The sequence below is a fragment of the Gorilla gorilla genome, chromosome 22 (genome assembly GCF_029281585.2).
Source record: "Gorilla gorilla gorilla isolate KB3781 chromosome 22, NHGRI_mGorGor1-v2.1_pri, whole genome shotgun sequence".
Classification (NCBI taxonomy): Eukaryota; Metazoa; Chordata; class Mammalia; order Primates; family Hominidae; genus Gorilla; species Gorilla gorilla.
Genome location: NC_073246.2, coordinates 41,500,761 through 41,633,548, shown reverse-complemented (window position 1 = coordinate 41,633,548; position 132,788 = coordinate 41,500,761). Strand labels below are relative to the sequence as shown.

The window sequence follows — 132,788 nt, the reverse complement described above, 5'->3', positions numbered from 1 at the left end:
GATTTTAGGCATTAAGTGGGTAGGATGAGGGGGCGTGGGGAGGACCACCTCTTGGGGCAGAGAGAATGATGGGTATCGAGGCAGCAGGGTGGGTGCCAGGGGGCCTGGGACCCCTTAGGAAGTTAAAGAGGCTGGTACGTACTGAATGCAAGGAAGTGAGAGTGAGGGGTGGTCTTAGACGAGCCCACAGAGGGGCCAGGCCCAAGCACGCAGTCAAGAGTTTGCCTTTTATCTTCAGGTGTAAAAACGAACATCAGGAAAATTGTAAAAAGAAGTTGAAAAGGGCGAAGATTGTGGAGTGATCTGATTTAATAGGGCCTGAGCTGCTCTTAAGGGATTTACAACTCTAAGCTGTAGGAAGATGAGAGCAAGCAGATAGTTTGTATACCTGGAAATGCGAGTGAACTTTGGGGGAGAAGTCATTGATTTTTGCCCTGCAGATATTGGCCAATTTTGCTTCTATTTGTAAATTTTTCAGCGTCCATAATGGCATATATATGCGTGTTCTTTGAGTTCTCCATTGAATCTCTTGTAACATCTTGCCCATTCCTTCATTCATGACTTAAATCCTTGGCAGGAATTTATTTAGATTTGTATGAGAACCATGATGTTATCTTTTTTAAAATCCTTTAACAAAAGGCTTTTGAGGAATTTCAAAAATTTAGGTATATGAGGAATTTAGGCATATGATTCCTGTAGAATATTTAGAAAATATTTTTAAAAGTAAGTTAAATTAAAGGGCCAACATTTAACTTTTCGTAATCTATAGAAATAGCAGTTTTCTATTAGACTCAACATAAAGAAGAAAATAACAACTATTTGTAATTTCAGTAGCACCCATAGTTAAGCGTTATGAATTTTTAATGACTAACTTTTATGATTTTCTTTATTACAAAAGTGATATGTAGTCATTATAGAAAAATTAGGAAAAGAAAGCAAAAAGGAGGAAAATTTTAAGACAGATTACTCATAAGACCATCGTACAGACACAAGCACTGTTACCAGCATGGCATATATTTGTTTTTTAAAAATGATTATCCTTTGGCCAGGTACAGTGGCTCATATCTGTAATCTCAGCACTTTGGGAGGCCAAAGTAAGTGGATCACTGCTTGAGGCCAGGAGTTCGAGACCAGCCTGGCCAACATACTGAAACCCCATCTCTACTAAAAATACAAAAATTATCCAGGTGTGGTGGCACACACCTGGAATCTCAGCTACTTGGGAGTCTGAAGCAGGAGAATTGCTTGAACCCAGAAGGCAGAGGTTACAGTGAGTTAAGATCATGCCGCTGCACTCCAGCCTGGGTGACAGAGCAAGATTATATCTCAAAAAAAAAAAAAAAAGATCATATTTTACCTGCTGTTTGACAACCAGATGTTATTGACTTAATGTATTAGAAACCTTTGCTTCCTATCAGTAAATACATTATGTTTAGTGACTAAGTGTAATCCCATCAATTTGATAACATCACTTACAAGTAGCTTCCCACAGACGAAATTCAGTTGCTTTCAATTTCTACCATTACAATTGGTGGCGAACACCAGCATCACTGAATCAAAAAGGATACACCTAATGAATCCCTTAGAATTAGTTCTGAAAAATGCAATTGCTACCATGGAGTCAGTTAAAAAAAATCAGTGGTTATCAGGAGCTAGAGGAGAGAGAGATAAATAGGTGAAGCGCAGAGGATTTTTTAGGGCAACAAAACTATTCTGTATGATACCATAATGAGTAATGAGTGTGTGTGTGTGTGTGTGTGTGTGTGTGTGTGTGTGTGTGTGTGTGTGTGGTTTTTTTTGTTTTGTTTTGTTTTGAGACAGAGTCTTGCTCTGTCACCCAGGCTGGAGTGCAGTGGCATGATCTCGGCTCACTACAACCTCCGCCTCCCGGGTTCAAGCGATTCTCCTGCCTCAGCCTCCCGAGCAGCTGGGACTACAGGTATGTGCCACAACGCCTAGCTAATTTTTGTATTTTCAGTAGAGATGGGGTTTCACCATATTGGCCAGGCTGGTCTCGAACTCCTGACCTCGTGATCTACCTGCCTCGGCATCCCACAGTGCTGGGATTACAGGCGTGAGCCACCGCACCCAGCCATCATTTTTAACTTTGTATTGAAGTAGTATAGGTAATTTTACATATTGAAAATCTATTTTTTCACTTCATCCACTAGGTTGAATAGTATTCACCCAAAATTCTTGTCTACCCAGAACCTCAGCATGTGACTTGATTTGGAAACAGAGTCATTGCAGATGTAATTCATTAAAGGAAGGTGAGATCACACTGGAAGATGGTGGGCCCGAATTCGATATGACTGATATCCTTATAAGAAGAGAGAAATTTGGTCACAGAGGCACTCACGGAAGGCAGACATTGTGAAGACACATAGGGAGAAGGCTGTGTAACAAAAAAGGCAGAGATTAGAACGATGGCCAGGGAAGGCCAGGAATTGCCAGCCACCACCAAAAACCAGGAAGAGGCAAGGAAGATTCATCCCTAGAGCCATCAAAGGGAACATGGCTCTGGCAATACTTCAATATCAGACTTCTGAAATCAAGACTTCTGACCCCCAGAACTGTGGCAGAGTGCATTTCTGTTATTTTAAGCTTTCTAATTGTGGAGCTCTTCCCAGGCAGCCCTGGGAGGCTAATATGACCACTTAACCAAGTAGCCTAAATGTTTTTCCATAAGTTTCTGTATTATTATGAAATAATTTTAAGTCACTAAACAATATTATGTTTTATGGATGTACCACCAATTATTTAAAGAACTATTATTAAACACTAAGTTGCACCACTTTCGCTATTAGAATCATTTTACTTGGACACCCATATGTACTTTCATGTATTATATAGTAGAATATAATTTGTATATACAATTTTATATCCTTTTTAATTTAACACTACATTATAAACATTGTTACATATCCATTAAAAACCATTCATGAACATTGCTTTAATGGCTTCATAATAATATGCTACATTTATGATACAAAACATAAAATCATTTTAAATACATCATAAGATACCCATGTGGTTAAGCATTATGCCGTTTGCCATTTTTCAATATTGCAAATCATACTGAGATGAATTTATTTACACATAGAGGGTTATTGTTTTCTTTTATTTTGTCTTTGGTACTATATCTTTTTTTCTTTTTTCAAATACTGCATTTTAACTTTTTTATTTTTTTAATTTTATTATTATTATTTTGAGACAGGGTCTCACTCTGTCACCTAGGCTAGAGTGCAGTGGTGTGATCATGGTTCACTGCAGCCTTGACCTCCCAGGCTCAAGTGATCCTCCCACCTCACCCTCCCAAGTAGCTGTGACTACAGGCATGTGCCACCACACCCAGCTAATTTTTGTATTTTTAGTAGAGACAGGGTTTCACCATGTCACCCAGGCTGGTCTTAGACTCCTGAGCTCAAGCAATCCACCTGCCTCAGCCTCCCAAAATGCTGGGATTACAGGTATAAGCCACCACTCCCAGCTTGGAATTATATCTTAACTATATTCTTTAACTCTTTTAATTAGAATTATATGTCAAAACATTTCTCACTTTAAAATTATTGATAGAGTTAAATTAGTTTCCAGAACTATGCCAATTTACAATCCCATGTTTTGTGTCAGAGATGGCTTATTTCATCACACCTTCAACAGCAATGCTTATTGTCATTTTCATGAGGGTGGTATATTTGGGTACAAAGTTGATAAATCCCCCTATATCTAAGAATTTGCAAAACATTCTCTGTCCATTGCAGTCCTTGATTCACAAAATCCTATGAAGAAAGCAGGTTAGAACAATGTGTACTTACGGTTGCAAGAGCTGTTTTTCCCCTTGGATAGGAATGTCACATTGTCACTTAATGGTCTCGTTTAAGTTATCCTGGATATCAACCATATTACTAGAGACATAATTAGCAATTTTGGTATGAGGATGAGCAGCAGAAAATTTGCCCTCTATTTAAACCACCCCCAAAATTAGTGATTTCAAATAAGAACAACCATTTATTTTGCAATCTGGGCAGGGCTCAGTGGTAATGTCCTGTCCTGCTTCACATGGGTCAGCTGGAACAGATCAGCTGGGGCTATAGGATTCACTTTCAGGGTGGCTCATTCACAAAGCTGGAAAGTCAGTCCTGGCCATTGACTAGGAGCTTGGTTCCGGCTGGGCTGAGGGTCTTACTCTCTTTCACATGGACCTCTCTGTGGGGCTGCTTGGGCTTCCTCACAGCATGGCTGCTGGATTCCGGGAGCAAATGCCCCAAGAAACAAATAAAAGCTACAAGTCTTTTGCAGCCCAAACCTAGAATTGGGCACAGTGCCACTCTATTAGTTTTCCATTGGCAAATAACAAACTATTACAAATTTCATGCCTTAAAACTATACCTATTTATTATCTCTCAGTTCCATAAAAGCCTGGGAAGGTTTGACTGGGTTCTCTTCTTAGGTAGGGTCTCATAAGGCCAACATCAAGGTGTTAGCCAGATGAGTCCTTTTCTGGAAGCTCTGAGAATGATTCCACTTCCAAGCTCATTCAGTTTGTGAGCTGAATTCACTTAGGGGCTCTTCTCAGCTTCTAAAAGCTACTTGCACTGGTTGGCATGTGGCCCCTCCATTTTCAAAGGCAGCAACAACGCACCCTATTCTCCTCCTGCTTCAAATCTCAGACTTCCTTGTTTGCTGCTAGCCGGAGGAAAAACTCTGCTTTTAAAAAGTCCATGTGATTAGACTAGGCCCACTCAAATCATATCCCTTTTGCTCTAAATCACAAGAGTAATAGCGCAGCATTCCCAGACTCTCCCACGCTCAAAGAGAAGGGAATATGGAAGGACATGCATCCTCAGGACTTATACCACAGCCACACCCAAGGTACTCTATCAGCCACACAGTCACAGAGTTCAGATTCAGGGAGAGGGGACTTAGACCTCTTAATAGACCTAAAAACAACCTGCGATAAACCGACCTCTCAACAGAGAAGTGTGCAAGAATTGGGGGATTATCCTGGATTATCTTATAACACCACCACATCTTCAAATTACTTTGGCTGATAGGGGAGGCTATGGGGGAGTGGGAGAGGATAGCCCATGCACCCAAAGACATTCCAGACAAGCAAGCTCCCAGCCTGATGGGCCTCGGGTGTCAGCTGTCTGCCAGGGGACAGGAGACCTTGTCAGGACACTCTGGTTTGTCCATGGAGAAACAGTGGTGCTTGCTGATAGGCGAGAGGGCTTTAAAACATGCACAGTCTTTTAAAGCATTCATTTTGGGGCCTTCTGTTGGTTTCTTGGCTCTAAGCCAGGAGTTCCCATTAGTGACTATTGCATGCCCGAATAGTTGGACAAAAAGCAAACTCAAAGGGGCCTTGAACGTGAACTTCGATTTTCAAAGACAAATGAAACATGTTTTGAAAATGAATCCCAAAGCACAGAAAAGTATAAATTGCCTTCGGAACATTATTATCTGATTTACTCTATTTTATTTTTACTGGAGAATTCTCATTTTTGGCACGTCAACATGGCTTGCCACATCACAGGTGTGCATGGCCGAGAAATGACCACGCTGGCCTTTTTTGGCAATTCGTGCTATGCAAAGAGCTGGTCGTTGCTCAAGAAACGAACTCCCTGGATGTTATTGTTGGCCTTAGTCGTGGAATCTTTCTTGCTTCTGAGGATGAGAATTAAATTTACTTTGACGTCAGCTATGAATATCCATCAAGCAAGCTGGTATGGGTTGAGTTGTGACCCCCAAAAAAGACATGTTGAAGTCCGAACCCACAGTTCCTCAGAATGTGGCCTTATTTGGAGATTCTCAGGGTCTTGATAGAAGAATCAAGTTAAAACAAGGTCTGTATAGTGGGCCCTAATCCAATCCAATGTGACTAAGGACAATGTGATTGTCCTTATAAAAAGGGGCAATTTGGACTCAGAGGTAGAGGCACAGAGAGAAAAGGCAATATGAAGAGACACAGGAAAAAACACCACGTTAAGACAGAGGCAGAGGCCAGAACTATGCTGCCACTAACCCAGGAACATCAGAGGATGGCAGAAGCAGGAAGAAGCAGGGAAGCATCCTTCCCTCCTAGGTTTCAGAGGGGCCATGACCCTGCCACACTTAGTTTCTAACCTACAGCTTCTGGAACCGTGAGCAAATGCCTTTCCATTGTTCTAAGCCACCAGGTTGTGGTGCTTTGTTATGGCAGCCTAGGAAACTGATCCACACTGTTGGCTGAACTCACACCTCCTCCAGTTGCTCTGCCCAAGTCCTTGAAAGGCTGGGATCCCATTCACCTTTGCCGCCCTCTTTTCTCTCATGTCACACTGCTTTATTCACCTGGTGTGTTTCCTCCAAAAATCGAAACCAGGCTCAGTGGTTGTTGGGATCTTTCTGTAGTATCCCGAGACTTCAAAGGACTGCTTTTTAGGAGAGCTGTATTCCAAGTCTTGAACAGTTCCCCTTCCTCTCTTTACTTATTTATTTGTTTATTCTGTGTATGCTCCTGGCCAAGACCTGCTGACTGATCACACTTGGATATCTATGCTCCTCCTTTCACAGTATTCTCGCCATTCCGTAGTCCAATCGGCAATCTCCACCTGGAAGGAAACCACCTTTGCTGTCTGCTTCTTCCGAAGTCAGAGACTACAACGTGCTCCTCTTCGTGCTCTGCATAATGCCTGATCCACTGTCAAAGGCAAAGGGTGCCCCGTGAGCACCAGCTGCCATGCCCCCATATCCACTTTCCCCGATTCTGTGGCAATCGCATCCCTACATTTTAGCTGGGCACAGAATGCAGACTGCATTTCCCAGCTCCTCCCCTCACCTCACCCCTTGAATCTAGGCATGGTCATGGTGGAAATTCTGATCAGTGGGATGTAAGGAGATCCTGCAGTGAAGAGAATTCTGTTCTTCTCTTTCGCTTTTCTCACCTTTCTACTGACTGGAGAGTGGAAGTGGCGTTAAGCCACCAAAAACAACACCTGGCAGAGCAAGTAGACAGGAGGAATCTGAGCTTCCGTGGGCCCTGAGGAGCAGGACTGCCCCATATGTAGCTTTCTGTAAAGAGAAATACACGTCCATCTTGTTTAAGTCACTCATATTTTCGTCTTTGTCACAGCAGCCAAACCTAGATATCAACTAATCCAGGTGGATACATAAAGAAAAGTTGGAACCTACAGAGAAAGTAAATTATTGGGCAAAGATTGGGTCCTAGGTATTTAGAAAGAATGTAGATTTGGGGTCACAAATAGTGCAAGTCTCCCAACCTCCATCAGACTCAGTTTCCCTTCTATAAAATAGGATAATAGCAGCTACCACATGGGATAATACTGGATTAGACTTGATATGTTTGTAAAGTGCCAGGCACATAATAGGCAGTCAGAAAATGGTAAATGGAATTATGATTAACTGTATCACCAAAAAAAGAGTTCATTCAAAAACTAAAGTCTAATTTAGGCAGCAGTGTCTCCCTCTTTGCACAGCGTAGAGGTTATCCTAGCTTGGGTTTCTAATAAAGAAAACTCTGGAAAAATGGATTGTGACCAGGCAGTTTATTGGAGAGGTCACCCCGGGAGCACGAGAGAGGAAGCAGAAAGAGCAAGTGCGTCATCTCCTGAGGCTGCCATGACCACCACTGGGCAGCTCAAACAACAGAAACTTGTTCTCTCACATTTCTGGAGGTTGGGAGTCCAAGATCAAGATGTGGGAAGGCCAGGCTCCCTCTGAAAAACGTAGGAGGGAATCCTTCCTGGCCTCTTCCTGGCTCAGGTATTTGTTGTCAACCTTGGCGCTCCTTGGCTTGAAGCTGCATCACTCCAATCCCTGTCTCTGTCTGACCATCACAAACAGTCTTTTCCCAACATATCTTCACATTGTCTTTTTATAAGGACACCAGTCATACTGGATTAAGGGCCCACCCTAATCCAGCCTAACCTCAGCTTAAGTTGATTACATCTGCAGAGACCCTATTTGCAAATAAGGTCATATTCCCAGATACCAAGGGTTGGGACGTGAACATATCTTTTCGGGGACACAATTCAACCTGTAACAGTGAGACTGGGGAGGAAAAAGCAACAATATTGCGAAGGAAACTGCTGTGAACAATGGGCGCTCCATTCTGCTTAGACATACTGAGAAGGGCACAGAAGGCTCTAGAACAGTCCCCCCAAAAAAACAGGAGGTATGAGCCTTTACTCACCAGCATTTTTCTCTAGGAATATCAGCTCCAACAACTGTGAACTTTCCCCATTCATGGCATGAGAGGAATCCTGATGAAGAAAGTAAAACCTTGCAGCCCGTGCTTGAAGTAAGCCGCTGTGAGCATGCAGCGACTTAACCACAGAACAGAAACACACGCCATCTCTGCTGAAATTAGAGGTTAGGCTGAGAGGGCGTGAGTCAGAGCACCACATGGGTCTGCAGCAGCCCACCTCTCCTTCTTCTCAGATTGTTCTGTCACTAAGCCTGCAAGATCGTGGCCAGCCACCATCTCCAAATGACTCCAAAGAGAAGGCGTGGTGGACACGCCACCTGCAGCTAACCAGGGACCATGGTTGGGACGTGTCATCTCCCTCCTCCACCGCACGTCCTAGATTTCTATCAGCGCTTATGATGGTCTGGGTGACCTGCCTGAGCACTGGCTGGCCTTTTCACCGCTCAGGGTCTGAGCTCTTGGTTGCCTTGTGTTTATCAGGCCCTGATGGCTGCCCAGTCATCATTATCCCCAGACTTGGAAGCACCAGAAGAAGCCACCAACAATCTCCTCAGTCTCAGCTGTGTTTCAGTCCCCTGGTAGCAACCATAGCCCCATTGAAAGCTGGAATTATCTGTCCCCTGATGGTGGAGTAACTTCTTTCTTTGCCTGCTCATCCACTAGTGGGCCCAAAGGGACCCAGTGATAGTCATATTCGGGTTCAACAGAACCTTTACTGTGAACCTCAGCAGAAGCTGCCCTGCTTCATCCCAGGAACCAGGATCTCTAGTCCTGTGGAATATAAGTTCTCAGGGATAGGAAGCAAAATTCTACTAGTGGGTCACTAGGAGTTACACGGAAAGCAACCAATCCTACTTCCAAGATTTGGTTTCCAGACCCGTGTGTCCTGACAATTGGTGTCAAAGCACCATAGGTAGGCTGCAGGTTCAGCACCACATTGGCTGTTGTTACAGCACTGTGGCCACCCTCGAGGCCAACCCTGGGGAGCATTGGCCCTCAGCTGGCAACTTTGCTGAGCCATCAATGGCCTTTTCATTGTTCATGTAGGCTGGCAGCTTCCAAGTCATCCATATGTGGTCAAAGCAGTGGATCCCACAGTCATGCATTCATGGCACACCTCTTTGATGACAAAATGGGTCCTTGGTTTGGGCTGATGTTATGCAGGTTTCTGTTTGAGACGTCATTCCTCCTGGAGGCCCTCAGGTAGGGGTGCTGGCAGGAGAACAGGCAGAAAAGGCAAATCTGTATTAGGAGGAGGTGTCAATTCCAGTAAGGGAAAATCACCTCCAGCTGCAATTGAAGGGGCCAGATGTAATCAACCTGCTATCAAGTGTTTGCTGGTCCCCCAGGGCTGGAAGCATAGGACAGACACAGTGGAGGCAGCAGCTACATCAGCCTTGGTGAGGGGCATGCACCGCCTCCACCCTGCCCTGCCATCTTGGCTCCTCCATCCACAGCCACTGCCTGAGCACTGGTGACTGAGGAGAGAGGCCAGCTAACACCACCGGATGCGGCACCCAGAGGCCCTGGTGGACCCCGACATGAGACAGAGGCCTGCGTGTCTTCTGCGCACTCCAAGCAGCCCATCCACATGCCACTATCCCAGCCTTTGTAGACTCCAATCTTCCAATCTTTCCTCTCCCAGGCCTCCACTAGAGGTCTCCATCTAATTTCTGAATTTCTGGTTAATTTTTCAAAATGCTGAAATCCACAGGCTAAATCATGGAGAAAACTCTCTCAAAGTCCACACAGGAATCAAGGTCTGACTTCGTGGTCTCTCCTCCTACCCTAGCGAGTTCTGCCACCCTGCCCATGAGAGTTGAACACACAAAGACACACACACAGTTAAAACTGACAGTAATGAGAGGGGATTAGGAACCAGACAACATACAGTGGAGGAAAATCACAAGCCCCATCTCTTGTTATTCAGATGGGCAGACAGAGACTTCACACATCAACCACTCCCTGAGACGCTCCTTGACTTCGCCTCCACTGGGACCCGCAGGTTGCTGGAGCTCAGGTTCCTGAGGCCATGCTGTGTAACATCTTGCCCCAGTTTCATCTTCCAGTCCAGCCTCTGAAACTTCCATCAGTCACCCGCAGCCAAGATTTACCAAGGATTACTCTTTAACTTGATCTCTAAAACACAATTAACGGCTGTTAATTGCACACAATTAATTAGGCCTCCTCCTAAGCAGTAAGATCAGTATAATTATGAGCATGATGTGCTAGTTTTTTTTCCAGATCCACATTAAAATAAAATCCTAATAAATAAGATCAAAATTAGGTGTTTGTGTTTCGTAGAAGTACTTGTGCACCACCTGTGGGAAAAGTTGTCATCTGCTTCAAAGTCAGGTTTTATAGATTGAACCCTGCTTTGTCTCTGAAGGAGGAAACTTGTCTTCATTCGGATTTGCTGAGGTGTTTAAAAACATGGGGTTTTGGTTCACTTTTCAAGACTGTCCGTAGCCCTTTTGTTTTAACCAAATCCAAGAAGAAGAAAGAGGCTCTGCTGCTTTCAAATGCTGATAACCACTCTGGGATGTCTATAGAGGAAAAATGGGCTTGACTTCACACAGAAAAAAGAAAAATATCTCGGTTTCATTTACATAAGCCTAGTGACATCTGAAGTGATGAACAATAAGTAGTGTTTATGAACTGCTACCATTTCCTACATTAGCCACGTTTTACAACTTTCCAAAAAATATCTAAAATATGTTTAAACATCTTGGCACTCCTACAAACAGCAGAGTTTTACATTTCAGGGTTTTACATGCCAGATGGGCAAGGCAGACTCTGTAGCAGAGCCATGGGGCAAGGGAATCCTGATCTCTTTATCTGGAATGGCAGGACATCACAATGGATAAATCAGGCACATTTAGCAGAGAACAGAATAGCATCCGCTTGAGTTTTACTGAACGTTGTGTGTCATTTGCCAGCACAATGAGGTGGCAAATAGGTTCTTTAGCACAGCTCTCTAGGGTGTAAACACTTTCTATTGTATCAGGATTCGTTTCAGCCACAGACAATCCAAACGCATATAAAAGAAACCTCAAATAACAGATTCATGCATGTAAGGCGTTACTCTCCTGCACAAAGAAGTCAAGAGGTACAGGCCTAGACTCATTTCGTCTTTCTCCTCTGCCATCCTCAGCATGAAATTTGTTCTCAATATCCTCTCCCTGCCCAGCTGGTGGCTGCAGCAAGAAGAAGGAAATCTACAAAGAATGTGATGATCAACTGATCACCCAGTGTATTAGTCCATGTTCATGCCGCTGATGAAAGACATACACAAGACTGGGCAATTTACAAAAGAAAGAGATTTGTTGGACTTACAGTTTCATGTGGCTGGGGAAGCCTCACAGTCATGGCGGAAGGCAAGGAAGAGCAAGTCACATCTTACATGGATGGCAGCAGGCAAAAACAGAGGGTTTGTGCAGGGGAACTCCTCATTTAAAAACCATCAGATCTCATGAGACTTATTCACTATCACAAGAACAGCACAGGAAAGACCTCCCCCATGATTCAATTACCTCCCACAGGGTCCCTCCCACAACACGTAGGAATTTAAGATGAGATTTCGGTGGGGACACAGCCAAACCATATCACCGAGCTATAAGGAATCTTCCAAGAAGCCCACATAACACCGTAGCTAGAATTTAGTCAAATGTCTACACCTCCTGCAAAGGAAAATGAGAAATGTATTCTTTTAGCTGGGTACGTTGTTGCACCAAATAAAAGTACTCATATAAAGAGGAATAAGTGAAAATATTTCCACTTAATTCTATTATTAATACAGAGATAAGAATTTTATTGTATTACTTGAAGAAACAAAAGGCATTTTATTTTATTTTATTTTATTTTATTTTTTGAGACAGGGTCTCACTCTGTTGCCCAGACTGGAGTGCAGTGGCGCAATCTTGTCTCACCGCAACCTTTGCCTCCCAGGCTCAAGTGAGATGTGGCTTCACCATGTTAGCCAGGCTTGTCTTGAACTCCTGACCTCAAATGATCCACCTGCCTCAGCCTCTCAAAGTCCTGGGATTACAGGCATGAGCCACCATGCCAGGCCCAAAGGTTTTTTAGATCCAAGCAATTTGTTTAATAATTTCATGTAATCAACAGCTAATTTCTTAAAGATTCATTTCTGATTTCATATTTTTTTACAAAGAAGATGTGTGAACTTTGTACTCAAGATCCTGATTCTGGCCCTAATTGGAACAAAATTAATACTTGTGCTTTGCTTTAGGGAATACATTCTACCTTTTGACCCATAATCTTTATAGTTCTGTCAGGTCTCAGTGAGGTCAGGGTAACACGATCTTTACCACTGACCCACTCTGTGACCTCTCTGAATTCCAAGTTCCTTCTTGAAGGCAAACTCTCAGATGGTCTCAGTAATCCCTGCCTCCAGTAATCATACTCTGTGTAATTTCCTCCCTTTGAGTGGGGCTGGGACTTCTGACTTGCTTCTCTAACTCACAGATTGCAGCAAAAGTCACTTCTGTGATTCCATGGGATTGCAGCTTCCATCTTGCTAGCAGAATCTCTCTATTCCCTTCTCAGCAGGTGCATTGGATGGTGCACATAGTCATGTCGGAGAGGCCCACATGGCAAGGAATCAAGACTGAGGGCAGACTCTCCTGAACAGCCAGCTAGAAACTTCAGCCCTCAGTCCAACAGCCTGCAAGAAATAAAGGCTTGCCAATAGCCATGTGAGCTTCAAAGTCCTATCCTTCCCCAGTGGAGCCTTCAGATGAGGCTCTAGCCCTCACCAGTGCCTTGATTGAAGTCTCGCAAGAAACCCTGAACAAAGGACCAACAAGTTGTGCCCAGACACCTGATTCACACCTAATAAATGTGTGATGTTTTAAGTTGCTTTTGTGGCAATTTGTTACATAGCAATAGATAACTAATGCATTTTTATAGGTAAAATGAGAATAATTCACCTATAAGGAAAAACAAGGTTAATAATACTATCTACCTCACATAGCTTTGTGAGGACTACACATACGCTTATTTGTGTTGTTGATGCTTTTGGTGATGTTGATTATGTCACATAGTAAATCATTCCAAGCTTTAAGAGCAATTATCAGAAGTCCCTGCTTTGGGGAAGCTTGTATTCTAGCAGAGAAAACAGACAAGTAAATGAACAGATAAATATACGTAAGGTGGTAGAAAGTGTTATGAAGACAAATAAGGTAGCATACAAAAGACAGAGGTAGCATACAAATAAGGTAGCATACAAAAGATACAAGGGATGAAATTTTAGTTAAATATTGTTGGTGTCATTAGGTATATCAGACAGGATAGGCCAGCTTCTGTTTGGTAACAATCCCAAAATACTGGGGGCTTAATACAACCAAAGTTTATTTTTTACTCACATAGCATTGGTGGGTGAGGGAATTCTGCTCATCTTACTCAGACACTCAGGTTGGTAGAAGCTTCATCCTAAAACTGCTGCTGTAGGGACAGAAATGTGACAAACATGGGCTGCTCTTAAAGTTTCCCCCACAATATTTCTGCTCATATTTCACTGTCCAAATCAAATCACATGGCAACAGCTTACTTCAACGGGGCAGAGAAGGTCATGTGCCTGGAAGGAGGAAAACCCGACAATTGGTGACAGCATGACTGAGGGTGCATTGAGTACAGCACTTGTCATGGTCTCACACTCCTGCCTTGCTCTGAGCCCTAATAAAGTGCTCTTCCCTTTGTCTCTTTTTCGTAGACCTACCATAGGCAACCTTCTTTCACTAGCTTCCCTTTCCACTCAGTCAGTGCTCTCTAAAAACATATCTTTACAACTGGTCTATATCAGAAGTCAGCTAGCCACAGCCCATGGGCAAAGTCCCACCTGGCATCCGTTTTGTGTAAAGTTTCATCAGACAGAGTCATGCCCACTCACTCACATATTGTCTGTGGCTGCTTTTGTACTCAACAACAGAACTGAGGAGTTGTGACAGAGACAAAGGGACCACAAAGCTGAAAATATTTACTACCTGGCACTTTACAAAGTAAGTGTGCTCACCTTGACCCATATAACTCAGAAATTTTTTAATGGGTATAACCTTTCATTCAGTTATAGTACAGGAGAACAGTGTTCATGATAAATAGGCAGGTAGATGGATGGATGGGTGGATGGGTGGAATGGAAGGATGGATGGAAAGAAGAAAGGATAAATGGAAAAATGAATGGATGGGTGGGTGGATGGAAGGAAGGAAGGAAGGGACAGATGGCCAGTTTTTGGTGTCATCATGGCAAGGCTCTAGTCCCCAATTATTCAATCAAACACTAATAAGGGTGTTTCTGGGAAGGCATTCTGTAGATGTGATTAACATTAATTTGATTTGAAGTAAAAGAGATTATCCAGATAGTCTGAGTGGGCTTGATCCAATCAGTTGAACAGCTTTAAGAGCAGAAAGGAGGCTTCCCAGAAAAAGCAGGACTTCCGCCTGAACTTGCACTGGTGCCGAGTTCCAGCACCCCTTCTTGGTTTTCTGTTTTACAGATTTCAGAATTGCCTGGGTGGAACGATTGCTTTCCTGTGCCAGGTACTTTGTAGGGGGCTGTACCTACAGTCTCATTCAATCAGCTTTACAGTGGTAAGAGGTGGGTATTATTATACTCACTTTACCGGGACTAAACGGAGGCTATAAAGATCTCACGATATTGCCAAGAGTCATGCTATTGCTATTGGGAGGCCACGAGTTTTGTCTTTAACATTGACTTCAGAGTCTCCCTGTATTCTTCTCACTCTACTGTGTCATCTTTTAATTCAGACATTTATGATAAAGTTTATAAGATGCTTCACTAATTTAATCTCCCATCTGGAAAACTTTTCTTTCAATGAAAGATATGGTTTAAAATGTCTCATTCTACAAGTTAAGTTACTTCCACCTGCAGTTCAATCCACCAGCCACGTGACATAAAGCTCTGTTCTCTTTGGGTGGCTGTGGTTGGTTTTGTTTGTTTTGTTTTGAAGTATCTGATTTTTTGTTGTTGTTAAATAAAATTATTTTAGAGTAGTTTTAGATTCACAAAAAAAGTAATATGATCATACAGAGAATTCCCATGTACCCCACTCACAGTTCCCCTGTTATTAACATCTTACCTTAGTATGGTAAACATGTCACAATTGATGAGAACCAATATTGACACATGAATATTAACCAAAATCCATACTTTATTCAGATTTATTTGCTCAGTTTTTCCCTAATGCCCTTTTCCTCTCTTGAATTCCATCCAGGACACCACATTAGACTAGTCATCATGTCTTCTTATGCTCTACTTGGCTGTAACAACTTCTCTGGCCTTTCTTGTTTCTGGCCACTAGGACAGTTATGAGCAGTACTGGTCAAGTTTCCTGTTGAATGTTTCTCAATTGAGATTTGTCCGATGTTTTTCACGTACCATACTTATGTAAGATGTTAATTATAGGGGAAATTGGGTATGGAGTATATGGGAACCTTCTATTCCAGGGGTCCCCAACCCCTGGGCCATAAACTGGTCCTGGTCTGTGGCCTGTTAGGAACTGCTCTTCACAGCAGGAGGTGAGTGGCTGGTGAACAAGCAAAGCTTCATCTGTATTTATAGCCATTCCACATTGCTCACATTACTGCCTGAGCTCAGCCTCCTGTCTGGTCAGTGGTGCCATCAGACTCTCATAGAAGTGTGAACCCTATTGTGAACTGTGCATGAGAGGCATCTAGGTTGTGTGCTTCTTATAAGAATCTAATGCCTGATGATCTGAGGTGGAACAGTTTTATCCTGAAACCATCTCCCTCACCTCAGGTCTGTGGAAAAATTGTCTTCCATGAAAATGGTTCCTGGTGTCAAAAAGGTTGGGGACTGCTGATCTATACTATATTCACAATGTTTCTGTATGTATAAAACTATTCTAAAGCAAAAAGGTTATTTTTAAAAAGTCTAAGACAAAAAAGTTTAATCAAAAGCTAAATCATGAAGATGTTTCCACATGTCGAATTGCCAAGGATTGCTTTGTGACTATGAGAATAACGCTTGGCCCAGGGTGTTGCCAGTGGAAATGACTCCCTATCAGCCTCACTAACCTCAGTGGCTGGAGCACAGAGCAGGCCCTATGGCATGGCGGGAAGAACACATGAACACCAAGCCAAATAGATTGCTTTATGTGGTCTACATGTAATACCTGTAGGAAAATATTTTAGGGACCAGTGACCCTTAGTGAGAGTGGTGTGATGTGCAGCAGTGTTAAGTCGTATTGGTGTATATTGCATGCACAGGAACCTATGGATTCTAGTTCCTGTCTGTTTCTTCTGTCTCTCCTCATATCAATTACTGCTGATCAATTATCAGCCTGAACAAGACCTGGAAGAGAACCTGCCACCACGCTGGCAAAGAGAGCCTAGGGATTCATCATGTGCCTGACCTGACCCAGGGGAAGCCTCCAAGGAAATGAGGTCACCTCCAGAACATGATTTACAACACAAGCACCCCCTACACCCATTCACTCTTTCAACACACAGAGAGCACATATCATGTATCAGATACTGGTTTTGGTGCCTTGAGGATGTGAAACAGACATGGCTTCTGCCCTCATGGAGCTTACAGTCAGGTGGAAGAAAAGTGCAATAAAAATAAGCACACACCTATAGTCCCAGCTACACGGGAGGCTGAGGCAGGAGGATTGCTTGAGCCCAGGAGTGCAAGACCAGCCTGGGCAACATAGCAAGAGCTTCTTTCAACACAAAAAGAAGGAAAGAAAGAAATACAGAAATTTTCATTTGACCTCTATGCACACAAACTAGAAAACCTAGAAGAGATGGATAAATTCCTGGACACATACACCCTCCCAAGATTGGGCCAGGAAGAAATGGATTCCGGGAACAGACCAATAAGGAGCTGCAAAACTGAATCAGTAATAAACAGCCTGCTAATCAAAAAAAGCCCAGGATGTGATGAATTCAGAGCCCAATTCTACCAGATGTACAAAGAAGAGCTGGTACCACTCCTACAGAAACTATTCCAAAAAATTGAGGAAGAAGATTTCTCCCCAACTCATTCTATGAGGCCAGCATCATATTGATACCAAAATCTGGCACAGACACAACAAAAAAAGAAAACTTCAGGCCAATATCCTTGATAAACATCAATGCAAAAATCTTCAACAAAGTACTTGCAAACCGAATCCAGCAGCACATCAAAAAGTTAATCCCACAAACAAGTAAGCTTCATCCCCAGGATGCAAGCCTGGTTCAACATATGAAAATCAATAAATGTGATTCATCACATAAATAGAACTAAAGACAAAAACCATATGATTATCTCAACAAATGCGGAAAAGGCTTTTGATAAAATTCAACATCCATTTGTGTCAAAAACTCTCAATAAACGAGGTATTGAAGGAATATACCCAAAATAATGAGAACCATCTATGACAAACCCACAGCCAACATTATACCGAATGGGCAAAAGCTGGAAGCATTCCCCTTGAAAATCAGCACAAGACAAGAATACCCTCTCTCACCACTTCCATTCAGCATAGTATTGGAAGTCCTAACCAGAGCAATCAGTCAAGAGAAAGAAAGAAAGGTATCCAAATAGGAAGAGAGGAAGTCAAACTTATCTCTTTTTGCAGATGACATGGTTTTATACATAGAAAACCCTATAGTTTCAGCCCCAAAGCTTCTTCAGCTGATAAACAACTTCAGCAAAGTTGCAAGATATAAAATCAATGTACAAAAATCACTAGCATTCCTATACACCAGGAACAACCAAACTGAGAGCCAAATCAGAAAGGCAATCCCACTCTCAACTGTGACACACAAAAAATAAAATACCCAGGAATACAGCTAACCAGGGATGTGAAAGATCTCTACAATGAGAATTATAAAAGAATTACTGCTCAAAGAAATCAGAACAGACACAAACAAATGGGAAAACACGGCACGCTCATGGATAAGATGAATCAATATCATTAAAATGGCTATACCACCCAAAGCAATTTACAGATTCAATGTTATTCCTATAAAAGTACCAATGACATTCTTCACAGAACTAGAAAAAAATATTTTAAAACTTATATGGAACCAAAAAAGAGCCCAAATAGTCAAGGCAATCTAAGCAAAAAGAACAAATCTGGAGGAATTATGTTACCTGATTTCAAACTATACTACAAGGCTACAGTGTCCAAAATAGCATGGTACTGGTACAAAAACAGGCATATAGACCAATGGAACAGAATAGAGAGCCCAGAAATAAGGCTGCACATCTACGACCATCTGATCTTTGACAAAGTTGACAAAAGCAAGCAATGCGGAAAAGACCCCCTACTCAATAAGTGGTGCTGGGACAACTGGCTAGCCATATGCAGAAGATTGAAGCTGGACCCCTTCCTTACACCATATACACAAATCAGCTCAAGATGGATTGAACACTTAAATGTAAAACCCAAAACTATAAGAACCTTGGAAGACAACCTAGGCAATACCATCTTGGACCTAGGAACAGGCAGATTTCATGACAAAGACACCAAAAGCAATCACAACAAATGCAAAAATTGACAAATGGTATCTAATTAAACTTAAGACCTTCTGCACAGCAAAAGAAACTATCAACAGAGTAAACATACAGCCTGCAAAATGGGAAAAACTATTTGCAAACTATGCATCTGACAAAGGTCTAATATCCAGCATCTGTAAGGAACTTAAATTTACAAGAGAAAAACAATCCTATTAAAAAGTGGGCATAAGACATAAACAGACACTTCTCAACAGAAGACATACATACGGCCAAGAAGCATATGAAAAAAAGCTCAATATCACTGATCATGAGAGAAATACAAATCAAAACCACAGTGAGATACCATCTCACACAAGTCAGAATGGCTATTACTAAAAAGTCAAAAAAATAACAGATAATGGCTTGGTTGCAGAGAAAAGGGAATTCTTATACACTGTTAGTGGGAGTGTAAATTAGTTCAACCATTGTGAAAAGCAGTGTGGTGATTCCTCAAAAAGCTAAAAGCAGAACTACCATTTGACCAAGCAATCCCATTAATGGGTAAATACCCAGAGGAATATAAATAATTCTGCCATAAAGACGCATGCACATAAATGTTCATTGCAGCACTGTTCACGATAGCAAAGACATAGAATCAACCTAAATGCCCATCGGTGACAGACTGGATAAAGAAAATGTGGTACATATACACCATAGAATATTATGCAACCATAAAGAAGAACAAGATCATGTGTTTCGCTGGAACACAGATGGAGCTGGAGGCTATCATCCTTAGCAAACTAATGCAGGAACAGAAAACCAAATACTGCATTTTCTCACTTACAAGTGGGAGCTAAATGATAAGAACTTATGAACACAAAGAAGGAAACAGCAGACAGTGGGGTCTACTTGAGGGGGGAGGGTGGGAGGAGAGAGAGGAGCAGAAAAGATAACTATTGGGTACTGGGCTTAATATCTGGGTGATGTAAAAATAGGTACAACAAGCCCCCATGACACGCGTTTATCTATGTAAAAAACCTTCACGTGTACCCCCAAACCTAAAATAAAATTTTTTTAAAAAAGGAAAAAAAAATTCTCGTTTTTAGAGTGGCTAGTAACAACATGAAAATAAAATAAATCACACAAACAAATGAGTCTAAGCTGTGGTAAGGGGTGGAGACTTATGGTTGGACCCCACCTGTGCGGTGTTTGTATTAGGGGAGGGACGAGTCATGAGGGAGGGCACTTTCAGGCTGGATGATGCCTCCTCCGCAGTGGTGTAACTAAGCACTGAGACAGGTACTCACTGGGGGCTCTAGTGCACGACCCTCCTGACACCCTGTTGGGAAATGAGTGCATGGGAGCCCCCACAGTTTCCAGGTTCCTACAATTATCAGTGTGGATTGAAATGTTTTCCTTCATTGTAACCGCCAGGTGGCACTGCAGGGTGATATACTGAATGAGAAAGACTTCTATAAAATTTTACTTTAATAACATCCCCCGGGTTGGTTCCCTCCCCAGCCACCCCCCCACACACACCCATATTTCATTTGATTCAGTGAGGTTGGGTGACTCAGTAAAGCGGTGAATTCTCACCCTAACGTTGGAAGAAGACTGTAAATTATGCTAATTATAAAGCCCGTGAATGATCATCTTCCAGCCATATTTTCTTCTTGCATAAAATGAAATTGTATTTATACTTCCATAATCCAAGCTAAAATTAGCCATAACACTCTGTGTACTATACAAGAGCAAGGATCTATTTTCTCATTTGCTTACAACGTATCCTCAGAATCTAGGACACTACCTGTCATGGATAAGCACTCAGTGGAAAATAAATGGATGAAGGAATGAATGAGTGCTAAAGATGATTATTAAGAAAATAAATACGTGGACCTCCATAACTTGGACTAAAACTAAGTTGGAATGCTATGGCTCAGATGAAAAAAAAAGCATGTATTTACATTTAGAAAGGGGCCTTTACAGCATAAGAAATTATTAACTGGGGCCGGGCGCGGTGGCTCACGCCTGTAATCCCAGCACTTTGGGAGGCCGAGGCGGGCGGATCACGAGGTCAAAAAAAAAGAAATTATTAACTGGGCTGGTCATGGTGGCTCACACCCACAATCCCATCACTTTGGGACCTTGAGGCAGGAGGATCACTTGAGCTCAGGAGTCCAAGACCAGCCTGAGCAACATGGTGAAACCCCATCTCTACTAAAAATACAAAAAACTAGCTGGGCATGGTGGCAGGCACCTGTAGTCCCAGCTACTTGCAAGGCTGAGGCAGGAGGATCACCTGAGCCACGGAGGTGGAGTTTGCAGTGAGCTGAGATGACACCACTGCATTCCAGCCTGGGTGACAGAGTGAGACTTCATATCAAAAGAAAGAAAAGAAAAGAAAGAAAGGAAGAGAAGGGAAGGGAGATGAGAAAGAAAGAAAAGAAAGAACGAAAGAAAGAAAAGGAAAGGAAAGGGAGAAAAAAGGAAGGAAGGAAGAGTCCTGGCCCAGGCCCATCAGGCCCGTAGACTCACCCAGTGGGTGCTTCCCCATCCACCATGTGTAATTGGGGTGGGCACACTTGACAGTTGGTAGAACCCACAAGTTATGGGCTGAATTGAGTCTTCCCCCAAACAAAATTATATATCAGAGTCCTGATGTTCAGTACCTCAGAATGTGAACTTATTTGAAAAAAAGGGTCATTGCAGATGTAATGAGTTAAGATAAGGTCACTAGGGTGAGCCCTAACCCATGTGCCTGGTGTCCTTATAAAACAGAAATTTACACACAGACACACACACACACACAAGAAGGATACCACGTGAAGAAGAAGGCACAGACCCCAGTGATGCTTCTATAAGCCAAAGCTCACCAGCAGCTGCAGCAACCAGCAGAAGCTGTGGGAGAGCCTGGAGTAGATCTCCTCTTGCGACCTCAGAGGAGCCAGCCCTCAGGCTTCTGGCCTCCAGGACTGAGACAATACATTTCTTATGTTTAAGCCACCCAGTGTGTGATACTTATTATGTCAGCCCTAGTAAACAAATACACCATGTATAGATTCCTTGTTCTGCAGAGTAAGAGCTATCACAGTGGGGTAAGCCAAGCAAAAACTTATGTTTGCCTTCAGGCCAAGACAGTAAATCAAAAACAATATTGTATCTCAAGGGAAACAGTAGATGCAGGGGAAGCAAGGCCAATGGATTCCATCATATCCCTTTTTCATTCACTAATCAGGCTGCTTCCAAGCCACAGACATCTTAGAAGGTGAAAGTGAAGTACTGCAAACTCACCCAAGTGTAGTCCCAAGCACAGCTGCTGAGCCCATGTAAAACTTTTTCTAGAGCCAGTGACCATAGACAAGGCACACAGCCAAGCAACCGATGAATGCGGTTTCTCCTCTTTATCAGCAGAGAGGAGTAGGAGCAGCTCGCGCTCATGTGGGATGGATAGCAGTACTCATTCACAGCTCTTCCCAGGGCAATGTTAATTCTCCAGCTCTCTGTCAGGATACAGGCTGAAAAGACCGGGACCTTGTGGACATTCCACAGTGCATCATGTTGGTCCACTATGTGGACACATTAAGGCTGAATGAACAAAATGCAGCAAGTATGTTGCCAGGAGGTGGGAAGAAAGATAAGAGAGAAACCCTATGAAGATCAGGAACCCCATAGATCAGTATGTTTGTAAGGATCCAGTGGTCTGGGGCTTGCTGGGACATTCCCTCTAAAGTAAAATATAAAATTATTGCACCTTACACCTCCCACCTTTAAGAAGGAAACACAAGGCCCAGCAGACTTCTCTGGATTCTGGAGGCAGCATTTCCCACCCTTGGGAACATTGCTCAAACACACTTATCCTGCGACATGAAAGATGCCAGTTTTGCATGAGACCCAGAGAAGGAAGAGCAGGGCAGCAGGTCCAGGCTGAGGTGCAAGTGTCCCTGCTGTTGGGCCCATACAGCCCGGCAGACCCTAGTGGGAAAAGACACCAGGTGGCAGTTAAGACAAGGCTCAACAGGAGAATCACAGCACAGACCCTTAGGTCTAGAGCAAGCTCACATCATTAGCAGCAGAAAAATATGCACTATTTGAAAAAAGCTTTGTCCTGCTACCTAACCGTGGCAACAAGGACCATGCAGCCAGCCCACCATGACCTGGGTTCAGGTCAGGACCCCCTAACTCATAAGGTCAGACAAGCAATCTGCAAATAATTCTCATGATGGAGCACCAGTAGGGCCAGAAGGCACTTGTAAGTTGCAGTGGCAGGTGTCCGAGACACTCTCCCACACCCAGCCCTGCCTGTCATCCACCACTTCTAACCAGTGCTTTCCCTTCAGTTAACTCCTGTGACCACACGGTGGCAGGGAAAGGGGCTTGTCCCTTTTTACCTGCTGAGCAGGGAGGGAAATGCTTGGTTCACAGATGGCAGATGGGTAAACTTGCTACATGGTACTAGCTGAAAATGGACTATTCCTGCACTACAGCCCCTGATAATTCAGGGTGCCCCTGAAAGACGTAATGAGGGACTTCCTCCCAATGTCATCTACTTGGAGTGGAAACAAAAGTGGCCCGAGGTTAAAACACATATAGATTCATTGGCCGTGGTGAATGGCTTGGCTGATTGTTTAGTGACTTAGAAGAAGAAAAATTCAAAGTTTGGGACAAGGAGGCCTGTGAATGATCCTGTCAGGATGAGCATTAAACATAAAGATGGTCATGTTCTATGTTAGTTTCCCCAAGACAGCATTCACCGTGGAAGAGACATCAAACAACAAGGAGGGAGAATGACTCAGCCAGCCGAGGTTCAGCCCTCCTCACTCACTGCTCACTCCAGTAGTGGCACAATGAACCCATGAACGAAGCAGCTGTGGTGACAGGGAAGGAGGCTATGCATGGACCCAACAGCATGGTCTCCAACTCACCAAGGCTGATCTAGCTACTAAATACCCAACCTGCAAGCCACAGAGAACAACCCTGAGCCCCCAGTATGGCACAATCACTCAGAGACCAACCAGCCACTCTGGAAGGGAATGATTCTGCTTGACAGGAATTAACTCATATCCTGGTGGGAGTTTGACTTTCCTTTCCACAGAACTTCAGGCACCATCACTATCCAAGGGTTTACAAAACGTCTGGTCCGCCCACGTGAATCCTGCACGACGTGCCTTTGGACCCAGGGACCCGCTTCACAGCAAAAGAAGTTTGACAGCGTGCAAGTGAGCATGGGTTCACCAGTCCTATCACATCCCGCACTGCCCTGGAGCTTCTGTCCTGATAGCTCAATGAAGCTACCCTTTGAGGACACAGCTTGGAGACAATCCCCTGCAAGGATGGGGCACTACACTCCAAGATGCAATATTCTCTTGAAATCAGTAACAAAGTCATGGTACTGTGTCCCCAGGAGATCTACCATGAGTATGGGATTCAGTGGCTGGAAGGAGTGCTGCCCTACTTATGATTGCTCCCAGTGGCTCACTTAGAGAACTGTGCTTCCCATCGTTGCACAGAGGGGGACTTTTTCCACTAAGGGACACAGCAAGAGTCTCATTACACATTAAGCTGGGACTGCCTCCCTGACACTTCAGGCTTCTTTTGCCATACAACCAGCAGCAAGAAAAGGTGTCACCATCTGGCAGGACTAATTGGCCCTAATCATTAAAAAAGAGGCTTCTGGTGGGGCGCAGTGGCTCACGCCTGTAATCTCAGCACTTTGGGAGACTGAGGTGGGCAGATCACAAGGTCAAGAGATCGAGACCATCTTGGCCAACATGGTGAAACTCTGTCTCTACTAAAAATACAAAAATCAGCTGGGCATGGTGGTGCGCACCTAAAGTCCCAGCTATTCGGGAGACTGAGACAGGAGAATCGCTTGAATCCGGGAGGTGGAAGTTCCAGTGAGCCGAGAGATCGCACCACTGCACTCCAGCCTGGCGACAGAGTGAGACCCGTCTCAAAAAAAAAAAAAAAAAAAGAGCCTGCTATTGCACATGGAAGGAAGGAAGAACACCTTCAGCACCCACATGATCCATGGGGGTTTCTATTAGTCCTCGCTGACTGAATATTGATAACAAATGGAGGGCACCTCAGTCGTGAACCAAGGAAGGTATGGTGAGCAGAGGACAGAGACCCCGAGGGATGAGAGTCTGGGCAGCCCCCACCCTGGACCATCAAAGTCTAAGTCTAGCAGTGCTAGCTGGGGGTGAGGAGAATCAAGACTGGGTAGTAGATGCGGGAGGTCATGAGTATCTGTCATTGTCCCAAGATCACTTCAGCATAGAGACATCAGTTTGTCTCAACAAACTTTCCATTGTAGGTTTATCCAGGAAGAGACCAACCAAGTCCCAGACGAGCTCTGCCCACATCAAGCAAGCTTCTGGAACGTGGCAGAATGCTGCAGGTGGACTGCAGTGGTTCTGTGGTATGTTGGCCAACTCCTGCCCTCAGTTCAGGGTGCACATTCCTCAGACGCCAGGGGTAGCCTGCATCCAGTGACTCATTGATGCTAGGATACAAAGACCCAGCTCCCAAAACTTTAATTCAAGGCATCTCTGAAATGCCACCCAAGCTTCAAAGCTCTCCGTGAGATCAGCTGAGGCCTCAGTTGCATCCCTATTGCACTGCAATTTCTCCTGCGGCATCCTGCTCCCTCCCTCCCTCACAGGGACTGTTCCTCAGAGCCGTTCCCAGTCACCACCTGCATGCACATCTCCAACTCAGAGTCTGTTTCCTGGGAATCCTGACCCAGGGCAATGTCTGAAGCCCAGACTCTGGAGACATGGGGCTATGAAGGAGCATGAGGGTGAAAGTTCAGGCTCAGACCTGAGACACATTCTCTCTACCATAGGACCCAATGCATAAAGCTGATAGCTGGATGTCTAACTGACTCTACTTTTCAGTTTTCAGCCATTCAGAAGGGAAATGCACCTTAAAAATCCCAGCACGCCCGATTCCCTCATTTACTAGTTGTACAATCTTAACGAAGCTACTTGACTTTTCTGAGCTTCTCATCTAAAACAATGAAATAACAATCATTAACCACCCATTCAGTTGTAATTATTAAACAGTCTAATCAGTGTCAGTTACTTAGCACAGTGCCTGGCATGTTGCTAAAGTCCCTGAAGTGTCAATCCATTATCCTCGGGTGGGCAACAGATGGAACATCCCTTATTTTTACATGCTTAGTATGTCTGAATTTAATTTCTATCTCAAGCTCTCCTCACGTCTTCTTAGAAGAATGTTCAACATTGATAATTGAAGGTCAACTCCGTTCTCTGGGTCAATTCAGCCAATCAGGGGTTAATTGCCTCCTACCTCATGCTCAGGGTGGCATCCGGTTGCCATCGGCCTTAGATAGCATCTGGGTGTGGGGGATCGTCTGTGGCTCAGGTGTCATCATGGGCCACATGATGGGCCAGTCTCCACTGGCACACACGATGCCTGTCTGGGTTTTGGCCAGCGTCACCTTGAGGTGTCTGCCTTCTCTCTGGTTTCTGATGGTTTTGTCAGAGGAGTTTGAAGCAGAGCACCTCCATCTTGAATAGAATCTGGGTAAAATAAGGCTGAGACCTACTGGGCTGCATTCCCAGGAGGTTAAGCCATTCTTAGTCCCAGGATGAGATAGGAGGTCAGCAGAAGATATAGGTCATAACAACCTTGCTGATAAAACAGGTTGCAGTAAAGAAGCTGGCCAAACCCACCAAAACCAAGATGGTAACGGAAGAGACCTCTGGTCGTCCTCACTGCTACACTCCCATCAGCACCATGACAGTTTACAAATGTCATGGCAACATCAAAAAGTTTTCCTATATGGTCTAAAAGGGGGAGGCACGAATAATCCACCCCTTGTTGAGCATACCATCAAGAAATAACCATAAACATGGGCAACCAGCAGCCCCTTTCACTTTACTGTATGGACTCGCCCTGAATTCTTTCTTGTACGAGATCCAAGAACCTTCTCTTGGGGTCTGGATTGGGACTCCTTTCCAGTAACATCTTGGACTGTTGCTTCCCCAGAGTGGATTCCCTGGTAAAGAAATGAGGTTTTCAAGCTGATGAGCTCTGCCAGAGTAAACGTGATAAACATAGTAAACTGTGAGATTTGAACCACACTTTTAGGCTTCCTAGTTTTAGATTTTTCATTTGGTCAAGTGACTTCCTCCTCACAGGTTGTGTAGATGGAAGAGACAAGGAAGGAAGTCAGCCACCCTGTGGAGTAGCCAGGACTCGCCATGTGTAAGCCATGACCCCATGCTGAGCTTCTGGCCCAAGGCAAGTGCTCCCAACATTTAGGGCCTGGCAATGCTCATTGCATTGTTTTGTATTAATAGATAAGCTCAGAAAAGTCAAGTTGTTTCCTTTACATTACTCAACTAGTAAATGGGGAAACTGGGTGTGTTGGAATTGCTTAGATGCATTTCCCTTCTGAATTTTTAAAGACTGAAAACCAAAGAGTAGAGTCAGCTACTAGGTTTTGTTGATGTGGTTTATTTCAATTGACATTATTTCTTTATGAATATTTCAAGACATATTGCTTTCCTAAGACCCTACACCTCCATCTGGCCACAGACACCAGATGGGAAGTGGACCTTTTCTACGTTAGAATGCAGGCGTGAATACACCTCAATTCTAAATGTGCACTTATGATGACACTGGGCTATGATGACACTGGTGTCTTAAAGTGATGCAAATTTCAGCATTAGCTACGAACCCCACCTGCCACCCAGCATCCTCTGTTGGCACTGCAGGTGGATGTGTGGTAGGGGCTTAGATATATCTCTTGGTGTCATAGAAGCGTGGCCAGCCAGCAATTAATTTAGTGTCCACCAGAGTTTTCTCTGGTCTTGCCATCTAGCTTGCCCATGTATTCTGAACCTGGGAACTGTGCAAATCATGCTTTATTTTTTTCATAGGGCACTTTAGTTCTTGGCTTCAACTGCTTTCTAGTTATGTTGATAAATTTCTCTTAAGACATGGACATCAATTTGCGATTTTTAAGGTAAACTTCTGCTCCTATTTTATGTCTCTCCAGGCCATTTGCATTATCAGTAAAGCAGTGAGTTTTAAGGGTTGATGTTACTCAACTAGCTGGTATTGAGCTTAGAACTTAAACCTACAGTGCAGACTTGTGAACAAGCGTGACGCACATTGAGTATGTTTAAATGGAGATGTTTCACTTCTCTTCCCTGAGCTGCCTTTCTCCCCCTTCTTTTCTTTAAACTTCTTGACAGAGTCATCTGCATTTCTACTTCTGTTACTTTATCTATTTATTTTTTAAATTATTATTATTAATTACACTTATAATACATTGAAAATACAGTCTCACGGTTTAAAATTCAGACACTTTACATAAAATTGAAGTCGTTTTTGCTCACCACTCACAATATAATAGCTAACATTTGTGGCGTTTTTAGTCTATGCAAGCCTCCTAGAAGCACTTTCTGATTTTTTTTTTTTACTTTGCTCAATGGTTTTATAACACATAGGTAATGTTATTTTATCCTTATGTTAGAGATGAGGAATTTAAGGCCCAAATAAATGAAATAACTTGCAAGTCACACAGCAGAAGGCAAAGCTTGGATTTGAGCCCCAGGAAGTTTATGACAAAGACTGTCCTCTTCAAAAAAAAAATTTTCAACTTTTATTTTAGGTGCAGGGGGTACATGTGCAGGTTTGTTTTATGGGTATATTGTGTGATGCTGACATTTGGGGCACAAATCCTATCACCCAGGTAGTGAGCATAGCAGCTGATTGTTTTTCAGCCCTTGCTCCCCTCCATCCCCCCTAAGTAGTCCTGAAACTGCCTTTGCAAAAATTATATCAGGAGAGCAATTATAACAGTGAGCTGAGCTAACCCACCACCCATCTTGCCTTTCCCTTAATTATTCCTGGGCTACTGGGCTGAGCTAACTTTGAAAGACATTTAGGCTATCATTTAAATGATAAGAAGCCTTGCCCAGAACTCAATCACTTTTGTAAAGCTAATAGCAGGCCATTAGGCTGCGGGGAGGAAAGGAGCCTGAGACCTGCTAAGGTACAGACAGAAACGATTACCAGCCATTATTCCAGAGGTTATAAACTATGCAACTTCCTCAATTACTCCTGCAAATAACATCACTATTGTAGCTTGGCCTTTTGAGATATCTTTTCAGATTTTTTGCAAGTCTGACACCCATGACACCACCTGGACCCACCAACCCCACTCCTGTGGCCCCACACATAAGTGATTCAGCATGCAGGAGGACAGCTAGCAAGAGGCCAAGACCTACAGAACAACCACCACCAGTCCTCTGTCAGCAGGAAGCAGTTATAGAAGACTAACCATCTTTCCCCCAAAGAATTGGGATCTTGGACTCTTAAGGGGGGGATGTTTTATGGTAGGTAGTTAGTCACACATGAGCAGGGCAGGAGAGGGCCCCCACAACCAAGAATGTCAGGTGACCATCAGGTGATGGTTAGGTGGTTGTTAAACTGTCTCTCTAAAATAATAAAATAATTAGTCACAACTGGCACCAGGGAAACGCAGTCTCCCAATAGAAACACCTGAAACTGGTGATCAGCAGCTCCCCAGTAAGATCTCAGGAGTTGGGCAAGTGGCCTCAAGCATGCACAATAAGAGGAAAAATGGCAGAGCTTAATTGCTATATGACCTTCCTCTACGAACATTCAACTGGCAAAGGGAAAAATGCCTCAAGTGAACAAGTGTATGACTTCAGTAAACACACTGCAAATACAGCCCCTCCCAAGGGCTGGCAGGCCACTGCTCATGTGGACAGCCCACCCCAAGTGAAGAACTAGGGGAGAAGGGACACAACACCCTGGAAGCATGCCAAGGTATAAAACCCCAAGTCAAAAGTCAAACAGTGCACTTGACCTCTCAAGTGACCTGTTTGCCTGTCTTCCAAGTGTACTTGACTTCCTTTCATTCCTGCTCTAAAACTGTTTAATGAGCTTTCATTCCTGCTCTAAAAAACTTGCCTTGGTCTCTCCCTCTGCCTTATGCCCCTCAGTCAAATTCTTTCTTCTGAGGAGTCAAGAACTGAAGTGGCTGCAGAACCATACAGATGCACTGCTGCTAACATTTCTTTATGCAGCAGGCAGGAAGATCCCATCAGGTGGTTACAGTCCTCAGTATCAAACATTGCCATCTTTATGTCCATCTGTACCCAATGGGAAAATAAATCCTTATACCAAAAAGACACATGCATTTGTATTTTCATCACAGCAGTATTCATAATAGCTGTGTCTTAACAAAAGAAGACATTTGACCCCCCGACTCCTGCCCCAAATCGTTGTCCCTTCCTTACAGGGTCACTTAAAATAATCACATGCTATGATTCTCTTCAGACCATTCCCTCCACATTTAGATAAATTTATAAAATATAGAGCTTTATTACAACTTACATTTTTTTCTCCCAAGGGCATTCCATCTAATTCTTTGTAAATACTGCAGAGGGCTCCACAACACAGATGTACAATATCTGGGGTATTTAGTCTTCCCCTACTGATGGACATTTAAAACCTGTTTTTATCGTTAAAAATAATGCTTTAGAACGTCACTGCTCATACCTCCATGCACATGCACAGCATTTCATGTGATATCAGGGTAGGCACCAAGGTCTGGAACTGCACATCAAAATGTGTCTAGTTTAATAGAGCCTTTTTTTTTTTTTTTTTTTTTTTTTTTTTGCTTCCTGGGCATCTGCTTGGGACCCTGTCCTCTTCCCACTCCACTGTAGGGTAAGATTAAACTTTTCTAGGATTCTTATTAATGAAATTATATAGCATGGATACTTTTATATCTGGCTTCTTTTGGTTAGCATAATATTTTTGAGATTTATCCATGTTGCTTGTATCATTAGTTTGTTCATTTTGCATTGGTAAGCAGCATTTCATTGGGTGAACATAATAAAACTTTATTTTTCTGTTGACGGACATTTAAATTGTTTCTGATTTGGATAACTGTAAATAAAAACTGCTATGAACATATATGGTCAAGTCTTTATGTGGGCAGATAAATGCTATTTTTAAATTTAAGAAAACTAAACAACAGAAGTGAACTGATTAGCAAGTTACCCATATTTAAGTTGGAATCATCTGAAAAGATTATATATCTTGTTTAAGACTTAAAAACTAATAAAACCTTTATAAAATATAATTCTGCATCTGAAAAATCCTTTGAAGTATACTCAAAGTTCTCATTCACACAGTTTAGGGTGAAGTCACACCAATCTGGTTATAGAATAATCCAAAAAGAAGTCTAGCTTTGTTAGAATTGATTTTCTGCTGCTCTAACAGAATACCTGAGACAGGGTAATTTTTGATGAACAGAAATTTATCTACCTTTGGTCTTTGATGTTGGTGACCTTCTGATGGGGTTTTTGCCTGGGCACCCTTTTTGCTGATGTTGATCCTATTGCTTTCTGTTTCCTTCTAACAGTCAGGCCCCTCTTCTGCAGGTCTGCTGGAGTTTGCTGGAGGTCCACTCCAGACGCTGTTTGCCTGGGTATCACCAGAGGAGGCTGCAGAACAGCAAAGATTGCTGCCTGCTCCTTCCTCTGGAAGCTTGGTCCCAGAGGGGCACTCGCCAGATGCCAGCCAGAGCTGTCCTGTATGTGTCTGTCGATGACTGCTGGGAGGTGTCAGGAGGCACAAGGCTCTGAGACCCACTTGAGGAGACAGTCTGTCCCTTGGCAGAACTCGAGCGCTGTGCTGGGAGATCTGCTGCTCTCTTCAGAGCCAGCAGGCAGGAACATTTAAGTCTGCTGAAGCTACACCCACAGCTGCCCCTTCCCCAGGTAGGGACTGCTGCCTTTCTTTCAGAGATGCCGTGCCCAGAGACAAGGAATCTAGAGAGGCAGTCTGGCTACAGTGGCTTTGCTGCACTGTGGTAGGTTCAGCACCCAGTTAGAATGGCAATAATTAAAAAGTCAGGAACAAAAGATGCTAGAGAGGATGTGGAGAAATAGGAACAATTTTACACCGTTGGTGGGAGTGTAAATTAGTTCAACCATTGTGGAAGACAGTGTGGCAATTCCTCAAGGATCTAGAACCAGAAATACCATTTGACCCAGCAATCCCATTACTGGGTATATACCCAAAGGATTATAAATCATTCTACTATAAAGACACATGCACACATATGTTTACTGCAGCACTACTCACAATAGCAAAGACTTAGAACCAATCCAAATGCCAAGCAATGATAGACTGGATAAAGAAAATGTGTCACATATTCACCATGGAATACTATGCAGCTATAAGAAAGAATGAGTTCATGTCCTTTGCAGGGACATGGATGAAGCTGGAAACCATCATTCTCAGCAAACTAACACAGGAACAGAAAACCAAACACCACATGTTCTCACTCATAAGTGGGAGTTGAACAATGAGAACATACGGGCACAGGGAGGGGAACATCACACACTGGGGCCTGTTGGGTGATGGAGGGCAAGGGGAGGGATAGCATTAGGAGAAATACCTAATGGAGATGACGGGTTGATGGGCGTGGCAAACCACCATGGCACATGTATACCTATGTAACAAACCTGCATGTTCTGCACATGTATCTCAGAACTTAAAGTATAATAAAAAAAAAAGAAAATTGATACAAAAAATATTGAATAAAGATAATAATTCCTGGAAAATAATGTATTTGGCTTATGGTTCTGGAGGCTGGGAAGTCCAAAAACATGGCAACATCATCTGGTATGGGCCTTTGTGCTATGTCATCCCATGGTGGGACACAGAAGGGCAAGAGAGGGTGAGAGCAAGAGAGCAAGAGGGGGAAGGGGGCCAAACTTGCTTTTATAACAACCCACTTTCACAATAACTAACCACTCTCATGGTAACAACATTAATCCACTCATGAGGGCAGATCCCTCAGGACCTAATCACCTCTTATTAGGCTCCATCTCCCAACACTTTGCAGTTGGGGGTTAAGTTTCTAACACATAAACTTTGGGGGAGCACATTTGTATTAGTCTGTTCTCACAATACTATAAAGAAATACTTGAAACTGGGTAATTTATAAAGAAAAGAGGTTTGATTGGCTCACGGTTCCACAGGCTGTACATGAAGCATGGCTTAGGAGGCCTCAGGAAACTTGCAACCATGGCAGAAGGCAAAGGGTAAGCAGGCACATCTTACATGGCAGGAGGAAGAGAGCAAACGGGGAGGTGCTACATACTTTTAAACAGCCAGATTTTGTGAGAACACACTCACTATCAATGAGAACAGCAAGCGGGAACTCTGCCCCCATGATCCAATCACCTCCCACCAGGCTCCCCTCTGACACTGGAGATTACAATTCGACATGATATTTGGGCAGGGACACAAATCCAACCTATATCAAAACTCAAACCAAAGAAGGTCTTTGTGATTTCTAGGTCTATCAAATATCTGAGATTATTTGCCTAAAAAGATGTTTCTCAGGAAAGATCCTACGCTATTTATCTAAATGATCAATTATATTCTATTGTATGTTGCCTTTGGCTCTCAAGCATTCTCCCTGGGATCTTGATTACACTATTAATTTGCTTAGCAAACACTTCCCTCAGAGTATAACAAAAAGCATGAGCTAAACACATTGAGGTATAACAAATCTCTAGTTATTGGGGCCTAATTAGTGAAGTTGTGACTTTATGTGAGCATAATCAGGCTCTCACCAGGTCAACCCATGAGGATAGGCAAGTTCTAAGATATCAAGCAGGTGGGTGGGATTGGGGAAGGTGAGGACCCACAGAGGGGAGACACCCTAGTTAGCATCATTAAAAGTCTGCCTTCGGCAACGCTGAGTGGCAGGCTTCTTATGGCTCAGATGCTCCCTGGTAAGAGAATTCTTTATACAAACTTCAGCAAAAGGAAATGTTATATTATTAATAGCTGATTAATGGTAGAAATAATTCATCTTAATTCTGAACACACCAGATCAGCCCAGGATTGATGATCCTGGATTGATGATCAAACATAACTCTATGAAAAAGAAAATGGATCTATTAAATTCCCCCAAAAAAATAAATTAGAGTGAGGATAGTGTGTCTCATAACCTGCATTACACACACACACAAAAAGAAAATGGGAAAGCTATGGAGCTCTTGCCAAGATTTTTGGGGAATTCAAAGGAAAGAAAAGTCACTGACCTATGACCAAACCTGCTCAGCTTCCTAGCTATTTGCCCTGGAGATGCATGTAGCCATCAGAAGACTTTTATCTCAGAGTATATTTTGTTATACTCTGAGGGAAGTGTTTGCTAAGCAAATTAATAGTGTAATCAAGATCCCAAGGAGAATGCTTAAGAGCCAAAGGCAACATACAATAGATAAGCTATACTCTAAGGCTTACCCTTAAGAAAATGATTTTAGCAAGGGCCCTGGTCTGCTCTCTTGGGGCACTGTCTTCAGAGGGTAGTGCAGCTGGCTCCCAGGACTCCCAAGAACCAATTGAGAACATCTCTTCCTAAATCTCCCTTCAGCGAGGTCTCTGTTGGAGGCTCAACCATGGTGGGAGTGTTTACATCACAGAAATTGACAAATGCTCAAACCAGGTCTCCTTACCCTCAAGCATTTATCAGCATACCACTGCCAGTGATGCTGTGTGGCCAGCTCACTATGCTATGTCCAGAGCTCAGCTGATAATAAGTTCTCAGCAGGTTCTTTTAATGAGTGCAAGAGATTTATAAGAGGTAAAAGGAAAGTGAGCTGCAGGAAATAAAAGACTTGTTAATTATCTTATTGCTGTTAAGAATGCACCTTTGTTTCTAATGCATGAACTTAAAGCAGGCTAGTTTAAGAACACTCTCCCACGTGCGTGACAGAGTATGGAGATATAAAGATATAAGGCTTTTTTCTTTTCCTTTTTTTCTTTTTTTTTTTTTTTTTGCAAAAACAGAAAACTTGACAAAGGATAGCTTCAACAAGTAACAAGGTTAATTTTCTCACATAACATCGAGTTTAAAGGTAAAAGTCCAAAGCCAACAAAGCTGCTCATAAGGTGTTTACTGTCTTCAGCTTCATCATCATCATCATCACGTGATTTTAAAGGTGAAAAGATGACTGCTGCTCCTCCAGCTATTACATCTACATTTCAGGAAGACAGAAGAGGAAAAGCACAGGAGAGTCCTCCCCCAGGGACTTCTGCCTATATCTCATCAGCCAGAATTGTGTGAAGAGCCCTTTAGCTGCAAAAGAGCTGGTGAAATGGAATATTTTTACCTGGTAGCCTTTAGAGTGGAGTAACAAAAGGGGAAAAGGGTATGGAAAGAATGTTCCAACACTGATTCAAATCCCATTGCCTCTAGAATTCAGGTTCAGAATAGACTATTTCATTTATTTCAAAGTCACAGGACATCCACAATAAAGAAAGACTTCCATCTCTTCTAAAAATACAAAAATTATCCCTGCATGGTGGCATGCACCTGTAATCCCAGCTACATGGGAGGCTGAAGTAGGAGAATTGCTTGAACCCAGGAGGCGGAGGTTGCAGTAAGCCTAGATGGCGCCGGTGCACTCCAGCCAGGGTGACGGAGGGAGACTCCATTAAAAAAAAAAAAAAAAAGGTTCTTCATCTGAACTACAGAATAAAGAAATTATTTGAGCAGCTACTTCTCAATTCTCCCATGAGTGGAATTTCATTGCCATTCTAGATTCAGAGGAGGCAAGGTCATTTATCATATGCAGTGGATGGGGCCCAAATCCATAAATATACAGAATGCAGGGCAGACTGTATTTCCTGGACATTAGCAATGTGCTGTGTTTGGCCAGGTGTGATGGCTCATGCTTGTAATCCCAGCAGTTTGGGAGGCAGGAGGATCACTTGACCCCAGGAGTTTGAGACCAGCCAAGGCAATATAGTGACACCCTGCCTCTATTTTTTAAATATTAAAAAAAAAATTTTTTTAACACATGCTGTAAGGAAGTGGAGAAGAGATTTGTTACATAATTGAATGATCCAGGAAGCTTTCCCAGAGGTATGGAGATCCGACTGGGTGTCGACAGAAGAGAGCTTCAACAGGAAGGTGCAGCAGGTTGATGAAAGGGGATCAGTCCTGTGTACCTACAGCTGTGGGTGCATGGGGTGGGCAGAGCAAGGGGAGGTTGAGAAGGTGGGCAGAAACTGACCTTTGGAAAGTTTTGAACGTCAGGGTTAGAGTTTAAATTAGGATATCAACAGGTCAGGACAAGCGAACAAGAATAGGGAGACTGGACATAAGCAGACCAGTTAGGAAACTGTAGTGTGGAGGAGAGAGAATGAGGGAGGAAATGAGGACCATCAGCCCAGCAGTGCAGAGAAAGAGGCTGATTGCAGAGTGGAGGTTCTCAGCCTGGGCTGCCCATCAGAATCACCTGGAGGACTTCTAAGGTATGAAGGCCCATGCTACACCCCCCAGAACAACTCAATCAGAGTCTCTGGTGTCTGTGACTCCAAAGCTCTCCAGGGGCTTGAGCACGGGCTGAGGATGAGAACCACTATTCCTGAGATGAGGCCAAGGGTGAGTCTGGTGACTAATTGGGTGGAGGACAGGGAGATAGGAGCTGACAATGCAACCAGTGGTCAATTCCATGAATCTTGATGATCTCCTGATTTGAGAGGGGGGGGGGTCTGAGGAAGAAGAGGAGCAGCTGCTGGAGGGAAGGAGTGCGCTATTTTGTACAAGTGACGTTGGATAACCAGACAGGGTGCCCAGCTGCAGATGGATGCCAGCAGGGGGGCCAAGAGGCTCGCCTCCTGTTGAGGTCTGAATGTTTGTGTGCTCTCCCCGGTAATTCAGATGCTAAAACCTAGTCCCCAAGTTGATGGTATTAGGAGGCGGGGCCTATGGGAGGTAACTAGGATATGAGGGTCAAACCCTCATGCACGGGATTAGCACCATATAAAGGGGACCCCCAGAAAGCTGCCTTGCCCCTTCCACCATGAGAAGCTACAGCAAGAAGGTGATAGTCTGCAACCTGGAAGAAATCCCTCATCAGAACCTGACCATGCCAGCAACCTGATCTCGGACTTCCATCCTCCAGAACTGTGAGAAACACGTTTCTCTTGTTTCTGAGCTCCCCAGTATATGCTAACTTTGTAATAAAAACCCCAGCTGACATTTCCCTCAGGGATTAGCAGAGGCCCCTTCCATCTGTACCCCTGTGGGACTTGCTGGCTTAGCAGTTTGCATAGGGAGTAGAAGACCCTTCTGAAATATTTTGTTTGTTTGTTTGAGACTGGGTCTTGCTCTGTTACCCAGGCCGGAGTACAGTAGCACAATCACAGCTCACTGCAGCCTCGACCTCCTGGGCTCAAGTGACCCTCCCACCTCAGCCCTCCAAGTAGCTGAGACTACAGATGCGTGCCAACCCACCTGGCTAATTTTTGTATTTTTTTGTAGAGATGGGATTTTGCCATGTGACCCATTGCTGGTCTCGAACTCCTAGGCTCAAGCAATCCACCCACCTCAGCCTCCCAAAGTTCTAGATTACAGGCATGAGCCACTGCCCAGCCCTGAAATGTTTTCTTTGTGCCTCAGGTCTAAGTAGAGACCACCATTTTGCATTAGGACTAGAAAAGAGCATTTGGTGGGCAGAACAATGGCAAACCTTGCTCTGTATTCCTGGCCTGACGTCAGGGCCAACTTGAGTAGTGAACAGGTTTCTCATATGCCATAACTGTCTCCTCTGCTCTGATTTTCCTGCTTTATCTAAATCATTTTGGCTTTTACAATCTCTGAGAGTTGATGAACTGATTAATTGTTCATTTTTTAGAAGTTTAGCAAAAGGCTGAGTTATATGGAGATCCTTTGAAGAACTTCAGTCTTTATCATAAAGCAGGCTTGCCACCCAAATTCTAATGACAGGCCAATATCAAAGCTCCGAGGGAATCCAGAGAAAGAACTCATCCTCTCAATGCCAATAATTTCTCCCCTATGAGTTCCGTTTAGCCACTATCCCATCCAACTTGCATTTGCTTTTTCCTTAGCGAATATCTGAGTAGTTCACAGGGAGCTTTTCCCAGGCACTCCTCATTCCTTATGGTATTTTTCCCTCCAGAGTATTGGTTTTATTTCAGACTTTTTTATTCATAAGTCACATGCAGAAAAGTTCACAAGTTGTAAGCACACAAACTGATATATTCTTACTAAGTAATCACACGTGGGTAACTTCCCAGATCACATCATGGAACATGGTCAGCAGCCCAGAAGCCCTGCTCCCCACCTCGTCCCTGCAAGTTCCTCCAACTCACTTCCTCTCACAGGTTAGGGACAATGACCATAGTCAAGACTTCCAATACCATTGATTAGTTTTGCCTGTTTGGGGACTTTATGTAAACACATTTTATTCTCTCTGTTTGGTTTCCACTCTAAACCACGTTTGTGGGATTCACCCACGTTGGTGTATGTGATGCTGGTTCATTCCTTTTCTTTGCCGTGTGGTATCCCACTGAACAAATGACAATATATCCATTATATCATTTGGATTGTTTCCCATTTGGGGCTAGTATGAAAGGTGCTGCCATGAACTTTTGATGAACATGTCAGTATATTGAGTTCTAATCATGTTTCTTGTATTTAGGTTAAAAAGACAATGTTTCACTTGCAGACAGAGCGACTGAGGGGAGGAACAGAACAGTATGTCTTGGGCAAATGAAAACAACAACTAGGCCAGGTGTGGTGGCTCACGCCTGTAATTGCAGCACTTTGGGAGGCAGAGGTGGGTGGATCACTTGAAGCCAGGAGTTCGAGACTAGCCTGGCCAACATGGTGAAACCCCATCTCTCCTAAAAATACAAACATTAGCCAGTTGTGGTGGCCCATGCCTGTAGTCTCAGCTACTCAGGAGGCTGAGGCAGGGGAATTGCTTGAACTCGGGAGGCAGAGTGCGTTGCAGTGAGCCAAGATCGCGCCACTGCACTCTAGCCTGGGCAACAGAGCGAGACACCATCTCAAAAAAAAAAAAAAAAAAAAAACCCAAAAACACTGATTATCCGTCGATGACAGTGTGGCCCTAAATTTGGACAGGGTGGTGTTATTTTCTGTACCCTGAAAGTTCTGTTTAAAAAAAAATCACAATGCTGGTGCTCTTCTTGTTCATTGGTGACACAGCTCATCTTGGATGAGAAATGCATTTGGTATTTGAATTTTAGGATAATGTCCACTAAAAACTATTGAAGAAACAGAGGGACAAAAGAATCGTGCTGGAAGAACATGGGGAAGAATATACTTACCCACCTCAGCTGATTCCAAAGCCGGTGGGAATTTTCTTTCCCCTGAAAATGTGCCCCCAACACACACTTTTCATTTTAACAATTTAGGATAAAAGATATTTGTTGCAAGTGGCAGAAACGCAATTAAGGATCATTTATAACAGAAAATTAACTTGTTGAAAGGATACTAGCAGAGTTCAAAGAACTGGAAGAACTAGAGAACCTGGCCAGTTCCGGGGGCCTCAGCGACGGGAACTGGGGACCAGACACCAGTGGGACCCCCCTGCCATCACCCACACCTCTCGCCTCCCTGCTTGGTGTCCTTCTCTCCTCCTACTGAGAGGCCTTCTCCAAATGGCAAGGACTACAGGGTAAAGCAGCTGGCCCCCACTCTTGTGGCTCCCCGAGAGACGCATGTAGGGCCTCCTGAGATTCTGGTAAGAACAGCCTCAAAGAAGGACTCTGATCTGGGCTTGCTGCCATCCACGAACAATTCCAGGGTCAGGGAGCCGGGAGTGAGGCACTCTGATTGGCCAGCCCTGGATCACCCTGTCAACAGAGGTGAGCATTTGTTACCAGAGAAACAAGAAGGGAGGAGGCTGTAGCCAAGACAAAGCCAGTTGCTGTGCTGCAAAGTGTAGGATCCTCCAGAATACTGGAGGAAATAATAATTCTGTGCTGTTTTTGATTTCCTAATAATTACAAGACAATGGCACCAAAATGGTTTCACCCAGAAAATCTTTTCTGTGCCATCGTAGTGCATAAAGTACAGTTCGAAGCTTGGTTCTGCAGAGTGGAACAAACACATGAGACAAAAACCCTGTCCTCAAGCTGTTTTCTTCTCCCAGCAAGAAGCAACAGAGTTTTGTGAGACTATTAGGGGGAGACACTCTTGCTGCGGGACACGTCATCGCCCTCCTCCACACACCTACTGCTGCCTGCAGCGGGTGAGAGGTGTGGAAGCAGCCAGCCAGATGGAAAATTACTCCATTCATGTTTTTGTTGCTTTGCTTTTTTTATTTATCTAGATAAATATTTCTCTAAGACTAAGTACAGGGCTTACGTTGTTGAGGTTGGCCTTGGAATGACAAGCAAACTGTAGTTTATTGTATTAAAGTTTGTGACCAAAAAATATCCATAAAGTATGTATCTCTCCTATGCTTAATGTGACTTATCTTAAGAAACGGCATTCTACCTACTCATTATGGTGATACTTAAAACAACGTTTTTCCCCCAGTGCTTTGGGAGGCTGAGGTGGGAGGATCATTTGATCCCAGAAGTTCAAGGGTACAGTGAGCTATGACCATGCCACTGCACTCCAGCCTGGATGACAGAGCAAGACCATGTCTCTAAATAAATTAACTAATTAATAATTTTTTAATAAAACAAAAATTTTATGTTTTATATAAAGTATCCAGCCTTACTATATGAATAGGAAATTTAAGTAAATCCAAAAATACTGCTATGTTTCACCAAGATTCTGGGAGCTGGGCTAGATGCATTGCAGACAGTTATCTGCTCAACCAAAGGAAATCTAAAGAATAAAAGCATTCTTGTTTCTGGTAACTGTTTATGGACTAGAGCTGCACTGTCCAATATGGTAGCCACAATCACATGTGGCTATGTAAATTTTAAATCAAGTAAAATAAAAAATTTAATTCATCAGGTGTGCTATCTACATTTTTGGTGCTCAATAGCCACAGAAGGCAGTGGCTACCATATTGGAAAGCTCAAATACAGAACATTTCCATCCCCACAGAACATACTCTTGAACAATACTGGGCTAAATTGTTGAGATCAATAATCTTCTGGGAATAATTTAAAATGCTGTCTAAATGTTTTTTACATTTTCTTATACGCATGAAGAGTTGACAACATAGTGATGAATGACCAAGCCTAGACCTAAAGGAAAGCAAGACCCCAGAGAAGTCAATGAAATGCTTGATCCCCTTTACCTTCAGCCAGTCCAGATTGCAAGATTAAGCTGTGTTTTGATAGATTCACAGAGTTGGGAGGGACAGAAATTAAAACTCAGGACCCACCAAAGTTTGTGAGTCTTTTAGGATCCTAGCACATTCATTGCAACCATACACAGCTCCACAATTAGGGCTGGGGTGAGCCTGCTTCTTTCCTCTCACCCACAAACAGCTGTGAAGAATGCTGCCTTTGGTGCTTAGTGCAATATAAAAAAACAAGAAAGGAGAAAATATGTCCAAAAGTGGGCAGGTGCTTGGCAGATCTGAAGCCCAGATCCACCACACTGGAGCATTCCAAGAAACCTCAAGCTGTGAAGTTGAAGCGTACCAAAAGGTAGTGCACCTACATGCCTAGGGAGTGGACCTCAGAGCTGAAGGCAGGCACTTTCATCCTAGGCCTCAGAGAGTCCCACAGATAATTTTAAGAGCAATGATCAGCGCCCAATCAAAGGAAGTCAACCACACAAGGTCACAAGGCACTGTGGAGAAGAATAACAAATGGCAAAACAGACTCGCAAGACTTCAGATACAGATTCCAAGACGCCCACGCTCCCTAAGTTCAAATTATAAAAGACAGCCTTGGAAGTATCAGCAATTCAAGAAGTCCAGTGATTCCCACAAAGAGTAAATAAAAATAAATCCATATCTATAGTGAAAATGCAGAATACCAGACAAGGAAAAAAAATCTTAAAGCAAAGAAATGATAGTTAGACCAGTAGCTGGTTTCTCAGCAGCAACAATGGAAGCCAAAGGGTGGTTGGAATGAAATCTTCAATGTCCTAAAAGAAAACAACTGCTAACTCCCAATTCTATATTAATTTTCAAGGAGGTACTTTCCACAGAAGGAAAACAATTCCAGATGGAAGGTCTGAGATGGGCAAAGATAAGTAAACATTACCTATAAAAGAATAATAATAACAATTAATGGTGTTAAAATGAGAGAGTTATAATATATGACAATATTAACTCATGTCAGGAGGAGAATAATTATAATTAACATGTTTAATCTCTTTGTATTATCCAAGAAGAGGATAAAGGCATTGATTAATTCTAGATTCTTATCAAAGAAGTATGGCTGTGTGGTTTCAGAGTGACCACTAAAGCAATAGAATCAGAGTTCACAATTTCCAAACTATTAGAGGGAAAAAAATAATTAAACCCAAAATAAATCAAGATGGGAGAAAAAAAGGAAACAGAACAGGTAATACAAATACAAAGCTCAAAATAATGGAAAATCCAAATATGTCAATAATTATATTAAATGTAAACAAATTAAATACTCCAGTTAAAAGGCATAAATACTGTTGGATTAGACAAAAATCTCACTGTAAGCTATTTACAAAAGATACATGTAAAATATAGGGATATACTAAGGTTGAACATTGAAGGATGGGAAAAAGACAGCATGCAAAAAGTAAGAAAGATAAAGCTGATATATTAAAATCAATAAGAGTGGAAGGCACAAAACATTACTTGAGTTAAAATGGGTCACTCACAATGATGCAATGCTCAGTTGACCAAGGTGATATAACTCTTTTTAATTACTATATATCCAATAACTTGGCTTCAAACTATATGAAGCAAAATCCACAATACTTATGGGACAATTTTAACATTTTTCTGTCAGTAATTGATAGAACGGGCAGACCAAAAGATAGTAAAAATAAATATCATGAATAAACAAATGTGATCTAATGCACATGCCTGAGAAATTCTCATCAGTTAGATAATAAACATTACCTAACTGAAAGTGTATGGAAATACTACATGTCAAAACTTGTGGGCTGCAGTTAAAGCTGTGTGTAGGAAGAAACACACAGCCCTGAATACACAGATAGAAAGGAAGAAGGGCTGAAATGAATGGGCCGAGAACACACCTCAAGGAGTAAGAAAAGGAACAGCAAACAAAATCCAAGAAACAGATGGTGAGCCAAGGCGATGTAACACAGTGCAACAGAAGCATTTGCTGCATATTCTGAGTCTCTTTATTAATTGAGGAAACTCAAATTAAAACTTCAAGGAAACACTGTTACCCACGCACCATACTGGTAAACACTACGGAACTGGGAATACCAGTGCTATGGAGTATTTAAAGCAACGAGACCTCTCATATACTGTTTGTGGGGCTAAGTTAGTATAATCAATCTGGAAATCCATTTATATTTTGTATTGAAGTCGAAAATATGCATCATCCAGCAATGCCACACTAGGAACATATGCTCCAAGGAAATTAGTGCATTTGGGCACTGGGGACATCACCGAGACTGTTCAAAACACATCATTCGTAATAGCCAATAGATGCAAACAACAAAAATGTCCATCAACAATAGAGAGGGTCAGTTATGTTATATTCACGCAATGGGACATCCTACAGTAATGTGTAAACTATAGCTACAAAGCTCAACAATTTTTAAATACAAGGAAACAACTGGATTGTTTAGGAATACATGCATAGGCAGAACTCTAAAGGCAAGAAATGGATTATCAAAAGAATCAGGAGTTATTTTTCAGGCGAGGCATGAAAGGAGCTTCTAAGTGCTGGTTGACCAGGTTATGGTTTCCTGCGTTCGCCTTATAGTGATTCATTAAACTGTGCGGTTGTTTCAAGCTTCATGTATACTTCATTTTTTAATGTGAAAACGTAGATGAAAGACAAATAATACCAAAAATGCAACACTACTTAAGTCTGGAGAGCATTTAGCATGTATTCTTTTTAAGTAGGAATTAAATCCAACAATGATTAAACACTGCTGGTGGGAATGTAAATTAGCTCAGCCATTGTGGAAAGCAATGTGGTGACCCCTGAAAGAACTTAAAACAGAATTACCATTTGGCCCAGCAATGCCATTACTGGCTATCTACCCAAAGGAATGTAAATCATTCTACCATAAAGACACATGCACACATACGATCACTGAAGCACTATTCACAATAGTGAAGACATGGAATCAAATCAATGTAAATGCCCATGAATGGTAGACTGAATGAATAAAATGTGGTACATATAATATACACCATGGAATACTTTGCAGCCTTAAAAAGAAGGGGATCATGTCCTTTGCAGTGACTTGGATGGAGCTGGAGGTCATTATTCTCAGCAAACTAACACAGGAACAGAAAACCAAATACCACGTGTTGTCACTTATAAGTGTGAGCTGAACACTGAGTACACACGGACACAAAGAAGAGAACAACAGACAATGGGCCTTACTTGAGGGTGGAGGGTGGGAGGAGGGTAAGAATCAAAAAACTACCTATCAGGTACCATGCTTATTACCTAGGCGGTGAAATAATCTTTTTTTTTTTTTTTTTTAATTGAGATGGAGTCTCGCTCTGTCGCCCAGGCTGGAGTGCAGTGGCGTGATCTCGGCTCACTGGCAATTCTCCTGCCACAGCCTCCTGAGTAGCTGGGATTACAGGCGCCCGCCACCACGCCCAGCTATTTTTTTTTTTTTTTTGTATTTTTAGTAGAGATGGGGTTTCACCATGTTGGTCAGGCTGGTCTCGAACCCCTGACCTCGTGATCCACCCGCCTCAGCCTTCCAAAGTGCTGGGATTACAGGCATGAGCCACTGCGCCCAGCCAAAATAATCTTTACAGCAACCCCCTATAACAAGCAATTTACCTCTATAACAAACCTGCACATGTACCCCTGAATAAAATAAAAGTTTAAAAAATCCAACAAATAGTAAATAAATAGTTAATAATACTACACACTTATTAGAAAGGTCAAAATCCAGAACACTAACAACACCAAATGCTGGTGGGAAAGTGGAGCAACGGGAACTTTTACTCATTGCTGGTGGGAACGCAAACTGGTGCAGCTACTTTGGAAGACAGTTTGGCAGTTTTGCACAAAACTAAACACACTTTTACCGTATGATCTAGCAATCGCACTCCTTGGTGTCTTTCCAAAGGAACTGAAAAGTTAGATCCGCACAACAACTGCACACAGATGTTTATAGCAGCTTTATTCGTAATTGTCGAGACTTAGAAGCAATAGGTGAATGGATAAACTGTGATACCTCAAAACAAGAAAATATTATCCAGCACTGAAAAGACAAGAAATGAGATAACAAGCTACAAAAATGTGGGAAGGAAACTTAAATGCACATTTCTAAGTGAAAAAAGCCAATCTGAAGAGGCTGCATACAGTATGATTTCAACCATATGACATTCTGGAAAAGGCAAACTATAGAGACTATTAAAAAAATCAGTTGTTACCAGGGGCCAGAAGAGAGAGAGGGATAAATAGGCAGAGCACAGAAGATTTTTAAGGCAGTGAAACTATTCTGCATGATGTGATAAGGTGTATGCATATCATTATACATTTGTCCAAACCCATAGAATTTGCAAAGCACCAAGAGTGAACCCTAATGTAAACTATGGACTCTGGGTGATAGCGACGTGTCAGTGTAGGGTCACTGATTGTAACAAATGCACCACCACTCTATTGGGGACCATCGATAGTAGGGGAGGCTATACATGGATAGGGAGAGGGGTATATAGGAAATCTCCGTACCTTCTCAATTTTGCTGTGAACTAAAACTGCTTTAAAAAATAAAGTCTATTAAATGGAAAAAAAACTGATGGAAAATCTGTATTGCCGAATAAATAAACATACGAAGACAAGAGTGTCTATGATCCGTCAGAGATAAACAATGACCTCTTTCACTTCCATCTCTAGAGGTCAGTATCCTCCCTAGAGCAGTGCTTCTCAGGCCTGGCCGCATTAGAATCACCTGGAGAGCTTTTAAAACTCCTGATGCTCAGGATGTAACCAGACCAATTAAATCAAAATCTCTCAGGAAAGACCCAAGCATCGGTATTTTTCAAGGTCCTTGGGTCATTACAGTGTTCAGCCTGAGTTGAGAACCACTCTCTAGATTAAGAACCACTCTGTCTCTAGATCATGGGAATTTACCTTTTGTCAACATTTTAAATTATTTTATGTATGTATCCACTGAAGGCTCCTCGGCCATTTTCCCCTACAATTATCGGGAAAAGCAGGAAGGATTAGCAAAGATTATCTATATAATTTAAAATGCTCTTGGGCCAACCATGGCAGGGAGTAGGATAGACAGACAGATAGATGATAGATAGATAGATAGATAGATAGATAGATAGATAGATAGATAGATAGATTATAGATAGATTATAGATAGATAGATAGATAGATAGATAGATAGATAGATAGATAGATGATAGATTAGGTAGACTGATAGATAGATAGATAGATAGATAGATAGATAGATAGATAGATAGATAGATTATAGATATAGATAGATGATAGATTAGGTAGATGGATAGATAGATGATAGATAGATAGATAGATAGATAGATAGATAGATAGATAGATAGATTAGGTAGATGGATAGACAGATGACAGAGATGGAAGATAGATGATAGATAGATAGATAGATGATAGATAAGGTAGATAGATGATAGATAAGATAGACAGATGTTTCTAAATGTTCTAATGCCTAAGGACAAGCCTGAGAGCTTTTTATAATAAGAAACATATCACATTAAAAACATGGTATATATATACAGTATATTTATAAATATATACAGTATGTATGTGTATATATAAATATATACAGTATGTATGTATATATATTAATATATACAGTATGTATATATATACAGTATATATATACATATATGTGTATATATATACAGCATATATATATATATATACAGTGAAATACTATGTGGCCATAAAAGAGAATGAAACTGTCATTTGCAGTAACATGGAGGGAACCAAAAGTCATTATGTTAAGTGAAATAAGCCAGGCACAGAAAGACAAATATTAGCTGTTCTCAATCATATGTGGGAGATAAGAAAGTTGATCTCATGGAGGTAGACAGTGGAATGATAGACACCAGAGGCTAGGAAAGGTTGTATGGGTGGGAGGGGGATGAAGAGAGGTTGTTTAGTGGATAAAAACACACAGTTACATAGAAGGAATAAGTTCTAATGTTCAACAGGAGAGTAGGAAGGCTATAATTAGCAACAGTGTACTGTATATTTCAAAGTAGCTGGAAGAGAGGCCTTGAAATGTTTCCAACGCATAGAAATGATAAATGCTTAAGGTGACAGATACGCCAAATACCGACTTGATCATTACACAGTCTGTGCATGCAGCACAATATCACAGGTACCCCATAAACATGTAAAATATTATGTAACAGCAAGAAGAGCATTTCACAGAAGATACAGGTTGAACCATGTCCCTCTCATATGCTCATTTAACTCTGAATTTTGTGTAACATGATGTAACTGTTGCAGGTAAGCCCTCAGCCAAATGTCAGCTTTCTTGTTTTGCATTGCCCATGGAGATGCCTACCTTTCTGCAGAGTTGCTATTTAGTTGAACTGGGAAAATCCAAGAAAGCCCACTTAAAGCAACCTGGTTTCTGTGGAAATGGTTTGGGGTGGCATTGTTAGGAAGAGTAATGGTAATGGTAATGGCAGTAAGAATTTCAGGATACAGGACAACTGTTGGAGACCAATCTACTTCCATCTTTGATGCCCAAAATTTGGTTTACATGTGCTCCTTTTCCCTAAAATTTCCAAATCTTCATAAATTTTCTAAAAGCTCTGAGATAACAAGGTTATGAATTTCCATTATAACATGCAATTATGATCATGTTTGGGCTTACACCATTTCTGGTCTATAGGAAACCCTTTCAATGCTAAAATTCTTGTATTGCACTAAATGCATTGCTCATAGGACTAAATGTTAAATATAATGCAGCACATGGTAAACTGGGGGCAGTATATTCTCCACATTGCTCATGATTTCTGTTTACTAATGTCTATTTAAGTTTCGTAAAGCAGTGTCTACAAATGGTTTCTAAAAGTTGAATAGTACAAAAAGTTATATAGTGAAGTAAGTCTCGCTCCATCCCTAACCTGTTTTCCTCCTCAAGGGCAACCACTCCCAGTGTGTGCTTCCAGAGATGGACTGGGAAGGAAATTATTTTCTACTCCATTTCCAAATCCAAACTGTCAAACTATCCACAGCAATATCAGCAAACATTTTCACATAAGCAAGATATCAAAAGTTTCACCTTTCATGCACCTTTTTTCTGGAAACTCCAAAAGGGTGTGCTCCATTCACAAAACAGTATAAACCAAAAGAAGGTAGACATGGACTCCAGGAAATGAGATCTGGGATGGCAGCTGGGGAGCAACCCAGCCAGATCCAACTGTGGGAGGAAGAGCAAGTGCCATGAGTACAGGCTCCAATCAGAAAATGATCCATGACCTTCAGCCATGTGGAAACTAGAACTGACGGTGCTTGAATGAGGGGGGAAGCATTATTGATACACAAGCTAAGCAAATAAAAAATAAAGAGGAACTTTCACAGAAAAAAAAATGTATGTAATCGAAGCACACTACTTGTCCTAGCAGTCAGCAATATTTACATGGTTATAAATAATAAATAGTAAATTCAGATTTAGCCAAAAATTGTGATATAATGAGAAGATGGGGGAGGCGCAGTGGTGGTGAGGGGGAAAAGGTGGCTGAATCCTCATCTGCAGTAGTAGAAAGTCAATAGAAAACATCTGAAACAATAGAACATGACACAGCAGGATAAGTGTATTATTTACAAATATAGACATAAATGCCAGGGGAAACCGCAGAAAGGAATCAGACCTGGGAGAGAAGGCCTGGGGCAGAGAGCTGCTGCTGTCAGTACTCATAAGCCTGATAGCACTAGTAACATTTTACACTATGTAAATGTATGATTTTGATAAAAAAATAAATAAAATTCTGCCTATGGGAAAATTCATGTAAAGTTAAAAGTGGAAATGATACTGATTGTGTTCTGGAGTGTTTCCGCATTCCAATTTCAGAGCCCCAATTTCTAAGGATTCTTAGAAACATCTCTTAATGATACACTTAGAAGGTCTGGAGAGTAAGTAATTTTATTAATCAGGATAGGATATGTTATGATGAAACCACAGAATAAACCCTGAAACACGTCAGTGTCTTCACACAGGAAAGGCTAATTTCTGATTCCTAAGGCCGATGGAGGTCGTGGGCTACACTGTCAACTGGAATACACAGCCTCCAAGGTCAGCTCAGCGGGGAAAAGATTGGACAGGGCACAGTGGCTCTTAACTGCCTTCTATCTTAAGTCAACGGCCAGTAGGAGCTGGTCCCAAACTAACTGCAAGGGCAGCTGGGGAATCTACAGGAGTTCATGAGTTATGAACTGAGCTTAACACACTCTGCGTGGAGAACAATTTGCCAAAGCGTTATGTGTAAATGAACAAACAAGGAAAAGAGTGTGGAGTGCTAAGTAAAGCCAGGAAGGGACATGAAGGCGAATCCTACACACCCTCCCAGGCAATGGGGGTTTAATCGCTCTGCCCACCTCTCAGAGTAATCCTGAGGCACAAAAAGAAAAAATGCTTTGTAAATCATTAACAGTACACAAACATAAGATGTTAGATTATCTACTTTAATTTCAGTTTATTGCATTGTTGCTGGGAGAAAACTTCCTTACCATTCATCTTGTTTTCAAAGGTCTTAATCTAAGGTTTGTAAACCGAACGGCTGACTGAGCAGAGGTTCCCTAGAGTGACACAGTCAAAGGGCTGTAGGTCACCTGCCACACCTTGTGCCCTCTGTGTCTGGCTGGGGTGGAAAGCCATGCTGCCGTCCACAGTCAGAACGGGCCTACATCTCACCAATCTCACTGCAACAAGCACAATTTGCTTTCTTTAGGCATAACTGCCCATGACAGGGCAAATCTCTAACACGCACTCTTATCTTTCTCATCCAGTTATATTATTATTTTGTCCTGTCTTTATAATTCTCACAAGCTACAAATATTGCTTAGTCTCTATTTATTTTCATCTTTGCCAAGCAATTTTTTTCTTCAATGGCAATAAGAATCCTTAATAAGAAAATAAGATATATTGATGTCAGACTGCAGAACAAAGAAATATTAACTTGAATACACACCCCTGCCCGCTACGAGAGTCTCAGATTTTGTAGCAGAAATACACGCTGTTTCATAATTGGTTAACTCTTAATTATGGTGTTAACGTCTCTGATACTGGCATTAAATAGTACCTCAGTGGTTCACTGAGACCTAAGCCACTTCCAACCTGGGGCTCTACCATGTCAACAAGTGACCTCAAAAATCACCACTAAGGGCGGAAAAAAAAAAAAGTAAGGAGAATTCACACTTGCTCTTCCATGTTTCAATCCAGAAGCCATGCCTGACTCTCTCCTTGCAACCTATTGGTTAGAACCAGTCACACAGCCTCAGCTTAATTGCAGGCATTGCTGGGAAACGACATCTTCTATTGTACACGGAAAAGGAAACTTATGGGATTTAGTGATGCTGTTTCTATTAATCGGGAAATAAAAAAGCTGCACTGGAAGTTCACAGTCAGAGTTCATAGGCTGATGTGAGAGCTGAGCAGGAAGGGCTGCTGGGGAGAATTCCCAGTGTCAGTGACCATTAAACGGATACCTTAAATTTTATACCTGGTGTATCTAGCGTTTATGGAAAATTTAATATGGAGTTACACCCACCTTTTTCTTAATAAACGGAGTATTCGGAACACATCCCAGCGTTTCTCTGGTGGTTACCAAGGCAATTTGGTGCAGTGGAATCAAAAGAGCTGGGTCCCACTCCTCATCTTGCCAGTTAACCGAGAAAAGTTAAAACAAGTCCTTACTTCCAGAGTCTCAATTAACTTCTTCACCTACAAAAGGAAAAAAGTACACATATCCTGCCCAACAGAAAGGTTGTTGTGAAGCTGAATGAGAATGAGTACAAATGTTTTATAATGGTAAAGTGCTATTTTTAATTGACTTTTTCCTACCAATTAGCTTCTTTTTATATAACTCACCACCACGTTACAGTTTTGCTTTGAAAACAAGATAATAAATTAGGCAAACTAAATTTTATCTGTAGCATCATCCTATAATGGTTCCTCTTTCTATTCAATGCTTTAGATGCAATCTACATAGTGATGAGATTACAACATCTGCATTTTCCTCTTGGTGTCATAAATAGGGCAAAGTTAATTTCCTTATTACCATGGACCATGTTCAACTTTTGCTCTAAGCTTAATTGGTTGTGCAGACAATTAAAAAACACAGTCTAAAGAAAAAAATGAAGGGTGTGCTTTTCCTCAGGTAACTTTTGTATATTGTTTTCTACATTCTATTGTGGAAAATGCCTAACATATAATGTAGCAGGCAGAATAATTCCATCCGCCAAAGATATCTACACCCTAATTCCTAGACTTTGTGAATATGTCAGATTACACGGCAAAGGGAAATTAAGGTTGCTAATCATCTGACCTTGAGATGGGGAGATTATCCTGGACTAACCCGTGAGCCCAGTGTAACCACAGGAGGTTTTTAAAGCAGAGGATATTTCATGGCTGGTGAGAGCCCAAAGAGATGGCAGCATAAGAAGGACTCAACCTGCCCTTGAGGCTTTGAAGGTGAAAGAAAGGGTCACAAATTTAGGAATATGCAGCCTCTAAAAGCTGGAAAAGGCAGGGAAACATTCTCCCCAGAGCTTCCAGAAAGGAATGCAGCCCTGCCCACCGCTATCGCTAGACTATGTCCCCAAAAGGCATGTGTTGGAAACTTAATCCCCAATGCAACAGTGTTAAGAGGTAGGCCTTAAGCATTTAGGTAATGAGGGCTCCACCCTCATGAATGGATTAATGTTGATTATAAAAGGGCTTGAGGCTTTGAGTTTGATCTCTTGCTCTCTCTTACCCTTCCTTGCTCTTCTAACTTCTGCTATGGGATGACACAGCAAGAAGACCCTCACCAGATGCCAGCCCCTTGATCTCGGACTTTACCGTCTCTAAAACTATTGGAAATAAGTTTCTGTTCATTATACATTACCCAGCCTCAGGTATTGTTACAGCAGCACAGAACAGACGAAGACACCTACTGACACCATGATTTTAGCACCATGAGACTCATGTTGGACTTCTGATCTACAGAACTGTAAGATAAATTTAACCTTGTTTTAAGTCACTAGGTTTGTGGTTATTTCTTACAACACCCACAGAAAACTAATACATATATAAAAGTAGAGAAAATAGTATGACAACCCTACATGTAACTATTAGCCAACTTCAATATTATCAACTTATCTGCTTCATTGACATACCCACCCACTTCCTTCCAATTATGTCAAATTATTTGGAAGCAAATACCAGATATTTTATTGTGCATAAATATTCCAGTATGCATCTGTAAAAGACAAGAACTCTTTTAAACACAGCCATAATACAACTATCACATCTAAAATTTAACAATAATTCTGTGATGTTATCAAATATCTAGAATGTGTTTAATTTCCCCACTTACAAATGTTTTATCAGAGTATTTGTGTTGTAATCAGAAGATAAGAAACAGCCATAAATTGCAATTGCCCACAATGTTGCTTTCTTTCTGTCTTAATCCATAAGCTCCTCCCCATCCCACCACTGCATTCTCTTTTCCTTACAAGATATTTGTGGAAGAAACCCAGTTGTTTGTCCCATAGTTTCCCACCATCTGAGACTTTGCTGATTGCCTGTGTTGCTAGTCAAGAGATTATTCTGTCCCCTGGATTTCCTGTAGATTGGTAGTTAGATATAAAAGTCTGACCTGATTTAGATTTGATTTTTTTTGTTTTTGTTTTTGCAAGAATATTTCATAAGTGGTGATATGGTTTGGCTGTGTCCCCACCCAAATCTCATCTTGAATTCCCATGTGCTGTGGGAAGGATCTGGTGGTAGGTCATTGAATCACGGGGGCAGGTCTTTCCCATGCTGTTCTCATGATAGTGAATAAGTCTCATGAGATTTGATGGTTTTGTAAGGGGGAGTTTCCCTGCACAAGGCTTCTCTTTGCCTACTGCCATCCATGTAAGACATGACTTGCTCCTCCTTGCCTTCCACCATGATTGTGAGGCTTCCCCAGCGATGTGGAACTGTAAGCCCAATTAAACCTCTTTCTTTTATAAATTGCCAGTTTCAGGTATGTCTTTATCAGCAGCATGAAAACGGACTAATGCAGGTGGTATCATGCAATTCTATCAGAAAGCCTTTAGTATCTGGTTGTCTCTCTTCAATAATATTAGCAACCATTTATAATTATTAATTTGTTCCCCTATTTATATTAATAGTTGCAAGTTGGTGATATTCTATCACTCCTTTTTTATTTATTATCTTCAATACAGCTATTAAAAGATAGCTCCCTTTATATCAAAATATCTCCTGTACCCGATAAATATATATGCCTACTATGTGCCCACAAAAATTAAAAATAAAAATTATTTTTTAAAAAAGGATAGCTCCCCTCGTCAAATATATAGATACTCTAAGGCAGGGTTCAACCTACATTAGGGCCCAATGATAAATATGTTTGGCTTTCTGGGCCATATGGTCTTTTTGGCTACTACTTAGCTCTACTGCCATAGTGTGAGAGAGGCCACAGACAAACCCACTGTGTTCCAATAAAACTTTATTCACAAAAACAGAGCTGCAGGCCCAATTTGACTCTCAAGCTCTGGTTCTCCAACCCCTGATATGCAGTATATTTTATACAGAAAAATCAGGATACATGTTATACCCTTTCTCTTTGTTTATACTTCCAAAAATAGTGAATTGGTCCCCTGATATTTTCTAAATATGACTGATGTGTGTGTGTGTTTTAGTATCATTAGACAACTAATGGGATTCCAATGCAGTGATGTTTGTTTGTTTGTTTGTTTGTTTGTTTTTGAGACAGGGTCTTACTCTGCTGCCCAGCATAGAGTACCGTGGCCCGATCATGGCTCACTGCAGCCTGGACCTGTCAGGCTCAAGTGAGCTTCCTGCCTCAGCCTTTCAAGTAGCTGGGACCACAGCTGCGTGCCACCATCCTGGGCTAATTTTTTTTTTATTTTTGTAGAATTGGGGTCTCACTACATTGCCTAGGCTGGTTTTGAACCCCAAGACTCAAGTGATCCTCCTGCCTTGGGCTCCCAAATTGTTGGGATTACAGGCATGAGCCACCACACCTAGTCTAATTATTCTTATTACAACTAATTGTAATGAGACTACAGGCTTGTTATATAGACTACAGGCTCCTGAGTCTTTGTGACATGATCCCATAGTGCTTGCTGGCTTGCCTGCTTTCTGGTAGGATAACATATTTCAAGCTTATCTTCTACAATTTCTACCTCAATTCTGAAATCAGCCATTTTTTCAAGGATCTCTAGATTGTGTGTTTTGTTTGTGGGTTTTTTTTTTTTTTAGCACAATATGGACAGTGAGAGTCTTCATTGCTGAAGGATTATTCATTGTCTCTAGTCCTGTAGCCTAGACAAAAATAAGGAAATGTTTTTAAGACAGAAAGAAATTACATCATGAGTGTAGCTTGATATTGCCAAATCAAGTTCGGAGCAACAGAGTGTTTATTTAACCTCATAGATCTTACATTCTCATCTCCTCTCAGCAACACTGAACATTCTGGTTCTCAATGTAATTACTCACTTGCTTCATTTCACATTACAGATATAGTTGTCTAGGAATGACCACGTCAACTCTACCACCACAGACAAGATCCCTGAAAGGAGTTTAAAGTATTTTTTTTTTTTTTGCCATTCTTTTTGTTTTTAGGGTTTATCCTACTGAGGGTAGGCAAGGTACCATGTTTTAAAGTCACTTGAAATACTGTGAAACCATATGTTATCATACTACAAAGTCAATACACAGCGAAGTTCATTTGTTTTATTTTGTTTTTTTCAATAAACTTTAGAAATTACTTTTTTATTTTGGTGTATAATCATAAAAATATTCATATTGTTACAAAGTCAAATTTACAAAACAAGATGTTCTCAGAGAGGTTTAGATTCTAACTCGTCTATCCAACTCATTCCTTTGTACCATCTACGGGTAGTCATTTTTGAATTACACAATCACCACTATTATCTCACAGGCAGTGTGCTACAAATGTAGAACAAATTCATTTCTCAAGGTACAGACAAAATATTTCTAAAGCACTGGCCTTGTGTTGCATTGTAAATAGAGTCGTGTTGCATAACAACAGGGACATATTCAAAGAAATGTGTTCTTAGGCAATTTTGTCGTGAGAACATCATAGAGTGTACTTACACTTAGCCTACCCTAAACTTATAAAAATATTTTTCTTTCTTCAGTAATAAATTCACCCCTGCTTGCTGTAACATTTTTACTATATAAGCTTTTTAATTTTTTAACTTTTTGAATCATTCGTAATAACACTTAGCTTAAAACATAAAACATATACAGAAATGCAAAAATATATTCTTTCTTTATATCTTTATTCTATAAGCCTTTTATATTTTTATTTTTTTATTTTTTATTTTTTGAGACAGAGTCTCACTCTGTCACCCAGGCTGGAGTGCAGTGGCGTGATCTCGGCTCACTGCAACCTCCAACTCCTGGGTTCAAGAAATTCTCCTGCCTCAGCCTCCCGAGTAGCTGGGACTACAGGCGCATGCCACCACACCCAGCTATTTTTTTGTATTTTTAGTAGAGACACGGTTTCACCGTGTTAGCCAGGATGGTCTCGATCTCCTGACCTCGTGATCTACCTGCCTTGGCCTCCCAAATTATTAATTTTTAATTTTGCTTTTTTACTTTTTAAATTTTTTGTTAAAAACGAAGACTCAAACATACACATTAGCCTAGGCCTACACAAGGTCAGAATCATCCATATCACTGTCTTCCACCTGCACATCTTGTCCCACTGGCATGGAGCTGCCATCTCCGACGATAACAATGCCTTCTTCTGGATACCTCCTGAAGGACCTGCCTGAGGCTGTTTTATCGTTACCTTTCTTAATATAAGTAAAAGAGTACACTCTAAGAGATAAAAAGTATAGTGTAGTAAATATATAAACCAGTAATATCACTGTTTATGATCATTATCAAGTATTATATATCTTACATAATTGTGTGTGCTAGACTTTTATACAACCAGCAGCCCAGCGGGTTACACCAGCATCACCACAAACTCAGTGAGCTACAATGTTACAACAGCTATGACGTCACTAGGCCATGTGAATTTTTCAGCTACATTATAATCTTATGGAACCGCCATCATACAGGCAGTTCATCATGATCAAAACATTGTTACATGGTGCATGACTGTAGGCTCAAATAAAGCCTAGCATCTGACCAGTACAAAATGCGTAATAGATTAATACATAGATGATAGATGACAAGACAGATTAGATAGATTGGTAGGCAGATAGATAGATGACACATAGATGATGATGATGAAGATAGATAACACATAGATGATGATGATGATGAAGATAGATAACACATAGATGATGATGATGAAGATAGATGATAAATAGATAGATGATAGATGATAGATACATAGATGATAGATATAGATAGATGATAGATGATTGATAGATGATAGGTAGATGATAGATAGATAGATGATAGATAGATGATAGATGATAGATAGATGATAGATGATAGATAGATAGACAGATGATAGATAGATGATAGATAGATAGATGATAGACAATATATAGAAAGAAAAATAAGCCCAATGCAAACCTACTACGATCAGCAGCACCTCCTTCTCTCTCTCTCTCTCTCTCTCTCTCTCTCTCTCTCTCTCGCTCGCTCCCCCCTGTCTATCCCCAGGTTCTGTCTGTTTTAGTTGCCATTTAGCCAAGATTTCATTCTTGCCTGGTCCCCCCCAATATTATAAAGTCGTTTTATGCCCTCTCAGTCCCCTATGTTACTATAATCATTTACATTAGGTGAGCCATTTTTGTAGGTGAAAAATAAACAATTTCCTGTGGTTCTAGCTAATATTTACATACAGGCTCACACAATTATTTCACACATATCATCTCAGATACTTTCCCCAGAAATGACTGAGTAGGGCCACTGTGATTGCAGACTTCTATTCACGGCCCTGAAGCAATCCTCTCCCCCTGAGTAGGGGTGGGACCAGGAGATTTACTTCTAATGAACAGAATCCAACAAGAGAAACAAGAGGTCATTGCATCTTACATGGTCAGGCTACAGAAGATTGTGACGTGGGCCTTGCATGGACTCACCACCTGCTGTGTTGTGAGCTGAGTGTGGGGAGCTACCTGACAGGGAACTGAGGGTGGACTCTGTTGACAGCCAGTAAGGAACTGAGACCCTCAGTTTCACACCCGCAAAGAAACGAACTTGTAATGATCAGGCTGGTGTGTCCTTATGGCCAGGCTACAGTCCCCATGATTTGATATGACCCTAGCTTAAGTGTTGCTGTGAAGCTATTCTGTAGATGTGGTTAACATCTACAATCAGTTGACTTTATACAAGAGAGGTTATCCTGGATAATGCGGGTGGGCCTAAGCCAATCAACCAGAAGTTCTTAAAAAACAGAATTGCAGCTCCTTTGAGAAATAAGAAATTCTACCTGCAGACTGCAGCATCGAAAGGATTCCAGCCTGCCCTTCCTGATGGCCTGCCCTGTGGGTTTCAGACCTGTCAGGCCAATAACTATAATTGCACAAGCCAATTCCTTGCAATAAAGACATCGAGGTAGAGCTACAAATACAGATATGGATAGAAATACATCTCCCGCTGGTGCTGTCTCTCTCTGGTAGAGAGAGACAACTAATACAGAACTAAGTCCTGCCAACAACACTGAGTGTGCTGGGAAGAGGACCCATCCCCAGTCAAGCCTTCAGATGAGACACCAGCCAACACTGTCTGCAGCCTTGTGAAAAACCCCGTGCCAGAGACACCCAGCTAACCATGCCTAGAGTCTCAAAGAAATTCTGCAATGATAAATGTTGGTTTAAGCTACTGGAGTGGTAATTCATTACATAGCATTAGCTAACTCATGCAGCCATCACTGAAGCTCATGCAGGAGGTCCCCTTCCCAAGGACACCCAGCTGAAGAGCCAGAAGAAAGGGATGCTTTTCTTTTTTATGCACAGGTGGTTTTATGGGACAACAGTATCCCTGGGTGAATGGTAAGGAAAGGATAGTTATCTTTATTTTGCTGATTAAAAAAAAAAAATTTGTAGAGACCCAGTCTTAGAGAGACTAAGTCTCTTGCTTAAAGTGCGAGGTCCAGAGCTAAGACTAAAACCAATAGTCAGTTTGCAGCCTGGATTTCTGCCACCAGATTTTTTGCCCTGTGTCCTTAGTATTCTCTATAGCATGCCATGGTCCCCACTCTTCCTGGTTTGCAGACAGTCACCTTTTTGGCCTTCTTGCCCTGTCCTCATATGGCAGGGAGAGAGGTCATTTCTCTTGTGTTTCTTCTTATAAAGGCACCTATTGCATATATGAGGGCTCCACCCCCATAACTGAATTAACTCCCAAAGGCCCCATCTCCTAATACCATTACACTACTGATTAGGGCTTCAACATATGAATCTGAGAGGGGCACATTCAGTCCACAACAGGCCTCATCTCTGCATCCTACCACTTTGGACTCAGTGCTCCTGCTGTGTTGAACCTCATGCCTTCCCCCGCCCCCTGCTTCAGCTCCCCACCCCCTTGCTTCTTTTCACACGCTGGCCTCTCTCCATGGAGCCCACTTCTCCTCCCATGTGACTAGGTCTTACTTAGGTTTCAGGTTAGACTTCACTTTCTCTGGAAAGCTTTCCTGGCCTCTCAAGAACACTGTTGGAGGCCTGGGTGGTGACTCATTTCTTTAATCCCAGCACTTTGGGAGGCTGAGGTGGGTGGATCATCTGAGGTCAGGAGTTCGAGACCAGCCTGGCCAACATGGCAAAACCCCATCTCCACTAAAAGTACAAAAATTAGCCAGGCACAGTGGCACGTGCCTGTAGTCCCAGCTACTTGGGAGGCTGAGGCAGGAGAATCGCTTGAACCTGGGAGGTAGAGATTGAAGTGAGCCAAGATCGCACCATTGCACTCCAGCCTGGGGGATAGAGCAAGATTCTGTCTCAAAAACAAACAAACAAACAAAAAACATTGTCGGTGCCCTCTCTGTGTGCACCCACTTGCACCCGGCAATATCACGTGGCATTGTAAAGGCCTGTTTACAAACCACTTTCTTAAACAGAAAAGAAGTTCATGACACCAGGAACTGTGATGCATGATAGGCATCCAACTAAAATGCGTTGATGAATGCTTAGCAAGTGCCAGTCAGTACGCGACTGGAAGTCTGAGCATAGAATTACAGCGTGCCTCCTTTAAGATGTACACCTTTGGGTCTATTTTTGAATTCTAGGCTTTAATGCAGTAAAGTTGAAGTTAAAACTCCAGGGTCAATTTCTAGCTGTATGACTTGGGCAAAAAAGTAAACTTTCTCAGCCTCTGGATAGAATGGTTTTCTCTGCTCTTATATACAGTCTTAACTACGGTCTTCTCTGACATATGGCAGGATCAGCAAATAACACAGAAAGGATTTTGTTGTTGTTTCTTTTTTTGAGACAGAGTCTCACTCTGTTGCCAAGGCTGGAGTGCAGTGGTGCGATCTCAGCTCACTGTAACCTCCGCCTCCCGGGTTTAAGGGATTCTTCTGCCTCAGCCTCCCGAGTAGCTAGGATCACAGGCATGCACCATCATACCCGGCTAATTTTTGTATTTTTGGTAGAGACTGAGTTTCACCATGTTGGCCAGGCTGGTTGGTCTCGAACTTCTGACCTCAGGTGATCCGCCCGCCTCGGCCTCCCAAGTGCTGGGATTACAGGCGTGAGCCACCGCACCTGGCCAAGGTTTTGTTTTTCAATGTAACATCTTACGTGCTATTTATTGTGGCATTCAATATCCAGAAACAGCTAAAATTACAGAGACATGAGTAGGAAGGCTTTGTTTCTGACACCGTTTCCTGTGGACAAGGCAGCTGTGAGTGCTTTTCATCCTCTGTACAATAGAGAGGTTGGGCCAGGGGATCTCCAGGGTTCCTCCCCTGTCTGACGCTCTTGTTTCTTTCCTGAGATGAGCAAGCGTTACCCAAAGCATCGCTGCTAAAAGCACTGATCAGAAATATTCTCTGAACTGAAGTGCAGCCAGGTTCTCATCACTGAAGGGAATCTAATTGTTGAGCTCCAGTCTCCATCTGCACTGACAAAGGACAGTGCCCCAGAAAAGCCTGCAGGGCCACAGCACTGTTCAAACAACCAGAGAATAAACAGACGCATCTGTTATCTGAGAGCTGGGAGAGGCCTGCCAGAGACAATGTTCCTGGCCACGGATGCCTGACGAAAAGAATGTTTCGTCGTGGTTCAGAGGCGCTGTAAGTCTGAACATGCAAACCGCAATTACCTAGAATCCTAAAGACAGTCAGAAGTGTGTTGTCTTGCGGTTTTCTGCCAAAGTGATTCCTTCCTGTACCTACCTGGTGGTTCTTCACAGGATAGCACAATTGCATAAGGACCTCATGACAATGAGGGCATTTCTTTGTTCGATCATTATGCTGTATGGCTAGAGAAAGTCATCAGGCCATGTAGAGGGAATGGCTGATGTCACGGTTTATTTCTCCTTTGGCGTCCTTAATAATCTAATGCAGGCCACTTGTGTCTGTTGTAAAGTGGGGATAATTCTAGTAGCGATTCAAATGGCATGAAATGAAATACGTCCCCACATTCATTCTTCCAAGACTGCGTGACGGGAGGCAGGTACCGCTGCTCTCTTTCCTCACACCCTCTCCTGGCTGGGGCCCACTCAGCAGCCCCTCCACCAGGTAGTCCTCACCAGTGCAGTCACAGACCCACCCTCCAGCTCCCAAAGTCAAACACTCTCAGACTCAAGTCCTTCAAACCACAGGCTCATCCATTTGTTCAGAAAAACGGATTGCTGGGTGGGAGGCGCCGCTGTAAATGCCGTGTAAATGCCGCGGAGTGTGGGCAGGAAGGCAGTGTTTGCACTCATGGAGCTTACAGTCCATAGGGAGAGACAAGAGATGCATAAGTGTCCAGTAAAATGTGGGCAGGGATGAGTGACATGAAGAAAATAGAGCACACTGAAGGAACAAGGGGAGGGTGCAAGAAGTACTCACAGAGGAGGGGGGGCTGTTAGCAGTGGAATTGAATCCCCCCAGGATCCATATGTTGAAGTCCTGACCCCCAGCACCTCAGAATGTGACTGTATTTGGACATCGGGCATTTAAAGAAGTAATCAAGGTAAAATGAGGTCGTCAGGTTGGGCCCTGACCCTATCAGACAGGTGTCCTTGTAAGGAGAGGAGATGAGGACACAGACAAAGGATGGCCCCATGAGGACACAAGGGGAAGATGTCATCTGCAAGCCCAGGAGAGGGGTCTCAGGAGGAACCAGTCCTGTGACGGCTTGATCTGGGACTCCAGCCTCCAGGACTGTGAGAGAACCGAGGTCTGTTGTTGAAGCCGACTCGTCTGTGGTGCCCTGTTATGGCATGAGAGGCACCCACGGGAAGGTCCTGGGGAAACGCGTGACAGTGACGGGGCTGAAGGGGCTGGGCTGCCTGGAGGAAAGTGCAAGGACCGTGTGCTGGCCCAGGGGTGAAAGGCAGGGTGTGGTGGGGAGTTGCAGGGGCATTCAGGAGCTAGAGGTCATCTTGTGAGTCACGGTAAGGACTTCACAGTCACATTGAAGGTAAATAAAAACTTCTAGAACAATGAGCAGCAGTGGTCCACGATCTTTTTCATGCATTTCAGAGACCACTCTGTGCAGATGAGGCCACACACATGTCAAAGAATGCACAGGGAGCTCACTGGGAGACCCCCGCGGAAGTGTAGGTGTCGGATGACAGCGGCCTGGGTGGGGGGCTGAGGGCAGTGAAAATGGCCCGATTTAGGCTCTTCTCTCCTGAGGAGGCTCGGGACCTGCTGCTGCAGGATGTTCAGGAAAGACAGGAGCCAAAGCAAACTCCTGAGCGTGAGGCACTGGCAGCAGAAATACTGAGATAGCAGAGAGGCCAGTCTGAAGGGGAAAAGTGAGAGTTCAGCTTTGTCCGTTTTACAGCAAAGTGATGCTGCTGAACAGGAAGTGGGATATCTGGGTTTGGGGTTCAGTGAAAAGTCAGAGGTCATGACCCATATTTGGGAGCCATCAACATAGAGATGGAATTGAAACCCATGATGTTACAGGTTGAATCATGACCCCTGTCAAAAAAATTCATCTGCTGATGTTCCAACCTCCAGTAGCCAGAGACGGGGTCTCTAAAGAGGTAATCAAGTTAAAATGAGGTCAAGAGGGTGGGCCCAGATCCAATATGACTGGTGTCCTTATAAAATATAAAAGGAAATGGAGACAGACACACACAAAGGAGAGGCCACGTGCAGAGACAGGAGGAAGGCGCCATCCACACCCCAAGGAGAGAGGCCTCAGGAGGAGCCAGCCCTGACGACACCTTTATCTTGGACACCTGGCCTCCAAGACGATGGGAAGAGGAACACCTGTTGCATTTCTTTCCAGCTGGATGGCTTGTATTCTGTTTCCACGGCCCTAAGACAAATGAACACATGGGGAGACAGGTGCTCTGACTGGCAGGCAGTACTGATGGCGAGCGGGAGGCCTGGGGTCTCAGCCAGGGCCCTCCACCACGAGAGGGCGGGACAAGGAGGTGGAGTGAGCCAAAAAGAGTGGAGGGAGCTGCTGGGAGGAGAGGAAAGGCAACAGGCTGAGATGTCCTGGAGCCAGGAGGGTGCAGGAGGGTGCAGGAGGGAGCAGGGCAGGCTCCAGTGCCAGGCACTGCCAAGACCTGGCCAGGCAAGCGCCCAGAGTGACACGGTGCTGACCCAACCCAAGTGCTGGTGCGGCCGCAACAGCTAATTCAGGGCCGTGGTGGGGGAAAGGAGAGGGGAGCTGAGGTGGCAGCAGAGGGGAAGGCCACTCTTGGGAGGAGCTTTAGCCTTAAGGGAAAAAAGAGAGAGAAAGGCACTACTAGAAAAGGGGAAAGTCCAGCAAGTCATCTTTGAGTGGGCAGTGAGAGCAGGCTTGTGTGCTGAGGAAGGTTCTGGAAGGGAGGAGTGGCCACTGTGGGAGAGGAGATGATGGTGGGCATGGAGTCCCAGAGGAGGCAGCAGCCAGCGAGAAAGGACCAGCCTTCCAGGGTCCAGGGACAGCCCCCACCTTGCCACAGGGGGATGGCAAGGCTGGCTGGTGGGGAGGGAACAGGAGGGACCCTCATCCTCTGAAGCTGCACCACCCCCCGCCCACCTTCAGGATCCACCACTTCCCCACACACAGTGCTGCACCCCTCCCTCCCTGCCGCCTCCAACTCCAGATTCATTTCTGAGCGGGCCCTGGATGCAGCCTGCCAGGAGCATCAGTGGGCAGAGATTTCCAGGCCTGCAGTACTGCAGGAACGGTGACCCATGCATGATTAAGTCAGAAACACACATCTGTTTCAGACATTTATTTCCATTTAAATGACACTTTGAAAGGTCGAGGAGCCAATCTGTACCACAAAGACAACTTATCATCAAAGACTCTAGAAGTACAATCGTATCAATTCACAAGACTTGATTTCTTCAACTTAAATGATAGCTTTTAGTTAAAATATACCTGAGAGAAGAACTCCAAAGGATGCCTGCCTCATAATCTGCCCTGGACTTGTCATTCCCGACAGGACACCTCAATGGACACTGCCCCACCCCATTAAGACTCTGAAGCGTAGGGTCCCATTGCTTTGCTTCCAAAATCCAAGGGGAACAAGAAGTACCCATCTCTTACAAAAATAAGCATGTCAACATTGTTCAGTACATTTTGCTACACATATAAAATCAAAATAAATTTTAAAAATATTTTTCCAGGTACAAAATAAATATAGAAAACATCAACATAAAAACAAAAGGATTGTCCGATTCAGACCATTACCTTGCCAAATTTTCGGGAAGAGTGAATTATCACATCAGTCGACAACCTAAAACTCACCTAGTTAAGTGCATTATTTTCATAATTTAATTTTCATTAGAAATAAATATGATTATTAACCAATAATAAGGACATATACCCATTTCCAAAATATGATGACATAAGAGTCTAGCAGATCCCCCTAATATACAAGGAAATGACAGTTTCAAATAGCATTCAGTGACATGTAAATTTAATTTCGTGTCTTTTAGGAAAAGCAAAATTTGACCGCAAAGTCTCCTCTGGTTGCATTAAGTAATTTCCAGTCATGGTAGATTTTAGTGATGTCTTATTTGACCAGGTAAAACAAGTCATCTATTTCCCATCTGATACTCTCTGGAGCCGAATTGAACCAAGTATCACTATGTCTTTGGTTTACCTCTTCGGGGACCCAAGGACTGGACCCCTGAGCCAACAGACCTCACGCTGGCTTCGCTGGCAGGAGGGTCTGAGCCTGGCTGTGTCCACGCCACACTGGCCAACTTAACTCTGCACTTCTTTGACCAGTGAATGGAGGTAGAAGAGATGATGTGAAACAGTATGACACAAAATGTTGCATTTGGCCATGGAGTTCGCTTTTCTGCTCATATTTAAAAGTGATTATGTCTGATAAGTAGGAAGATCATTTTTTAAATTAATTAAAAACTAATTTTTTGTTTGTCAGTCTTCCGATTGGCAGGTGCCAGGATGCACTCCAACTTCCTCCTGTTGGCGTGGCTCTTTGCCCTGTGCAGAGGGTGGACAGGTTCCCCTCAGCTTCGAGGCCAATCTGAGAGCAAGAAGTCCGTTCCTAGCACTCAGATTTCAACAGCAGGAAAACAGACAGAAATTCATGCCTCTACATTCCCAGGGGCCACACGCTGCAAATCCTTCTCTCTACATTCCCAACAGAGAATGTAAGCACCTTTCATATCCCAGAGACATAGTTAAGAGTTTACTTCAAATACACCTCAGCCCATGATAAAGTTCCTAGTGTTCACATATAGATTTTGGGGTCACATAGAACGAAACAGAAATAAAAACAAGTCCCAACAATAACGAATAAAAGAGGCTTCAGGAACTGATGTTTGAAGGAACCTTACAGCTCACTCCCAGGCCACCATTCTTTCTTGTGATGGGAGTTGCCTTGTGGGTGCCTGAATACCACCTTTGAGAGATCCCCTGAGAACCCAATAGATAATTATCAAGTATCTACTCTCCAGCAGGCACCATGCCAGAGACCCAAACAGAGAGAGGAATCAGGCTGGAAGAACCTTAAAATCTGCCAGGAGCGACACAGCCATGGAAATTGCTATAATGTCCATTCTGATATAACAAACGCTGAAAATTAATTATTTTTTAAAAAATGTTATGAGAAAGCAAATACTTCCTGCTACGGTTTGAATGTGTCCCCCAAAGTGCATGTGTAAGGAAACTTAATCCCCAGTGCAACAGCATCGAGAGGTGGGACCTTTTAAGAGGTGACTGGGTTAGGAGGGTTCTGCTGTCATGAATGAATTAATGTTATTATAAGAGGAGGGTCAGTTATTGCAAGAGTGATTTTATCAAAGCAAGTTTTGCTCTTTTGCCCACAATGACACAGCATGAAGGCCCTGACCAGAGGCCAGTGCCAAGCTCTTGGACTTCCTAGCCTCTAGAACCATGAGCCAGATTAATTTCTATTGTCTATAAATTGCCCAGTCTGTGGTATTCTGTTACAGCAACACAAAACAAACTAAGACACTTCCAAATGGAGGACATGGAGAAAATGTAAACATTGCCTCATCTGTTTTTAAAATGAGGGTGCATGGCAGCTGTTAGATTAAATAATTAACAAGCCTGATTTAATATATCACAGAGCCACAGACTCTTGGCATGGAGGGCCCATGAGAGTCACCAAAGCCTGTTTTTTTTTTTCCTTTTGGAACTGTTTATCAAGGATTCTAAATAGTATTGCCTCCTCAGTTCTTGCCTGTAAAAAAAACATGTAGATACTCAATAGGCTGGTTGATCTGTTTCACTTTATTTCACTCTTTCTAAATGTTCTGCCTGAAAGTTGGTGTCACATCCTTCAGAGATGTCTGGAACTGTGGACCACGCCTGCAGCTGGCTTCCACCTTACTGAACATGGGTGTGTGGCACATAGCTGTCATATAATAAATGTGTGACTGATTGTGCAAAGGTGAAAACGAGTGAGGCCCTCAACTCCACCCTGCCACCCCAACAGCTGAGGAGGGCAGTGGGAGTGCCTGTTGTTTTACATCCCAGGTAATAAAACCGCCCCTTGCTCTTCCACTGCCCTTCATGGACACGGGTGGGGCAGTTAACATTGTTCAGAACCAGCTTCCACTGAGCATGGTATCTCTAATTAGAGCCTCGGATCTGTCTGTCTCTCTCTCTCTCTCATAGATACACACACACACACACACACACACACACACACACACACACAGTCTGAGTGTGGCGCCCCCGGGCTTGTTTTGCAAGGGCATTAGATAGGGAGACAGGGAAAGTGGGCTGGACTGAAGAGTTTATTTTCTGAAGCCAGACATTTGTTTGGGCTGCCACCTGGACACTTGAGTGACCTCAAGAGAGGGCCGGCCAGGGCAGGACAGGTCAGGGGATCCAGCTAAACAGGAGGTCCTTGGGAATGACACAGATAACTAAGCGCCGAATCCCAGGAGGTCAAACAGGCCCAGGAAGGGGCAGACTGAAACTCATGTCAACACTTGGAAAAAAAAAAGTGGCAGAAGACAGGAAAAGGGGTCAAATGGCACACTCCTTGGGCAGGGCTGGTCCCAAGCTTCCTGTGAAAGCAGATACATCGGAGGACTCACCACTGTGCCAAGTGGAGAAAAGCAAGGCTGCTCGCGGGAGGCAGCATTTGGAGGCCGAGGGCCTGTGTCTCCACCACGTCTGAGCCCCTGGGGAAGTCACTGAGTCACCTACCCCTCAGTTTCCTCCTCTTAAATCCAGGGGCATAATTATAAGAATGGTGCCCTCCAGAGGCTGCTGTGGGGTTTCAGTGAAACAGCAGGTATGGATGGACATGGCTTACGATGCCCACAGAGAAGGCACTGGAACGCTTCTTTATTCAGCTGTCAAGGGATCAGGTGCCCCTGATAATCTTCTCAGCATTGTGTATTTACCCAGTGAAAGCTCTGTATGCAAAACCCACGGCCTCGAACCTCAGCTTGACCCTCATTCAGGATGCCCGGTCAAAGCACTGAGCACTCAACAGATGAATAAATAAAAGAATGAATGTCTGACGTGGGATTTCTGATGCCAGCTTTTAATCCTCGATGTGCCACTCGCCGAAGGACTTAGCAAAGTCACTCCATTTTTCTGAGCTTTGGCTTTCCTAACTGTAAAAGGAAGGTTTTATCTTAAAAAAAAAAAAATACTGTAGATAATTTCTAAGGCATCTTCCAGCTCCAACTTCTTTTACCTCATTCAGATTTTCACATATTCTGAATTAAGAGGGTCAAGAACACAGTGCTCTGATTGTGAAGAATGTCATGAACAGAAGAACTTCTCTAAGAGTTCCAGGAAAGATTCAAATGAAGAAAAAGAACAAGAGCTGAAACAAAGCCCTACAGACTCAATTTGAAGAGTTTTTGATTTGCACAGAGATCACCAGACACTGACAGGTACACTGACAGATAGTGCTGTATACACCACCATAGAATCCACCAAAATTCACAGTCCAAACACTGACTATAATCATAAGCACCTGCATTTATTGAGCACCTACCATGGGATGTTGAGCAGTTTACACTCATCCTCTCATTTAACCCACATGATCATCCCATGAGGCGGGAATTACTATGGTCCCATTCTTCAGATAACAAAACGGAGACAATGAGAAGATAAGTAACTTGCCAGTCAAGGGACTTGGCGAGGAAGGTAAAATTCAAACCCAGGCAGCCTGACTCCAGAGCGCAGACCCTGCCCCAGCGAACAGAGCCCGGGGGTGAAGGGTATGCCCAAGGTCACACTGGAGGGCTGAGGCCTAGTTCTAAATGTACCACAGCTGGGTGCCATGCAAGCTTGTCCCTCCCGCATGCATATCTCACTGGCATTGATTCAGAGCAGGAGGGGGAAAAAATGCCTAACACTGAGCACGTGTGAGGATGATGTCATGGGAGGAGGAGGCTACAACTTCCATTGAGACAACCATTTCACACCTGGGCACTCCACACCACGCCATCTTAACAAGACCTCCTTCTTCATATCATTACTCTGCAAATCACACACAGACCTTTCCCCCCAAATCAGGGATATTTGGAATATATATCCTGAGTCTGCAGAGGCTAGCTTAGAGCCTGGGTCTGCAATGGTGGTCTTGGAGTCTCAGGTCACAGAGGCTGGCCTGGTACCAAGATCTACTAGGAGAAGCCTAGACCCTGGGTCTACTTGAGCAAGTTGTAACCTGGGTCCTCTGCAGCCTGGGCCCATGGAGACCTCTCTGGTACTTGGGGTCAGCCCGGTGCTGGGGATAACATAGAGCCTTGGTCTCTGGATCTATTTACCCCAAATCAGGAAATAACCAAGCAAACCCATTGCTGCTAAGCAACCACTGCAGGCCATTAGATACAACATCGCGATAGCAGCCCATGCATTCAGCCTACACCCAGTGCTAGGCACAGCCGTGCCAAGAACTCAATGTGAATTATCTTAATTTCCACACCTCTGACAACCTTCTGAGGTGAACACTATTATCATCCCATTTTATAGAGATGCAGAGACTGAGGTGCAGAGAGAATGACCACCTGGGGCCACAGCTAGCAAATTGCAGAGCCAGGGCTGGAACCCGGAGGCGGAGGCTTGAGCGGAGATGTAAATGGAATGGGGGCTCCGTAAGTGGGTCGCCCAGCCCTGGAAGCAAGGTCTCCTCTTCCCCAGTTAGTATCCTCCCATGGGCCCTTTTCCCCCGCTTCCCCACCAGGTAGACAGTAACCTGGTGTCCCAGTTACCTCCTTACCGGGTGGGTCTCTATTTTCCATGGCTCCTGCCACCATGGAAGCTGGAGGCTCTGCAAGGCTGTACGTCAGTACAGTTTCTACAGGTGCACAGGGCTAGCTGTGCCCTAAAGAGCGGACGGAATCCACATTCTGCACTTCTAGCTGCACACCCTTGGGGTGTGCACACACACACACACAATGCTTCCTTGTTCTTACCATTCCCAGAGGCCATTCTCATATTTGTTAGCTGAAATTTAAAGCTTAGGAAGGAATTTTAATAAATTACTTATGAAACCAAAGTAAACATCGGGATAATTTTTTGCACAAAAATAACCACACTCAAGGGGATCAAAAACTCACATGAAAATTAATTATTTGGCTTTCCAAGTCCATTTCAGCCCTCTGTGCCAGCCTTTTGGGATAACCGGTGCAGCACCCGGTGCCCAGCGGGAGTTGGAAATCACCAGTCAGACCTCTCACGGACGGCGTGGCCAAAGTTAACTCAGCAAATTGAGGGCACTGCGAAGCTCATTAAATAGGCAATGACACTTGAAGCAATGAAAATTGCTGCTCTTGACCACACTCACCCTCCTGCAGCCTCCACGGAGGTGGCCTCGGGGCTCACTGACCCTGTGCCAGGAAGCTCTACCCTCAGGACAGGGTGCCAGAGGGCAAGTCACTGGCTTCCCTGGGCCTCTGAGTTTCCTAATCAGATTTGCTGTTTTAAAAAATTACTCCAAATGTCAAGTGGAGGACAGATTGGAAAGTGGCAGGGACAGGCCCATGGGACCAGTTAGGAGGAGGTGGCTCGAGTCGGGATGAATCCAGACAGGTGTGGGCGGCGAGCCAGAGGTTAGCACAGCGGGCGTGGGATATGGGGCTCAAGGAAAGAAGGCCTGGCAAGTTATTGTTGACTTGGATTTTTCTTTCCTCTCTTTTCACACAGTGTATTATGTGGTTACAATGGTGTGTTTGAAGAGGAGCAGGAATTAAATACATTTAGGGTTTTGTTTTTTTTTTTAAGGCATGGTGGATGCCAGCAGGCTGAAGGGTCAGGAGGTCTGGTCTTTCCACTGCCACTAAGTGCTGAGCTGAAGCACAAATTCTTGAAACATGGCTGGGTGTGGTGGCTCACACCTATAATCCCAGCACTCTGGGAGGCTGAGGCACGTAGATTACCCGAGGTCAGGAGTTCAAGACCAGCCTGGCCAACATGGTGAAACCCCGTCTCTACTAACAATACAAAAATTAGCTGGTTGGTGGTGCATGCCTATAATCCTAGCTACTCGGGAGGCTGAGGCACAAGAACCCAGGAGGTGGAGGTTGCAGTGATCCAAGACTGCACCACTGCACTTCAGCCTAGGTGACAGAGTGAGACTCTGTCTCAAAAACAGACAAACAAAAACAAGAGTTTGCATGACAGTGTAGATGAGACAGGACTGGCCAGGTGTCGGGCTGGAGGACAGGCGCACAGACTGCACCATGTGATTCTGTCCACCCTGCATTGTGTGAGGTTTTCCGTTTTGGAAGAAAAGGGGTGAAGAGCATGGCTGTGGAGCATTTCTAGGTTTTCAGGTCACAGAGTCGCACCCATTTCCTACTTACTGACTCAAGTGAAACCACAGTGTTGGCTTACTTTGAAAAATATTTCTTTTTTTTTCAGTCCTGATTCACCCATTCCCTTCTAAAACCCACCTACCATACCAATACATTCAGTTCCACTCAACAAATGTTTATTGAGCATCTACTGTGTGCTGGGACCATGCTAAGAATCCAAGGTGCGTCAGTGAAGGAAACAGAGAAAGACCCACGGCCCACACAAAGGTTACATTCAAGTCACGTGAAACATAAAACATAAAATATAGATATGTTATAATAAACAGATATTACATGCTTTGTTAGAAATTGGTAAGTGCAAGGAAAACAATATAAGGTACGGGGCATGGGAGTGAGGTGAGTTGCATTTTCCTACAGGGAGGTCAGGGTAGGCCTCACTGAGAAGGTGACATTGACCAAATGTCAACAAGGCAAAGAAGCGAAGCATGAGAGCATCTGAAGAAAGGGCACTCCCAGCAGAGAGGACAGCCAGTGCCAAGGCCGACGGGGATGGGCACATAGGGCAAAGGGGCTGCTGTGGCTGGAACAGACTGCTGTTCAGGGAACAGCAAGAGGCCAGAGGGAGTGAGCAAAGGGACACGATTAGGGAATCACAGGTAGACAATGGTATGAAGGATGTGGTTTTTATCCTTAATATCCTTGGTGATGGGAAACCTCAGGAGGGTTTTGAGCAGAGAAATGAGATTTTCAAAGGATCACTCTGGATGCTGCTGGGAAGAGACCAAAGGATGCAATAATGGAAGCTGAGGGAGGGTCTGGAGGTAGCTGCACGAATGTAGGTGAGAGGCAATGCAGGCTTGAACAAGGGTGGTCGTAGTGGAGGGGCAGGAGGTGGTTGCTCCTGGAGAGAATTTGAAGGTAGTTCCCACAGTCTTTCCTGATGCACCTGATGGGAGAGGAGTCAGAATGGCTCCAGGGCTTCCCAATTGAGCTGCAGGAAGATGGAGTGGCCATTACCTGAGACGGGAATGGCTGCAGATGGGCTGGATGTGGGGCAGTTAACCAGAAGGTCAGTGTTGGATTGTTCACTGTGGGAAATCAGGTAGGCAGTGGATTGAAGAGCAAGAAAGAGTTCTAGGCTGGAGATAAATGGAAACATCATCAACATATTTAAAGCCATGAGACAAGGTGGGCCCCTCGGAGGACTGGGCATAACCAGGGAAGAAAGCGGGCCCCAGGCAGAGCCCAGGATCCTCCAGCACGACACGGTCAGAGCAAAGAGAAGGAGCAAGCAGGGGAGATGGAAAAGGCAAGCAGCAAGGAGGAGGGAGACCAAGAGCACCCGGTGTCCTGGAAGCCGGTGATGAGGACTCGCCACGTCAAGCAGGAGGAGAACAAGAACTGCCCACAGGACCCGGCCACAGGGGGTGGTGGGTGCCCTGAGAAGGGCCATGTGGGTGGAGTGGGGGTGCAGAAGTCTGATGAGATGGCATTTGGGAAAGAAGGGAAGGATTAGGACGAGGCAACAGACAAGTAAAACTCTCGTGCGAGGTTCCACCAGAAACGCAACAGGATGGGGCAGCGGGACGGGGAAGGGGGTCAGGGAAGGGGTCGGGGAAGGTGGTGGTCATTTCTGGTCAGGTGGAAAATGGCAGCGTGTCTGTGCGCTTATGGGGTGATCCAGCAGAGGGGACAGCAGGTGGCAGGACGAGAGTGAGGCCACATCAGGAGCTGTGGAAGAGCTGGAGTCAGTCCAATACCAGGGGTTCTGGCACCACGGGGGCCAAGTGGCTTCTGCCACAGTCACAGTAGAAGGCAGAGTACGGAGGTTTGGGGGCTGGGGGGTAGGCGTGCATGGTTGGGGGAGTCTGAGGAGGCGCCCCAGAGATGCAGTGGGAGCAGCCAATGCAATGTGCTCCCGCAGCTCCGTCAGCAGGTGGCTGGGGAGGCCACAGGGCAGCTTAGGGTCACCCCATTTCCACCACTTTTCACCTATGTAACCTTGAATGAGTTGTTCACCCTCTCTCTCTCTCTGCCTCAGTTTCCTAATCTGTAAACCTGAGCAACTGCAGGTCTCTGCCCCTGGAAAACTCATTGAGAGCATGTAGATGAGGCAATACCTACACAGCCCCTAGCTCAGCACCTGCCCATCGGAATCCTTCCTCTCTGGGTGCCTGCGGTGAAGCCCCGGCCCGGCCAACCTGGACCTCTCCATTCCCACTCTGCAGCTAGCGCTGGGTGTTCCTGGGGAAGCACTGCTTGGCCTCATCACTCATGCTTTCACATCGTTTCTCACTCTCACGTCCAGACAAGACAGCACCAGGAAACCCACGCTGAGCTGGAACCCTCCTTCTGCAACAAACAAGCTGGGAAGGTCCTGGGCAAGTTGTTAGGTCTCTCTGAGCCTCGTTTGCATCCCACATAAAAGAGGAGGCAGGATTGAAAGAGCTCTAAGGTTCCTTCAAGTTCTAGATTCATGAAATAACGTTTTTTCCTCAAGAAAAAGAATTATTCATTGTATAAAGAAATACACACCTGTAATCCCAACTACCCACTGGCTGAGGCAGGAGGCTCATTTGAGGCTCGTTGAGTTCAAGGCTGCAGCGAGATCAAGCCACTACGCTCCAGCTTGGGTGACAGGGTGAGACCCTGTCAGAAAAAAAGAAAAGAAAAGAAGAGGGAAGGGGATGGGAGGGGAGGGGAGGTGAGGGGAAACAATGGGGAAAACAACGGGTCTCAAAGAAAATCCTTTAAGAACACACAGAAGCAGTAGGGAGAGCCCACGCCTGTCCTCATTTGTCCCTGGAGCTGTGGGCTGTGAGCTGATGCTGTGAAGGCCAGACCCAAAGCCAGTCACACAGAGGCAGCAGCTGGACCGGCCTCGCCAACTGAGACCAGTGGCCACACAGACACACACCTGACAAGGTAGACCACGAAACACAGCCGCAGGCCTACTGCCAAACAGACGACTTCTCCCTCAAAGCACAGTCATCTTCAGAATGAGAGGCAGCCCATCCTATGGAACCGAGAGGCGTGGCTCTTAAATTTGGGCTTCAAAAGACAAGCTCAGTCCCTGATTTTTTCCACCTGAGAAGGAGGCTTTTCTGAACATGACCCAGTGCGTTCAGAGCAGCCAGGATGAGGAAACACATCTACAAAGAAGCAGCTTAATCCAAACACAAGAAATGGTATGCAAAATAGGATATCAGACGTACTTTTGCAATTGAACATGGTCAAAACCATTTTGCAGCAAGTAACTTTTCCTGAGTTCAAGTAAGAGTTTAGTCCAACATTTATATGTGACACAGCCATGTGAGGCCTCTTCTCTGAGTACAAAGTAAAGTCTGGTAAAGTAAAAGATTAAAAAAAAATCATTTCTATAATTAGGAGCAAGATTACTTTGCATGTCACGTGACCGTGGCTGAATGGGCAAAACCAACGAAGTACCTTGGTTTTATACAACCCTGCAACACAGGCTCGCACAAACCTCTGGGTAGGAGGCAGCGGAGTAAACTGAAGGCTAAACAGCAAACCACAAAGTTCAGTTGTTCCTCGGCCAAATGAGACATTCAATGAAGATGAGCTTGGCTCAGGCTTGGGAAGTGGACGCAGGACCACCCTGCTTCACCAGGGCCCACTTTAGGGCTCTGAGCCCGAGGGGTCCTTGAGAGCATCCTGACTTGACTCCAGCTGAATTCCCAGAAAGCTCCCAGAATCCCACATGAACCACATCTGAGTTCAACTGTCCTTCAGTTTGAACTGAGAGCCCTAAAGTGCTCCTGGGGCAGTGGCTGGTCCCCATTGACCAAAAACAAGGGACAGTTGGGGTGATGAAACGAGAGAGCAGCAGATGGCTCAGAAGTGACGTCCTGCTCGCTAGGCAGGTCAGCAGTGTGGGCAGTCTGTACAGCAGGTCAGAATGCAGTGGTTTCTGAGCCTAATTTATACATTTATAAGAACTCTGTCCAGAGCTGGGTGTTCCTCAGCATGTGAGCTGCGTCCACTGTGGGGACATTTCCTGGGATGAAACTTGGGTTGTGTTGAGTACCGAGCCGATAACATGGACTCAATCCCAGCTACATCCAGCCCTGTGAATGAAGGAGCTGGGGTGAATTTGGTCATCCCAGGCTTAGCTCCAAAAAGCACAAGGACTGGGAGCTGAGGTGGAGGGGACTCGACAGGGATGGAAGGATGCCGGCTCCGAGACCTCATCATCAGTGTCCCCTCCTAAGGGAGGCAGCACGTGGGAGTGGTTCAAGTCAGGGGCTGCCCATCAGATTCTGACAGTGCTCGATTTTCATTCCTGCTCCTATGTCTACTGGCTGTGAGCCTTGGGACAAGTTTCTGTACCTCTCGCAGCTGCTGTTTCCTTGCCTGTAAAATTGGGATGGTAACACCCATCATGTCATAGGATACTGACCCCTGAAATGCGAAAATCCAGGTGTATGTCAAACACTTAGTATGAAGAGTGTGCGTGCCCAAGAGACGGGGCCTATTATTGCCTGGGGCACCAAGTGGGAACTAATCAGTGGCTTCATGAACACCGACATTCTGGCGTGGATTTCAGCACTGAAGAACAGCATCCTCTGTCCCGCCCCCTCTTCCAAAATCTTGCAAAAACTATCCCCACGGGTTATCTGAAACTTGTCCGGATGTGCCTCTGGGCTCCCCTCAGACAGGCGGACAATCTTCCCCCCGGGAATTCTCTAGAGCCTGCCAGTAGTCCAAGAGAGTCCGAGGCTTGATGAAGTGGCAGGCCACGATCCTCCTGAAGCGGCATACGGAGAAGCGTAAGCCCCCTGGGAAAAAGGTCGGCTGGGAGTGGAGCTCCTCCAATCTGATGTTCAGCCTTTCGAGGCAGAGCCCCACAAACACGTCTTCCAGTTTAATGTATGGGACGCTCTCGGAGACATTGTACACCTGACTCGCCACGTCGCCGGAAAACACGTAGCCGGTGCCGGAGCAGAATGGCGGGTACCTGTCCCATGGATATTCAGATTTACTGACAAACCACTTACTGAATGGCTGCCTGATGGGAAACTCATTGAGTTTCAAGAAGCCAGTGAAAAACCTGGTTGTTCTGTTTTTCTTCAGAAGCAGTTCAGTCAGATAGTCAACATTGATGAACATGTCTGAGTCTGTTTTCATCACAAACGCCGCCTGAGGACAAAAGCGATGGACCCATTCTATGCCCATCATGGTCTTCAGGGTCAGATTGTAATAGACGTCTAGGAAATCCTTCTGGATAATGTCCCCGTGTCGCCGGCTCTCCTGGTCCACCTCTTTCGTTTCCGCTGCACTGCTGGTGGTCCCCAGGAGGAAGAATGTCTTCAGCTGCTTTCCCTTCACTGTCCTCTCTTTCCCCCACGTCTGCCTGATGGCCATGCGCTCAGCCAACTGTTTGTGGGATGAGGTCACCAGCAGGACGAGGAAGGGAGGTGTCTGCCTGCAGTCTGTATCTGGGAGCTTAAGGAAGTTCACGTCTTTCTTGTAAACAAAGGACTGTTCTTTGAAAGGATTCAGACTGTACATGCTAAAATACAAACAAAGAGCCCCCAGAACCAGAAGGCAAATATACATCAATCTCATCTTCGGGAAAGCCATCTGAAAGGAACAAAATCCAATGATTAGACCTCAAAAGCATGAGGATGTGTCTAGTTTTATGCTAGGAGGCTGAGGTGGGAGAGGAGACCCGTGTTTTGGAAACTCTAGAACCTCGCTGCATACAGAAGTCGGGTGCTGTGTGGTTAAACAGTTAAGCACAAAGGTCTAACATCTGCCAGCATCTGTCACTTCATGGTGTAAGATAAAAAGCTCAGAGATTCTGGGCATTTGTCCAGGCTCTGCAGCCCTTAACCTACAGGAGTCTCCGATTGCCTGTCTGTAGGGATATGGCACCAGGTCCCTCACTCGGTCCTCCAGCTCTGCCCTTCTATGACTCCATGATGAAGCGCAGCAAAACAAGCTGCAGGTCTGGAAACCACGCATTGTAGATCTAAATGTATGGACCACTTGCATTCTTCTCTGATCTAATTAAGCAGCATTCCTGCTCCCAGAAAAAAGCAAGTCCAGTGTTCTGATGTGCACAAGTACCTTCAAATTCTGTCTCTGCCAGAATTATTTTTTTTTAAGTTACTTTTTACAGTCTCTGATCTGATTCTTTCCTCTTCTGCCCACCCGTCTCTGCTATCCTCGGCAAGTTCAGGATCATCCATGGTAACGTTATAACATTAAGAAAGCGTATAACTCACTTTTTGCTGGGTAAGAGGAACCTCTGGTTTGAAAGCTAAAGCCACAGTGTAAATGACAAGAGGAAATTTGTCTCAAAGAACTGTCAGTGTAGAATGCTCCATAATTATCAGGTTCTGGGCTTGGTTTGTTTACCAAAAATGGTGATTCTGACAGGAATCACTAGGAAAAAAAAAAAAGAGTGTCATTCAAATCACTCGTGCCTTACCAGCAGGCCTTCACAATGTACCGTGTCTGTAGCGTCACCTTCCAACCTACTTATGTGACTCTGAGCACGCATTTGAGCTCCAATCCCAGCCTCACTTTTCTCATCTGTAAAATGGGTATGATCAAGGCAAACAAAGTCCACAACAGTAACAATATGCCAATCCCCCAGAATCCTTCAAGCCTAATAAGTTAGGATAGCACCTAGCAGCTTTTTAAAGAGATATGATAAACTCATAAATTAGAGTCTCACTTCTCATCCTGATAATTTACCTTATTTACATAACAGAGTCTGTAGTTAATGCTGAGAGAATTTAACACAGAGAATAAATCCAATTCTTAACACAATAGCGGCACTTTAAAAATGTTATCCTGGGTGAGAGGACAGAGAGGACAGCAAGAAACGAAACTGAAAGAGTGAAAAGCAGAGTTGGTTTGGGCTTTTTAATTTTAATTTTATTTCAGAGACCAGATGTCACTCTGTCTCCCAGGCTGGAGCACAGTAGCACAATCATAGCTCACTACAGCCCTGAACTCCTGGGCTCAAGCGATCCTCCTGTGACTTGGGCCACAGCTTCCCAAGTAGCTGTGACCACAGGCGCATGCCACCATACTCTTCTAATTTTGTATTTTTTGTAGAGATGGGGTTTCACTATGTTGCCCAGGCTAGTCTCAAACTCCTGGGCTCACGCAGTCCCCTGCCTTGGTCTCCCAAAACACTGGAATTACAAGGGCAAGCCACTGTGCCCAGCCAAGAGCTGGTTATTTTGATGGCCAAAAGAGCACCTGAAAATTTCATTGTCAAAATTCTGTTCTACATATATTCGCCAAAAGCAACATGAAATAATAATGGAGCTTTCTAGAACCAGCTCGCTCTCCAGAGACTTCTTTCCTGGAGGCAAACTTAGCCAACTACCTGTTCTGCTTGGTACCCCTGGGAGTTCCTGCCCAGCTCCTGCCCCCAGCAACTTCAGAGAAATCACAGCAGAAGGCAAGCAGAAGACCAGAACTTGTCTGAACTGGTGCTCCAGGATGCTGCAAAGTTTCTTTCTTTCTTTTCTTTCTTTCCTTCCTTCTCTCCTTCCTTCCTTTACTTTTCTTTCTCTTTCTCTCCTTCTTTCTCTCTTTCATTATTTATTTGCATGGCTAAGATATGCAGCTGATTAGGGGGGTTGGGGGGCTGCTTTCTCCCCCACAATACATTTTAGAGAGAAACATAAAAACCAAGTGCAAGGGAAAGAAGATATTTTTCTACTTTGTTTCCTTGCTTGAATAACTCTGCTCCTTTTCTATGGGTTGCTTTAACAGTAAACCTTAAATTCTCATTCTCTCTGATGTGCCTTTCCTCAGGACCCTTCACAGGGCTCTAAATTCCCAGGGATGGGCACTCACCTCATGCAGTGCACTGGCCAAACTGTTTCCCAGGAGGCAGAGCAGGTGCCAAACCCAACTGGCAGAGCAGGTGCCGAACCCAAATGACCCGGGGTCATTTGTTTTCATGGGCAGTTGAACATTTTTCCTGCCTAAAGTGGAGTTACCACCAGAAGTTACAGCTCAGAATCCTCATATATGAGACATCTGCATCTTTGGCTGAGTCTGTATTGTGCCTAAAGAGGACCTGGGGGCCAGCCTTCCACTGAAGGAGGAGGTAGGGGCACCTGCAGCACCAGCAGACAGAGCCTGGAAAGGGCAGCCTGTGCCCCCAGATCCTAGCCACCCCAGGCCAGCTGCAAAGCAGAAGCCCTCAGCACAAGCTAGCTCTGCCTTACCTGGGACAGAGCCATGAACAGGCACTATCTGTGCTACAGAAGCCCTACCTCCAAACACATCTGGACCACCAGGTTGTATGGCCTGACCAGCCAGTCAATAACGGAATGGCAGTTTCTCCAGCAGATTCTGCACTCCAGGTGTATTAGTCAGGGTTCTCTAGAGAGATCGAACCAACAGGTTATGGATAGATAGAAAGATTGATAGGTAGATCAATCAAAAGATAGATAGCCAGGTAGGTAGGTAAGTAGGTAGGTAGACAGATAGATAGACAGACAGATAGATGAGAAGAAATTTCTTAGGAGAATTGGCTAGCGTGATTACGGAAGTTGGGAAATACTGTGACAGGCCATGCAAGCTGGAGACGCTGGGATGCCAAGAGTGTGGCTCAGTCCAAGACCAAGAGCCTCAGAACCAGATATGCCAATGGTGTAACTATCAGTCCCAGGCCAAAGGCCTGAGAACCCAGAAACCTGCTTGGTATAAATCCTCGGGTCCAAACGCCAGAGAGCCTGCAGCTCCGATGTCCAAGGGCAGGAGAAGAAGAATATCCCAGCTCCAGCAGAGAAAGAGGAATTCACATTTCTTCTGCCTTCTTCTTCTATCTGGGCCCAGTCAATGGATGGTGCCTGCCCACATGGAGGGCAGCTCCTCCCCACTCAGCCCACTGACTCACAGCCAATCTCCTCTGGAAACACCTTCACAAACACACCCAGAAATAATGCTTTACCAGTTCTCTAGGTATTTATTAATCCAGCCAAGTTGACACCTAAAAGTAACCATCACACCAGGCTTTGCTCTGTAACTCATGAGCAATATAGATGCCCAGAGAGAACCTTGGAACTGAAGGAGATAAATACAGTGCAGAACGTGTAGACCTCCCTTCTCCTCTGCCTCTGCCTGCTGCAGGCTCCTCTGAGTGTATCCCATCTGCTGGCTCCCGCCCCCTGCCTAGGTCACTGCCCCCTTCTGGCCATAGTGCCTGAAGGGCAAGGGGTATGTCTTACACCCCTCCTGAAACCCCAGAGAACTGTGCACAAGCTGGTTGCTGGGTACATTCTGAATTAAAGTGGAACAAGTAAGTAACACACAAAGCTAGAGCCGTCAGGATAGGGAAAGGCTCTCTAAGGGGAAATCTGGGCATCAGCATCCTACCCGCACAGGCATGTGCAGCGTCCTGGGACTCTCCCCAGGCCAGGTGAGGAGACCTTGCCTTAAGCCTGACCTGAGGCTACAGGGCACAGACACAAAGGAATCAGAAGTCCACCTCTCTAAGGACTGGAAAACTGAAGGGAGGGTCTGGAAAGTTAAGTTCAAGATGCACTTCCTGGATCTGAAAGGAGAGATCTGGAGTGAAGGGACAATGGCCAAGCCCCACTATGAGGCCAGAAAGAGTATGCAAGGACAAAGCACTCAGCTCAAGGGGTCTCTTCAGTGGAGACGAAGCTGGTGAGCATTCTGAGCCCCGTGAAGGACGTGGCATCTGCACTGGTCCCTGAAGGGGAGGTGTGATGTAACAGGTGGAACCAGGGGATGGGAATTCCAGACCAAGGAAACCCGGGGAGGGTGCTGGCAGTCCTGAGTGCTAGAGTCTGCTTTCAGGACACTCGCTCCAGATCACTGTCTTGTATCCTTGGAGATTCTCACCACCGCATAGGCCTTGGGAGAACAGAACAGCATCACCAGAAACGCAGAAGGAACAACATCAACGTCCCTGCTGTCTGAACAACCCCACGGCTCTCAAATCCAGTGAGTGTCAGAATCACCCGGGAGGCTTGTTTAAAACCCAGGTTGAAAGGTTCCATCTCACAGAGATTCTGGCAGGTCTGGGGCCCAGGAATTTATATTTTAACATGTGGTCATTCTACTCTAGGCTGGCCTGGTGAAAAACGCCAGTGGAAACTGCCTGTACAGAGCCGACCAGTAACAGGCACCATGTATAAACAAAGTCGAAGACCCCAGACCACTGTGCCCACCTTAACATTTCAGTGGATTCGTTGTACAGACTGAAAATATCCCTTCCCCTGGGGAAGGTGGAAAAGAGCATGAGGGGATGGACGAGAACGATGCTTCTCCACTGAAAACTGGGATGGGGTAAACTCCTGTGTCACACATGGCCTGGAGCCTCCCCGCAGCTGACCCCAGACTGACACCAGCCTGGCTGGGCCTTTGGAGGCCTGGGCTTTCTCAGAGGAAAGACATTTTAGGAGGCAAATTTTCCACGAGACTAGTGAAGCTAAGCTGCAGGACGACTCACCCCCGCTGTTTTCTTTTCCTTAAAGAGGAATGCCCCCCACCCCAATTGTATAAGCTTCAGACCCCATCAGACCTGGACCTACCCCTAGCCTCAAGCAGAGAGAATCTCCCAAGTGAGCTGAAGTGAGCAACCAGGGTGACCCTCTAAGTAATTAAGAAGTCACAGGGCGGAGGGAGATTCTCAGCAACTGTCCAGGCCCACACTGGGCTGGCAACCCCAAGTCCTCCCGGCATCCAGCTCCCTGCCCACTGGAGGAGGGCTGAGCATCAGTGTTAGAAGCAGAGAGGGTTTTGCAGCTCTTGCAGCGCGATGGTGAATGTTATGTGCCAGCTTTTCTGGGTCACTCAGTTGACAGCCTGAACACAACAAAATGCTCACCCTCTCGTGAGTAAAAGGAAAGTTCTCCTGCCTGACTGCCTGGAGCTGGGCCTTCAGTCTTTTCCTGCCTTCAGACTTGAACTGAAACATCAGCTCTTCCTGGGTTCAGAGCTTGCCAGCTTTTGGCTCTCCTGGTTCTCAGGCCTTCAAACACAGACTGGGGCCACACCATCGACTCTCCTGGGTCTCCAACTTGCTGACTGCAGATCTTGGGACTTTCCAGCCTCCATCATTGCATGAGCATTTCCTCATAATAAATTTCTTTCTGTATACAGGAGTACCCAAGAGATAATGTAGTTTCCATTCCAGACTACTGCAATAAAGCAAATATCATAATAGAGCAAATACTTTTATCTCCCAGTGCATTTAAAGTTATGTTTACAATATACTGGAGTCTATTAAATGCATAATAGCATTATGCCTAAAAAATAGCATACATATCGTACGTAAAAATACTTTATTGCTTAAAAAAATGCTAATGTTCATCTGATCCTTTAGAGAATCATAATCTTTTTGCTGCTGGAGGGTCTCGCCTCAAAGTGGATGGCTCCTGACTGATCAGGGTCATGGTTGTTGAAGGTTGGGGTGGTCGTGACAATTTCTTAAAATACGACAACAATGAAGTTTGCCACATCAATTGACTCTTCCTTTCATGATAGATTTATCTGTAGCATGCAACGCCATTTGATAGCATTTTACCCACAGCAGAACTTATTTTGAAATTGGAATTGATCCTCTCGAATCCTGCTACTGCTTCATCAACTAACTCTATGTAACACTGTAAATTATTTCTTGTCATTTCAACAATGTTCACAGCATCTTCACCAGGAGTAGATTCCATTTCAAGAAACCACCTTCTTTGTTCATGGTAAGAGGCAGCTCCTCATCCACTGAAGTTTTATCATGAAGCCGACCATGGTGGCTCATCCCTGTAATCCCAGCACTTTGGGAGCCCAAGGCAGGCAGATCACTTGAGGCCAGCAGTTCAAGACTAGCGTGGCCAACATGGCAAAACCCTATCTCTACAAAAAATTAGCCAGGAGTGGTGGCACACACCTGTAATCCCAGCTACTTGGGAAGCAACTGTATTTCTCCTACCTTGCTAGCAGGCATGTAAATTAACACACTTTGGAAAGCTGTATATACCTTGGCAGTTTCTGCTACAGATAAACATATGTGCTATGATCTAGCAAATCATCCCTGCACACAGACCCAGCAGCAATTATTGCTTATGTCCACTAAGACATGATCAAGAATGTTCACAGCAGCATTGCTCATAATTGCAAAAAATTGTTGTATCAATCTAGATCCAAACAGGAGAGAAAAACCACATAGTACTTTGACCAGGGAAAGTCAAATACAAAGAATCATTTACTATAATAAGGGAGTGGAGTAATGAGAGACTAACAGTAATAAAATCAAGACAGTTCCAAAAAACATACAAACAACCATATATAAGGAATGGTCACTTCCCCTAGGGCCGAGATTGAGCAACTGAGAAAATGCCCCCAATCCCAGGGCTGAGATCTAGACCCCACTAAAAGGGCACAGCTATGCCCACTGAATAGCAGAGACATCACTGCAGATCCACATTAGAGGAACATGTTTGGAATCCACCCTCTGGAACTTGCCAGAAATCTGCCCTCTAGGTTGCAAGGAAAGCAGTTCACCAGTTGTCTCACAAATGTATTCTGCTACAAAACACCTAGCGGGTGTACCTGGGGAAACTGCTGTCTTGCCAAGTACTCCTGTAACACCACAGGGGCTACCAAACCAGTGTCCCTGAACCAGGAAGGAAAAACTGTTTCTCCTGCAATGCCCCTCCAGGACCCTCCACTGATAAGCTTCAAGAGCCAGATTGCAAAGGGAAAATATTTAGAGGGCCCAGACCCATTTCCAGAGACCAGGCAAAAAGGGTGAATTTGGAGCCAAGAGGCAATAAATTGATAACACAACTCTAGTCAAGAAATTTCCATCAACAGCAGAATAAATGAATGAAACGCTACACAGCCATAAAAACTACAAACTATTGACATGCGATGTATTAATCTGACAGATGTTATGTTGAGTGAAAAGAGCTAGACATGAAATGATTCCATTTATATGAAGTTCAAAACCAGGAAAAACTTATCAGTGATGAAGGAAGTCAACAGAATGTTTATCTTTGGTGGAGAATTATTGACTGCAAGGGAACAGAGGAACCTCTGGAGAGACGAATACATTCTATTCTAGATCTCGGTGGTGATTACATGGGTGGAAATATATGTAAAAACTCATTGAGCCATGCAGCGAAGATTTGCACACTTCACTATATGCAAATTGTACCATGTTAATATTTTTAAATAAGTTTAATTAAAAATAAACCTCTGAAAAAGACACATGTTCTGTAGAATTGCCCAAATTTATTTGACCACAAATCCGACTATTTCTGGGAGAGCATTTCATGGGCCAGTGTCTCACAAAACAGATTCCAGGAAATAAAGTCTGGAGTTTGCTTTTTTTGTCAGCTCTGAAGTTCTTGCAGCTGCTTTTACACATCAGTTGGCCAGATATTGAAGGCAGGATCCTTGATCAAACTGTGAAGTTTGCTATGATGATTCTCATAATATTTCACTAATTGCCAAATCAATATCTACTCTGTTTTCCATTATAAATCAGCTGAAGAAGCTGCAGAGCAGATACAGGAGTCCCCTTTTGCTAACTCCTTTTGCTAACCTAGCAGGCAGCCTGCTAGGATGAAAGGAATGAGGAATTTGGAATCAGAAGGCCCTGGTTCACATCTCAGCTCAAACACAGTGGTGGTGTAGCACGGCCCAGGGCACTTACGTGTTCTACACCTGTGTCCTTGTGCCAAACTGGCAATAACACTGCCTGCCTCACAGAACGGTTGGGAAGTGCTGCATGCCCAGCAGTAATTATTTCTGTCCTAACTTCTAACAAACCTCAACTCAGTTTTGCCTTCAAGGTCTACCTTGCCAGAGGCGTTCTGCCCACCACCCGTTCAGTTATATGACAAACAGGGTGTACACTTTCCATAGCCTGACTTGAACCCCAGGGAGAGTGGGAAGTGTGGTCGAAGGTGCTGAGTGCCTCAATCCTGGCTCACCACTCACATTCAGGTCATACCTACTGAGAGCCCGCTGGCACCTGCAGTGAGAACCCAGCTTGGGGGGCACCTGCTGCTACAAGGACAATGACCTTCTCTTGGAGCTCCAGGGGGAGGAACAGAATTGGACCTCACAGGGTTCACTATGGGAAGTAGGCTCTTTCCAGAGCCAGTTAAGGAGCCACAAGCCCCCTCAACAAACGTCCTTACATCATGGGTCCTTTCAACACAGTCGGGTGAAGCCTGTGAACTCCTCTGAATAACGTTTTTACATGCATAATACAAAACATACAGAATCACAGGGGAAATCAATTATGTTGAAATAAATGGATCAAAATATTTTTAAAAGTGAGCCAGAATAATACACATACTTCTTCATTGCCTCATTTAATAATGATTTCCAGCTCTAGATCTGATAAAAAAAAAAACTGCCTTAACTTTGCAGGCAGGACTAGCTTCGCCAGTATTTGGAGATGTCCACTGCTACTACGGTGCGATGTGAAAATAAGTGATTTCTTTCGGTGACAAAGTCACAAGTTCTACTACTGTGGGTGACGGCCTCCTCCCAAAAAACTCCCATGTTAAAGTCCTCACCACCAATACCTCAGAATGTGACCTTATTTGGAGACAGGCTCCACACTAAGTTTCAATGAGGTCATTGGGGGATCCCTAACCCATATGATGGGTATTCCTCCAGGGAAATTTGGACACAGACTCACAAACAGAGAAAACACAGTGTGAAGAGGAAGGCAGGGCTCAAGGCTTTGTGTCTCCCAGCCAAGGAATGCCGAAGGCAGCCAGCCACTCCCAGAGCCTGCGGGAGGGCCTGGAGTAGATTCTCCCTGACAGCCTCAGAAGAACCAACCCCAGTGACACTCTGGCCTCAGACTTCCAGCCTCCAGAGCCCTGAGACAGCAAATGTCTGTGTTTTAAGCCACCCAGTTTGAGGCGCTTTGTTACCACAGCCGCAGGGAACTAAGACAGTGCCTATATTCATAAAGAAAGGAAGGGCTCAATTTCAGTTAGAGGTTCCTGAAAATAAGGATGTCATGTTTTGGGGTGCTCAGGGTCTTCTTCCACCAAGGGTGAATAGTGGTGGACAGGCTCACATAGCGAGGACTCCTGAGCTGAGTGACCGTTGCACTTCAAAACCACGATGGCACCGATTCAGAGGAAGACATCACGGTGACCTCATTCCCAGCCACTCTAGAAGAAGGTTTTTTTTTTCTTTATGGTTGTTTTATCTGACCTTGTCTTCTGGCTGGACCACGGCTGAGTGAGGGTGTTGGCACTGGGGTGGAAGAAGTGGGACATGGTGAGCTGCTCATTTTTACCTTTTTTTTTTTTTTGTAAAATACATTTTTTAATCTTATTTAAAAAATGGTGATAGTAGCTGACAATTTTTTAATTTTTTTCTACTACGCAAAATAAACTGTCAAGTCTATTTCAACGGCTCCCCCATCTAAATAATGTTTGAATCATCTCTCCAGTATCCTGTGGCCGTTCCACCAGAGCCACAGGAGAGCACCCCGGCTCAGCTGGGACCCTTGCTGGTCACCAACAAGCCAGGCGCTGGCATCTGCACGCAGGTATGAACGGGGTGCTTGTGGCCTCCCCTTGGTTGAAAGGGAATTTCAAGCGTCCCCACCCAGGGAGGAATGGTTTCTTTCTCAGCCTTTCCCATCTGCTTGTGGCAGCTCAACCAAGAACTGTGGACGAAAGTCTCACTCATCGTCCCCTTTCAAGCTCACAGATGCTGCTGCTGCTGTGGCCACAGGAAGCTCCGTGAGGTACTGCCCTGGCCACACAGCCTCAGGAGCAGCCTGTGCCCGCCTTTTGCAGCTGACCAGTGAAGGCAGGAACACGCCCTGTTGGAAGGGCTCTCGTGTCACCTGCAGCTGTCACCTACAAATAAGGTCACATTCTGAGGCAGGACTTTAACAAAGGAATTTTTGAGGAGGGGGCCCTGACCCACAGGAGTAGAACTTGTGACTTGGCTACCAAGAGAAATCACCTGTATTTATTTTATTTTGTCTCTCAGTGGAGAAGCAGAGCCCTGCACCTTCATCCCAGGCCCTTCCACTGCCTCGGGAAGCCTCTTCTGATCACCTCCCCTGGGGCAGGCAGGGGTCCAGGTGCTGGGGGTTCCACGACGAAGACGACAAATCTTTGCGGGGTTCAGGATTCACAGCATGAGCCAAGCAGTAACTGGGATCTGACACAGCAGGGTGGTGCGTGAGGTCTGGCAGAGACTCCAGTTGGGTGCCTCTGGATCCTCATCCCAACCAGGCCTCCACCTTTACATTTCCATGTCTGTCTCTGCACTGCCCAGTTTTAGCAAGAATCCTGCAAAGTTGGTTTTGCCAGGATCCCACACCACCGCTATCTGATCAGTTCCTTGTCTTCTACCCTCAGTGTCTGGCCACCTTGGACTCTGCCTCCAGATCCCCAACATCACTATCTGATCGGTTCCTCATCCCCCACCCTTGATGTCTGGTCACCCTGGTCTGCCTCCAGCAAGGTGGGTTTAGCCAGAATCCCCCTCGCCCCTGGGGTCTCCTCTTAGTAACTTTCCACCCACTGAGCCTTCCACCCTGTTTCTGGGCTGCACCTCCCCACTTGTCCATGCTGTATTCAGAATTAAGCCCGGCTCTATACTGAGGTCTCCTTCCCCTACTGCAATAGTTCCTGAATAGAAACTGTCTTCACCTCCTACCTCCAGCTCTGGCTTTTCTTTAACGGGGCAGGGGAGAGAACAGAGGTCCTGCCTGTGGATATTCAGGGAGACCTGCTCCAGGGAGGCTGGCAGGCAGAGGCAGGGAATCCGGAAGGGCCTGTGGGTTCCAGAAACAGCACGGTGTGCAGAGGGAAAGCTGAGAAAGGAGGCTGGAGACAGGCAGGGCAGCTCAGAATGGCCTAGAGGAGCAAATGAGCAGTCTGGGCTCTGGCCAAGGACATCAGGGGGCCCATGGTCCTTCTCAGTGTTTTACGGGCCCATGAGTCTAGAGTCCAGCAGGGCCTCTCTGTCCCATTCATCAATACAACAGAGAAGCCTCCAATCAATCAAGTGACTGGGGAGAAAAGCCGTAGGGATTTGTACACATGATCACTGGTCCCAGGACTGATGAATTTAGAGCTGGAAGGCATTTTAAGGATTGTCTTAGTCACCTCGGGCAGCCACAACAAAATACCACACACTGGGTGGCTTAAATATCAGAAATGTCTTTTCTCATGGTACTGGAGACTGGAGTCTAAGATCAGGGTACCAGCACAGCCGGGTTCTGGCGAGGGCCTCCTCCTGGCTTGCAGATGGTCGGCTTCCTGTTGTGTCCCCACAATGGCAGAGACAGCCCTGGTGCCTCTTCCTACAGGGACGCTCATCCCATCACGAGCGCTCCACCCTCGGGACCTCACTGAACCTACTCAGCTCCCAACGTCCTCCTCTCCAATCACCATCCCTTTGGGGGTGAGGCCTTCAACACAGGAATTGTAAGGAGACACAATTCAGTCCATAGCAAAGATCATCTCCCAGCATTTATTGAGCACCTGCTGTATACAGTATGGCACTGGTCATGGGGAGTGGCCATGGGGGTCTCCTCAGATTTCCCTCAACTGCATGGAGGGCCAAACTTGTCCCCCAGAATGCACCACCAGAGGGAAGTGCTGCTCTCTTCCAACCTATCCACTGTGCTTCATGCTAGGAAGCATCACTTAACCCCCTAGACTCTTATTCTCTCCTAAACATAGAGAAGACAACCTCACCTGGCCTTGGGACTCAGATTCAGGACAGTGAGAAAGAGAAGGTGCACATGCTAGGAGGGTCTGGCCCCCATTCAGGCTCTGTCCTGTCCCCTCCCCTCACTCTACAATCTACTGCCAGCTGAAGCTCTCTCTATTTTTTTTTAACTTAAGTACCTTTACTTGCAGCTCCAAATCTCTAAGCAGCCAAAAGCACAGTCAATATTTTTATAACCCGATTCTTTTAAATCTGATGCATTCTTTTCTGATTAATAACCCAAATAACACTGAATGATTTTATTTGAACAATTTTGTCCACAGTGTCAAATATGTTGTCTATAGATTCAGGAAGGCCAATCTACAATGGACTTTTTTTTTTAAAGTAAGATTTGATTACACAATAAGCTAAGAATCAAAGCAATGAGGTCTTTCTTCTGACCCAAAACTAAACTAAACAAATTAATACCATAGCAAAAGAGGATCATCAGAACATCATTAATAGGGCTGCCAATTATTCTGTGCAACCAACCACATTAGAAAACTCCAAAAATTTTGTAAAAGCTTTTTAACTGTCTACATCTAGGGAGATAACAGGAGGATGGTATCTTTAACCCCATATAAAACACCTTGAAAACAAAGACAAGTGCTTTCTCCCAAAGAACATCTTCTCCCAGATTATTCCGGAAGCTTGTTGCCCTAATGGTAAAGCCATAGACTCTAGGCTGCTTGAGTAAGGTCTCCATGAAGAATTTGACAGTGATAGGAATTCAGCATGCAAACCACAGACAAAGGGTTGGGGAAGGAAGAGGAAGACTTTAAACAAGGGGCCGGGCATGGTGACTCACGCCCATAATCCCAGCACTTGGGAGGCTGAAGTCAGTGGATCGCTTGAGCTCAGGAGTTAAAGACCAGCGTGGCCAGCAAGGTGAAACCTTGTCTCTACAAAAAATACAAAAATTACCCGGGCATGGTGGCACACACCTGTAATCCCAGCCACTCAGGAGACTGAGGCCCGAGAACCAAAAACTTAATTAATTAATTAAAACAAGGGAGTATGATCATTCTAGAAACTGGCCTGCTGGATTTCAATTTATATGAGGCACCCTAAACCACAGGCAATGGAAGCAATTTCCAGCGCTCAGACTTAATTGTGCTACACGAAGCCATCTTAACTCTACAAGGCTTGAGAATTTGTTCTTGACAAACAAGTTTGGCCATCCTCAAGGTGAGAACCAAAGACTCCTTCAGTTGGCTGTCAATGTCCTGTTGTTCCAAGGGACTTCCTCTGCCTCTCGGCCATCAGGACATCCTTGTTCCCTTTCAGCTGTGTGGAGTTTTTCGTTTTTTCTGTTTTGCTTTTTTGAGACAGGGTCTCACTCTGTCACCTAGGCTGGAGTGCAGAGGCGCCATCTTGCTTCACTGCCACCTCCACCTCCCAGGGTTAAGCGATCCTCCTGTCTCAGCCTCCCAAGTAGCTGGGACTACAGGCATGCACCACCACACCCAGGGAATTTTTGTATTTTTTCTAGAGATGGGGTTTTGCTATATTACCCAGGCTGGTCTCGAACTTCTGAGTTCAAGGGATCCACCTACCTCCGTCTCCCAAAGTGCTGAAAATAGAGCCATGAGCCACTGCACCCAACCCCCTTTCAGTTCTTGACCCTCCTGCTCTTTCCCAGTTTTTCTTTCCTCTTTCCCTCTCTGCTCAGCTAACTCTTCCTTACCTTTAATCCTCATTTCCTTATTCACTACTCACAGCACCCCAATTTGTACTGTATCACTTTAATTATTGGGATTGTATTTTATTAATTCTTGGTACAAACCTTGGAATACCACCCACCTTTCTTACTAGCCAATAACTCCAGAAGGTCAGCAGGCACCATTTTCTGTATCTTTCATCATTCTGGACAGGATGTGGCACTCAGAAGCCCAGTGGAGACTTTCAAATGAACAAATGAGAAATGAAGCTGCTCATGTCTCCAAAAGCCAAATTATGTTTCTTTGTGACTTGGATACATTTTCTTACTTGAACACAAATGCTTGGTTTCAATGGCCTCTCTTCCGGATGAAACTGTTGTATGAAAAATTTAAGAGCATTAGGTAATTTTGCTTACGTACACTGCAAAAGACCTCAATTATTCCTCAGAAGAAAGAGAATCTGGCTTATTCAATGGAGGAGGAAGTAACATCAAGAGTTTCACCCATGCTGTTCATACAGAGGAGGCCGGTGGGTGATTACAGCCAAAGGGAACTCCTCGGGAGTGTTGAGAAGCAGTAGTCCAGGGCACCAGCTTCCGGGCAAAGCTGCAGAGGCAGCCTGCCACCTTTCCACACCAGCAGGAGACCTTCGGTCACACCACGCATTCTCTGTTCTCGATCTTGAAAATGGAATTTTAAAAAGCATGTAGAATCAATAAAAGAGATGTTTTCATAAGCACTTTACTCCAACCGTGCAAGGGACGAGAATAAATGCATCCAAGATATCCCACCTGTGCTGGGAGGCAGAGGGCGGCTGCGGGATCAGTGTCCGAGCCTAAGATTTCACTGAGAACAGGTTTTAATGTGGGGACCTTTGTTTAACAGAGTAAAAACTATTATACTAACAAAGCGATCTGCCCCGGGTCGGGACAGTTTGGCTAACAGGGATGCTGACAGTGAATTATTATCCCCTTTTGACCACTGCCTGCCCTTGGGGTGTGGTGTTTCTCAAAGGTTGTCCCAACTGGAACAGGGACAACAAGTCTCTATTCCAAGTCCAGTATGACTCCCCCCAATTTGCCTCTTAGCCAGCAGAGACTCTGGCAGAAGCTAGTCCAGGAGGTGCTGCTGGTCTCCAACACCTCGGTGTGTCCAAGCCACCTCGCACAGATGTGAAACGGGGAGACACCACGTGGTGTCAGCCACAGAGAGGCTCCACACACACCAAACCACTTCTGGGGCAGTCCCCGCTGGTTATTTTCCAGATGTGAGGAAACCAACGCATCCATCATGAACCACTACCTCCTGCTGGGAAAATTCTGATAAGGAAGAACTTAAGAAAAAGAAGCCATCTCTGGCTGAGTCCACCAGGATAGGAGAATTTCCTGCCTCCCTCCAAAGGCAAAGAAAAGCTTGCACACTCAGGGCGAGACCTGAGGGTCAGATTCCCAGAAAAGGAGAAAAGAAAACAAAAACATCAGCTGAGAAAGTTGTCTCTGTTCCTGGACCAAACCTCATGGTAGGAAGAGGGCAACTGTGCCTTTATATGCCCGCTGCCTGTGGTTACCAAGTAAGACTCCGGGAATGGTCAGGAAAGTGTGATTTTGGACACAATAGGGATGTCAGCAGCAGGGTGAGTAGATACAGGCCAGCAGAGAAATACGTGGTGTCTTCCAGCCATGACTTAGGGAGCACGTTGCTAACCAGGTCATGCCTGACGCCTCCATTCCCTGGGGCTCATGCTCTTGATTATGACTGCATCATAATTTGGGCCAATCATCTGACAACACAACCCACCCCTGGCAGTATAAGAAGAGGGAGAAGAAAGGGGGGTGAGCCAGTCAACACACATCCATCCCCCCAAGACAGTCAGTGCAGCATGGTGGGGAGGTAGAAGCCTGTGACCCTGGGGAGGCCGGTGCTGGGGCCTTCCAGTCACTCCTGGATAATCTTAGCAAATCATTTTTTCTCTTCCAACCCAAGCTCTCATTTTTAAAAGGTCACAATGCCCAATCTGAAGGCTGATGTGAGAATTAAATGAAAGCATTCATGGCACACAGTAGGAGTTTAATAAATACTAGCTCCCTTTCCCTCCTTGTGCATTACAAGAACACAAGACATTCCTTCACTCTCTCTAGGGATACACGCCATCGTTTCGAAGGTCAGACAATGGTTCTGTAAGCCGCTGAAGCTGTACCTTCTCTATGTTTCCCATCACTGTGAACTTCGCACTTTTTGCAATGGAACTGTGAGAGGAAAATAAATCTTGGGACCCCAGACTCACTAAGCCAAAGGGAAGAGTCAAGCTGGCAGCTGGGTCATGCAAGCCTGCCTCCCATTTGGGTTCCTAAATAAAATGGCGACAAAGATGAAAAGCTACATACCTCCCTCATATTTTGCCCACAAGGAAACTCCTTGTGAGTCCCAAGCTCTTTACCCTACAGCAATTCTGTTAAAGTTCAACATGGTAATGTAAACAAGTACCTTATCTTCACAGGTGCTGGGGACATAGGACAGAACTCAAAGTCGTTTCTCTGCCTACCTGAAACAAATGCATATCTGATGGTTTCCTCTGCCCTACTGTCTACGTTACCTTATGTACAAATGCAGATTCACTGAGCCAGACAAAGGCATGAATGACTATTTACCCACCTCTCACATGAAAATTGCCTATTTCTTAATATCCTGCCCTTTCCCCTGTAAATACTAAAGACCTCAAAATCATCTTAGGAGAAAGGAATAGACCTGTCTCCCAGGCGCCCATCCTTAACTTTAGCAAGTAAACCTCCTGAAATGATTGAGACTTTCTTTGGTCATTTTCCTTGATTGACAGAACTATCAGTGTCAATCACTTCCACAAGAACGCAAGATTTTACTACAAAATAAGCCACAGAGGGGAGCAGGCAAAACTCATACTCCCCCTGCACACCAGCCTCGAGATGCTGCGGGAAGGTAGGGGGAGCAGGCATGATCTCCTCTTGCCAAATGCTAAGCACCTTTCCCTCATCAAGGAGCATCTCTCCCCCCTCTTTAAGCACACATAATAAAAAGCTTTAAAAATTTCAGCTGTCTCCTAGCAATCTGTGGCATGCTTCAAAACTTGGGAAGGAAGATGCTGACAGAGCAGAGAATGTGGGTACACTTCTTTTCAAACAATAACCCACAAATGAAAGAGGAAACGCAAATTCAACCAGAAGGAAAAGCTCAATTGTTCTCCTGTCCGCCTGTCACCTACATAAAACAGCTGCGAAAGCAGAGGCAGGCAAGGCAGCTGTTGCTGCCAGGAGAGCTAATGCTAAGGCTTTTCACACAGGCTTTGCTTTTCTTTTTCTTCTTTTTTTTTTTTTTTTTTTTTTGAGCTAGAGTCTCGCTCTGTTGCCCAGGCTGGAGTGCAGTGGCGCAATCTTGGCTCACTGCAGCCTCCACCTCCCAGGTCCAAGTGATTCTCCTGCCTCAGCCTCCCAAGTGGCTGGGATTACAGGGGTGAGCCACTGTGCCCGGCCCAGGCTTTTATTTTCACCAACATGAAACTGCACTGATAGGCTTTTCAATCCTGCGATGCTGCCCATCTCCGTCAGCATCTCCACAAGGCCCTCGCCAATGGCCCCATTGAGTCCAGTTTAGTACTCATTCCATTTCATTCATGTAACAGACTCAAGCTACCCCTCCCCCACTGTGTCTATCCGATTAGTAAAGAACATTTACAAAATTTTTTTTTTTTTTTGAAACAAGTTCTCACTCTTTCGCCCAGGCTGGAGTGCAGTGCCACGATCTTGGCTCACTGCAGCCTTGACCCCTCGGACTCAAGCAATCCTCCTGCCTCAGCCTCCCAAGTAGCTGGGATCAAAGGCACACACCACCATGCCCAGCTTTCTTTTTTTTTTTTTTTTTTTTTTTTTTGTGGCAATGGGAGTCTCGTTATGTTGCCCAGTCTGTTCTCTAACTCCTGGCTTCCAGCCATGATCCTGCCTCAGCCTCCCAATGTGCTGGGATTACAGGCGTGAGCCACCATGCCCAGCCAACAAAATATTTAAAATAGGCTATTTTGACTAAGACAAAATCAAAATTATCCCACTTCCTCCATATGTTAATCCATTTTAAAAAGTGAGGAAAATGTTCTTGTCTGTATTTTCTAACGTCTTCAAAAACAGCTGATCCTACAAGTACTTTCCAAAGAAAGAGACAGAGCAAACAGAAACATCCAAAAACAAACAAACAAAAAAGAAACCTGAAAATCCAAATAGGAGGTATATAAGAAGAGGAACCTCAATGTGTGTAACTCCTTAAGTTACTGTACTTCAATTGCTTTGTCAATGCAGGTCCCTGGGTCTCCAATGCCCTTCCATGCCTTCTCAGCTCAGCCATTCCTACATTCTTCAAATGAAATGTCCCATCCTCTGGGTCTCCCCAGAGCAGAGATCAATAATTTATTACCATTTATTACTAACTTTATATATGCTTCTTTATAGCAGTCATTATATTGTAATACAAAGGACACTATTTTATGAACATCTCTGAAGCTGACCTTTGCTTTCTTCAATTGATAATTCTCATGCCTAGCTCAGAGCCCGTGAATCCAAGTGCAATGTACACTTGATGAATGAATGGACGTGATGGAAAACTAGCCAAAGGAGAAATTAATTATTGAAGCTTGAAGCATGTAGCCTGTTATAGGGAAGATTTTCCTATGGAAAGTAACGGTTACGGAGCAAGCTACTACAGAACACAGACAAGTCAAACTGGTATTCTGTTGTAAAGAACTGGTGCCTCTTTACTTTTCATACGTAAAATGGGGATCATTAATTCTACCTGAAGCTGTGGGATTTGCTACCAAAACAGCAAAAGTCCTCTTAGTCTGGCTATCAAAGCATAGCATTTAGAACATGAATCAAAAAAACTCCTGGAGAGTTAGTTTTACATGTCTCCCTTTTACCAGGGACTTATAAGCCTGAATGACATTCAGAAGAGAGAGCCCAGGAGAAAGAGAGCATATATTATATGATAGAATATATGAAGAATTATATGATGGAATATGAAGAATTTTCAATGTCACTTATAATGCTTAACATTTAGAAAACATGTCTCAGAGAAAGAAAAGACTAGAACAAGAACCAGTGGGTAGAAAATACTGAGATCAGATTCAATCGAAGACTTAACAATGGTTATGCAAACAATTAGTAAAATCTAAAGGTGGAATGAGCTATTCCAGAAAATAGTTAATTATTTACCATGAAGATATTTAAAAACATGGTAAAGGGAATTCAAGCATTACATGGACTATAAGACTAGCTTAATTTTAAGAACTTTTTTTCAGTGGGTCCCTGACCCCTGACCCCCGAGCAGCCTAACTGGGAGGCACCCCCCAGCAGGGGCACACTGACACCTCACACCGCAGAGTATTCCAACAGACCTGCAGCTGAGGGTCCTGTCTGTTAGAAGGAAAACTAACAAACAGAAAGGACATCCACACCGAAAACCCATCTGTACATCACCATCATCAAAGACCAAAAGTAGATAAAACCACAAAGATGGGGAAAAAACAGAACAGAAAAACTGGAAACTCTAAAACGCAGAGCACCTCTCCTCCTCCAAAGGAACGCAGTTCCTCACCAGCAACGGAACAAAGCTGGATGGAGAATGATTTTGACGAGCCGAGAGAAGAAGGCTTCAGACGATCAAATTACTCTGAGCTACGGGAGGACATTCAAACCAAAGGCAAAGAAGTTGAAAACTTTGAAAAAAATTTAGAAGAATGTATAACTAGAATAACCAATACAGAGAAGTGCTTAAAGGAGCTAATGGAGCTGAAAACCAAGGCTCGAGAACTACGTGAAGAATGCAGAAGCCTCAGGAGCTGATGCGATCAACTGGAAGAAAGGGTATCAGCAATGGAAGATGAAATGAATGAAATGAAGCAAGAAGGGAAGTCTAGAGAAAAAAGAATAAAAAGAAATGAGCAAAGCCTCCAAGAAATATGGGACTATGTGAAAAGACCAAATCTACGTCTGATTGGTGTACCTGAAAGTGATGCGGAGAATGGAACCAAGTTGGAAAACACTCTGCAGGATATTATCCAGGAGAACTTCCCCAATCTAGCAAGGCAGGCCAACATTCAGATTCAGGAAATACAGAGAACGCCACAAAGATACTCCTCGAGAAGAGCAACTCCAAGACACATAATTGTCAGATTCACCAAAGTTGAAATGAAGGAAAAAATGTTAAGGGCAGCCAGAGAGAAAGGTTGGGTTACCCTCAAAGGGAAGCCCATCAGACTAACAGCGGATTTCTCGGCAGAAACCCTACAAGCCAGAAGAGAGTGGGGGCCAATATTCAACATTCTTAAAGAAAAGAATTTTCAACCCAGAATTTCATATCCAGCCAAACTAAGCTTCATAAGTGAAGGAGGAATAAAATACTTTACAGACAAGCAAATGCTGAGAGATTTTGTCACCACCAGGCCTGCCCTAAAAGAGCTCCTGAAGGAAGCGCTAAACATGGAAATGAACAACCGGTACCAGCCGCTGCAAAATCATGCCAAAATGTAAAGACCATCGAGACTAGGAAGAAACTGCATCAACTAATGAGCAAAATCACCAGCTAACATCATAATGACAGGATCAAATTCACACATAACAATATTAACTTTAAATGTAAATGGACTAAATTCTCCAATTAAAAGACACAGACTGGCAAGTTGGATAAAGAGTCAAGACCCATCAGTGTGCTGTATTCAGGAAACCCATCTCACGTGCAGAGACACACATAGGCTCAAAATAAAAGGATGGAGGAAGATCTACCAAGCAAATGGAAAACAAAAAAAGGCAGGGGTTGCAATCCTAGTCTCTGATAAAACAGACTTTAAACCAACAAAGATCAAAAGAGACAAAGAAGGCCATTACATAATGGTAAAGGGATCAATTCAACAAGAGGAGCTAACTATCCTAAATATATATGCACCCAATACAGGAGCACCCAGATTCATAAAGCAAGTCCTGAGTGACCTACAAAGAGACTTACACTCCCACACATTAATAATGGGAGACTTTAACACCCCACTGTCAACATTAGACAGATCAACGAGACAGAAAGTCAACAAGGATACCCAGGAATTGAACTCAGCTCTGCACCAAGCGGACCTAATAGACATCTACAGAACTCTCCACCCCAAATCAACAGAATATACATTTTTTTCAGCACCACACAACACCTATTCCAAAATTGACCACATAGTTGGAAGTAAAGCTCTCCTCAGCAAATGTAAAAGAACAGAAATTATAACAAACTATCTCTCAGACCACAGTGCAATCAAACTAGAACTCAGGATTAAAAATCTCACTCAAAGCCGCTCAACTACATGGAAACTGAACAACCTGCTCCTGAATGACTACTGGGTACATAACGAAATGAAGGCAGAAATAAAGATGTTCTTTGAAACCAACGAGAACAAAGACACAACATACCAGAATCTCTGGGATGCATTCAAAGCAGTGTGTAGAGGGAAATTTATAGCACTAAATGCCCACAAGAGAAAGCAGGAAAGATCCAAAATTGACACCCTAACATCACAATTAAAAGAACTAGAAAAGCAAGAGCAAACACATTCAAAAGCTAGCAGAAGGCAAGAAATAACTAAAATCAGAGCAGAACTGAAGGAAATAGAGACACAAAAAAACCCTTCAAAAAATCAATGAATCCAGGAGCTGGTTTTTTGAAAGGATCAACAAAATTGATAGACCGCTAGCAAGACTAATAAAGAAAAAAAGAGAGAAGAATCAAATAGACACAATAAAAAATGATAAAGGGGATATCACCACCGATCCCACAGAAATACAAACTACCATCAGAGAATACTACAAACACCTCTACGCAAATAAACTAGAAAATCTAGAAGAAATGGATACATTCCTCGACACATACACTCTCCCAAGACTAAACCAGGAGGAAGTTGAATCTCTGAATAGACCAATAACAGGAGCTGAAATTGTGGCAATAATCAATAGTTTACCAACCAAAAAGAGTCCAGGACCAGATGGATTCACAGCCGAATTCTACCAGAGGTACAAGGAGGAACTGGTACCATTCCTTCTCAAACTATTCCAATCAATAGAAAAAGAGGGAATCCTCCCTAACTCATTTTATAAGGCCAGCATCATTCTGATACCAAAGCCAGGCAGAGACACAACCAAAAAAGAGAATTTTAGACCAATATCCTTGATGAACATTGATGCAAAAATCCTCAATAAAATACTGGCAAACCGAATCCAGCAGCACATCAAAAAGCTTATCCACCATGATCAAGTGGGCTTCATCCCTGGGATGCAAGGCTGGTTCAATATACACAAATCAATAAATGTAATCCAGCATATAAACAGAGCCAAAGACAAAAACCACATGATTATCTCAATAGATGCAGAAAAAGCCTTTGACAAAATTCAACAACCCTTCATGCTAAAAACTCTCAATAAATTAGGTATTGATGGGACGTATTTCAAAATAATAAGAGCTATCTATGACAAACCCACAGCCAATATCATACTGAATGGGCAAAAACTGGAAGCATTCCCTTTGAAAACTGGCACAAGACAGGGATGCCCTCTCTCACCACTCCTATTCAACATAGTGTTGGAAGTTCTGGCCAGGGCAATTAGGCAGGAGAAGGAAATAAAGGGTATTCAATTAGGAAAAGAGGAAGTCAAATTGTCCCTGTTTGCAGATGACATGATTGTTTATCTAGAAAACCCCATTGTCTCAGCCCAAAATCTCCTTAAGCTCATAAGCAACTTCAGCAAAGTCTCAGGATACAAAATCAATGTACAAAAATCACAAGCATTCTTATACACCAACAACAGACAAACAGAGAGCCAAATCATGAGTGAACTCCCATTCACAATTGCTTCAAAGAGAATAAAATACCTAGGAATCCAACTTACAAGGGATGTGAAGGACCTCTTCAAGGAGAACTACAAACCACTGCTCAAGGAAATAAAAGAGGATACAAACAAATGGAAGAACATTCCATGCTCATGGGTAGGAAGAATCAATATCGTGAAAATGGCCATACTGCCCAAGGTCATTTACAGATTCAATGCCATCCCCATCAAGCTACCAATGACTTTCTTCACAGAATTGGAAAAAACTACTTTAAAGTTCATATGGAACCAAAAAAGAGCCCGCATTGCCAAGTCAATCCTAAGCCAAAAGAACAAAGCTGGAGGCATCACACTACCTGACTTCAAACTATACTACAAGGCTACAGTAACCAAAACAGCATGGTACTGGTACCAAAACAGAGATATAGATCAATGGAACAGAACAGAGCCCTCAGAAATAACGCCGCATACCTACAACTATCTGATCTTTGACAAACCTGAGAAAAACATGCAATGGGGAAAGGATTCCCTATTTAATAAATGGTGCTGGGAAAACTGGCTAGCCATATGTAGAAAGCTGAAACTGGATCCCTTCCTTACACCTTATACAAAAATCAATTCAAGATGGATTAAAGATTTAAACGTTAGACCTAAAACCATAAAAACCCTAGAAGAAAACCTAGGCATTACCATTCAGGACATAGGCATGGGCAAGGACTTCATGTCCAAAACACCAAAAGCAATGGCAACAAAAGACAAAATTGACAAATGGGATCTAATTAAACTAAAGAGCTTCTGCACAGCAAAAGAAACTACCATCAGAGTGAACAGGCAACCTACAACATGGGAGAAAATTTTCGCAACCTACTCATCTGACAAAGGGCTAATATCCAGAATCTACAATGAACTCAAACAAATTTACAAGAAAAAAACAAACAACCCCATCAAAAAGTGGGCGAAGGACATGAACAGACACTTCTCAAAAGAAGACATTTATGCAGCCAAAAAACACATGAAAAAATGCTCATCATCACTGGCCATCAGAGAAATGCAAATCAAAACCACTATGAGATATCATCTCACACCAGTTAGAATGGCAATCATTAAAAAGTCAGGAAACAACAGGTGCTGGAGAGGATGTGGAGAAATAGGAACACTTCTACACTGTTGGTGGGACTGTAAACTAGTTCAACCATTGTGGAAGTCAGTGTGGCGATTCCTCAGGGATCTAGAACTAGAAATACCATTTGACCCAGCCATCCCATTACTGGGTATATACCCAAAGGACTATAAATCATGCTGCTATAAAGACACATGCACACGTATGTTTATTGCGGCATTATTCACAATAGCAAAGACTTGGAACCAACCCAAATGTCCAACAATGATAGACTGGATTAAGAAAATGTGGCACATATACACCATGGAATACTATGCAGCCATAAAAAATTATGAGTTCATGTCCTTTGTAGGGACATGGATGAAATTAGAAACCATCATTCTCAGTAAACTATCGCAAGAACAAAAAACCAAACACCGCATATTCTCACTCATAGGTGGGAATTGAACAATGAGATCACATGGACACAGGAAGGGGAATATCACACTCTGGGGACTGTTGTGGGGTGGGGGGAGGGGGGAGGGATAGCATTGGGAGATATACCTAATGCTAGATGACGAGTTAGTGGGTGCAGCGCACCAGAATGGCACATGTATACATATGTAACTAACCTGCACAATGTGCACATGTACCCTAAAACTTAAAGTATAATAAAAAAAAAAGAACTTTTTTTCATCTAAATTCCATAATGCTAATATTCTAGTAAACAAAGTTAGAGTAAGAATTTAGGGCATCAATTTCATATCACATTTCAGCTTTTATAATTTTTTTATTTATTTTAATGTTTTAAAGAGACATCACTGACACTTATTTTCATAAAATCAGTTTAACTGTGGAAATCCCAGGCATAAACACCGTTCTGTAGTGTCGGAAGCTAAAATACAACTGCTATGGATTTTAACTTCATGTTTTTAATAATGTGAGATTTATCATGTTTGTAGTAGTGCATAACACTAGCTAATATCCCAAACTTTCTTTACAAATGGCAAACTACTTTTTGGCATCTTCCAACCTTGAAATATCTGTTCTCACCACTATATTATACTGGAAGTCTTCACCATTCAACACCGTAAGAAAAGGAAATAAGAATGCAACTGGGTGCAGTGGTTCACACCTATAATCCCAGCACTCTGGGAGCCTGAAGCAGGTAGATTGCTTGAGCCCAGGAGTTCGAGACGAGACCAGCCTAGGCAACATAGTGAGACTCCATCTCTACAAAAAATAGAAAAAATAGCCAGGCATGGTGGCATGTGCCCATTGTTCCAGCTACTCAGGGGGCTGAGGCAGGAGGATCGCTTGATCCCAGGAGGTCAAGGCTACAGTGAGCCATGATCATAGCACTGTACTCCAACCAGAGCAAGACTCTGTCTTGAAAAACAAACAAAAAAAGGATCCAGATTGGAAAGGCAATATTAAAACTGTCTTCATTCTCAAAAAAAAAAAATAGAATGGATTTCATCTTTCTTAATGGAATCCACTTTATCATCAAATAATTCATTTTTACAAGACCTCATAGTTTTGAAGTTCAGTACAGGCTGGGCAAATAATTGTTTAATTCCTTCGAAATGTGTCTGAGAACTTTTAAGGACAGGCCCAAATACTGACTGCCTTACAGGTACTCTTAAGGTGTTTTCCTATGTTGAGACACATAGATCCTGAAAAGAGCTGGACTTCTCACCCATGGGGCGAGAGCAACTGTTGACCTGGGGAAGAGGGTCTGAACCAGGGAGCATGAGGGAGAAAGGGGCCTCAGGAGCAGGGATGGATGCAACTAGGCTCCTACGCAGCCACTCTCTAGGGTGACAAGCCAACCAAGACAGGAGGCGCAGGGCTGGTCGGACCCTGCTTATCAACCACAAGACACCACCCACCACCTAGAGTCATGGTCGGTGGTTTAAAGCATGTGCTCCACAGTGGGTTTGAATCAAACACAGGCAGCCTGGTTGCAAGGCTGTTTCTGCCTGTCACTAACAGTGAGAGCTCAGGCGAGTTATTTACCTTCTCAGACCTCTGCTTTTCTCATCTATCAAATGGGAATAACACCGTTTTAAAGCCCACCCCCACCCTCTACCATGGCAGCAACTACATGAGCTTCAGGTATCCTTGTCCATGCCAGAGGCTTGCTAATGAGCCCTCCAGGTACATTTTACAGTTATTTATTTACATTTTACAGTTACATCATTTACATTTTACAGTTATTGATTGACAGCTTGTTATTTAGCCCTTTATAGACATTCTCTTCACGTGCATGAAGAGAGGAGGCTCTAACAAGCCCTGCATCCCATAGTTTCAGATTAGCCGCTAGGAGAGCTACAGGATGCAGGGGCCAGTGACTTAGAAAATGCCAGATGCATGCTGGGCTGGGCGCAGTGGTTCACCCCTGTAATCCCAGCACTTTGGGAGTCCGAGGCAGGTGGATCATGAGGTCAGGAGTTCAAGACCAGCCTGACCAATATGGTGAAACCCCATCTCTACTAAAAATACAAAAATTAGCCAGGCGTGGTGGCACCCGCCTGTAATCCCAGCTACTCAGGAGGCTGAGGCCGGAGAATTGCTTGAACCCAGGAGGTGGAGGTTGCAGTGAGCAGAGATCGCGCCACTGCACTCCAGCCTGGGTGACAGAGGGAGTCTCCGTCAAAAAAAAAAGAAAGAGAGAAAGAAAGAGAGAGAGAGAGAGAAAGAAAAAAAGAAAGAAAGAGAGAGAGAAAGAAAGAAAGAAAGAGAAAGAAAGAAAGAAAGAAAGAAAGAAAGAAAGAAAGAAAGAAAGAAAGAAAGAAGGAAGGAAAGAAAGAAAGAAAGAAAATGCCAGATGCCTGAAGCTGCTTGCAAGGGAAACAGAATCACAATTCTGGAACATGTTACAACTTATCTTTCATGCTAGGCAAAGTCAGGTGACCTAAAAGAAGAGAGGTGGCACCTCACCTACAAACTCCATGGAGTATGACCTGTTCTGTTAGTTTAATAAGTGGCTTCCGTCTACATGGCAGAAATTAACGTGGACCTTCCTTTCGTGGTAATATGGGAGCGAGGCTGTGGGAAAGAGGTCCACCCAGCCCAATGTCCCATTAGCAGTTTTGTTATCTACTGTTAAGATTGAAGAGCTGTACACGGGAAACTGGCTTCAGTCAGCACGCAATCCACCTATCGCTCACTTCTCGCAAACACAATCCCTCTCCTAGTCACACACCCCACCTCTGTGTCAACATGAAACAGAAGAAGTTCCCTTGTCCCCCTCTCAGGGCGTGTGATGGGGGAGTGACTCGCTTCTTCCATGCCCCGCTGTTCAAACCTCTAGGGGAGCATAAAGACGGGCAGGCTGTGGGGCTCTGACCCCACGGCAGTGTCTAGGGGTGAATGTTTACTGCTGCCGCCCCAGTGGGCGTGTGTTCCAGGGTGTTCTTTTAGTTTAGCCATCCGTAGGCGGCTTGTGTTAGCTCAATTAGACCCCTGCCTTATCTTAAGGACAGAGGGCTTTCTGTATCCCGGGGTTCTTGCCTTGCTGTACCTGAAGAATCAGATCACATGTGGGCTTGGAGAATGAGTGCAAAGTTTTATTGAATGGAAGAAACTCTCAGCAGATGGGGGAGCCAGGAGGGAGATGGTTTTCCCCTGGAGTCAGGCTGCTGAACGGCCTGGGCTCTCCCCCGACTGCCCTAGCCCACCTCCGCATCCTTCTGCCAGTCGGAGGCCTGCAGCCTGCTGGTGCCTGTCGGTGCCTGTCTGTGCTTTTCTCTTGACGTCCAGCCGCCCATGTGTTCCTCCGCTGATGTGCTCCTCTCCACGTCCCGCCACCTGTGTGTCTGCCTGCTAGGGTCTTGGGGTTTTTACAGGCACAGGATGGGGGTGTGGCAGGCCAGGGTGGTCTTGGGAAATGCAACATTTGGGCAGGAAAACAAAAATGCCTGTCCTCACCTAGGTTCGTGGGCACAGGCCTGGGGATGGAGCCCTAACCAGGGACCACGCCCTTCCCCCTTCAGTATCATTTAAAGGGACCGTGCCCTTCCCTTGCCAGCACTTCTCTTCACCTCTTCCGTATCAAACAGACATAAAAGTGAGAAATGGCCCGGTATGGCAAGGACATTATGACAGGTGGACCCAAAAGGCAACACCCTGACCCTGACTTGCTCCAGAAAACATCCAGCCACAGAAAGCTTCCTGCTCCCCGCCCCTAACAGTAAATAATCCTTCCTCTTTCAAAATGTCCCCAAAGGGCTCACTTGCTCCCTTGCAGCCAAACCATGGACTGCCCAATGTACCCTAAGACCAATTAAGTCTCCTTGCTTCTAAAACTGACACCTTAAGAGAAGACTTGTCAAGTATTCCCTTTTGACTCTAGAAAAACCATTGTCTCTCTAGCACCTCTGAATCCTGCTGCAAGAAAAACCATGGCAGGTGGGTTCCCTGGTGGCAAGTTAATGAATCAATGGCCTTTGTTCCTTTTGTCTCTGCAACCACAGCTGGGAGCAGCGCTGCTAGGTGTTCCCAGGAAAGAAGCCCTGGGCGGGGCAGCCGTCAAGTAGACCGGGACACACAGAACACAGCAGGACTGACAAATACCCAGGCAGCTGTTTCCTGCATACAACAGGGAAGCAGCAAAGATTTTTCAGTTGAAAACATCGTAAGCCTTAGCTGACTGACATGACAAGAGCTTACACAGTGGTTTCATGCCAGCAAGGGTTGGACTGGGTGTTACCTCGTACCTGATGGGCTTTGGCATGCAATGCCTGGTCTCTACCCTCCAGAGAGGGAACGCACACAGATCCTCCATCTTTAGGATTCCCTGTAATGCCCATCAGAGTGGCAATGGCCCTGCTGGGAGGAACGGGGCTTTTCTCCTCTCATGGAGCTGCAAGTGCAGGAACAGACATCTGCCACAATGACCCTAGAAAGGAAAAGGGAGGAACCAACAGTGCTCCTTGGTTTTAGGACTCGGAAAAAGTCACAGCTTTCCAGGTAATCCTTGTGAAATTTAATTCAGAAAGTATGTGCTGGCCCCGTGTGCTCGGCCCTAATAGTAAATGTCCCAGGGGATCAAGAGGAGCACAGCACAGGTCCCCTGTTCTCGAGGGCAAGGTCCCTCCAAAAACACAGACACTAAGAGGAAGACACTTGCAAGAAACAGTCCCATGAATGAGAAAGACAACATGTGGCTCAGTGTATAAACATGGTACCGCTGTAAAGGCTAAAAGTCATGAGAAACAGTGGATCCCTTCCACCACCACATTCTGAGCATGCTCTGTGTGCTCTGCTCCCCAGCAGACTCTGGCAACACCAATAAAAAGAACCCCATTTGACCGCCACCAAAGCCACACAGGAGACAACCTTGATCTTCCCTCCGTATGAAGAGACTGGGTGAGGAGAGTGATCACAGGGTCCTTTCCAGTCCCAGGATCCTGCAATCCTGTACAGAAGGAAGCACTGGTCAGGCCAAGGACTCGTGGAAAACAGGGAATTCGTGGGCAACAATAAGGTGTGTGCACAGCCCCTCAAGAAGATGTGCCAGTCCTTATCTAAGCCACAGGAGCCTGTCTCCTGAGAATGCCATCATCTGGGGCTGCCTTGTTGGCCAGTGTCCTCCGGATTTGGTCATTGGGAAGCAACAACAGGGGGGTTGGATTTGGTCACTGGGAAGCAACAACAAGGAAAGGCGTCGGGGTTTCTCTTCCCAGGATCCCTCCCTGGCTTCTCCTGGCTAAAGCCACATTTCTCTGCTCAGCTCCTTCCTCACAGCCCCTCCCAGCACAGCTGCAGTTCCACGCCTTCTCTCCAGGCCACAGCATGGTCTCACTGTTGTTATCCTGGTTCATTCTGTTAATTTCTTGAGGAAGTTAGTATATCAATAATGGAGTGATGTCTCTATGTGTCAAGCATTGCATTAAATTCTTTACATGCATTTTCTCAATTAACTTCACAATGATTCCATGTGATACTACCATCCCTGCTCTAAAGATGAGAAACTGAGGCTTAGAGACAATGAGCAAATTGCCCGATAGTAAACATTCCAGTACTTAACTTCTGTGGTTTACGGTGGATCATGTCCACGGATGGAAATTTCAGAAACTTGTCAGTTCCACAACATAAAATGTCCTATCTTAGTTGCTGGGACAAGAGAATGCAAAAGATATAGTCCTGGCCCTAGCAAAGATTCTAATCTTGGAGTATCAAAGGGAATAAAAAAGCTAAGCAGAGAAGAGGGAAAAGGAAACTAAGAGCACATGCACAGAACTGACAATTGGAGGTGAATAAACACAGATCCCAGCATTTAGCCAGTTGGTCCCAGGAGATAGGTATGTGAGGATTAACAGCACGGAAGAGGCCAGGTGCGGTGGCTCACACCTGTAATCCCAACAGTTTGGGAGGCCGAGGTGGGTGGATCACTTGAGGTCAGGAGTTCGAGACCAGCCTGACCAACATGGCAAAACCCTGTCTTTACTAAAAAAATACAAAATTAGCTGGGCGTGGTGGCACATGCCTGTAATCCCAGCTACTTGGGAGGCTGAGGCAGGAGAATTGCTTGAACCTGGGAGGCAGAGGATGCAGTGAGCTGAGATCGCACCATTGCACTCCAGCCTGGGCAACAAGAGCAAAACTCCATCTCAAAAAAACAAAAAAAAAGAGCATGGAAGATAATCCCTATTCAGAAAGTAGTACAGACACAATAACAAACCATGGATGTCCAGACAGGAAACTCAAACGCATCCGTGATTTGTTAATATGGCAGAAGAGACTCTCAGAAGCAGGCATCCCTCCATAGGATCATCTCTTGACTCATACACCTTCACTCTCCATGGCACGTCTTGCCCTCAACCTCCTATTTCCTCTAGCTGTGGGAAAAATCCACGGATTTCACCACACACGGCTACCTCCCAACACTAACAAAAGATGACCCCCAAAATCTACAAACAAGCAAAAATCCAAATTCAAATATCAACACGGGTCCCGCAGGCATGCCCACTCTTGAGAGACTGCCATTGTTAATTGCAATCATTGCCATTTATCTTATGCTACCATGTCTTTTGGACTGTGGACTTTGCGGGGGCCCTCAATTTTTTTGCAGATGGCATGGTAGAACATTCTGATTTCACAGTGGGACATTCTTGTAAAAAGTGGGTGATTTCTGCCTTGAGATGATGAATGCTTTCTTACGCCTGCTGTTTTCCTCTCTAGGGTGATCACAGAGCTTCCTCTGGCCTGCCATTACTCGTTGTCTCTGGGAAAATGGGAAGATTCTACTGCCCCGACATGAATAGGGAATGTGCTTTGAGTTGTTTTCCTGATAGACATAGAGCAAACGTGATGACTTCTGTTCCTCGGGTTCAAGATCACCTGGCCTGGCCTGAAGCAGATTCCCACATCCAGACTCCAGGCAACACTTTGAGAACCAATCTGCTTGGCCAGGATCAGAGAACCAGGCACTGATGGGGGAGGGTTAACGCCCCCTGCAGCCCCTGCAGGGATGCAAATGCTGGCCTGCACAGCTGCCAAAAGACTCCACTTGAACCTCCGAGACTGTACAACCTAGACCGTCATTTATAGATGTGAGCAACCCGCAGTAAAGGAGTAAACATATGAAGAGAACTGGCAACCAGAAGGAAGAATTGGGCAGAGTGAGCCAACCAGCACAACAAACGATGGCCACAAAAGTGGACTGAACGCAAGAAACGAGAGGTGTGGCAGACAGTGATTTTCCCCACCTACCTCACCAGCTCCCAACGTTTTCCCACCTCTGAAGTCAGATCAGGACATGGGAGCAGTTCTGACAAGTGGGCTGTGAGAGGCCATTTCCCTCCCACCCTACTCTGGAAAAACACACACCCCATTCCTTCCCCACCATCCTCCATTTCTGACCTTCCTCTACTTCTTAGGGAAGGAACTGAGTGTAATTTTTTCAAATTCTGCATCATGACCCATTAGTGCATCACCAAGTCAATTTAATAAGACCAGACGTTGAAAAGAAAACAGCATTGGGTAGAATAAAATATTAGAAGGCATGGGGAATGGTCAAGGCAAGTACTGTTTGGTGGGTCATATGCATGTACTGAGTCATGAGGTAAAAGGAATTTGCTGTGGTTCCAAAGAGCTTAAAAGCCACTGACTCAGAAGGAGAGCTGTGTAGTCAGTCATGCACAAATATTACAGACGCCGACACCCAATGCTTAGAGCTCCATCATTTACCCCATCCTTGCCATTTGACTTTAATCAGCTTTCTTAAACCACGAAGCCTCCGTTTCTTCAAACAGAAAATAAGTTACTCAATAATGAAGCCCAGGACTGTCCGGAGGGCAAAATAAACCAAATATATACGAAAGCAATTTTCACAATAGAAAGAACCTTGCCAATGTTAATAGCTGTCACCTTAAATCCATGCCTTTGCACAATCTGAACATTGGTTCTAGAATTAAAAGCTTCATTCTCTGTGGAAGGAATTTCAAGCACTGTTAGAAGGAGAAACCTGAGCCACTGAAAAGCTCTGGCTTCATCCATGGGGATACAAGGGTTTCTGGTAAGTTTACAAAGAAAGAGTTTAGGAGATGTCTTTGTAGTCAGGGCTCTTAAGAAAGCAAATTATAATATCGCCCCTTAGAAACCCATTTCACAGTGGCCATTCATGTATAAGTATTGTGCCGGTTACAAATATTCTCACCCAGATGGTGGTTCCGGACTTGTCAAAGTGCCTCCATAGCAATATTCTGTTAACCATCTTGTACATCCAGGTGTCACATAAGCAAAGAACCAAGGAAATGAATGTCATTACAAAAAATAACCATTTCACTGAGTTAAACTGACTCTTCCCTTTGAACTCAGAAACACCTCATCACAGTGGTGATGAGTCACCCCTAGTTTTATGATTTCCTTGTTACCAAGGGATTGCAGTATAAGACCAGGGGTCAACAGAAACCTTTGTGGCCCTCATGCATTGGATGAAACTGCCTGTCTCCATCCTCTTCCCCCTCTAGAAGAACCACAGCCACCATTTCCCTGCTCCCAGATCTAAATCACTTAGCCTTCTATTAGAAGAGCGCAATCATCATTTTCCAATGGAAATCTTCAGGTCAGGAAAAAATTAGCATGAGAATGATGAGATATTGCAACTGCCTGACTACAGCCCCAGGACTCACAGGAACCCCAGGACCTACCTAGCTCAGTGGGAAAGAAGTAGGAAGAGATACACAAAGGTTTGTTGAATAAATCATCTGAAACATATAAACTGGATAGAGTGCATAACCATAAAACAAAGGCCACTTTCTCCCTGCATCCCCAGGCTCCATCCCTCTTTGGCTCATTCCTTCCTCTCAAGGAGCACCCACATTTATACCCCCATCCCTACCACCAGAATGGTCCAAGGGGATTTTCAAGCCACTCTAGTGGGAAATGTCCACATTCCAACATCCAGGCTTCCAGCCTGGTGAGACGGTGACTGCCTTCTTCACCAGGTCCAATGGATGAAGTTCCAATGCATATTAATAATGAGGGATGCAAATGGTATTGATTTTTCTGTTAAAATGGGGGCCATTTCCTTTGTAAATTTCTACTTTGTTAACACAAAATAAAATTTCATCCCCAAAAAACATTCAACAGACCCTACCTCAATTACCTGGTATCTCCTTGTCAGCCTCTTATTTTCTTTCCCTTCCAAATCAAGTTTCTGCAACAGACAGCCTGTACTCACCACTAGCACCACTTCATCCACCATGTAATTAATCCTCAACCCACTGTACTCTGGCCTCCACTCCCACTGCTTATCTGAACATACCAAAGGTTACCAATAGCCTACTTGGGGCCAGAAAATAGTTAACATAGGAATATTTGTATTCCTTTCCCCAGTCTCCCAAAAGTGCTTTTACCAGCTTGTTCCTTCTGCAGAATCACCATAAAGGGTAAGGGAAGACTTGGGAAATGCTGGAAAAGACAGACAGTTACTAGTAGAATAGAACAGAATGGACATGGAAAATAAGAGGTACCTGACAGCCCAGCTCCATGCCAGCCACCAGGCTGTCAGGCAGAACTTCTCAAAACCACAAGTCCAATAGTTCCGCTCCAACACTTGAAACTTCACAGTGGCAATCCATCACCTCCCAGTGGACACTACACTCCCATACGAGATGGCTTAAAGTCCTGCGAACACACCCTTTCGTGTCAGATCTCCACGCTGTGCTTTCTGTCCAGACTGCCCTGGAGCTCCTCTTAATGCTTTCATATGCAGCCCAAATGTAGCCCCCTCAGTGACATTTCCCTGACATCTCCCCTAAAAAGTAGGCTTCACCAGCACCCCCTTTCTTGGTACCAGCACTATTCCTTGTGCATACCTTCATATAGCTCTGCCGTATTCTAGTTATTAATTTATGTCTCTCTACTTCTTTACTGAAAGTGACTTGGATACAGGAAAATATTTAAGCATATCTGTTTAAATCTCAATACCTCATGCATGTCACACCATAGATGGTCGATAAACATTTACTTCCTAAATAAATATCAGCTTCCTAAAGTGAGTTAATAGATCTTTACTGTTTGTTATGGGTTGATTTATGTTCCCCTAAAATTCATGTGCTGAAGTCCTAACCCCAATTACCTCAGAATGTGACCTTATTTGGAAATAGGATCTTTGCAGATACAATTCATTAAGAAGAGGTCATACTGAAGTAGGGTGGGCCCCTAATACAATAACCCTGCTGTCCTTATAATTAGGCGAAATTTGGACACAGACAGGCACACACAGAGAACACCAAGTAACGATGAAGGCGGAGATGAGGGAGATCCTCCACAGGCCACAGAACATCAAATATTGCCATTAACCAGCAGAAACCTGGAGAGATTCACCTAACAGATTCTCCTTCAGCGCCCTCAGAAGAACCCACCCTGCTGAGACCTTCATTTCAGACTTCAGCCTCCAGAACTGTGAGATCATAAGTTTTTGTTATTTAAGGCTTTCAGTTTGTGCTACTTTGCTATGCCAGCCCAAGCAAACTAATACATTTACTAAATGAAAACAATTAATTAACACAGCTAATACCTGAATATTTGCAATGTGCCTTCTATGTACTTTGCTAAGCAGCAAATGCAATAATAGCAACATTAGATGGCATTGTGCCCCAAGAACATCTCATTCATTCTATCCATGCGTGCTTCCTCTCTTCTCCAGGAATATTTTGAAAGGAAAATTTTTTTTCCATATAATTTTTCCCCCAGTCGATTTTTATTTCTGTCTGGCAAACACTCTTAAAGCAGAGACACTTATCAGAGGAGAGAAATGATGGGATGAAAGGCCTGAAGGCTGCTGGGGAAACATCGCCACTGAGCTGAGCCCTGTCCCACCCTCTAGTATTCCTGCCTCACCTTACCTCCCCATGGCCTTCTCTCTTCTGGTCACCACTCTCAGCAATCCCAGCTTTTCAGTGAATGCATGGAAACTACCCTCACTGAAACCAGATGAGTTTAGCTCCACTCAATTTAATGTGAAAGAAAACGCTGACATGCAAACACCATCCCAGAGTCAAGTGCAAGCCATCCCCTTGTGTATTTCACTGTTTCTCACTTGAAAGCATAAACCCAGCACAGATGCTATGGGTTGATGGAGGAAGCCGGCAATATGTGAAAGAGATATTGCACTCACCCAAGTCACTGATTCCCAAGCAGTTCCGAGTGAGTCACTGTAATGGGCATGGCAGAAGAGTGTGGCCACGAGTGTCAAAGGGGGTATTGAGAGACCTAAGACTCTGACGCTTGGAAAACCCCCCTCCAACATTTGGGTTTCTTGCAGAATCTGCTTCCAGCTTCACTCACATTCACTTCACTCCAAATCTGGCTGCCAATACATCGCGTTTACTAAAGATAACTTTGGCAGGAAAACCACAGATTTTAACGTGAAGTGATTCACAGCTAAAATATGACACTTTTTTAAAGCTCATTAAGATTGTTAAACATTGATGGGTTTGTTGGAGAGGTCTCCTGTTCCATTTAAAACACGTCAGTTTTTTCACAGGTATCTGGCTTTGAGTGTTGGTTGTTAGAGAATACGCTAGGACCGTTTTCCCACAAAAACCAAAACTAGTCATTTACTCTAAAAATTTTATTGAGAATATATATTCTATTTAAATTTTCAAAATCAGTTGGAAAAAATTCAAACTTATGCTAAAATAAGTGACTTATAAGCACCACTTTAAAATACTAAACATTTTCATTTTAAACCAGCATTACTGGTATTATAACCATATGTGCTTCTGCACATAAGTGTAACTGTACACAGATTTAAGAGAAAAGTGATAGCCTACTTATACTAGTCACAAAACAGTAAAACCAGGAATTAACATTAAGTTTGATAAAGTTCATTTTAAAATTCCAACCACTTAAAGAAAATTAACTATGAAGTCAAAGGAGAAATTACATCTGCAATAACAGATTATTTATAAAACAAAACTAATAAGAACACTAGATATGATTCCTTTAACACATTCAAAGTTGCTTTCAGAGGCAGCTTTAGCCTTAAGCATGTTCATTATGAAAGAAAGAAAAAGACCAAGCTCTCAAAGAATTTAGAAAACAAATTCTAAAAAGTTACAGAAAGTTATAAAAAGTTTTATAGAAAATAGCAGGAATAATAAAATTAAAAGCAGGATTGAATTAATTCAAATATTAAAACATAATATTACTGATAAATATGCACTATGCACTCACACTCTAAAATGCATTAAGCTCCAGTGTATCTAATCAGTATAGAAAAGAAAAAAGAACAAGAAAAATGAGAAATAGACCATGTGAAATGGCACGTATAGAATACAATCAAGATGTTAAGGCTCGGCGTGGTGGCTCACACCTATAATCCCAGCACTTTGGAGGGCCGAGGCGGGCAGATCACTTAAGATCAGGAGTTCGAGACCAGCCTGGCCAACATGGTGAAACCTCGTCTCTACTAAAAATATGAAAATTAGCCGGTTGCAGTGGCGCGGGCCTGTAGACCCAGCTACTCAGGAGGCTGAGGCAGGGAGAATTGCTTGAACCCAGGAGGCAGAGGTTGCAGTGAGCCAAGATCAGGCACCACTGCACTCCAACCTGGGCGACAGAGCGAGACTCCATCTCAAAAAAAAAAAGGATGTTAAGAGGATGTTAAGAGTTCTGCATGTGGAATCCAAGGGAACTGGGTGGAATCTCAAGTCAACCACTTTTTAGTTACAAGACTCTGGGCACAGTTAACCTCTTAAGACTTGATTTTCTCTAAAAATAAGAATGGAAAAGTAAAATGAGAGAATAGCACTAACTACTTCCTAAAGATCTTGTGAAAATCAAACAAGTACTTCATAGAATCCAGAGACCAGTAAGCACTCAGGTCATAATCTAGACCATTCTAAAGACTTACATCTGCTCAAGATACAATCACTCGACGTGGTCCCATTAGGTCCCCTGTACAGGACGACATTTGTGATTTCATCTTCAAAGCAATATATTTCACAGAAACTGGTGAAAGGTCAAATTCTTCCATCTCTGACACAGCACAGACACGGTTGTGTATGAGCCAGTGGCAGCTGATGTGGAGTGATGTGACAAGGGTCGAAACGTCCTCCAGGAAATATGTCCTTAGGCACTGTTTTGTGCTACAAGAAGCCTCCCACTAAAATGTTGAGACAGCATCCCTAAGTGGGTGCTAAAACATGTGCACACGGATGTAGAGAGTGGAATGAGAGACAACAAAGACTCGGAAGGGTGAGGGGATGGATGAGAAATTACTTAACGGGTACGATACACGTTACTCGGGTGATGGATACCCACCCTAAGGGCCCTGACTAGACCACTACACAATCCGCGCATGTAACCAAATTGCAGGTGTACCCCATAAGTTTATATAAACTTTAAAAAGAGATTACATTTTTATGTTGATTTCTCCATATTTTCACCCATTTGGTTCATCATTTCCCCTAATTTACTTACCGTTTTTATAATAACGATTTTAAAGTCTTTGTCTATCATGTCTAGTGTTCTCATTGGTTTTGTTTTATAAATAATCTGTTATTGCACATGTAATTTCTCCCTTGACTTCATAGTTAATTTTCTTATTTCTAAGTGGTTAGAATTATAAATGATCTTTATTAAACTTAGTGTTCATCCCTGGTTTTATTGTTTTGTGACTAGTATAAATGCCCATCATTTCCTCTTAAATCTGTGTACAGTTACACTGATGTGCAGAAGCACATATAGTTATAATACCAGTAATGCTGGTTTAAAATGAAAATGTTTAGTATTTTAAAGTGGTGCTTGTAAGTCACTTATTTTAAAGTGTGTTTAAAGTCCAAAAAGACTATCTATCAAGTAGCTAGGAAGATGTATCAACTTCTAGCATTTAGACATCCTAGCACCTCTCCACCCTATGCTTTCTTACATCTTAAATAAACAAACATACATAAGTAATAAATGAATAAATAAAAGGTAGAGAGAGGACTTGATTGGAATCTCCTGTGTAAAGAGGAATATTGAAATGGCAAGAATGGGAAAATGTCCAGGAGCAGAAAAATGAATAGCAAAGAACAGAATTTAGAAAAAAAAAAAGGTTGGGGGGAAATGGAGGTGAAAGGGGATCGACTGAATACATGAGCAAAACCAGCTTAATGCCCCAACAGTGGCTACCTTGTTAACACTTCCTCTCTGCCAGCAACTGTTCTAAGTACTTTTCATGTGATTTCCCAATGAATCCTCACCACCAGCTGCAAGGTAGGTGTTAATGTGCTCTTTCACTAAGGAGAAACCCCACACGGTGACTTTACCAAGAGTGAGTTCATGGGCAAAGATAGCATCTGAAGCCAGGTGATGCACCCCAAAGTCTGCACCCTAAACTTCCTGCTCGTTCCCCTTCATGGCATCACAGGAAAGTGTTCCAGAGACCAAAGGAGCCTCAAGAACAAAGGGTACTCACCAGTGTCAGTTCTACAGGAAATCTGGGAGCCAGAAGCCTCGAACTTCCAAAATGCAACTTCAGCCAAGCTACTGTGGCTAAAATCAGAAAGCAGATGACAATCCTTTAGGAAGGAAAAGGAAGGTGATCATGGCAGTTGGCTTCAATAAAATCCCCCCCTCCACAGTACCAACAGCTGAAAAGAAGAAAGTCCATGATATGGAATGTGGGAAGAGATGGGAGGGAATGAGCTCTTAGGTCCAGCCCGAGAACAGGACAAGCGAGAAACATAAAAAATGATGACTGCTGGAGAATAATGAATGGCCTAGGAAAGTAGAAGAGAAATGAATGCAGCCAGTATCTTCCCAGAAGTCAAGTTCATCACAGTGAGAGCATCATATCTGTTAAGAATTAGGAGTCTGTCAACAACAAAAAACAAAAACGCCAGTTTAAAAAGGGGCAAAGGACTTGAATAGACATATCTCCAAAGAAGATATACAGATGGCCAATAAGCTCATGAAAAGATGTTCAACATCACCAACCACTGGCAAATGCAAATCTCAGTCACAATGAGACAGCACTTCGCACCTACCAGGATAGCAATTAATGAAAAAAAAAAAAAAAAAAAAAAAACAGAAAATAACGAATGTTGGCGAGGAAATCTGGAAAATCTGGAACCCCTGTGCTCTGCTGGTGGGAATATAAAATGGTGCATCCAGTGTGGAAAATGATATCACAGCTCCTCAAAAAACTTAAAACAGAATTACTATATAATCCAGCAATTCCACTCCGATGCATATGCCCAAAAGAAGTGAAAGCAGAGACTCAAACAAATATTTGTACAACCATATTCATAGTGGCATTATTCACAATAGCCAAAAGGTGAAAACAACCCGAGTGTTCACTGGTAGATGAATAGACAAACAAAATGCTATATATACACATAGTGAAATACTATTCTGCCCTAAAAAGCAAGGAAATTCTGTCACATGCTCCAATATGGATGAACCTTGAAGGCATGCTACATGAAATAAACCAGACACAATAGGACAAATACTGTATGGTTTCACTTACATGGGCTACCTAGAGTAGCAAAATCCATAGAAACAGGAAATAGAACGGGGGTTCCCAGGGGCTGGGGGTAGGGAGGAGAAATGACTGATAATGGGTACAAGATTTCCTCTGGGGTAATGAAAATGTCCTGAGGCTAGACATTAGTGAAGGTCGCACAATACCGTGTATGGACAAAATGCCACAAAACTGTCGTTAAAATGGTACATTTACATTATGTCTATTTTACCACAATTTTAAAAGAGTTAGGGGTTCACTGAATTGTAAACTTTACAGATAACATGCATAATATTGATTATACCCCCCCAAAAAAACTATGAATAAAAGAAAGAAAAAAATCAAGGGCTTGAAGGGAAGCCAAGACTAGGGCTAGAGGGAACGTGGAGTTCTCTCTGTAGGTGGAGGCAGAGTTTCCCTAACCGTGCCCCTTCAGACATCAGGAGTCCCTGTGTGCACCCCTGCGGGGGTGAGAGGAAGGTAGAATTGCAAACTGGGAAACCACTGGGTTAAACCAAATGAAAACAGGTTTCTTTATTGAGGACTTTTTGGAAATCTTCCAAAATTAATATGCATAATGAATCTCAAAAAGGAGACTCACAGGCAAGATTACCCAAATTTATTTGAAACTAATAAATTGCTGCAAATGCCTGCACATAGTTGGGAGGGGGGAAAGGAAAAACAAAGTGAGCAACCCCTAGTGCAGCTAGGTTAGGCGAAAAGAATTCAAGCTTGCGAGGAACACACCCCATGGACTAATGAGGAAATCAGATAAATAAAAGATGGACCGAGTAGGGTTGCAGCCGGGTCAACCGAGGTGGTCAGCAGGCGGGGTAGAGCCATCAGGCTCAGAACGACTGATCACACACGAAAACTGCTTTCTAACTCCATCACTCTTCACTAACCATTTGGCATCATCATGTTTCATTAGCCTGGAAAAACTCCTCCCTCTACCTGATGGAATAACATGCGCAAACCACCTGGCTTTTTGTGCCATAGGTGGCTACAGACATCAATGAAAGAGCTTCCTTTAGACATGTGTAAGTGGCATGTATGAAAAGTCACCAAAACAGGAAACTGAAAAAGTGTGTGTGTAATATTGGACATAAGTGTTACACCATAGTCTACAATGTGGAGTTGAGAGCCAGCCGTCAAAGAAGAACCCAGAGAAAAATCCTCATTTTCCATGTAGTTTAGTTATCCTTCCTGCAAATGATTTTCTCCCTCGGAGGGAGTCAGATGGTAAACTGAGTCTCAGAGTAGAAGCACAAACAGGATTTTCAAGAGAGTGAGGATGGAAAGAAAAAAAAAAAACTATCGCCTTGGAGGAGGTGATTTTATTTTTGCACTTTTTTTTAGGTAAACTGATTAGCTAACAACTAGCAAAGAGGTAATTTGCACATTTTTATCCTTGAAGAAGCCAAATTCTGAAAAATCCAAATTCAGTTATTTATGGATTCTCCAGAAAACCTTTGAGAGTTCGCTGTGCAGCATTCACAACAGGCTGTGTCTATGGAATGTCCACCACCATCCTTCCATCAGCACCTCCACCTCAGTAAAACCAGCACTCCACCATTTGCCTCATTCAATTTCCTCAATTCCTTCATTTATACCCAATTATAACAGGCACCTGTTTCTCTTCAAAGCTTCCAGACACCTGGGCATTGTGCCAGACTCCCTACAAAACCAAGCCATTGAACACCCACTCCGAGCAACTGCTGATGAGTTGAATAATATTCACAACTATTATTGCTCAAATGTGTAGTAGGGCCTGGGGGCATTTGTTTCTCTACTTTGCCCACACTGAAATGAAAAAAGTAAGTTCAAATTGGCCAAAAATATACAAGCAGCACCCAAACAAAGGGACACAACTTTTGGAATGCTCCTTGAAAGTGGTGGCCAGGGAAAAACACCAAAAACACCAGAATTTTACATGTATGTTTTATGGGGGGAGCGAATGCAGAAAAGGGGTGAGGAACTGAAATTCATCAAAGTTTCATTAATAGTTTCCCTTCCCAGACTGGAGAAAGGTAAACAGAGGCGGTGAAGAGGAGACTTCAGAGAAATGATCCTCTGGAGATAAATGAGAAAAAAACCTTCAGACTTGCCATTCCACTTCTCACAAAGAGAAGGAAGGTTGTGACTGAAAGGAGAATCATTCTCCTTCCCCAGAGATGACTGTCTCCAGTAACAATCAGGACTTATTGGACAGACAAAGGAGATGTAGCAGATACATGAAGAGGGTTGGCTTACTCTGATAAGGGTTCCTGAAGAAAGGAAAGGAGGAAAAGCAGAGGAAAAAATATGTGAAGACATATCAGCTGAGAATTTTCCAGAATTGAAAATATGAGACCTCAAATTAAAACTGGACTCTAGGTACTCACTATGACAAAGATAAACCTATCTTCCACATCATAGTGAGTCTACAGAACGTCGAAAATGAGAAAGTCCTAAAAGCTAATGTGGAGAAAGGCAAATTATCAACAAAACAGTCACAATTAAGCTGATAGCCATTTCCCACGACCAATAATACATATAGAAGATACCAAAATGCTGGAAAGAAGTAACTGCCCATCTAAAATTTTATACCCAGTTAAACTAATACACAAAAGCAAAGCCATAATTAAAATATTTTCAAACACAGAAATAGTAAGAAAGCTTATCACCCATGTAGCCTCAATAATAGGATTATTAATGAATGTAGTTCAGCAAGAAGTTGCATAAACTCGGGTGTATGTCAAGGGATACAGGACACAAAAATGAGCACAGAAATTGATCAAATATATCATTAAATTTAACTAATTTATGCCCATAAAAATAACTATATTTTCATGTTTAAAACATCCAAAAATATAGGAAATTACCCAAGAAAAGAGAAACAGAGGAAGGAAGGAAGGAAGGAAGAAAGGAAGGAAGGAAGGAAGGAGGGAGGGAGGGAGGGAAGGATGGAAAAGAGAGAGAGAGAGAAAGAGAGAAAGAGAAAGGGAGGAAGGGAGGGAGGAAGGGAGGGAGGAAGGAAGGAAAGAAGGAAGGAAGAAGGGAGGGAGGGAGGGAAGGATGGAGGGAGGGAGGGAGGAAAAGAAAAGAAAAGAAAAGAAAATTTACAAGTTCAAACTAAGGAATAGTTACAAAATAAGGGAACAAGGTTGTTAGTTAAATTGTGCTGAGGTCCTTGTCATGATAGAGAAAATAACAGGAATACCAAAAATGTTTATATATCGTTAAAATACATGATTCAAGATTAAATATAATCATTAAAAATATATATACAGTCTACAGTCTGAAAACCAGCAAAGAAGTAAAATGGGAATGTAGAAAACTGTTATCAATCCAACAGGAGACGAAAAAATGAAGAAAAGAGAAGTAAAGAAAAAAGGTATGAAAAAGAAAACACATAATGAGATAAAAGAATTAAATCCAAAGGCCTCAGAAATTATGTATATTATAAATGGATTAAGTTCACTTGCTTAGAAACACACTAATCAGGTTGGAAAAAATCTAGCTATATGCGAGTTCAAATGACACACCCAAAGTAAAGGTACAACGATAGGCAGGAAAGATACTTGCTATTAGTTAGGGGGAGAAAAGAAAAAGAAACCAACCCCTAGTGCAGCTATGTAAGGCAAAAAGAATTCAAGCCAAAAGTATCAACACTACATAGCAATTCACCATATATTATTATAATATAGATAGTATAATATAGATCTTTAGAACTTGTAAGCTTCAACAACACAGCATCAAAACATGTAACAAAAAATTGATAGCATTCTAAGAATAAACTGTATTTTTACACATTTCTCTTAGAAACGTGTAACCAAATAGAACAAAAATTAGTAATAATGATTTGACAATGAAAATTAATAAACTTCATTTATTAAACCATACAGAAACAGAAAGTAAACATTCTTTTCAATTGCACACATACCACTTATGGGGATTAAAAATCAACAATAAAAACATACTGGAGAAAAATGCATGCTTTGAAACTTTCAAAAGTAGGCCTCAAAAAAACTTATGGCTTAAAGAGGAAATCATAATAGATATTTTAAACCAAATAACAATGAAAGACCAACATATCAAAACCTGTGGACAGCAATTAAGAATTATTTAGAAATAAAGTTATAGGTCAATAGAATAAATATGTAAAATACATTAAGCATATACTTCAAGAAGCTACGAAAAAAGAGCAATAAACATTTGAAAGGTGAGAAAAAGAAAAAGACGAGGATATAACTATCAAGTCATTGATACACAGAATAAAACAACCAAAGAAATTATCTACATACTCAAAAACTGTTTCTTTCAGAAAAACTAATAAAGCAAATAAAACTTTACCAAGATTTAACAAGAAAAAAGAGACAGAAATAAATCATATTTAAAGTCAAAAAGGTCTGCAACAGAGAAATTTTTAAAATGTTAAATCATAAGAAAATACTATGAACAATTTTATGCCAATAAATTTCAAAACTTTGAAATAATTTTCCAGCAAATCATGAATTAACGTAGTTCATTGAAAAGGAATAGAACCTGAATAAACAAAAGGAAATAGAACCTAAATAAACAATGAATCTGTCATCAGAAGTCCACTGCCTCCACTCTACGATGCAACAACCCAGAAAGATTTAGAGGTGAGCTTTACCAAATTTTAAAGGAACAACAAAAAGAAAACCTTTTTGTACAAGCCATTTCTAAGAGACAGAGAAAAAATACACAACTTCAGACAAGGATAGTAAAAGAAAAGAAAATTATGAACAATATCTCTTTTGAATACAAATGGAAAGGTCCTAAACAAAACACAAGAAATGCATTAATAAATTATACCAGTAAATTAAAGGAAGAAAAAGTATATGATTATTTCAAAAGCTACATCAAAAAAGAATCAATAAAATTCAGCACCAATTCATAATAAAAAAGTGATCTTTCTTAATTTGACAAAGGGTGTCCAACAAATATCTAAAATAGACATATTTGATAGTGAAACTTAAAAGCATTCCCATTAAGGTGAAGGTGAAGACAAGGATGTCCATTATCACTTTTTTTTCTCAGAGAAAGGGTCTCACTATGTTGCCCAGGCTAGTCTTGAACTTCTGGCCTCAAGCAATCCTCCTGCTTTGGTCTCCCAAAATGTTGGGACTACAGGCATGAGCCATTGTACCTAACCTGTCACTGCTTTTATTAAACATTGCCCTTGAGGTCCCAGCCAATGGAGTAAGACCAGAAAAGATGTATATAAGAAATAAAAGAGAAGAAACTAAGCTATTCTTGTTTATAGACAATATGATTATTATGTCAGACCACATAGGCTAGGTTATGCCACAAACAACCCCAAAATCTCGGGGTCTTAACACTGCAAGTTTATCTTCTCATAAGCAAAATCAATTGCTGATTCAGGCTACTCTTGAAGGCAAGCATACAAAGGTCGGTTTATTATCATATGCTATTTTGACCTAATGGCATGCTCATATCAACATGTGCTTTAAACAAGCAGAGCAAAGAGAGCTGGGAAATCATGCACCGCAATTCAATGTCTCAGCACACATCCCTTTAGCTCCCTTTTCATTGGCCAGGAAAAGCCACATGCTGTGCGTAACTTCAAGAGGTGGGAGAAGCAAAATCCTCCCATGTGCTAGAAAGACACAAATAACCAAAATATCTAATACAATTATCTACATAAAACATCCAAGAGACTCTACATGTAAACTATCAGAACCAATAGAAAATGCATCACATTTATCAAATTTCCGTGGTATTATTACCAAAAATGCACAACTTCAGTCTGCATATAAGAGAATATCAGGCAACTCCAAATTGAGGAATACTCTACAAATAACTACCCTGAACTCTTCTGAAATGTCAAGTTTACAAAAGAGAAGACTGAGGAACTATTACAGATTGAACATGAATAAAGCAACGTGAAAACCCAGTGCAATATGGGATTCTGGCTGGGATCCTGGACCAGAAAAAGGACATTACAGGAAAATTGGAAAAATTCAATCAAGGTCTGAAGATTAGGAATATTATGGCCGGGCAGGCTCACGCCTGTAATCCCAGCACTCTGGGAGGCTGAAGCAGGAGGATCACTTGAGGTCAGGGGTTCAAGACCAGCCTGGCCAACATAGTGAATACTGTCTCTACCAAAAATACCGTCTCTACCAAAAAATATAAAAACTGGCCACACGTGGTGGCACACGCCTGTAATCGCAGCTACTTGGGAGGCTGAGGCACGAGAATTGCTTGAACCCGGGAGGCAGAGGTTGCAGTGAGACGAAATCACACCACTGCACTCCAGCCTGGGTGACAGAGCAAGACTCTGCCTAAAAAAAAAAAAAAAAGAAAGAAAAGAAAAAGAATGGCTGAAAAGAACAAAGTGGTAACTTACCTTCCCAGACCAAGACATATTATAAAGTCAGAGCAATTAAAACTTGTGGTGTTTGGGCAGAAACAAACAAAATACATCATGACAAAACAGAACAGAGATGACAAAAATAAACCTACAAATTTTGGAAATGAACTTGACAACTGAACCTCAGATTTGTACATAGACTAAAAGGCAAAAAATAGCTAAATACATTATAAAGCAAAACAAGATGGGAAAACTTGACCTAACTTGATATAGTATATATAAAAACTTATTACATCAATAAGATACTTGTGATTTATAAACCAATGCTATGGACTGAATTGTGTCCACCCAAAGTTCATGTGTTAAAGCTCTAACCCCAATGTGACTGTATTTGGAGACAAAGCTTTTAGGAAGTAATTAAGGTTAAATGAGGTCATAGGGTGGGATCCTAATTCAATAGGGTTGGTGGCCTCATAAGAAGAAAGGAATCTCATTCTGCATGTAAGGACACAGACAGAATCTTTAGGATGTACCTGCATCCCTGAAGAGGGTCCTCACCAGAACCTGATCAGGCTGGCACCTTTGATCTCAGACTTCCAGCCTCCAGAACCGTGAGAAAATAATTTTATGTTGTTTAGCCATCCAGTCTACGGTATCTCATTATGGCAGCCCAAGCAGACCATAAAATAGAATAAATAGCCTCAAAACAGATCTACACAAGTATGACAAAAATGGTATTACAAATCGCCAGAAAAAGGAGTATTGAATTAACAACCTAGGACTGACTATTCATTTGAAAAAATCGAATTTGAATCCCTAACTCAAAACATATCAAAAATAAATCCAAGGAGGGTTAAAAACCTAAATGTGAAAAGCAAAACTTGAAGGCTTTTAGCAAAAAATACAATATATGAGACAATCTTTATAGCCTTAGAGTGGGGAAGAATTTCATAAGATGAAAAGCTTCTTCTTAAGAGAAAGCACAAACCATAAAAAAAAAGTGGTAAATTTCACCAAATTAAAAATGAAAACCTATTGTTCAATAAAATGTAAAAATACAAGCCACAGATGGAGTAGATATTTGCAATGTATATTACTAAAATGAAGGATCTAGAATTTCTAAATGAGCTTCTATAGATCTATAAGAAAAAGACATTCCAAATGAAAAATGATCAAAATACATGAACAGGCCATTCACAGAAGAGGAAATCCAAATGGCTGAGATACATAATATACAAACAGATGATTAGTTTTACTAGAATCAGGAAAATGCACCTTAAAACACTGAGATTCTATTTCATACTCATGACAATAACAAAAATTTAAAAATCCAATAATTCTAAGGGTTGGGGAAGCTGTGGAAAAACAGGAACTGAGTTAGAGGTATAGTATGTAGGAGCATAAATTGGTACAAATCCCTTGGAAAACATTCTTCAGTATCTAGGAAAGATGCTTTTTCACCCAATGCAACTTTTCTAGGTATGTACTCTAAAGTACACTCTAACATGTATGCAAAGGAGATATGTATAAGAATGTTTATTATAGCATTTTTATATGAAAAATGAAAATCATCTAAACATCCATTAACAAAACAATAGCTGAGCCAATTGTAGTACAATCCTACAATATAATTTTTTTTAAGAGACAAGGTCGTGCTCTGTTGCCCATGCTGGAGTGCATTGGATTGATCATGGCTCACTGCATCCCCAAACTCCTGGACCCAAGCAATCCTCCCATCTCAGCCTCCCAAGTATCTAGGACTACAGGTGCATGCCACCACGCTTGGCTAATTTTTTATTTTTTATTTATTTATTTTTTTCATAGAGATGAGGATTCGCTATGTTGCCCAGGCTGGTATCAAACTCTTGGGCTCAAGAGATCCTCCCACCTCAGCCTACCGTTTTACACAGCAATGAAAATGAATGAACTACACCCACAGAGGTATCCAATCTTCTGGCTTCCCTGGGCCACATTAGAAGAAGAATTGTCTTGGGCCACACATAAACTACGCTAACACTAACGATAGCTGATGAGCTTTTAAAAAAATCTCATAAAGTTTTTAAAAAGTTTATGAATTTGTTTTGGGCCACATTCAAAGCCGTCCTGGGCTGCAGGTTGGACAAGCTTGAACTACAGCTGTGATATGGTTTAGCTCTGTGTCCCCACCCAAATCTCATCTCCGGCTGTAATCCTCAAGTGTCGAGGGAGGGAAGTGATTGGATTAAAAGGCAGTTCCCCCATGCTGTTCTCCTGATAGTGAGAGAATTCTCATAGATCTGATGGTTTTATAAATGGTAGTTTTTCCCACACGCTCACATGTTCTCTCACTTGCTCTCTCAGGCCATGTAAGATATGCCTGCCTCCCCTTCCGCCATGATTGTAAGTTTCCTGAGGCCTCCCCAGCCATGCAGAACTGTGAATCAATTAAACCTCTTTCCTTTATAAATTACCCAGTCTCTGGAAGTTCTTTATAGCAGTGTGAAAATGGAGTAATACAAGCTATGTCTCAACATGGATAAATATTGAAAACAATGAATCAAAAAGACCTTCAGTAGGACCATACCAAACCATTTTAGAGAGCTTGAAATATTGAACTCAATACCATAATTAATCACAGATTTATACATAGAAGTGATGTGGAAACACACATGGAAAAGACAGTAATAATTCAGGATAGTGAGAAGGGATGAAAGGAGATGGGGAGAACTAGGGAGGGGACAGAGGGAGCTTCAACGATGCTTTCCTATTGTCTTCTACATCTAAGCAAGTATGGCCAAGTGTTAGGACACAATAGAGCTGGGATGTAGACTCATACATGCTTTTTCTATTATTATTTCACTTCTGCATGTTTGAAATACTTCAAAATTTGAAAAATAAAAAATGTAATGTCTCCAAGTTACATCCTGAATTTGGGGGCAATCCAAAACCTGAGTGTATCCTGAGAGCAACTTTTAATAAAACTATAAATTTTAATAAATTTAATCAAAATGAATAGACTAAATCCACCAATCATGATTATCCATCATTCCCACTGCTTCTGCTCCTTCATATCCTCAGGCCACAGAAAAGCTGATAAACCGTATCTCCAGGACACCAAAGGAAGCTCTGGGAAGGAAACGATGTTCACATAGGAGAGAAGCAATCGAGGACAATTCAAAAAATTGTTATCTAAAGGTTCAGCTGAACCTGCCCTTGTTAAATATGCTTGACAAATAAAGAAATGGCAGAGCAAATATGCATAAATACCACAGAAAGGAAGGAGGAAATGAAACAAAAGGAAATGTGCAAAAGACAAGTGAAGAAGCCACAGTCTGGAAGAAAGTATACTCCCAGCAGTGGATTAAAAGTTTTCACAGTAAACGATTTATTGCTACAAGAAACTAGGAACAGGAAATCAACAAAACAGAGCCACAAGCGATGACAAGGAGACGGAACGAGATTAAAAAGGGAACTTGCAGAGTTTAGGAAGCACAGTGATCACCAAAACACCTCTATGGAAAAATGAATAAATTAGAAACAGTAAGAAAAAGAGAGAGAGCATTGCAAACGTGAATAGGAACACTGAGGAATGGTTTCCCATAATTATAAAGAATCAGAGCCCTTTCATTTTCAGAGACGGGGTCTTGCTATGTTGTCCAGGCTGGTCTCAAACTTCTGGACTCAAGCAATGCTCCCGCCTGTGTCTACAGCTTAAACAAAAAAAGACAGGGACCAAAATTTAAATAACAAACTAAATATTGTTCCCCTGATGTTAGTCATCTTATAAAAATAATTCTGCCCTTGCTCACAATATTCTTCTCACAACTTTTTGGGAATTACTTTTCAAATCATATTATTTTTTAAAATTCAATAAGAAACAACTAGTTTTGTTTCCTTCTTTCCGTACCTCATTCTTGATCCAAAACAATTATTACTCAGCATGGTAAAGTGCTTGGCACACAACAAGAAGTCATAATAACAACAATAGCTATAACTTAAGTAGCATGTATATACCTGGCACTGTTCTGTTGTTCTTTATTATATACAGAACCATGTAATCCTCACAACCACCCCTATGAAATAAGTACTATTATTCTCTTCAATTTCAATTAACGAAACTGAGGCATAGGGAAATTAAGTAACTTGCCCAAGGTCATATAACAAGTACCTGTCAAAGCTGGGATTTGCACCCAGTCATCTGGCTGCAGAGCCTGAGCTATTTATCTCTGCAAGAATATTTATTCAGTGCGTGAATGAATGATCAGCCACTCTATTTACCCAACTTGGTCCCAAACGACTTCTGGCTCCGATATCTTCTATTAAGGATGTGGGGATGATGTTCAAAATTAGATATAAAAATTCCGGTTGTTTTGTTTTTCAAATGAATCTCACTGCACCTGCACGATACTCAGAGCTCCTAATTCTGGTTTTCAACTGAAGGCCATGTTAGTTCTCAAAATCTCTATAAATCATCTTACCCACCCCTTCACCTTTCATCTTCAGACACAGGGTCAGTTAACTCCCTCCTTCCACGGGCAAAGAAGTGTTGTCAAAACTCGGAAGAGGTCAGCCACAAAGCTTGATGGAACCCTATCCTCAGGCCAAGGCAAAAGAGAAGAAACTGGAATTAACAAGGAATACGGGAGCCCTCACCAAGTCCAAGGACTTACCTGGGAGCAGGAAGGGGCACCAGAGGAAAGTAAGCAGTAGGAGGAGAAAGGTCGACAGAAGAGCAATGAACACAGGCTGCAAACCTGGGTTTATGCAGGGCCACGAAGCTTGGGTGGGACCCAGGAACACGGCTGTTATAGTCAGGGAGACAGACGTCTGTCAGGTCCAAGGAGGGACTCCATCCTCATCAGTATCCCGGTCACCCGGGGAGAGAGGCTGATAAAGCCCAGGCAGCTTTTCAAAGTCACTGTAACCAGGATTCAGGATCAGGCTCTAGGCCTGGCAGAAAACCAAGCAGAAATCTGATCAGACGCCCAGTTAAATGGACAAGCATGCATGGGGGGCATCCCCTTGGATGCCAGTACTGGGCTCAGTTCCATGCCCAGGAAGGACAAGATGGAGACCCTGAAACTCTTCTTGGACCCGTCTGAACTGGCCTGAATCTGTAGCTGTCCAGAGACAGAGGAGGGAGGGCTACACCTTCGTGTCCTCTGCTGCATAGATGAAGGTTACCATCCGTGTGGAGAAGTTTGGCCATGGTGAGGTATGCAGAATCTCATAAAACCAACTATTAAAGGTGGTCCTTGTTTATTCAAAGTACCTACTTAGAAATCCTACAAAAGAAGGGATGCCCTTGTCTGGAAGAACCTTTGCAAAGACAACCTTGTCCTTGTCAATCTTCTGAGGTGACAGCATAGTGAAACGTCTCTTTCTGATTTGCATTTCCAGGAGGTAACGTCCATGGGCCTCACACTGAGCTCCTTCCTGAACACGTCAGATTTTTATTATTATTAAATTTACCTAACAAAGAAACTACTTAAGACGAACTGACTTTAAAAGAGAAGGAAAAAATGAAAGGAGATAGGAAACAAGACTTAATACACATGCAATCATTCCTTAAAAGATATAAAATTCTCCCTTTGAAACCAAATTTGCATATTACACGCACCTGTTTTAAAGAGGAAACACCACAAAAGGTACATGTAAAGATGGGCAGAATCAGCATGCATTTACCTAGAAATGCCCCTCCGAGGACTTCCTACATCTGTAAAATACTCTCAACAGCAGCCACTGCCTACCCCAAGCACCCAACAAAACATGACACTTCCCCAGATCTGTATCTTCATTAAATTCTACTCCTTCTCCATCTCCATCTCTTTGAAAAAGACAAAAATAGTAAATGAGGAAGATGTGGAGATGAGAAGTAATGTTAATATTTACAATAGGTGGCCACATATAACAAAGACTTAAGTTTGCTATGCTAACATAAAGGACCAGTGAAAAATAATTTTCCAACATCTGATTACTGCAGATTCAGTTGCTATTATTTGGAAGCTGTATTTATCCCTCAAGAGTCAGAAACCTAAGCAAAAAACGAAACAAAACCACGAAGGAAAACTATGGTGCGGTGTGTGTGAGAACACACGTGCACATGCGCACACATACGCGCGCGCACACACACACACACGGTACAGATATTGTTTTTAAAATAATGTTCATTACTGAGTCTTAAGGTACCTCACTGTATTTAGCAATGACCTACAGACTCCCTTCTGGTCCTCCCAAAGTCAAAACCCCTGGTGTCATCTCTTAATGAAAAGCTGTCTTTCTCATGATCCTGCCCATCAGCCCCTTCCACAACCCCCACGATGCAGAAGCTGCCTGCCGCAGGGTGCTTCAGAGTTTGTTTTGTTGTTGTTGCTTAAGATTAGGCCATTCTTTTTAATTGTGCGATGTTTCCATCCAGTGCTGATTCCCTAAGTCTTGTGTCCGCACCGTGCCCACCCAGGAACACAACTTCCTCGGGGCGTGGCGTGAGTAGCGATAAGACTTTATAAATGAATATGTTTTCACACCAAGTTTGATGACATTTGGTCTGTAACAATTTTCTTTCCCTTCATTTAAAAGGAACGAAGGAGAAAACAGAGGAGCACGCCTGCAGTGCGCGGCCGCGCCGCGGTCCCCTGCGACCGGCACCCACGCCCCCGCGCGCCGCAGGACCCGGCCCCCCGCTCCCGGCCAGCGCTCCCCGCGCCCCGCGCCCCAGCCCCGGGCCTTACCATGCGCGGGGCAGCCCCGGCAGGCCCAGTCGGGCTGGAAGCCGCCGCTGGCTCAGAGCCGCATCCCGGCCCGCGGACGCAGGGGGCGCGCGGCCGGTCCCCGGAGGCGCTGGGTCCAGGCCGAGGATGGTTTTCCGCCCCGCTCCGCTCCGCGTTTAGGAGGTGGGAGGAGCGCGCGGCGATGCGCACAGGAAATCTGATAGGTGAGGAGGCCGGCGGGCCGCGCAGGGCTGCGCGGGCTGGGGGACGCGCGGGGCGGCTCCGGGAGGCGACGGGACCCCCAGGCCGGCAGCCGGGTGAAGAGGCAGGAACTGTCTACAAATGCTCCGGCTCCGAAGCCCCGAGGGAAAGAGCATCTTTCACGGAGCACCAGGAATTGACGACGGTGGAATTTGCTCAGATCCCCTGAGGCCGGTTCTTTGAGTTTCTGTCTGGCCCTCCGGGAGAACCGTCCCAAAGTTAACTTTGAAAACACTCACAGGAGAGGGAAGGCTGTGGGGTCCTGCGCTTCTCAAACCCCAGATGCCCCCGGAAAGAACACCGCCCCCCACCACCACCACAACCAGATCTTTTTAAAAAGAGATGCTACCTTCACAGCAAAAGGCCTCATTATGAGGAATGAGCCAAAGTCATGCAAGGCGTGGGGCGCTATGGGACTGCGCAGTGACGACCCAGTGAAGTAGATGGCTTGACGATTCCCATTTCACGGATGAGACGACTCTGGCACAGAGAAGTCAGAGGGCCTGTCCTGGGTCACACAGCCACAGGCGGCCCCCAGGTAAATGAATACTGATGTACCACAGCCGTAGTGCGGGGGGTGGGGGAGGGGTCGCAGGAGCTGAAGCCAGTGGGACCCCACCTTTCTCTGGCAGGAAAAATAGATATATATTTATGTAGACAAATATACATTTTTTAAGGGATTGAGAACATATCATTCAATTCAGTGATCTTCAACCCTGGCTGCAGTAAAATCTCCTGGGAAACTCTTAAAAGTCCCAATGCTCAGGCGCCTACCCCAAGCCCAATGAAGCTGGCTTATTTTCCTTAATGTCATAACTTCAGCAGCTTCAGAGCAGTGCCAGCCCTTTCTTCCCCACGGCTGACATGTGATCCTTCTTGCACAAAGATGACGTGAGCTAATAGGGAAGTGGGGAGAGACCCCCCCCCCCCTCCAAAAACAAATTAGGAACATGGAGTCCAGAGCCTAAAAGGTGTAGAATCGCTTCAGAGAACGGACAGGCCTCAGAAGCTTGAGCGTCGGGTTGGAGGGAAGCCTATGAGGGGTCTGATGGGGAGGAACGCAGCCGTGGGGCAGCAATCACCAGCCGGGATTATTAAACTCCCACGCGATTCTGCACGTGGCTTTGTGCAGCTCCCGTTTCCTGGGGTAACCATACGGGCCTGGCACACTCACAGCTGAGCAGGGCCAGACAGGATGCCGCCTCAGGCAGCATCAAGTGGGGCAGGTACCAGCCCAGAGGGGACAGGAGGTGAGCCTGCCTGCCTTCCAGGGTGCCCCCTGCCCTCTCCCTCCCAGTCCCCGGTTGCTGTTCCCCCCACTCCCTTCCCACCCTTTCCTCCTTTCCCACCCAGCACCTCCTGCACCAAGAAGCACATCAGACCTCTGTCCAGCCACGGACACCTCAATTGAGCCGGCACCTGAGGGGCTATGACATGGGGCAGTGTTTTTTTAATAAAGGTGGTGGGGGAGGAGGGTGCAGGACCCAGAGAAAGGGCCCTGGGAGACTGAGACTTAGAGCTCTGCTCTGAGGGGCAGGGGGCCAGTCTCAGCAGGGGCCACAGATGCCGAGCCTGGATACATGTCAATACCGACATATAAATTACATTTATATGTTAAATGTAAACAGTTAAAATACATTTATTGCGCTCCAAGTATAAAAATCAGGGAATCGTTTAAGTAGAATTTCAGCTTTGGGTGCTGGTGGTGGAGCTGGAAGCTTCTTCCCTGAAATTGTCCTGGGGAGGAGGGTCCTCCATTTTTTGTTTCCAAGACCAGAGTAATTTAATTATACTACAATGACTTCTTCATTTGAGCAGCTTGTTTTCAATTAGGCTAGTAAGTGGTATAAAAACAAGGATAAGGGAAACGAATTGGAGGGGTAAGGGCCTCTGCATGGGGACAGTGTTCCAGCTGAGACCCCCATGGTCAAAGGGCAGAAATGAGGAGGGAGCATTCCAGGCAGATCAGATCACAGCAAAGGCAAACACCCTGCACCAGGAATGTAGCTGCTCACTGCTCAGCACTACCATGTAGAAAATAGGCCGTAGCAGAGGGCAGATCATAAGTCAATGTGCGCAAATTGCTTAGCCCAGTGAGCACCACTGTGAGATGGGCTAGCCATGGCCTTGGGTCTTGGAGATACCTGTCAAGAAAGTGAAAGCATCCATCCATCCATCGTAGGCCAGAGCTCATGGTCTCAGGCTCTGAAATTGGTCTTTGCTAAACTGTACGAGAGGCCGAGGCAGTGGCCCAGGCAGTGGTCTGCTCTGTCCCGGTCACTGTGGGGATGGGTTTCACCTGTGAGCCATGCAAACTTCTCTCCCATGGGAGAAGGATTTGCAGAGGCCGAGCACCTCGTCCCCATATACCTTCCATCACCCCACAAGGCCCTCCAGAGCCTGGTACCAGTGACTGTCAGTCAAAACATGCAACCTTCCCTGTGCTCGCTGACACTCCTGTTTGGTTTCAGGGTTCTTAACCTCAGCACACTTGAAATTTTGGGTTGGATAATTCCTTGCTGTGAGACTGTCCTGTGCACTGTGGTATGCTTAACAGGACCCTTGGCCTCTATCCACTGGATGCGCACCCCTGCACACACACACAAGTTGTGACAACGTCTCCAAACTTGCCAAATATCCCATAGGGAGCAAAGTCACACCCAGTTGGGAACGGCTGCTCTCGTAGAAAGGAACGGGACCCAGTGCTCCACAAATAGCTACAGAAAACATTTATCCATGACAGCTCCACGGAAAAGGGCCGCTTATCAGAGATTAGAAGATTGTGCCCCATGATGGAGCTGCCGGTCAAAGTCCCCTGCTGCCAGTCCTGCGCCACATGAAGGAGCCGCTGGTCAAATTTCCCTGCGGCCAGTCCCTCCCTCCATGCCAGCCTTCAGGTGCTCCTTCCACAGGCCAGGCCCACGTCATTTCAGGACCTGCCCCTTCCCTGCCCTCTGCCTGGACCAAGCCTCTCATGGATATTCATGGGACTCTCCTGGACTTCACCAGATCTCTGCTCAGAGACCACTTTCCCTTCCCTGATGCCCTGTTTAGTGCACACACCCCCACACACACCTCAGTCCCCTGCTTTTGATCCTTCTGGCTCAGCATTGCTACCTGACATTTCGGGGTCCACTTGCTCATTTGTTCATGCTCTGTCTCCCCTGCCAGAACGGGACTTCAGGGTGCACCACTGCACCCCAGCAGAGGCCTCCGCCTGGCACACAGGGAATGCTGGAGCAATACTTGAATAAGTAAGTGGAGGGATCAACCGATGGCATCCATGGGCAGTGGCTGGGGAAATGGAGCAAGCGAGGGCTCTTTTTTTTTTTTTTTTCATCTATCTTAAGACCCACTACGAGGGCCCTTTTCTACCATGGGGTTTGGTTGCAAAATGTGCAAGCAAGTTCCTTCTCCCCTCCTGATCCAGGCTGGTGATGGTGGGAGGCGGGAGAGTTCACTTGCTCTTCACTCATCTCAAGGAAGCTCCAGCCACTACCAGCGGAAAACTCCTGCATTTCTGATTCAAAAACCTAAGTGCAACGAGCTTCATGGCTGAGATGTCCCAGGGACCCTCATGAAAAGTTAGAGAATCATCAGAGGTTCTTTGAGGCCTGGAAAATGATTTTCCCAGAGAAGTCACAATACTAATTAGAATGCCTCTGCCTGGAAGGCTTTCCAGGCCCACAGCAGTTTTCTGAAGCATGAAACAAAGCTTTCTCCTGGAGCAAAGTGAAGGGTGGGAGAACAGAGTGGGCCGGGGAACTGGGAGCTGAACCCTGGAGGTAGCAGCTGCTGCCTGGAGTCTGAGGTGTGTGCCGGCAGTGTGGCTACTGTCCTGGGGCCACTGGGAGCCGCACCACTGCCTCATTAAGGGGATATCCTGCCCATGTGGGCTATTCTTGCCCCAACAAACAGGCTGACTTTTCCTCAACTGGGGGGGAGCCTTCATTGGGATTGCAGAACAT

The 132,788-nt window shown here is 43.8% G+C and overlaps 1 protein-coding gene across 4 annotated transcripts; it reads right to left on the bottom strand.

Annotated features, from left to right (window-relative positions):
• Positions 1-63,182: 63,182 nt before the first annotated feature.
• On the bottom strand, positions 63,183-129,159 carry B3GALT5 (beta-1,3-galactosyltransferase 5). 4 transcript variants are annotated; one of them, XM_063702730.1, is made up of 5 exons: positions 128,581-129,159; positions 114,481-114,583; positions 89,734-89,964; positions 76,446-76,605; positions 63,183-75,798 (listed from the first exon to the last, which is right to left on the bottom strand). In XM_063702730.1, the coding sequence occupies exon 5, from the start codon at positions 75,796-75,798 to the stop codon at positions 74,866-74,868; it is 933 nt and encodes a 310-aa protein (XP_063558800.1). In that variant the 5' UTR covers positions 76,446-76,605; positions 89,734-89,964; positions 114,481-114,583; positions 128,581-129,159; the 3' UTR covers positions 63,183-74,865. The 4 variants fall into 4 exon arrangements, with proteins under 4 accessions (XP_063558800.1, XP_030861143.1, XP_004062868.1 ...); XM_031005283.3 differs by lacking the exon at positions 114,481-114,583; XM_004062820.4 differs by lacking the exons at positions 89,734-89,964; positions 114,481-114,583; positions 128,581-129,159 and adding an exon at positions 78,465-78,658.
• Between the last annotated feature and the right edge of the window lie 3,629 nt (positions 129,160-132,788).

What these genes read in the sequence shown, in the direction of transcription:
- B3GALT5 (XM_063702730.1), bottom strand. Translation starts at nt 75,798, where the DNA reads ATGGCTTTCCCGAAGATGAGATTGATGTATATTTGCCTTCTGGTTCTG.